This window comes from Gorilla gorilla, chromosome 20, assembly GCF_029281585.2.
Source record: "Gorilla gorilla gorilla isolate KB3781 chromosome 20, NHGRI_mGorGor1-v2.1_pri, whole genome shotgun sequence".
Taxonomy (NCBI): domain Eukaryota; kingdom Metazoa; phylum Chordata; class Mammalia; order Primates; family Hominidae; genus Gorilla; species Gorilla gorilla.
This window is the reverse complement of record NC_073244.2, coordinates 69,366,130-69,488,025: the sequence shown is the minus strand read 5'-3', so window position 1 is coordinate 69,488,025 and position 121,896 is coordinate 69,366,130. Positions and strand designations below refer to the sequence as shown.

Below are 121,896 nucleotides of genomic sequence, written 5' to 3'. Positions count from 1 at the left end.
CAAGCTTTTTGGTACCAGGGACCGGTTTTGTGGAAGACAATTTTTCCATGGATAAGGAAGAGGGGTTTGGGGGCAGATGGTTTCAGAGGCATTAGATTCTCATAAGGAGCATACAACCTAGATCCCTCTCTTGTGCAGTTCACAGTAGGGTTTGCACCCCTATGAGAATCTAATGCTGCTGCTGATCTGACAGGAGGCGGAGATCAGGCAGCAATGCTCACTCATCTGCCACTCACCCTCTGCTATATGGCCCCATTCCTAACAGGCCATAGTACTCATCTGTGGCCCCAGGGGTTGGGGACCCCTGATTTAGAATGTATTTCAGATAAACAACAAATAATTTTATGATAAGTATGTCACATACAATATTTATCTTTTATCTCACTGCACATATACATAGGGAATTAGAAATAATTCAAATTTAACCAGGTCAAGTATCAGTTACAAAATTTGACAATTCTTTTCATCGTAATTTTTTTCTGAACCTATGCATTATATTGAGCATCCTCATTTTTGAACCTAGTAACTCATTCACAGAATTTCTGCTACCCTTCTTCTTCTCTTTTCTTTTCTTTTCTTTTTTTTTTTTTGAGACAGAATCTTGCTCTGTCACCCAGGCTGGAGTGCACTGGCGCGATCTCAGCTCACTGCAACCTCTGCCTCCCGGGTTCAAGCGATTCTTCTGCCTCAGCCTCCTGAATAGCTGAGATTATAGGCGCCCGCCACCATGCCCGGCTAATTTTTTTTTTCGCCCTGTCACCCAGGCTGGAATGCAATGGCATGATCTCAGCCCACTGCAACCCCCACTTCCCGGGTTGAAGCAATTCTCCTGCCTCAGCCTCCCGAGTAGCTGGGATTACAGGCACGCACCACCACACCCAGCTAATTTTTTGTATCTTTAGTAGAGATAGGGTTTCACCATGTTGGCCAGGCTGGTCTCGAACTCCTGACCTTATGATCTGCCTGCCTCAGCCTCCCAAAGTGCTGGGATTACAGGCTTGAGCCACTGTGCCTGGCCACTTCTTCTTAATTGTAAATTCTGCTGGTTGGGGGCCCTTTGTTCCAAGGAAGGAGAGGTTCCACCAGAAGTAAATATTATTACATTTAATTGAAGGGTGATACAGCTACTTGTTCATCTGGGGATCCTTGCGTCACTTAAGCAAGAAGGGATTGCTTTTTTGCTTTGGATGAGTTAGGCTGAGTTGCTGCCATGGAATGGGAAGCATAGGGAGTTATGTCTGAGACCAGGGGATTTCTGGGGGATGTTTTGGTAAGATCATGTTCAGAAATAAAACTAGCAACTCATCGAAGGGAGGACTTCTAAGAATCAGAAGTTTAGGTTTTGATATTTGGGGACATCCTCCAGGTTAAAAAACAAACAAAACTAAAATGCTACCCAGCTGAAGATCTGGCAGAGGCAGAAGAATGGGATGGTGGGGGGAGGGGGGAGGGGGGAGGAGAATGAAAATCAAATCAATTTTCAACCTAAGACCAGTTAAGAAATCTCAATATTATAGATATCTTCCTTGTTTACATGTAAGAAATTGACTATAGAACTCAACAGTGGCCAAGCCAAATATAAAACAGAACTCTAACCCACTACTGCACTGACCAGCTCAGGAAGCCAACATGCTATCTACACTAACCAGATAAGGAAATCTCTCTCTCTCTTTCTCTCTCTCTCTCTCAAGAGTTTTAAGAGGACAGATTTATCTCAGATCTAAAATTCTGCCTTCTTTTGTAGTGCATTACCTGATATCATTGGTTTCGGGGGGTACCAGAGATTACTTTGTCCTGTGAAAGAACTTGACCTTTTTGTGCGTAATGGCTGTCACAAGCAAGAGCTGCAGTGTCAGAAGCAGCTGGTGGCAGTTGTTTACAGTAAATGGTTATTACGACAGAAGGCTACTCATTTCTTTGCATGTTTAGATATAAAAGGCATGCTCTAAACACTTACAAAAATGTCTTTACATCAACGTGCTCTATCAAAGTATTGTGCAGCCCAGTGCCATGATGTTTACTATGTGTTTTTTGTGAAGAAGCTTATATTTAAAAAATGAAGATGTGGTTTTTGCTAAAGAAAAAGTAATTCTGGGCCGGGCGTGGTGGCTCACACCTGTAATCCCAGCACTTTGGGAGGCCAAGGCAGGCAGATCACCTGAGATCAGGAGTTCGAGACCAGCCTGGCCAACTTGGTGAAAACCTGTCTCTACTAAAAAAAAATACAAAAATTAGCCAGGCGTGATGGTAGGCACCTTAATCCCAGTTACCTGGGAGGCAGAGGCAGGAGAACTGTTTGAACCCGGGAGGCAGAGGTTACAGTGAGCCAAGATCGGGCCATTGCACTCAAGCCTGGGGAACAAGAGTGAGACTTCTTTCAAAAAAAAAAAGAAAAAAAAAAGGAATTCTGTCTAGTTTAGGGGTTATGTAAAGGTCGTTTCAAAATGAAAGGAAAATAATGTAGATAAAAGTAAATAGATCTAGGACTGGGCATAGTGGCTCAAGCCTATAATTTCAGAACTTTGGGAGGCTGAGGTGGGTGAATCACTTGAGGCCAGGAGTTTGAAACCAGCCTGGCCAACATGGAGAAACCCCATCTCTACTAATACAAAAATCAGCCGGACATGGTGGTGTGTGCCTGTAATCCCAGCTATGTGGGGGGCTGAGACACGAGAATCACTTGAACCTGGGAGGTGGAGGTTGCAGTGAGCCAAGATCAAACCACTGCACTCCAGTATGGGTGACAGAGTGAGATTCTGTCTCAAACAAACAAAGGTAAATAGATCTAAAAATTGGGGAAAGAGAAAAATAGAAAAAAATTTGTAAGAAGGTATAAAAGGTTTATGGAAAAATCTTACCTTGTGTGGTCAAAACCTGATTAAAATTGGATGGATTTGTTTATAAGACTTTATTCAAGTTAGCTTTAGTATTGACAATACACAAATATAAAAATAGAATTTCGGCTGGGCGCAGTGGCTCGTGCCTGTAATCCCAGCACTTTGGGATGCTGAGGCGGGCAGATCACAAGGTCAGGAGATCGAGACAATCACGGCTAACATGGTGAAACCCCATATCTACTAAAATATAAAAAATTAGCCGGGCATGGTTGTGCGCACCTGTAGTCCCAGCTACTCAGGAGGCTGAGGCAGGGGAATTGCTTGAACCCAGGAGGCTGAGGTTGCAGTGAGCCAAGATCACATCACTGTACTCCAGCCTGGGCAACAGAGCAAGACTCTGTCTCAAAAAAAAAAAAAGGCTGGGTGCAGTGGCTCACACCTCTAATCCCAGCATTTTGGGAGGTGGAGGCAGAGGTGGGCAGATCACGAGGTCAGGAGTTCGAGACCAGTCTGGCCAACATGGTGAAACCCCGTCTCTACGAAAAATACTAAAATTAGCCGGGCAAGGTGGTGCACACCTGTAATCCCAGCAACTCAGGGGGCTGTGGCAGGAGAACCACTTGAACCCAGGAGGCAGAGGTTGAAGTGAGCCAAGATCACGCCATTGCACTCTGGCCTGGGCAACAGAGTGACACTCCATCTCAAAAAAAAAAAAAAAGTAGAAGTTCATTTTCTATTTTGAACACAATTTACATATATTAATAAGAGATAATAAAGTTTTTTCTTTAACTTTTGAATAATCCTCAATTTAAAAATGGGTGGAGGATGAAAAACCTTTGATTCCTTAGTGGCCAAATGGCCATACATGGTAGGGAACTGTGGCTGTCTGTGCTCAGTTACTAAAGGTAAGAGTTACCATGGAAATTTAGAGATGAATCCAACTCCCAGGGGGTTGGTACACTGGATGCATAAGAAAATGCAAACTAATATGCAAAAAGCAAAATATTCAATCTCTGGTTCACTGGATGCATAAGAAAATGCAAGCTAATAAGCAAAAAGCAAATTACTCAATCCTTTGTTATCTATAACAGCTAAAAAAAAAAATTAGAGAGTGCTGGGTCCAAACTTGATGCTAGATCAAGCTTAGATTTCAGTCCATCTGAACGAAACCCACCAGCCAGCCTAAAAGCCACCTCCCACCAAGGGCAGAATCATTTAGGGACAACAGAAAATGCCTCTGAGACCTACGGCTACCAAGAAGGTAGTCATTGTGGGGAAGAACAAAACCAAGTAACTATTCAAACCAGAGAGTATAATGTGAAGAACTTGTTTTACTTTATAGATTGAAATAGTCAGTTTCCTGAGGAACCATTACTAAAATGGATTGTGAGAGTTAACTAATTAAGGGACAGCATCTTTGGTTTTAAATGCTGCTGGATGGAAGAGCACGTTTCAGTTGATGCAGAACCTGAAACCACCTTTGCAGAACTATGAATAATGACAGAAATCTAACATGACTGTCTTGCTTCTGACCTCACAGGCTACATTTTTTTTTTCTTATTTTAGCTCAGATTCACATAAGGAACACAACTTGATCCCTCGTATGCACAGTTCACAATAGCACCTTTGCTGTTTATGTGGCTCTATTACATGACACAGAACCTGGCTTACTCTAGAAAAATTAGATGGAATAACTTTGACAATAGACTAGTCAAAGAGAGAACCCAAATAAAATCCCCCAAATCCCATTTAACAGCAATCCCCAACCCCAAACCACAGACCGTACCAGTCCATGGCCTGTCAGGAACTAGGCCACACAGTGCCGCACAGCAGGAGCGAGCATTCCTGCCTGATCTCCACCTCCACCTCCTGATCAGCAGCGGCATCAGACATCATAGGAGCGCAAACCCTACTGTGAACTGTTGCATGCGAGGGACCTAGGTGCACTCCTTATGTGAATCTAACTAATGCCTGATGATCTGAGGTGGAAAAGTTTCATTCCGAAACCATCCAGCCCCCTGCACTGCCATCCACAGAAAAACTGTCTCGCATGAAACCAGTTCCTGGTGCCAAAAAGGTTGGGGGACTGCTGCTATACAAGATCATTTAGAATTTGGCATAATTTTCAAAATGACACAACCCCTGACAGGTTCTGTGGCTTTGGCACCTAAGCTATTCTATCTGTTGCCTAGAACCCATTAAGAGGAATGCTCAATGGCATGCACACCCCATGATAGGTACGCACCTGGAAAGCAGCAGTAAGAGCACAGAGGGATGGTCAGTGGCATGCACACCCCATGATAGGTACACACCTGGAAAGCAGCAGTAAGAGCACAGAGGAATGGTCAGTGGCATGCACACTCCATGATAGGTACACACCTGGAAAGCAGCAGTAAGAGCACAGTCATTGGGACTGGACGGCCTGGGTAGAGGGCAGGTCCACAGGTAAATTGCTGTATTTTGTGACCTTACTTAAAGTCCTTTAAAATGTATTCTTACCATGATGTATTCTCATACAACATTATACACCACTAAATATCTACATAGATTGGGGGAGAAAATGATCCAAGGGCTTCAGAATGCAATTGGTATTTTGCAAAGATTTCTGTTTTGTATCAAAGATGACAAGCTATTTCCTGGTTGTAAACACTGGGAAAAATTAACAAAATGAAAAGGCTCACAGGATAGAACATAGAAACAAGGGGTATTTACAGAGAAGCTCTGCATTGTTATAAAAATGGGATAGGACAGTTCTCAAAATGTAGTCCCTACATCAGCAACAACAAAATCACCTAGAAACCTGTTAGAAATGTTGCCTTCTATGGATTAGAATGAGGACAAATCACAACTTTTGTGGAATGTTAGGAATGTAAAACGGTGCAAGTTTTATGGAAAAGTTTCTCAGTTCATCAAAGAATTAAAGTTAGAAGTACCATGTGATCCAGCAGTTCCACTTTTTGGGGTACCCAATAAGAATTGAAAGCAGGGTCTCAAAGAGATATTTGTGCCCTTATGCTTGTAGTAGCAATATTCACAATAGCCAGAGGTAGAAGTAACCCAAGTGTCCATGAATAGATGTCAGAAATAAAGGAAATGTGGTAAATGCAAACAATGAAATATTGCTCAGCCTTAAAATTTATGACACATGCTAAAAAATGGATGAACTTTGAGGATATTATCCTAAGTGAAAAAAAATAAAGAAAAACACTCTAAGATTCTTCTTCTGAGAAGTACCAAGAATAGTCAGAGTCATAATGACTTAAAAATATGGTGGTCGCCAGGGACTGAAGAATGTGGGAATGAGTTGTTTTTTAACGGTGGTTATAGAGTTTCATTTTACAAGATAAAGAGTTCAGGATATTCTTTGCTCAACAATGTCAATGTACTTCAAGTATTAAACAAGACATTACAATAGTTAAGATGGCAAATTTTATGTGGCATGTACTTCACCATTGTTTTTTAAAAACCATATAATACTAGTTCTCAGTGCTAAATCAGAGATTTCTGGGTGTTGTTCATCATTTTGGCTGCATTCAAGGCACATACGTGGCCTTTTTCCAGTGTGAACTACATGATGTCTAAGTAGTGTGAAGTAGTAGCAAAATAATGTCACACATTTGCTGTACTCAGAATCTGACTTTCACTAGTGTGGATATTCTGAAGCCCAATAAGTACAATCTTGCATGTTGAATCTTTACCACTTTCTACTTTATTGAAAAGACTCTTCTTCAGTGTAAACTCTCCAATGTCTAATGAGATGAGAGTCAAACCAAAATAATGTCCCGAGTTTGCTGAACACACATTTCTGCAGTGTGAATTCTCTGATACATAGCAACTGGAGAGCTGTACCTACATAATTACCCACGTTCACGGCATTCAGTCTTTCTCCAGTGTGTACTGCCTGCTGTGCAGCCACAATATGTTGGCGACTGAAGGCTTTCCCACATCCACTGCATTCATAAGGGCCTTATCCAGTGTGGACTTTCTGATGTCTGAGAAGTGTGGAGTTATACCTAAAGAATTTCCCACATTCACTGCACTGCTTTGCTGCAGTGTGAACTGTCTGATGACAAATGAGGTGGGACTTTGTAAGGAAGGCCTTCCCACACTCACTGCATTCATAAGGCCGTTCTCCAGTGTGAACTCTTTGGTGTTGAATGAGGACGGATTTCAAGCTGAAGAATTTCCCACATTCATTGCACTCATAAGGCCTTTCTCCAGTGTGAACTCTCTGATGTCTACTGAGTGTAGACCTTTCCATAAAGAATTTTCCACATTCACTGCAACCATAAGATCTTTTTCCTGTATGAATTCTGCAATGCCTAAAGAGGTTTGAGTTGCACTTAAAGAACTTCCCACATTCACTGCAACCATAAGGCCTCTTTCCAGTGTGAACCCTCTGATGTGTAATGAGTGTGGAACTCCACATAAACAATTTCCCACATTCACTGCACTCATAAGGCCTTTCTCCAGAGTGGATTGTCTGGTGACGAACAAGGTGAGACTTACAAAGAAAGGCCTTCCCACATTCATTGCACTCATAAGGCCTTTCTCCAGTGTGAGTTCTCTGATGTCTATTGAGTGTGGACCTTTCCATAAACAATATCCCACATTTGCTACACTTATAAGTTCTTTCTCCAGTGTGGATTTTCTGATGGTCAGAAAGTTTATGTTTGTGGCTAAAGGCTTTCCCACATTCACTGCACAAGAAGGTCTTCCCTGCCATGTGAACTCTGTGGTTCTTCACAAATGTCGGTCTTCCTCCATCCCCTCTAGAAAGTTTCTCTCTAATCTGCTCCTTTTGGTGCTGGTGAAGACGTGCTGGACACGTGTACAGTCCCTGCTCGGGGTGTGTTCCGCCATGCTCAGCCAGACGCAGAATGTCCTTCAGAAGTGAGCTACATGTCTCACAGGGCTGGGTATTCTGGGTAGATAGACAGGGCTTTGGAGCCATGACCTGTGACACTCCTACAGAAACACCTGGCTCTAAAGGTGCCTCCTCATCCTCAGCTCCATGGCAACAACCTGTAAGAATAAAAATGCTGGTGAGGTGCATGTTGACTGTGATGAGCGGAGGCAACCTCATCACAAATGTCAGTCAGACACCCCATGAAAATGATCATGGAATTGGTGACAGGCATGAACCCTGGTACTGTGGCAGGCCAGGTCTCACTAACAGCTGAGCAAGCAGGCTTCCATGACAACGGTTTCAGCACTAACTGAGTGGTTAAGTTGATTAAAAGTTGATAGAGCCAGTGCCCTCATGTACAGGCTGGAATGTAACAAAAGCCCACCAAGAGTTTTGCCTAGGCCTTTCCTGGGCCTTAAAGGATGAAAAGATAACAAAGGAATTCTTAACAGGACCTGTTTAGGATTAAATACATTTTATTGGGGGTCTGAAGAAACTCCCCAGGCCTCCACGAATAAGTTTATTGGGGTTCTAAAGAAACTCCCCAAACCTCCATGATTTAAAAGGAGACAAGATAAGGGTAATCGCCCCAGCACCTGGACCCATTTAGATTAAGTAAATTTACTGAGGCTCCAGAGGAAGGTCTTCAGGACTCAGATCTTGGTTACAGAGAAGTTAATCACTTATATCTTTAGATGAATGCACACTCACATGGAGACAAATAGCTTAGAAGGTAGATAAGCTCTGGAAAACTTTGTAATTTTGAGTTGGTTTGGCTATAATTTCCAGGCCTTCTCCCTGTAACCGGTTACAGAAATAAAAACTCTCTTTTTCCCCAGTTCCTCTGCATCTCATTATTGGGCTGCAAGAATAAGCAGCCCCACCCTCGGTTTGGTCTGGAAACAATATGGTTAGGCTCTGCGTCCCCACCCAGATCTCATCTTGAATTGTAATCTCCATAATCCCCACGTGTCAAGGGTGGGACCAGGTGAAGGTAACCGAATCATGGGGACAGTTGCCCCATGCTGTTCTCATGATCATGAGTTCTCCTGAGATCTCATGGGTTTTATTTATTTATTTTGAGACTGAGTCTTGCTCTGCCGCCCAGGCTGGAGTGCTGTGGCACGATCTCTGCTAACTGCAACATCTGCATCCTGGGTTCAAATGATTATCCTGCCTCAGCTTCCTGAGTAGCTGGGATTACAAGCACGTGCCACCACGCCTGGCTAATTATTGTATTTTTAGTAGAGATGGGGTTTCACCATGTTTGCCAGGCTGGTCTCAAACTCCTGACCTCAGGTGATCCGCCCTCCTCGGCCTCCCAAAGTGCTGGGATTACAGGCGTGAGCCACCGCACCCGGCCAATCTAATGGTTTTATAAGCATCTTGCATTTCCCCTGCTTGCACTCACCCCATCCTGCTGCCCTGTGAAGAAGATGCCTGCTTCTCCTTTGCCTTCTACCATGATGGTAAGTTTCCTGAGACCTCCCAACCATGCGGAACTGTGAGTCCATTCAACCTCTTTCCTTTATAAATTATCCAATCTCAGGTATGTCTTTTTTTTTTTTTTTTTTGAGACAAACTCTCATTCTTTCCCCGAGCCTGGAGTGCAGTGGCGTGATCTCAGCTCACCGCAACCTCCGCTTCCTGGGTTCAAGCAATTCTCCTGCCCCAGCATCCCAAGTAGCTGGGATAACAGGTATGAGCCACCATGCCCAGCTAATTTTTGTTGTTGTTGTTGTTATTCTTAGTAGAGACGGGGTTTCGCCATGTTGGCCAGTCTGGTCTCAAACTCCTGATCTCAAGTGACCCGTCCACCTCAGCCCCCCAAGGTGCTGGGATTACAGGAGTGAGCCACCAAGCCTGGCCAAGTATCGGGTATCTCTTTGAGACAGAGTTTTGCTCTGTCACCCAGGCTGGAGTGCAGTGGCATGATCTCAGCTCACTGCAACTTCCACCTCCTGGGTGCAAGTGATTCTCTTGCTTCAGCCTCCCGAGTAGCTAGGATTACAGGCACCTGCCACCATACACGGCTAATTTTTGTATTTTTAGTAGAGATGGGGTTTCACCATATTGGCCAGGCTGGTCTTGAACTCCTACCTCAGATGATCCACCTGCCCCAGCCTCCCAAAGTGCTGGGATTACAAGAGTGAGCCACTGTGCCCAGCCAGGGTATTTCTTAATAGCAGTGTGAGAACAGACAAATATAGTAAACTGGTACTGAGGTAGTGAAATACTGCTGTTAAGGATACCCGAAAATGTGGAAGTGACTTTGGAACTGGGTAGCAGGCAGAGGCTGGAACAGTTTGGAGGGCTCAGCAGAAGACAGGAAATGTGGGAAAGTTTGGAACTTCCTAGAGACTTGATGAATGGTTTTGATCAAAATGCTGATTTAGCAATATGGGCCATGAAGTCCAGGCTGTGGTGGTCTTAGACGGAGATGAGGAACTTGTTGGGGACTGGAGTAAAGGTGACTCTTGCTATGCTTTAGCAAAGAGAATGGCAGTTTCTTGCCCCTGCCCTACATATCTGTGGAACTTTGAACTTGAGAGAGATGATTTAGGGTATCTGGCAGAAGAAATGTCTAAGTGCTAAAGTGTTCAAGAGGAAGCAAAGCAGAAAAGTTTGGAAAATTTGCAGCCTGGCTATGCAATAGAAAAGAAAAACCCGTTTTCTGGGGAGAAATTCAAGGCTGCTGCAGAAATTTGCATAAGTAACGAGGAGCGGAATGTTAACCACGAAGATGATGGGGAAAATGTCTCCAGTGCCTGTCAGAGACCTTCCCGGCAGCCCCTCCCATCACAGGCCCAGAGGCCTAGGAGGGAAAAATGGTTTCGTGGGCCTGGCCCAGGCTGTTCAGTGCAGCCTCAGGACATGGAACCCTGCATCCCAGCTGCTGGCCCTGGGTCCCCCTGCTCTATGCAGCCTCGGGACATGGCGCCCTGCATCCCAGCTGCTTCAACTCCAGCCATGGCTAAAAAGGGAAAGGTACAGCTCCAGCCATTGCTTCAGAGTTTAAGCCCCAAGCCTTGGTGGCTTGCACATGGTGTTGGGCCTGTGGGTGCACAGAAGTCATGAACTGATATTTGGGAGGGAACCTCCACCTAGATTTCAGAGGAGGTATGGAAATGCCTGATGTCCAGGCAGAGGTTTGCTGCAGGGGTGGAACTCATGGAGAACCTCTGCTAGGGCACTGCAGGAAGGGAAATGTGGGGTCGGAGCCCCCACACAGACTCCCTACTGGGGCACTACCTAGTGGAGCTATGAGAAGAAGGCCACGTCCTCCAGTCCCCAGAATGGTAGATCCACCAACAGCTTGCAACGTGTGCCTGAAAAAGCCAGAGACACTCAATGCCAGCCCATGAAAGCAGCTGAGGGGGGGTCTGTACCCTGCAAAGCCACAGGGGCAGAGTTGCCCAAGACAGTGGGAGCCCACCTATTGCATCGGTGTGCCCTGGATGTGAGAGATGGAGTCAGAGGATATCATTTCAGAGCATTAAGATTTAATGACTGCCTCGCTGGGTTTTGGACTTGCATGGGGCCTGTAGGCCTTGTTTTGGCCAATTTCTTCCATTAGGAATAGGTACATTTATCCAGTGCCTCTATCCCCATTATATCTTGGAAGTAACTAACTTGCTTTTGATTTTACAGGCTCATAGGCAGAAGGGACTTGCCTTGTCTCAGATGAGACTTTGGACTTGGACTTTTGGGTTAATGCTAGAGTGAATTAAGAGTTTGGAGGACTGTTAGGAAGGCATGATTGGTGTTGAAATGTGAAAGGGACATAAAATTTGGGGGGGGCCGGGGTGGAATAATATGGTTAGGCTCTGTGTCCCCACCCAAATCTCATCTTGAATTGTAATCCCCATAATCCCCATGTGTCAAGGGTGGGACCAGGTGGACATAACTGAATCATGGGAACAGTTTCCCCCATGCCATTCTCATGAAACTGAGTAAATTCTCATGAAATTTGCTGGTTTTATGTGTCTGGCATTTTCCCTGCTTGGACTCATTTGTCTTGCCGCCCTATGAAGAAGATGCCTAGTTCTCCTTTGCCTTCCGCCATGATTGTAAGTTTCCTGAGGCCTCCCCAGCAATGGGGACCTGTGAGTCAATTAACCTCTTTCCTTTAGAAATTACCCAGTCTTGGGTATTTCCTAATAGCAGAGTGAGAATGAAGTAATACAAACACTAAGGCCAATGAGAAGAAGGCCTGCTGTGCAGAGTTGGACCTGGCAAATACCCATAATGGGAGAGCCCTGATGATGGGTAAGAACACAAGAGAGGAGTACAGTGCAGAGAGGAGGAGGGTCTCCAAGTCACTTCTCTGCAAATGGCTTTCCACAGGCCATGGCTGCTGGTGACTAGTGAGCAGTGTGTAGAAGGCTGTGTCTAAACCCAGAGAGATCTGATTGTGACAGAGGAGATGGTGTTCAGGGACTACTGACAAATACATGCAGACCTCACCTTAAGTACAGGTCATGCAGTGGATGGCACTGCAGAGGGAGCAGTTGAAGAAAACAGGTAACGGCTGGAAGCCAGGGATTAGAAGTCAGAGTAAAAATGACAACGGGGGAAGGAAAAGAAGAGTGAGTTGTGGCAACCAGTCTTCAACTAAACAACAGGGGTCACCAGACAGATTCCTAGTAATATGACCCCAGCTGTGATATTACACCTTTCCCAACTCCCAGGAACCAGGATCATGTCCCTCTGAGTCTCTACAGCCCTTCAGGGAGTAATATCCACCCTCTTGGGTACCAGGGCCCTCCCCATTGCTTAAGGTGACAGTCTGTGAGACCTGAAAGAGACCAGTACTAGGGGAAAGACACAGAAAGAGACAAGACAGCACATTCCCAGAGAGATCACCTGATGATATCTCACATTCAATAATCACCAGAACTTCACAGAAGATTTCTACATCCTACACAATCAAGCCAGTGGTTCACCAAATTAGTGATCAGGTCAGTGCCAGAAATTCCAGGAACAAGAAGGCACCAAGAAATATTGGCAAGAGCAAGGGAACAACAGAGCACAGAGGTCTCATGCATTTGACTAGAACACAGGGCCAGTGGGTCTCTGCGTCACCTTCAACATTTCTGGATCCTGAGCCCTTTCTTGCAAGCCTCAGAACAGCAGGGGATGGGGCTGCTAGGAAAAAGGAAGCACAGAGCACATATTCCAGTCCTGACTCTCATGGAACATATGTCAGGAAACAAGGAAAAGAAGCAGCACCCATGGTCTCACTGTGGGAAATGCAGAGCTGCCTTCAGGTAAAAGGAGACAACACAGCCCAACCCAGGACACTGGGCAAGTGTGAGGGCCTTACCTAGTGAGGACAAAAGGGCCAAATTCTCCAGCATCACATCACGGTACAGCAATCTCTGAGCCTCATCAAGGTGCCCCCACTCCTCCTGGGAGAAATATATGGCCACGTCCTCAAAAACCACACGACCCTGCCAAATTGGGAAAGATGAATACATGAGCAGCTTTTCAAACTGTATTTACTTAAGTTCTCTATTTATTTTCTACTTATATTTACCACCCATTAAACACAGGGACAAACTAATAGCTAAATGTGCTTCCATCTCCCCTACCATCCTGGGCACATATTCTGAACCATCTCCATCTCTAACTTTCTCAAACCAAGTCAGTATTTCCCATGCTCTAAATCAACCCAGGGACAGGTACTGCACAACTATGGACAGTCCCAATAGCCCAGGTGTCCTGGAATTACTAAAACTAGCCAAACTATCCTGACAGCCAGCCCTGCCTTGTTTCCCTTGGAAACCCCAACAGCATCTGTGGACTAAACTAAACTCCTCACTCCAATTTTCCTCCTGATCAAATCTGGTGTTTCACCGTGTGGCCCTGTGTTATGTGGTATGTAACCTCCTTAGGGAAACGTAAGGAATAAATATCTTCTTTCAGTGTCATTGGCCTGTCCCTGGCATCACTCACTCACATCCATAAATGAAAACTCCATGGGGGCCAGGCACAGTGGCTCATGCCTATAATCCCAGCACTTTGGGAGGCTGAGGCGGGCAGATCACCTGAGGTCAGGAGTTCAAGACCAGCCTGGCCAACACAGTGAAATCCCATCTCTACTAAAAATACAAAAATTAGCCGGGCATGGCGGCACATGCCTGTAGTCCTAGCTACTTGGGAGATTGAGGCAGAACTGCTTGAATCCAGGAGGTGCAGGTTGCAGTGAGCCAAGATCATGCCACTGCACTCCAGCCTGGGTGACAACACAGCAAGACTCCATCTAAAAACAAAAACAAAAACAAAAACCCCAATGGTTACAATCACTGCTACATTTCTCTCCAGGAACTCATCCCTCTCCCCTACACCTCCTTTCCTTCCTCAATCTCTACACCCTCCCAATGTGGAAGAGAAACCACATCCAGGTGGCATGAATGACTTTTCTCTCCATATTGACATTGGCCACCGTGTCCAGCACACAGAGGAAACAGATGGAAGATAAGGTAGAAAAGGAGTGTGGGCCTCCCATGGGGGGATCCATCCTCTCCTGCCAGCCAGTTTCCATGGAATCACCCAGATCTTGTCTCCCAAGACAACCAAATTCAGACTCATCCTCCTCCCTTGAGCTACCAGGGCCAGGGCCTGGGGCCCTCCATTCACACTCCTCCTGCCTGCACATCACTCTTTGGACAGCACTCCAATCCCATCTCTCACACCTCCACTCCAGTCAATTCCACAGACACCTCCCAGCCCACACCACAGGCATTTCCTTCACCTCCTAACAGGCAACTCTGCACACAGAAACCAGGCGGTGCACGGCAAATACGCTCAGCATCCAATTCACTCCCAGTCCTGCCCCAGAACACCAAAGTCCCCTAGCACCGGGGGCAGCCCAAAGCCCTGGGTTGAAGGTTCCCTACATGGCCCTGTTTCTCACTTCACTGTCAGCTGCCCAAACCATGTGAGGACTTCACATACTCTCAGCTGTGTCCTGCCTCATGGACACAGGATTGTAAGTTTCCTGAGGCCTCCCAGTTATGCTTCCTGTTAAGCCTGAAGAACTATGGGCTGGGTGCGGTGGCTGACGCCTGTAATCCCAACACTTTGGGAGGCCGAGGAGGATGGATCATGAGGTCAGGAGATCAAGACCATCCTGGCCAACGTGGTGAAAGCCCATCTCTACTAAAAATACAAAAATTAGCTGGGCGTAGTGGGGTGAGTCTGTCGTCCCAGCTATTCAGGAGGCTGAGGCAGAAGAATCGTTTGAACCTGGCAGGGAGAGATTGCAGTGAGCCGAGATTGTGCCACTGCACTCCAGCCTGGGCCACATCTCAAAAAAAAAAAAAAAAAAAAAAGAACTGTGAGTCAATTAAACTTCTTTTCTTCATAAAGTACCCAGTCTCAGGTAGTTCTTTGTAGCAATATGAAAACAGACTAATAGAATTCTCATCCTCATCTCATTCCAACTGATGCTTAGCAACTCTCCGACCTCACCCTATTACCCTCCTCAGCAACCCCATCATGTCCACTCTCCTTAAGAAGTCTTTCTCACTCCTATACCCCACCATCTCACATACACTCATCCCCACAAACACTCCATTCCCTCATTTGTCTAGTGACTCCTCCACCACCACATAGGCACCCAGTAAGAGACCCAGTTCTCATGCCCCATGCCAATTCTCTGTCTTCGAACAGCACTGCCACCATAACCTAGAGATGCTGTCACCTAAACTGAATCCATGGCTTCATCCTGGTCCATATGACAGCCACCGTAGTGTGGACGTCTCCAACCTGAACTCCTCCACCAGGAGTCTCTGAGACATCTGTGGCTTGAACAAACACTGACTCCTCATACTCACTCTGAAAATTCCTAATACTGCTGACTTCTCCCATCTTAGCTGATGCAGCATCTATGCTTCCAAACAAAAATCATGGGGCCACTCCTGATTCCCCTTCTATCCCACCCCCCCAGCTGCCTCACTCTCTATATCATAAAATGTGGGCAGCTCCAGTTCAAAACACATCCTGAAGCCACCGCTACTCTTGACAAGTTACCACCAACATCCACCTAGACTGCTGCAGGAACATCCTCTCAGATCTCCCTGCCATTACCCTCACCTCCACAGTCTGTCCTCCACTCAGAAGCCAAAGAAAGTTCCTTAAGCTAGGGTCCTATCACTTCCCTCTTCTGCTTCAAATCTTCCCCATCTACCACCTCCCTTAGATTAGAGACCCAGGACCTAGGCTGTCATTCCAGGCCTGATGTTTGTGTGTCTCTAGCCACCTCCCACTCTGCTCCCTATTCCTATCCGATATAACAGACACTTGCAGTTCCCTAAAAATCCAGTTCAGTCTCTCCTCTAAACACTGAAACATTCTTAATCTTGTGCCCATGACACTCTGACAGATGTTACCACATCAATTGTCAAAAATGGGAGCCACTCCACATAATCCAGGGCCATCCAAGTAAGGTGTCACAGTAAACTTAAAACAATCAAACAAAAATCCCAGACCTAATTTAAGATACTAGAACTGGTGGAATCACTCACTTTTCAGACATAAGAGAGGGAGAAAGACAGAAAAAGTCTCTGGACACCACTTTTCTTTACATGGAGGTGCCAAAACCGTCTATGAGATAACTGGTAGGTGAAAGGTAGAAAACACTCCACTCACCTGTGCAGGGTTCATTTCTGCCATCGCCAGGGGACCCTGAAGGAAGAGGGAAACCATGAGAAATGGGCAACCATGGGAAGATCTTACAGGCAGAGTTGGACCACCATCTCTTCTTCCTTACCCTAAAGCAAACTGATCTCAAGTTGATTGTATAAACTCAGCTCCTCAGACTTCACTGTTGGCTCTTAGCAGCACTGTGACTCTAGAAAAGAACTGAACCTGCTGGAGCTTCAGTGCTCTCATCTGTAAATAGGTTGTAAGAATGGCTCCCACCTCATAGGACTCTTACTGGTGTCAAACACTCGTTGCTCATCATATATATCAGCTATTACTGTTCTTGGATTAATGGTTTACTATATGTTTTCAGTATAAATGATGTAGTAGAATTTCAAAAACTGAGGTGTATATTTTTAGCTTTTAAAATTTTAAAGGATACTAAAATTTTCCATGGTATGTTGATAATTATAGGCAAATTTGGGTCAAATCAATTATGTAGTGTTTGCAGGAATTTAACTCAATGAATAGCTTCACTTCTAACTGCCTATGTGTACACATTTAGAAGGACACTGACTAGTGCTTATACCAATTAAGTGTTTCATATATTCTTAATGAGTTGTAGGGAAGGGCTGAGCAGGTAGGTCAGCTACTGGTCCTCTCTGCAACCAGGCCTGCCTGTTATATAAGGCTCTGAGGGGAGCGTGCTGGGAGACCTTGACTGGGGCAGTAGATCATCCAATCTTGCTTTGATATGCGGAGAAGGGGAAAAAGCAGTGCCCTAGTTTAGAACCCAGCTGCTCCACTAGCCTGGATAACTTTTTTCTTTTCCTACAAAGAGTGGCCCTGAGGGTCAGCCAAGCCTGTAGGTGCAGAATATAAACCATCTCAAACCTTAGTCTCCATCCCAAGCCCATTCCTTATCCCATCCACGCCTCCCTTTTTCTAGGCAGAGGACAAAATCCTTCCTACGGCAGGTCTGCGCCTTTCTAAAGTAAGCGTCTGGCTTATGGTCCCATCTATGGTGTGAACCCCAAGTATCAGCTCTCTCCTCCCTCACCACATAGCTCACAGGCAATGACCTTTAGACTTCCCTACCAAATTGGATCCTCAGGACCTGGTCCAATCTACACCCTCTATTCTTTTTTTTTTTTTTTTCTTGAACAAACATCTTTATTTAAGAAATCAAATAGGGTAAAAATGAAGGTAGCAATTTTACACAAGGATATAAGACAAAGCTTAGAATTACTTGCTGAAAAGTTATTCAGAATGGAACAAAATTGTTCAAGTGCTCCCAGTTAGCACAGGTTGTGTTACTTGCTTTTCAATGGACATTTACTATTTTACAGTAAGATCTACTTATCATAGGAACAAACAGACAATTCCCAGCCCCCTCTGGTGTACTGCCTAAAAGGCTGAGTACAAATGTTAATGTAATCCAAGCTTTTCTTTGACAACAACCCTAAAAATTGCCTTACAACTTTTCACAAGTACAGGCATCAACAGTTGATTGTCTGAGGGAAAGGAAATATAAGAATATAAAGTGACAGAAGCAACACACTTCACTGTGGCCTGGAACTGCTCCCAGCCTCCTATTTTACAAACATGATTCAGGTTCTCACATTATAGCAAGATCACTATTCCTAGCCTCTGGCAGAAGCAGACATGTGACACTTAGCACTGCACAAGTGTTTCTTTGGCTTCTTGAGTAGTGCTATGTATACTGCCAATACATTTTTATAACATCTCTAAATGCATAACGTCCACGTATGTGCTATCACATTTCACTTCCAACGGCAGAATATTTTAGTTTTAAATCTATCTACCAAATCTTGACTATGACATTTGTTTCTGGATTGTTATAAGATCAACCTATCTGGGCTGGGTATGGTGGCTCACACCTGTAATCCCAGCACTTTGGGAGGCTGAGGCAGGAGAATCGCTTGAAGTCAGGAGGCAGAGGTTGCAGTGAGCCAAGCGCCATTGCACTCCAGCCTGGACGACAGAGCGAAACTCCATGTCAAAAAAAAAAAAAAGATCAACTTATCTGAATTGGGCAAGTCGAAAGCTTATTCCCAGCCGGGCGCAGTGGCTCACACCTGTAATCCCAGCACTCTGGGAGGCTGAGGCAGGCAGATAACCTGAGGTCAGGAGTTCAAGACCAGCCTGGCCAAAATGACGAAACCCTGTCTCTACTAAAAATACAAAAATTAGCCAGGCGTATGCCTGTAATCCCAACTACTCTGGAGGCTGAAGGAGAATTGCTTGAACTCGGGAGGCAGAGGCTGCAGTGAGCCAAGATCGTGCCACTGCACTCCAGCCTGCATGACAGGAGCAAGACTCCATCTCAAAAACAAAAGCAAGCACACACACACACACACACACAAAAGCTTATTCCCAATTTTTAAGTAAAAAATATTTCATGGCCAGGCGCGGTGGCTCACACCTGTAATCCCAGCACTTTGGGAGGCCGAGGCGAGCAGATCATGAGGTCAGGAGTTCAAGACCAGCATGACCAATATGGTGAAATCCCGTCTTTACTAAAAATACAAAAATTAGCCAGGCGTGGTGGTGCATGCCTGTAATCCTAGCTACTCGGGAGGCTGAAGAAGAATAATTGCTTGAACCCGGGAGGTGGAGGTTGCAGTGAGCCAAGATCGTGCCACTGCACTCCAGCCCCTGCACAACAGGAGCCAGACTCCATCTCAAAAGAAAAAAAAAAAGAAAGAAAGAAACAAAGAAAAAGAAAGCTTATTCCCAATTTTTAGGTAAAAATATTTCATGGCTGGGAGTGGTGGCTCACGCCTGTAATCCCAGCACTTTGGGAGGCCCAGGCAGGCAGATCACGAGGTCAGGAGTTCAAGACCAGCCTGACCAACACGGTGAAACCCCGTCTCTACTAAAAATACAAAAAAAATTAGCCAGGCATGGTGGTGGGAGCCTGTAATCCCAGCTACTCGGGAGGCTGAGGCAGAATTGCTTGAACCTGGGAGGCGGAGGATGCAGTGAGACGAGACTGCGCCACTGCACTCCAGCCTGGGCAACAAGAGCAAAACTCCATCTCAAAAAAAAAAAGAAAAAAAATTAATTATTATTGATAATGAGCTCTTTATAAATAACACTGTTCACAAGGAAATACTAATTGATCTACTGATATGTGACATGAGACGGAATGTACTATTTTTAAATATAAAAGGAATTTCATTAAGTTTAGATAAGCTGAGAATACACAAAAGATTTCCACGCTATTTAATCAAGTAATTTACAACGTACACATTCCTGAGTATACACCATTGTGGTGACATCATTTATTCTGGAATTTTCTCCATTCAGCTTAAAAGGTGTTTCTTCCCAAGAAACTGAACTTTTCTGTCAAACGCACTTGATCGAATAGAATTGGGTTCATAAAATGGATTCATTGAAAATTTTATATATAAATCATAAACATCAGTAAAGAAGTTCTTTATTCCATCTTCTTGTCTTATGTCATGAAGCATAATAAACCTCATATGCCCCGCAGTGACAAATGCTGACACAAACCACTCGTTGAACTTGTCCACAGTTTTCAAGTACATGTTGTTCGACAGCCACATGTTCTCATCTACGAGGTCGAGAGCAGCATGAGCTATGAACTGGTTCAGATGACGATGGTCGTCTTTGGATTCTGCCTTCCCAGCTGGTAAAAACTCCATTTCAAAAACTGGATTATCATGGTGACCAACAATTACAAAGTAGAAGCTTCCAGACATGGTCTTCAATATATGGCTCCTGCAGCGGGAGGCCGACAACGGAAACGCAATGTCAGTTTCCGCGGAAGAGACCCGCGCTCCGCACCTTTTTTTGACACGGAATCTCGCTCTGTCGCCCAGGCTGGAGTGCAATGGCGCGATCTTGGCTCACTGCAATCTCCACCTCCCGGGTTCAAGCAATTCTCCTGCCTCAGCCTCCCGAGTAGCTGGGATTACAGGCGCGCACCACCACCCCCGGCTAATTTTTGTATTTTTACTAAAGACGGGGTTTCACCATGTTGGTCAGGCTGGTCTTGAACGCCTGACCTTGTGATCCGCTCGCCTTGGCCTCCCAAAGTGCTGGGATTACCGGCGTGAGCCACCGCGCCCGGCCACCCTCTATTCTTTTGAAGAATCTACACCAGTTCTCCTCTGTAGACTCCAGACCTTTCTGTCCCCCTACCCATGTGACATTTTCAACTTGAGACGCCTGAGAATCATACTGGCCAAACTCCAACCCATGATCTTCTCCATGAAACCTACTTCTCATGCTGCTGACTTCCCCAACTTCATTCTTTCAGATGTTCGGGGAAAAAAAAAAAAATGGCCCTTCACTCCCTATTTTTGCTCACAGACATATCCGATACGGCAGGAAAACCTGTTGGCTCTATCTTCCAGGTCTATCCAGAATCCCATCACATTGTCCCTCTTATACCACGGCTCTGGTGCAGCCTCTGGGATCCACTGCAGTGGCCTCTTCTGGGTCTCTCTGTGTGAATTCCCCATCCTGCTCGTTCTAACTCTGGACCTGCCCCTCCCACTGGTCTTCCCTTGACAACCTTCCATGGTTATACCGGCTTCTCAGGCTGCCATTCCAAGAGAGAATTCACAAAACCCTCTCTTTCCCGCAGAAACAACCCACACTCCGGGCTCCCCGACGCGGCCCACTCGGCAGCGCCTCCATGCTCTGAACCTGAGGTCCCCGAAGGGAACTCTGAGGCTGCATCAAACCAGCTGATACGGGGACCCCACACAGGAACGCCCCTCTCTTCGAGACAAGGGGCCTGACCTGCAGGGCCCCTTCTATGGGCTTCAGCACTGGAAGGAGGGGTCGGGCGGAGGTGGGGGGGGGGCCTGGGATGGGGCACCCACCTCGGGTTCTTCGGCGGGGACTCCGCAGGCCCAGCCAGGGAAGAGAGGGGCGGGGGCGACAAAGGCAAGACAAGGACACCGCCGTTCCCAGTCCTTGTCAGCTGAGCTTCTGCCACTGTCAGTTGTGCCTGTGTCACTACCGCCTCTGCGTACAAGGAACCAAGCCGCTTCTCGCGCTTTTCCGCTCCGTCACTTCGGTGACGTCATAGAGCGCCAAAGGCCGGAACTAGTGAAAACACCAGAGAAAATCAAATCAACCACCGCAAGAGGACGCCGGAAGTCCCGCCCTCCTACGATGCGCGCGCACGGACGGACGCGCGCACGCACGCACGCAAAGGTTCCTTCCTGCACCTTCATTGGGTCAGTCGCGCTGCCGAGAACCGCAGTGTCTTCTGGGTTATGAAGTTTCGACACCGCTTCTGGACTTGCCTTATAGCGTTGGTCAGTCCTCATATGGCGGATAGAGGCTCAGTGGCACCGTCAGGGGAGCTGGTAAACGGAGTGCCGGACTCCACGGACAGGACGGGGCTTGGGTTGCTCTTAAAGGCGACATAACCAGATTTTCTTGAAGTAAGGTCTAGGATACTCACAGAAATGTGAGGGACCTATGATATCGGATTGTGAAGCACAGCAAGTTCTCGACGGCTACACCGCCAAAGGGACACACCATACCACAAAGGCACTCTGTCTCTACTCATGCCTCTCAGCCATATGTTGCTTTTCAAATACACATACAGTTAAACTTTGACTTCTATTTATTAAGCTTCAATATGGTTGGTCCAAGAGAACAAAGAAAGACTACATGGCTGGGAATTTGCACAAAAGATGACAGGAGATACCGACGTAGATTGAAAGGGTGACGCTGTGCCTCTGGATCCAAAAGAAAACATCATTACTGTCTGTAGAGTCAGTGATTGTGTTCCTACCAAGAGTGCAATGCTTTTATTCTAATAATACTTATTACTTCATGTCTGAAATATTTTACATTTATTTTAAAAGTCTCAATCCTGTCTGAAAATGAGAGTGACTGATACATGCCATTTCCTGACAGGACATTTTGTGCCATTCCATAGTTGGAGTATATGTACATAGGGAACGTATTATCCCCAATAAAAACTGTGAACTTTCATGATCTTATCTCCTTCCTGAGAAGTGAGTTATCGTTTTACAGGGAGTTCAAATTATCTGTGAAAATACTTGTGAAATGAAAATTACAGAAATCTATTAATAATAATTGTTAGGTTTTGAAGGGAAGGCGAGAGTTAAAGAAAGGCAGAGTTGGCAGCTCTACAGCAATGCAGGTTTTATGTCCAGCACGAGACCTGTGATGGGGAGAACTAGCTTAGTGCCAGAACCCATCACTGCTTACAGGCTGGGGCAATTATAGGCCTGGATGAGAGGGGTCAGGGGTGGGGGGGAGGGGGCGCGGCGGGAGGGTATGACTTGCTGCCCAGGAGGATGGTGGGTTTTTTTTTTGTTTTTTGAGGAGTCTCGCTCTTGTCGCCCAGCCTTGAGTGCAATGGCGTGATCTCGGCCCACTGCAACCTCCGCCTCCCGGAGTTCAAGCGATTCTTCTGCTTCACCCTCCTGAGTAGCTGGCTTTACAGGCGCGTGCCACCACGCCCGGCTAATTTTTTTGTATTTTTAGTAGCGACAGGGTTTCACCATGTTGGTCAGGCCAGTCTGGAATTCCTGACCTCCGGTGATGCGCCCGCCTCGGCCTCCCAAATTGCTGGGATTACAGGCGTGAGCCACAGCACCCGGCCAAAGGATGTGCGTAAGATGTTCCTGAGGCAGTTTGGCCTTTTATCCGGCAGGATGTGATAGTGACCTCCCTTGGACCTTTTCCCAGAACGATGTGGTAAGAAAGTCAGGCAGTTGGGCAGGATGTTTCTCAAGGCCCTCACTCCGTGGAATGCTTCACTCTGACCAAGGTCTGTGAAATGGCAGGGGGCTTACAGGATGGTGCAGTTTGGACTAACAGTGATTATGTTATTTCAAAACTAGTGGCAGAAATAGTCCTACAGAAATCTATCTCTGACATGTGAAGGGGGAAAAAAGCAAGGTTACAGTAGAGTTTGAGCAAGAGTCTGAGAAGTCAAAGAATGAAGTTGAGACTGGCTGTGCTGGAACCTGGACACATTATGCTTCTGTCTCCTATATGTATTTCTTTTTTCATACTTGAAAACATCGCTTATTAACTGTTTGGAGGGATAGAGATAACAAATGGAAACACTTGTCAAAAAATAAAAATGAAAGCGGGGTGCGGTGGCTCACGCCTGTAATCCCAGCAATTTGGGAGGCCGAAGTGGGCGGATGACGAGGTCAGGAGTTCAAGACCATCCTGGCCAACACAGTGAAACCCTGTCTCTACTAAAAATACAAAAATTAGCTGGGCATGGTGGCGGGTGCCTGTAATCCCAGCTACTTGGGAGGCTGAGGCAGGAGAATCGCTTGAACCCAGGAGGTGGAAGTTGCAGTGAGCAGAGATCACGCCACTGCACTCCAGCCTGGGTGACAGTGCAAGACTCCGTCTCGAAAAATAAAAATAAAAATGAGTAGGCAATCTGTGTGATGATGTGTATTTACTGCTCTACAAAATGTTCAATGAGCACGTACAAACTGGGTTTCAGGTCAATGGTAGGTACATGGGACACACCGGGAATAGGGCTGCCAGCTGCTGTGTGTATACAGGACTGTTATGTGTTTCCTTAGATTCTATATTTGTCTTTTTGGTATTCATAAATCACAGGTTCAAGCTAACAGCCAAAGTTGTTAACTTCTCTGTCTGCAAGCCACTTACTCAGAGGTGTGTGAAACTCATATAAAAAAACCCCAGCCAGGCTGGGCGCAGTGACTCACACCTGTAATCCCAGCACCTTGGGAGGCCGAGGCAGACAGATCACCTGAGGTCAGGAGTTCGAGACCAGCCTGGCCAACATGGTGAAACCCCATTTCCGCTAAAAATACAAAAATTAGCTGGGCATGGTGGCGGGTGCCTGTAGTCCCAGCTACTTGGAAGGCTAAGGTGGGAGAATCGCTTGAACCCAGGAGGTGGAGGTTGCAGTGAGCCGAAATCATGCCACTGTACTCCAGCCTGGGCAACAGAGCAAGACTCCATTTCAAAACAAAACAAAACAAAACAAAACAAAACAACCCTGCGTTTAAAAAAGATACTCATTGTGTGTTATTAGGGAATTGCAAATAAAAGCAACAATGGCATACCACTACACACCTATTTGAATGGCATTTTAAAATCCAAAATACTGAAAATGCCAAATGCTGATTAGGATGAGATGCAAGAGGAATGTTCATTCATTGTTAGTGGGATGCAAAAATGGTACAGCCACAGCCCGTTGCAGTGGCTCACCCCCGTTATCCCAGCACTTTGGGAGGCCGAGGAGGGTGATCACTTGAGGTCAGGAGTTTGAGACCAGCCTAGCCAACATGGTAAAAACCCATGTCTACTAAAATAGGTGGAGGTTGCAGTGAACCAAGATCATACCACTGCACTCCAGCCTGGGTGACAGAGTGAGACTCTGTCTCAAAAAATATATATAAATAAAATAAAATAAAATAAATGGTACAGCCGCTTTGGAAGACAGCTTGGCAGTTTCTTACAAGACTAAACATGCTACATGACAGAGAAAATTGCACTCCTTGGCACATATCCAAATGAGTTGAAAACATCTCCACAGAAAAACTATACAAATATGTAGTAGGTTTATTCATAACTGCCAAAACTTGAAAGCAACTGTCCTTCAATAAGTAAATGGATAAAGAAACTGAGGTGTATTTATAGAATGGAATATCATTCAGCCATAATTCGCAAACAGATCTTCAGAGGTTTATTTGTAATAGCCAAAAACTGAAAGTTACCCAAACATCCATAACAATTAAGTTGACAAAGAAGAAAAATTGTGGTATACAATGAAATACTGAAATACTACTCAGCAATACAAATGAGCAAACAATTGATTCATGCAACAAGATAATGGATTAACCTTAAAATAGTTATGTTTACTGAAAAAGCCAGAGCCCCACCCCCTAAAATACACACCATATGGTTTCATTTATAAAATTATAGAAAATGCTTGCTGTTGCTTGTGAATTGTGGAAAACAAGATAAGGAAAAATTGAGGATTATAAAGGGACAATCTTTTGTTGTGTTGGATATCTTGACTGTGGTGGTTTCATAGGTGCACACACATGCTGAAACAGCACATTTTACACTTAACATATTTGCAGTTTATTGCATGTTAATCATACCTCCATAAAGCTGTTAAATAAATGTTCCTCATTAAAATCTATATATACTGTTCCACTAGGAAAGTTAGATCTGTCAACTATTTTGGCTTTACCATATTCCTCTCCCTACAATTTAGGAGAGTGAGCCCTGCCTCAATGTTGGTAAAAATTGGTAAGCAATGATGTCCACATCCACCTCAGCCACTCGGAATGCTGGCTGGGTCAGAGAAGACCCATCCCTGGATCTCTCTTCTGTCACTGCTGAGGTTCCTGTCTGTGCAGGTCAACTGCCCAGGGAGACACAGGAATCCACAAACATTTAGATTATTTCCTCTGACAGTGGCCTTGGCCACAGGAGATACAGATGTCTGAAGGTCCTGAGAATTTCTATGCACTCCCATCCCACACCATCATAACTGCACCAAGATTTGTGGATGCCCCTCTAGAATGTTCGAATTTCCTTTTGTTTGCCACAGTCATCCCCACTCCATTATCTCAGTGCTTCTGTAGCAATCATGATTTTCATATTGCCCTATAGAGGTCTTACAGTCAATGTTACTTGCCTATGGGATTCTGGATATCAGGGACTTGATCCTGTACAGGTACAGAAGACAGCAATCCCTCAACAGTGCTGGGGAGTACGTGACAGTTAAGGGACCCAACTTATGTTGCTTCCAGAAGCACAGGAGATTTTCGCACCAACTATGCCCTCCTCACTGGGCTCACAGGAAATCCTGGCAGCCAGGCCACAAAGTTAGGCACAAAAATTTTTTCAGTCTTTCCTAGCAAGCCTAGGGCAATAGTGTAAATTAGGTCAAACTAGACTGAGAACTGTTTTCTGCCATCCTTTGGTCCCCTCTGAGGCACATAAAGGTGGTGCCCACAAAAGGTGCTACTCCCTTCATGACAGAACCCAATTCTTTTCTCAATCCACTCTACACAGTAACAAAATCCCCAAGAGTAAAGACTGCCACAATAGGCCCTTATCACTGTATAAATCAGAGCAGCATGGGACAAGCAGTTCCAAATTTGGGCGATTTGGCAGTAAGACAAGTCAGTCACAGCTATCACGTTTACAGTTAACATTGTCCATGAAGATGGAAAATCGTGTCAGGAAATCCCAGCAGACCCTAGCTCAGGTCCTTTTGGTGAGAGCTAGATCATGTTTGCTCAGAACCTAATCATGAGGGAAAAGATGAGGACCCTCAGTGGTAGGGGGTGAAGTGGGGTGGGGGAAGTCCTTGAAAATATTCATGATTACCTGTAGGGAACAGGAAAGAAAGCACAGAAGTCTGCCTTCCCTGAGCAAAATGGAGTGATTGACACACACAGCTGGTAGCAATAAGATGGCTTCCGCCACAGGCACTGGCAGTGATATAATTCCATCAAGAGCTCTAGACAGTTACAAAGTGCAACACACCTCATGAAAGCCTCCCACATATGTGGTGCTTATCAGGAATCTCCCCAGGGTGGAATGAATATACGGTGCTCATCTGCTAGCTGATGGTTCTCTCACAAAGGGTACTCACAGAGCATTGCTCTGGTGTGAGTCCTATGAGGATGAACAAGATGACATATTTTGTGCTCATAAGGCCTTTCTCTTGTGTGAATTTTCTGGTGTTAAACAAGTTTAAGAGATGCAGCTAAAGGGTCACCGAAACTGTTGCACTCGTGAGCTCTTTCTCCAGTGTGAGCTTTCTGGTGACGAACAAGATGGGAGCTTCTGCTATAGGCTTTCCCACATTCGCTGCATACGTAAGGCTTTTCTCCAGTGTGAACCCTCTGGTGCAGAATGAGGCCAGAGTTGCGGCTAAAGAATTTCCCACATTCACTGCACTCATAAGGTCTTGCTCCAGTGTGAACTTTCTTGTGTTGAACAAGGTGGGAGCTACTAATGTAAGCCTTCCCACATTCACTGCACACATAAGGCCTTGCTCCTGTGTGAACTCTCTGGTGCAGAATGAGGCTGGAGTTGTGGCTAAAGCATTTCCCACATTCATTGCACTCATAAGGCTTTGCTCCAGTGTGAATTCTCTGGTGTACAATAAGGTTGGAGCTATGGCTAAAGAATTTACCACATTCACCACACTCATAAGGCCTTTCTCCAGTGTGGATTTTTTGGTGTTGCACAAGTGTGTCTTTACGGCTGAAGGCCTTCCCACATTCACTGCACTCATAAGGCCTTGCTCCAGTGTGAATTATCTGGTGCTGAACAAGTGTGTCTTTGCAGCCAAAGGCCTTCCCACATTTGCTGCACACGTAGGATCTTGCTCCTGTGTGGACTCTCCGATGTTTAATGAGGCTAGAGTTATGGCTAAAGAATTTTCCACATTCTATGCATTCATAGGGCCTTGCCCCGGTATGAATTCTCCAGTGCTCAATAAGGTGGGAGCTTTGGCTAAAGAATTTTCCACATTCACTGCACTCATAAGGCCTTTCTCCAGTATGAAATCTCTGGTGCTGAACAAGTGTATCTTTACGGCTAAAGGCTTTCCCACATTCGTTGCACTTATAAGGCCTTTCTCCTGTGTGAATTCTCTGGTGCTGAACAAGGTGGGAGCTTCTGCTGTAGGCTTTTCCACATTCACTGCAGTCATAAGATCTTTCTCCAGTGTGAACTCTCTGATGCTGAACAAGTGTGTCCTTGCGGCTGAAGGCCTTCCCACATTCACTGCATGTATAATGTCTTTTTCCAGTGTGAAATTTATGGTGCATTTTTAGGTGGTGCAAGTGAATGAAGGCTTTTCCACACTCCTTACACACATGAGATGTTTCTCCACTGTGGATTTTTCTGTGATTAATAACAGCTGATTTCTCCTTGAACACATTTCCACATGGTAGGCATCTGAAGGGTCTCACCTCAGCATGAGTCATCTGGCTGTCAAGAAGAGTAAAGGTGTCCAGGAAGGCTTTCCCTTCATCACTGCAACTGAAAAGCATCTGTCCATCATAGTCTCCTTGGTGTTGCCTGAGACTGGAGCTGTGTGGGAAAGACTCCATGCATTCAGTCCTTCTGCATGGACTCACCCTATTGTAAGTGGTCTGGTGCTGGAAAAGGCCAGAGCTATCTGGTAAGTCCATCCCTTCCTCCCTGCACGTAAAGGATCTCCCTAACATGTGGACTGTACAGCTCTTCACAAATGAGGCCCCTCCATCATCCCCTCTGAAGCAATTCTCTCCATTATGTTGCTTCTGGTGCTGGTAAAAGTTTGCACTGAATGAGAATCTTCTCCTACACAGCCCACGTGTGCATAGTTTCTGTGTAAGGTGTGATCCCTGGTGTTCAGCCAGGTGCAAAATGTCTTTCAAGAGTGGGTCACACATCTCACATGGGTGTGCTTTCTGGAAAAGACCTGACTCAGCAGTCCTGACCTGTGACACTCCTTCTACAAAAACGCTCTGCTCAGAAGGTGCCTCATGTTCTGCTTCACACCAAAAACCTGAAAGCAAAAAAGAGCCGGTGAAGTGCATGCTGACTTTGGTGGGAGGCAGCAGCCCCATCACAAATGTGTGTCTAACACCAGTGCGAGTCCACTGGCTTGTTGGCAGGACAAGAGGGCCAGGATCAGTGTAAAGAAGGGCTGGTTGTCAGTATAGGGCCTCAAAGAATGGAGGAACCCTGACTATGAGGTAAAGACCTAAAAACAATGGCATACAGGATAGGGAGTAGAGGTGAAGCCTCTACCTGATTCCTCTGCAAGAGAGTTTCAGCAGGGCTTTGGCCGCTGGTGTCAGGTGAGCTCTGTGCAGGTGGGTATGTCCATGCCCACGAAAATCTGACTCCAAATAAGTAGCTCATTCTCACGGACTATTTAATGTGCAGAACTCATGACACATTAAAGTAAGCTAGTGTTGAAGAGAGCAATTGAAACATGGAGGCCAGAAAAGTGGGAAAACACCCAAAGGATGGAAGACAGGTGAGAAATGACAAATGGAAAAAGTGCCAAGAATGAGGAAAGTAAAGTAGATGTGAAGAATCACTATGGGCCTTGGCAACAAAACACTGACAAACACAAAACAAGTTGAAGGTTTGATTTGAACCCAACCATAACAGATACCCTCTTCCAGCTCCCATTCAGCAGGGCCATGCCCTCTGTAGGTCTCCTTTACTGTGGCTGCAGTGATGTCTGCCCTGTCAGGCACCCAAGGCTTTCTGCCCCCTCCAACTGCGCAACTGCATGGGACTGGGAAAATGAAAGCTGTAACACAAACAAAGGGCAGGTGAGTGGCGCAGGTAGACCCACTCCACAGAGAAAATAGAATGTTTAGAAAAAATACTCTCCAAGGCGGATATACCAGGACAGCCCTGTAATCACCACAAGAAGTGATTATGTCAGCCCCTGAAATTCCTGGCACAGTCAGGCCCCAGGAAATGTCAGCCAGAGGATGAGGGCAGAACCTAGGACAAAGAGGTGCAAAGATCATGACACGGACTCAGGCAGTGAGCACCTGAGCTGTGTAGAATCTGCTTAGCAGACTGAAAAACTCCTGAATCTTAACCTTTTCCTGCAAAGCTCTAGGGCAACAGATGTTCAGATTACCCAGTGAAGGCAGAAACACTGAACACAGCCAGCCCTAGAACCCACAGCACCTACTCTGGGAAACAAAGAAGGGAAGGAGAAGAGTCATGGATCTGGATGGACAGAAAGAGTGGCCTATGGGGAAGAGAGGAAGACTCAAACCCCACCAAGGACACCGGAGTGGGTGTAAAGGCCTGTGGAACACAGCCTCTGAGATGGTCCCAGTGATCCCTACCTTTTGGTACTCTTGCACCTGTGTAAGCCTCCTCACTTGATTGTAACCTGGATGGACTTACTTATTTCCAAGGAATAGAATATGGCAAAAATAATGAAATGACACTTTCAAGATTAGGTTACAATCCTGGGCTTCCATCTTGAACATTCTTTTGGTCACTTGTTCAAAGAGAAGTTAGCTTCCGTGTTATAAGGTACAATACAGAAAGGCCACCTGAGGGAGGACTTTGGCCAACAGCCAGCAAGGAACAATGCTCACAGTCCAACAAGCCACAAGAAACTAAATCTTGCAAAAAGCAATGTGAGTGAGCTTGTAAGTGGATTCTTCTCAGGTAAGACCACAACACTGGCTGAGAGCTTGATTAAAACTTCATGAGAGCCAAAAGCACCTGCATAAGAAGGTGTGATCAGGCTGGGCACACTGGCTCAAGCCTGTAATCCCAGCACTTTGGGAGGCCAAGGAGGAAGGATCGCTTGAGGTCAGGAGCTCTAGACCAGCCTGGGCAACGTAGCAAGACCTTATCTCTACAAAAAGTAAAATACCCGGGCGTGGTGGCATGCACCTATAGTCCCAGCTACTCAGGAGGGTGAGGTGGGGGGATCGCTTGAGCGCAAGAATTTGAGGCTGCAGTGAACCATGATCACAACACTGCACTGTAGCCTGGGTGACAGAGTAAGACTCTCTGAAAAAACAAAAAACAAAAAACAAAAAAAATCCTCAAAATAATAAACAACAAAAAATGCTCTAACCAGATTACCAATGCACTGAAACTGGAGAGATAATTAATTTTTATTGTTTGCAGTTACTAAGCTTTGGGATAATTTGCCATGTAGCATTAGATAACTAAAACACAGACTTACCTAGTGTAGCCACAAGTGCAAAGTTCTCCAGCATCACATCACGGTACAGGAATCTCTGTGCCTCCTCAAGGAGTTCCCACTCCTCCCGAGAGAAGTACACGAACACATCCTCGAAGGTCACACAACTCTGCCATGATGAGTACAGCTGAGTCCACAGTCAGCATCTCTCCCCAGAACCCCCTCCTCCCCAGTCTACACACTCACACACCCACTCTCTAGTCCCTCGCCTCCCCAGCCTCCCAACTAAGAGGAGATAACAGACCTTGGCACCACTAGTGTCTGCTCTCTCCTTCATGTCCCTCTCACCACTGTGTCCAGCCAGAGCAGAACCAGGCAAGTGTGCAGACAGATGCTGTCTCAACTCTGGGTCTGGCATGAAGGGTCCCAAATACTCGCCTACCAACCAGTTCTCCTGGTGTTGTCCAGACGATGCCTCTAAACACAACCAAACTTCAGCTCCATCTTCTCCCATGAGCCGCCAATACTAGAGTCTTAAGGCCATCAGTTCACACTCCTCCCAACGCGCTCATTATTCTTTGGACTACACCTTCCTCACATCTGAGATCCCCAGCGCCACTGGCCCATGCCATATGCACCTCCATGACATCCCTCATCCCCCATGCCACTCTGCATGCAGTGTCCAGGAAGTGCTCGCGTCTTCACACTATGCACCACTGCCGTCCAGGTGCCTAAGCAACAGACCCAGTTTTCTCTCAGTCTCCAGTTTCAACTTTCTTACTGAATAACAGCATTACCACCATGACTTGAAGATACCCCATCCCACTCCACACACTGGCCACCATTTTTTTCAACTTCTTCAACAGAACACTTCCCCAGACTAAAAACCTGTGTGTTTTCTTGAGGCCTCAACTAAGATGTCAACTGAGACCTCTTAACCTAAACATGACCAAAGCCTAACTCCTGATATAACCACTAAAAATCATACCTGCTGCCAACTTCTCTATCTCAGTTGATGGCATTTCCATAATTTTACCAGCTACAGCAAAAACAAACCAACCTTAGGGTCATCCACGACTCTCCTCTCTTTCACCTTTCACATCAAAAAATCCAATCACCCTACTTTAAAAAACAGAAAATTTACCAACTTCTCTGACCTCCACAGCCACACCTCTAGACCAGACACCATCAACACTACTGCAGTAGCTGCTCCCTCATGCTCACAGTCTGTTCTCAACCTGAAAGCCAGAGAGAGCATGTTAAAATCTGAGTCAGATCATCTCCCTCCTCTGCTCCAAATCTCCCACGACTTTTACCACACTCAGGACACCTCGGCCAGCCATTCCTGCCTAACTCCTTCCTCTGATACCTGTTTCCAACAAAGGTAATTAAGACCTGAGATTCCATGAGCGCTCCCAACTCAATCCTACAAGCATTTGAGCGTACCTGTTCCTAGGTCTGATATACTTTTGCAGTACTCATCCCATTGGTCGCCAGGTGGGGACTTCTCCACATAACTCCATACAACTCATGGCCTGGATTCAGGACACTAAACTAGAAATGACCTCCATTCACTGCCCCCTGTCTCAAGTGAAGACAGTCATGTGAAGAATCCCAGGATATCATCACTATGTCTCATCAGAGAATCTGGTCAGCCTTACTTATAACATACATACAAAACCCAAAACCCATACATTCTCTAACCTCTGCTGCCACCACTCTGGCCCACACCATCAACGCTCACCTGGACTATTTCAGTAGACTTCATCTTGATCTCCCCGTCTACAATCCCTAGTGTACCCACTCTGCAGCCAGAGGGAGCCTTTTAAGAACTGCGTCAGAGGACCTCCCTTCTCTGTACCAAACCTTGCATGACTCCCAGCACCCTTAGAAGAGAGGACCAGCTCCTCGGGCGGCCATTCCAGGCCTACCTCTGACCCCCTAGTCCCTGTTCTCACCAGGCACAGAGAGTTCCCGGAACTCTCCAAACTCATTCTCCTCTCCATGCCTGCATTTGTACGAACTGCCCCTGCGCCTTCGAGTCCGTTCCACACCTTATGCCATTGATGAGGGGAGCGGAACCCCTCCACATAATGCGACGGAATGACCACCCTGAAGTGCGCGATGAGAGCGAACATCCCAGGACACACCAACCAGGCCAGGGTGCGCTTGAGGGATGCCCCCACTCACCTGAACCCGGTCCATCAGCACCGCCGCTGCCATGAGAAGCGGATGAACAGTCTGTGCCCTGTGGGCTCAGCCGAAACCCCACGCCTCCACCGCGCTGGACGCCCTCGGGCTGAGTGTAGCACTCCAAGTCTCAATCTACCCGGTGTAAAAACGCTCACAAGACTAAGGCGGCTGCCTCCGGGGGAGACAAGGACAAGAGGACGTGTGTGGAGGCCTCGGTAAGAGCCCAGCCCCGGCAGACACCTCCGCGAGAGGCCGCCCGTCCCACGACAGGGGTCATGGATTGTAACAAAAGCGCGAAGGAAGGTCCTGCAGTCTTCACTGTCTTTCTTTGCTAGGTTCCACGAGAGCCGAGTAGAAAGCCGACCCGATCTCTAGAACTCAGCCTTCACAACCAGAATGCACGGACCGGGCATAGGAAAAATACGTCACGACGGCGACGCCAGAAGTCTCGCCCCTGCAGCCCAGAGCAGCAGGAAACGCCCAGTTTCTGGGCTGTCATTGGCTGCACGGCGGCTAACAATGAGCTGGGCACGGATTTCTGGGTAGTGTAGTTTGTACCCTGCACCCAACCAGGGAACGAGCGCCTTTCGGGTTCTCCCGGATGTCCGCCAAGAGGCGTCGCGCAGGGAGGGAGAGAAAAGACTGGGAAAACGATAACTCGGAGGCCACAGCTCCTTTTAAAGGATATGCACCCTGATTTCCATGGCCACCTGGGACAATGCCACGCCACTGAAGTCGCCAGCAAGGGACCCATTCTTCAATCCTCCTGCTTCTGAGGCCCTGGGAAACCTGCTTCACCTCTCTCAGATTTGGGGATTGAAACGTATTAATAAATTGAACGATGTCTGTATTTCGTTTGTGGGCCTTTTTGTAAAACATTGAATGTCCTTCTAATTTTTCTAACATATAAAGAAAAGAGATGTAATTAGCTACTTTTCTGCTGGCTGTACAGGAAGCATGGTGCCCGTATCTGCTTCTGGTGAGGCCACAGGGAACTTTTATTCATGGCGAAAAGCGAAGGAGGAACTTACATGTAACATGACGAAAACATGAGCCTCTTCTAATTCACTGATTCCCGATTTGATATGTAGTTTTACAGCATCAGCTTCACTATGAACTTAAAAAACCTGTGAATTCTTGGACCCAACCTATACCTTCTGATAAACTCTGGGGATGGGACCCTAGCTGAAGTTCAAGAACTGGAGGTCTTTAAAAGTCATTAGACAAAAACAAAACAAAACAAAAACAAACAAACAAAAAAATCAGTAAGATGAAAAACACTACAACCAACCTCATTAGGAATATGGGAAGTGAGGTAAAAAGTACTTAACACCGGGCCTGGCACATCGTGCTAAATACATACAAGCTATTATCAGTCTTCCTCAACACAAGGTTCTTACATACACTGCTTTAGGAAGATAAATCAAAGATCCACCTTTTCAGGATCAGTGTGATTTTGAAAAAAAAGAAAAAAGTACAATTCTTCCCTCACTCATCAAATAGCATCATAGGTAATAGTTATAAATTTTTTTTGAGACAGAGTTTCACTCTTGTTGCCCAGGCTTAAGTGCAATGGCACGATCTCAGCTCACTGCAACCTCTACCTCCCAGGTTCAAGCGATTCTCCTGCCTCGGCCTCCCGAGTAGCTGGGATTACAAGCATCCGCCACCATGCCCGGCTAATTTTGTATTTTTAGTAGAGATGGGGTTTCTCCGTGTTGGTCAGGCTGGTCTCGAACTCCTGACCTCAGGTGATCCAACTGCCTCAGTCTTCCAAAATGCTGGGATTACAGGTGTGAGCCCCTAATGGTTATAAATTTTGCACAAAAGCACACCTATATATCAATAGACTCATTTAATTGAAAAAAAATCACATGCAAGAGGGTTTCATAAACTACAGGTAGGTCTATCGTCCAGAAGACACATTCTTATAGGCCGTATGATTCAAAACACAGAACTATCAAGACTAATTGCTCTTCATAGTTTTTAACTCCACTGTCCACTTAAGAGTCACTGTAGTTAAAATTTTATAACCTGGTTTATTTTATGAGATGACATAGAAATAATTCATATCCTAGAGAGAAAATATATATACACACATACAGACATCATTTATATACATACACACATATAGTTTATATACACACATACATAATTATATATATGTATAATATAAATTATCTGTCTCCACTCAAAGCCAATATAAATTTAGGTGTCAGGAACACATGGAATAACATACGGAATCAGTTACAGATATAACTGCCAACAGATTTCTATGCACAACAAATGCACTGGCTAAGAAAAACTGAAATAAGACTATTTGAAGCCCAAAATGAGAAATTTAATGGAGAAAAATAACTGGCATAAAATAACACTTTTAAGATCCTTCTTAAGGTTGAAGGAAAGTGATTCCAGGTGATGGTCTGTGATGATAGAAGAAATGAGGATCTGAGAGAGGAGTGCATCTATGGATTAATGAGACCACTCATTATCTGTATAAAATATTAATACTGTTGGGCGCGGTGGCTCATGCCTGTAATCTCAGCACTTTGGGAGGCCAAGGCAGGCGGATCACGAGCTCAGGAGTTCGAGACCAGCCTGTCCAACATGGTGAAACCCTGTTTCTACTAAAAATACAAAAATTAGCCAGGCGCGGTGGTGGGCGCCTGTAATCCCAGCTACTCAGGAGGCTGAGGCAGGAGAATCACTTGAACCCGGGAAGCGGAGGTTGCAGTGAGCCAAGACTGTGCCACTGCACTCCAGCCTAGGCAACAGAGTGAGAATGCATCTCAAAATAAATAAATAAATAAAAATTACAATAAAAAATAAAATAAAATATTAATACTTCTGGAAACAGAATGGTGGAATTACCATGCATATCCTCAATAGTATATAAACTCATATGGGCAAATTAACTAACGTATAAATTTCTTATATTTCTTGAGGAGAGCAAAGACATTAACTCTATAATGTAGTAAATAACTGTTTTAAAGCTTAAACATTAACTGAATCAGAGTATATATCTTACAAATTTAAAGAAAATGTAAATGTAAAGAAAACATTACAAAAAATAAAGTACACACAATAAGTAAGGCAAAGAAAAGCACACACACAACCAGAGGATGTATATAAACCCAAATATATCAGCTATCTCATGAAACGAGTATGGAATAAATTCTCAAATTAGCAGTTAGTAAGTTTTGATGTGTTAAAAATTTCCAAAAGGCCAGGCACAGAGGCTCATGCCTATAATTCCTGCAATGTGGGAGGCTGAAGCAAGAGAACTGCTTGAGGTCAGGAATTCTATTAATAGATCAGCCTGAGCCACATAGCAAGGCCCCATCTCTACCAAAAAAAAAAAAAAAAAAAAAAAAAGTAATAGCAGGGTGTGGTGGCACAAGCCTGTAATCCCAGCTACTCAGGAGGCTGAGCCAGGATGATGACTTGAGCCAAGGCTGCACAGAGTTCTGATGGTGTCACAGCACTCCAGCCTGGGAGAGACAGTAAGACCGTCTCTCATAAAAAACAACAAAAACAAAAACAAAAAACAGTAGTATGGGTACAAGAAACACTTGTAGAGTATAATATTAGAAAACTATATGAAACAGCTTTGGGAAAAATATATTTAATACCACAAAGAATTAACACATGAAAATGAAAATTTATATCAGAAAATATCAGTATTAAAGAAACAATCACTGGCCAAGTGCAGTGGCTCATGCCTGTAATCCCAGCACTTTGGCAGGCCAAGGCAGGTGAATCAGGAGTTCAAGACCAGCCTGGCCAACATGGTGAAACCCCGTCTCTACTAAAAATACAAAATTAGCTGGGCGTGGTGGCGGGCACCTGTAGTCCCAGCTACTCAGGAGGCTGAGGCGAGAGAATCGCTTGAACCCGGCAGGCAGAGGTTGCAGTGAGCCGAGAGATCATGCCATTGCACTCCAGCCTGGGTGACAAGAGCTAAACTCCATCTCAAAAAAAAAAAAAAAGAAGACAAAAAAAGAAAGAAATGATCACCAAGAAATTATATTTTGAACTGTATGTAATGTATAATGCTGACTTGTATTACATAAAGCGACAATTTGTAAAAGGATAAAGACATAAATCTATGAATATGTTGAGCATTTTTATGTCCATTATCTCAGCAATTAGTAGAAACAATCAATATAAAATTGTTAAAGTTCTAGTGAATTCTCATGCCAAGATTGATAATTCTGGTCTAATAAATACAAATATGGGATGCTTATATTTAGTACAATTGAATATTTACAGAACTATCAATATAGATGACTAAAAACTATCTTCAATTCACATAGAGTGAAATAAGACACATGATGCTATCAAGATATGAATCAATAAAAGATACGTGGAAAATATGAAAAGCAGTAAATATACTCTGTGGGAGGCTAAGCCTCAGCAGGATCTTTGGCATTTATCAAAACATAAAATACAATGACACCCTAACTCAGCAGCTAGACTCATAGGTATGATTAAAGGTTTTACATGAAAGCACACATTTGGGTTATTTCTTCAACAGTTCAGAAAAAGTGTGCCTAAAACCATAGGTAGGCATGCTGCTCAAGAGACTCATTATTACAGGCCACAAGATTCAAATTTTTGGACTGTAGTCCCAGTTATTCGGGAGGCTGAGACAGGAGAATGGCTTGAGTCTAGGAGTTCAAAGCTGCTATGAGCTATGATCCCGCCACTGTACTCTAGCCCAAGCAACAGAGCGAGACCCTGTCTCTAAAACTAAAATTTTAAAAAGAAGATTCTAATTTTGGAAATAGCAGGACTAATTGCCCTCAGACCTAAGTGGAGAGTAGAATTCATCCAGTTGCAAGTTTGTGACTTTAGAGGACACTTCCTTATTCATCTTTCATTCACAGTAACCAAAACCTGCCTCTCTACCTCTCGTTCTCCCTTCTGGCACTCAAGGCAGGTAGATCCAATCACAAACTTGATTATGAGAGGGTCCTGCCTGAAACTAAGAGACATAAGTCAGGTCCTGTCCTCATCAAAACATCACCAGCTGGGCGTGGCGGCTCACGCCTGTAATCCCAGCACTTTGGGAGGCCGAGGCGGGCAGATCACCTGAGGTTGGGAGTTCGAGACCAGCCTGACCAACATGGAGAAACCCCGTGTCTAGAAATACAAAATTAGCCAGGCCTGGTGGCATATGCCTGTAACCCAAGCTAGTTGGGAAGCTGAGGCGGGAGAATTGCTTGGACCCGGGAGACGGAGGTTTCGTTGAGCGGAGATCGCGCCATTGCACTCCAGCCTGGGCAATAAGAACGAAACTCCATCTCCAAAAACAAAAACAAAACACAAAAAAACCACCATCACCGCTGGGTACAGTGGCTCATGCCTGTAATCCCAGCACTTTGAGAGGCCGAGGTGGGTGGATCACTTGAAGTCAGGAGTTCAAGCAGCCTGGCCAACATGGTGAAACCCCGTCTCTACTAAAAATACAAAAATTAGCAGGGCATGGTGTTGGGTGCCTGTAATCCCAGCCACTTGGGAGGCTGAAGCAGGAGAATCGCTTGAACCCGGGAGGTGGAAGTTGCAGTGAGCCGAGATTGTGCCATTGCATTCCAGCCTGGGCGACAAGAGCAAAACTCTGTCTCAAAAGCAAAACAAAAGCAAAAACAAAAACAAAACACCACCACCATCAAATTTTGTTTCTGTAGCACAGGAAGACTATAGTCACAATATAAATTGTCTCCACTCACATCCAGTATATAGTGACTCATGGATGTAGTGGAAGGATACAGTTAAGTTACTGAAGAAATAAGTGCAAACCTAGATTTCTATTCACAACAATAGTGTTTTTCAAGAAGGAGTATAAAATAAGACCATATGAGGTAAAAAATGAAAATTTTAGTGAAAAAGGTAACCCAAAAAGTTATATTCAAGGCCAAAAAAAAAAGTGATTCCAGGTGAAAGATCTGCGTGATATAAGGAATGCATCTGCGGATCAATACGATTATTCATTATCTGTATAAAACATGAACAATATCCCCTTGTTGAATGGAACAATAGAATTACGATGCCTCAATACCACTACATGATAACATGCCTTATATTATCCAAGAGGAGGGTAAAGGTATTAATAACTCTATACCCTGATGTGTTAAATACATGTGTTATAATTTTCAGCTTAAAGACTAACAAAATGAGTGTATACATTCCAAACTAAAAGGAAAATTAAGAATATTAATAATCTATACATGTTTTTAAAAGAAAGCACAAGAAACAAAACTGAAGAAAAGATAAGCACAAAATAAGAAAATGCATTTAAGCCCAAATATATTAGCTATCACAAGAAAAGAACGTGGAATAAATTATTGAATAAGTAGGCAGTAATTTTTGATGAGTTAAAAATATCCAGTAATAATTAGTTCATAGCTTACACATCTAAGGTATAATGTCATAGAAATATATTAAATCGAGGTCTAGAAAATACATACCTGTAATTATTAAACACAAACACACACACAAATGCACATTTGTATCTGACAAATAGAAATAAGGGAGAAAATATCAGCAGGAAAACATACTTTACAATTTTAAACATGAATTCAAATTACATAAAACAATTTTAGTATAATGAGAATAAAGGGTTAAATCTCTAAACAAACCAGTCTGCTTTGATATTCGTTATCTCAGTAATAATATCAAAAACGCAGGCATAACATTGGTACAGTTCTGTTGGATTCACATACTATGATGAACACATTTGGCCTGATAAATCCATATAACATAACAGACACCAATTGCAGCACGTTTTAGCACAAACAGAGTACAAACAAAACTGAGAATAGCTAGGACCATTAAAAATCTCTTTAAACTTGTATAAAATGAAATAAAATAATTCAATCGGTACAGATCAAAAATAGAAGATAACTGGAAATTTTTAAAGCTGTGGTTGCATATCAAGTCACAAAACGCTAAGTAACCTGTGCATAAAGAAAACAAAGATAATCAAAATTTGAGAATATTTTATTTGCAAGATGGCATCTCCAACGCCAATTTCATAGGTCTTTTAAAAGCAGTATAATTTACAGTATTCTGACAAGTTAGGAAAAATAGATGGGATCGGCCTTTATCTTAGAGTATGGGCTTCGGCTAGTCACCTGACTTCTCTGTACCTCAGTATTCTCACCATTACATTAAAGGAGTCTCTATGGTCCCTTAAAGTGCTCAAGCTCTATTATTAATAGTATAATTTTGTGGTTTTAAATTATCATAGGATATTCAACCTGAAGTTTTGCTTTACAATGTACCAAAACTAATGTCATTTCTACATATTCTCATGAGATTCAATGAATTTTAAAGCAATCCCATTTAATGTACATGTTATCAACAAAGGATGATAATTAGAAAGATATACATTCATTTCAAACATCTTTAAAAATAACAGAAAAATATATCCCGGTAATATGAAAAAACATCTCTACAAGCATGATTCCATTAATATAAATTTCAAAATCAGGCCATAATATAATAGCTATCATTATTGACACATATTTAAAATGTCAAACTATGAAGAAATCTTGATAATAGCATCCTCTGAAGCGTAGGATGGAATTTGCAATCTGGCAGACTCATGCTGGGCATGCTGAGATTTTGTTCCATATTTTCATTGGAGGGTGTGGAGATTCACTGTATTGGTTTTAATGTATTACATTTATTCTTTTTTTCCCATTTCTCATACATGTATAAACCTATAGATTAAGTAAACAAATCTTAAATTTATAGCTTGAAGACTACCTACATGTGTTTCCCATGTAATTCCTAGACCTGCAAATGAAGAGAACATTTCCTCCCTCTCAGGCACAAATTTGCCTTCTCTCAGTTAATGCTGCAAAAATGTGAACATTATTCTGTTTTTTTAAAAAATCACCATTTATGAGGTTTGTCTGGTTAAAAACATATCAATAAAATTCTACTGTATTTGCTACTGTGTGTTTGGCATGCCACTGCCACTCGAGATTTTCTGAGTTGGAGGAGACTATATTTTTTATCATTAGTAGTTAATCCACTTCCATAACTACCATAAAACCCAGGCTAACAGTAGTGAGTTCTGGAGGTAATTACCCCCACTCTAGATTTTCTGATTATAATCACTACCTTTTCTCTTAACCTCAAATGAAAACCCAGACTCATGAGGTCTCCAACCCTGACCTTTCATTCCTGGCAAATACCATGGCCAACTATATTACAGAAAGGTTTTTCACAGGAGAACACAATTTTGTGTTCCCCAAATCCAAACCCTTCACTTTGCTCTGTGAGGCAGATGGCAACCCCAAACTACAAACAGGTTGGGGCTTCCACAAGCCCCAACTCAAGTATTCCTTCCTGGAAAATTCATTCATCTTGTTGGACAAAAGTAACAGTTTTAATCTGTGTGTTTTCTTCCACTTTATGACTGTTTCACAATTTACTTAAATATCTTACAGATGACTGTCATTTGAATTATTTATAGTTGTTGATTATTGTGAAATTGTTATAAATCTTTGTGTACATGTATTTTGGTGTAAGAAAGCCCTCATTCCTAATGGTTATGTCCCCAGAGTGATTTGTTGGGTTATAAAACACGTTTAATTTAATGTGAAACCCTTACCTCAGATCATATATAAATGTTAACTCAGGCCGGGCTCAGTGGCTCACGCCTGTAATCCCAGCACTTTGGGAGGCCGAGGCGGGTGGATCACCTTGAGGTCAGGAGTTGGAGACCAGCCTGACCAATAAGACAAAACCCCATCTCTACTAAAAATACGAAAATTAGCTGGGCATAGTGGCATGTGCCTGTAGTCCCAGCTACTTAGGAGGCTGAGGTACCAGAATCGCTTGAACCTGGGAGGCAGAGGTTGCAGTGAGCCAAGATTGCGTCATTTTGCGCTCCAGTCTGTGTGGCAGAGCGAGATTCCGTAAAAAAAAAAAAAAAAAAAGGGTCTCAGACCACATAAAAGATCTGAAAATATAAAATGCCTAGAAGAAAACATAAGTCAAAGCTTTGCAACATTGCAGTAGGCAAAGTCTAATTAGATAGTTAGATAGACAGGACACACAAAAAAACATAAAGACAAAATATTTTTATTACATCAGAATTTAAGACATCTACTCTTCCAAAAACACTGCTAAGAAAATTAAAAGGCAAGTCAAAGACTGAAAAAAAAAACTATTTGCAAAACATATAACTGAGAAATGACAATAATATAGAATATTTAAAAAGGAGAAAATTAAAGCAAAGTTATGCAATTTCATGTTAAGAAGAAAAAAGCAATTAAAAATTGACAAAAGATTGGGACCAGCTGGGCGTGGTGGCGCATGCCTGTAATCCCAACACTTGGGGAGGCTGAGGCAGGCAGATCACCTGAGGTCAGGAGCTCGAGACCAGCCTGGCCAATATGGCGAAAACCCGTCTTTACTAAAAATACAAAAATTAGCCGGGCGTGGTGGTGCGTGCCTGTAATCCGAGCTACTCAGGAGGCTGAGGCATGAGAATCAGTTGAACTTGGGAGACAGAGGTTTCAGTGAGCTAAGATTGCACCATTGCACTCTAGCCTGGGAGATAGAGCAAGATTCTGTCTCAAAAAAAAAAAAAAAAAAAAGATTTGGACAAATAACTAAAGATATACAAATCAACAATGAATACATGAAAAGATATTCAATATCATGAGTCATTTTAGCAATGCAACTTAAAACCCAAATAAGATACTGCAACACACCTGCTGAAATTAGTAAAATGTTTCAAAGTGACAATAAATACCAAGTGATGACAAAGATGCAGCACTGGAACTCTCATACATTTTTGATGAGAATGCAAAATGATACAGTCATTTTGGAAAACAACTTGACAGCTTCCTATATAGGTAAATATAAACATACCATATGATATACCAATTCTACTCTTAGTTATTTACAAAAGACAAGTTAAAATGTTTCCATCCAAATATCTGTAGCAAATATTCATGAACGTCCTATTCACGATAGCCAAAAACTTGGAAAATTGTTCACGAACAGGTGAACAGATGAACAAATTGTAGCATATCCACAAAATAAACTACTCTATATAAGAAACAATATGAAATAAAATGAATAAATCCCAAAATCATATGCCAAGTGAAAATATCTGAAAACCACATATTATATGATTCCATTCACTTCACATTCTAAAAAAGGCAAAAAGAGAAAAACCTAAATGAGTGGGCCTTATAGCTGGAGTTTGGAAGACAGTTTGACTATATCAAGGAATATTTTCTTGTGATGGAAATATTTCACAGCTTTAATGGTGGTTTGTCATCACAAAACCATGTATTCATCAAAATTCACCAAAAATATTCTTAACAGGAGATTACTGAATGCAAAGTTTACTTCATTATCTTTTTTAAGAAAAATTAATAAGACTGAACATGATGGCTCATGCTTGCAATCCTAGCACTTAGGAGGGCAGAGGCAGGAGGATAGAATGAGCCTAGGAGTTCAAGACCTGCCTGGGCAACATAACAAGACCTCATTCTCCACAAAAAGAAAAAAAGGCAAAAAAATTAATAGAAGAATATTTAAACTTAGAGATAATTCAAGACTACAACTTAGATATTCCCCTAGACCTGTCCAAAAAAAAAAAAAAAGGGAATGATATATAAAGAAAACATGCAAGAAAACAATGCAAAATTTGAACTTCCTTTAGAGTAAGTGAAAACATAGGGATGGCTGTATAGATTTAGGAAAGACAACCATACATCTGGCATATCATTTTATATACTAAAAATATTAATTTTGCAAAGAGAAAGTTGTACAGAGCCATGTGGGGGTTTGCACGCAACTCATGGGGAGACACTGGCTGCCACAATTTAGGAAGACTAACAGAAAACTTCATCTGACATTCCTTTAATTGGTGTGGATAAATGGTTTCCCCCAAAAATGGCAATGACAAGGCCAGAAAAATACTGGGCATCTGAGAAACTGGATCCTCCAGAGATTTTAGTTCACTGAGGGATGGGAAGAGGTCTGTGGGGTGGTGGAAATGGGAGTTAAGGTTTTTCCCAGAACTTCCAAACAGCCTGGGTCAGCTCAGAAAATGTTGGACTAATGTTCAATCTAGGTTTAGAGGTTTGCATGGTTGAGTCCCACAGAATGGGGCAAAAAGAGGAAGACATTTCAGAAAATGAGTATGAAGTAACAATCTACAGAAGTGAGAGAGGAAAGAATGTGAAAATTGGGTGTTCATTAATAGAAAGAATGTGAAAACAGAACTTCTTACTTTTGATATTCTATGGCAGTAAACTGTGAGATGATTACTGGAGTACAGGGAGTTTATCTGAGATATGAACTCAGGATGCACAGGAATGAAAATGAGGCAGTGAGACGGAAGAGGGGGCGCAATAAAACTTTATTAGTGGCCAGGCACAGTGGCTCACACCTGTAATCCCAGCACTTTGGCAGGCTGAAGAGGGTGGATCAATTGAGGTCAAGGGTTCGAGACCAGCCTGGCCAACATAGTGAAACCCTGTCTCTACCAAAAATACAAAAATTAGCCGGGTGTGGTGGTGGACACCTGTAATCTCGGCTACTAAGAAGGCTGAGGCATGAGAATCACTTGAACCCAGGAGGCGAAGGCTGCAGTGAGCCGAGATCACACCACTGCACTTCTACCCTACAGCCTGGGGGACAGAGCGAGACTCTGTCTCAAAAAACAAAACAAAACAAAAATTTTATTAGTGAGCAGGCTGACATCCTCCCAGAGGTCATTTGATAAGACTTGTAGGAAGATGGGTTGTACAGAACAAGACATCAACAGCGTTAGCTACAAACCCTAATCCATTTGTGTCTACATTGTGATTGGATCTTCAAGGTAATGACCAGCCAGTGTTGATATATGAAGAAGTCAATACACTCTCTTATAATGGTTTCAGCAAAGGCTCTGTTGGCAGGGAAGTTAATGTCATATCCAGAAAAAACAGCAATGCCATTAAATAAGAATCAATGTACTGTCTGGGAGGAAAAAGGTCTGACGTAAACATGTCACCAAGGGGCAGGCTGTTCTCTTGTAGGGATTACACCATATACTGTCTTAGTGTTGGTCTTTGTAAATAGTAGGTAAGGAAAGGAGCTATTTTAGTTGTGGTCAGCAGGATGCCATGTTGTTGGGCCCTTTTAAAACCTCCATTCCTGGCTGGCTGCAGTGGCTCACGCCTGTAATCCCAGCATTTTGGGAGGCTGAGGTGGGTGGATCATGAGGTCAAGAGATCGAGACCATCCTGGCCAACATGGTGAAACCCCGTCTCTACTAAAAATACAAAAATTAGCTGGGCATGGTCACAAGCGCCTATAATCCCAGCTACTCAGGAGGCTGAGGCAGGAGAATTGCTTGAACTCGGGAGGTGGAGGTTGTAGTGAGCTGAGATCGTGCCACTGCACTCCAGCCTGGTGACAGAGTGAGACTCCGTCTCAAAACAAACAAACAAACAAAAAACAATAACAAACCAAAAAAACCCTCCATCCCCTAACACCTTGGTGACTATATTTTATATCCCTAGACTGCAAGGACTGGGATGGCTGAGGACTGAGCCTGGTTAACCTTAACTACTAGGTTCCCCTCCCCTCTTCTGCAGTGGGTTTCTTTTTATAGGCACTGACGTGGGACATAAATATCCACTCACTTTGCCCACTCCAGTAATTTCATGCCCTTGTTCTATATATACTTGTCACTGATCTGCAGCACTTCTGAACAACGAGACAAGCCATTTCCCACAAAAGCACACATCTATCTTTACCTCAGGGCACTTCTCCCAGCACAAAGGTAACGCCCACTTGTACTGGTCCAGCTTCAGGCCATGGAGAGGATTTCTCTACATCCCTGGCCACATCACAGCCACTCAAGGCAGGATGTGATGTATCAATCTATTTGTAGCTTACTCCAAACATCAAGATAATCCATCTATAAATAAGGCTGGGTTTGTTTTTTTTCCTATTTTTCAGCCAACCAAAAGTATGACAGTCTGATTCCATTTTTGTTTTATGGGTTTTTTTTTTTTTTTTTTTTTTTTAGACAGAGTCTCACTCTGTTGCCCCGGCTGGAGTGCAGTGGCACATTTTCGGCTCTCTGCAACCTCCGCCTCCAGGGTTCAAGCGATTCTTGTGCTTCAGCCTCCTGAGTAGCTGGAATTACAGGCATGCGCCACCATGACCAGCTAATTTTTTGTATTTTTAGTAGACACATGGTTTCACTATGTTGGCCAAGCTTGTCTTGAACTCCTGGCCTGAGGCAATCCTCCCTGCTCGGCCTCCCAAAGTGCTGGGATTACAGGCGTGAGCCACCGTGCCTGGCCTCTGACTCCATTTTTGATATGTGACATTTGATTGTTGCCAGTTTAAAAGCCCCACCTCCCCTTTGTCCCACTTTTAAGCAACCTGATTAAAAAAGTCTACATGCTCCTTCCCTTTCCACAGCAGGAGAGCCAAACTCCCACCCCTAGCCAGTAGCAAGGCAGAAAGAGGCAGTCCAAGGCAATGCTAGTTGGCATTATACTTTCACTTCCAGGATAGCGTCATCTCAAGGTAAGTAGTGAGAGTTGTTAGCACTCCACTCCCTGCAGCCCTCTCCAAAGACAGATCAAGGTCACAAAACTTAAAAGAAGAGCGCTTCAAGGACATTTGGAACAGTTAAAATAGAGACCTAACATTTGAAACAATTAAAATAGAGACCTAACATTTGGAACAATTAAAATAAAGACCTCACTCAGGTTTTCTGAGTTGCAAAAAGGGGGAAGGGAGTGGGAATAAAAATATTTGAAGAAATAAAGGCCAAACACTTCCCAAATTTGGCAGAAGTCATACAGCTAAAGACTTGAAAAACTGAACAATCACGAAACAGGATAAACATAAAAAAATTCCACACTAGGACACATCATAATCACATTTCTGAAAACTAAAGACAAACATTTTAAAAGCAGTTAGAGAGAAATGACACATTAGTAAAGAAGAACAACAGTTCAAATGGAAGCAGATTTCTCATTTAAAACCAGAGGCCACAGGGAAGTGCTGCAATGTTTTTCAAGTTTTCCAAAAGAAAAGACTTGTCAACCATGAATCCTATACCACACAAAAATTTCCTTCAAGAATTAAGAAATAAAGATATTCTCAGATAAAAGAAAACAAAGAATATTTGTCACAGGTAGACTTATTCTAAAAAAAATGGCTACAGGAAGTTCTCCACATGCAAAGAAAATGGTAGAAGGAGGCTTCAAGATAGAAGAACAATGGAAAGGGTAAGAAATACAGGCAAAGAGACTATTCTTATCCTTTCAACAAAGTTTGACATTATGACATAGGACTAGAGATTTTAAATAAATAGGTTTGACAACAGAAGCAGAAATTATAACATCATTCAATATGGTGCTCAGCACATGGAGAGTAAATGCTCAAGACAATTGTATTAAAAGAATAATGGGGCCGGGCGCAGTGGCTCACGCCTGTAATCCCAGCACTTTGGGAGGTCGAGGTGGGTGGATCACGAGGTCAGGAGATCAGGCCAACGTGATGAAACCCCATTTCTATTAAAAATACAAAAATTAGCTAGGCATGGTGGCAAGCGCCTGTAGTCCCAGTTACTGAAAGGCTGAGGCAGGAGAATCGCTTGAATCTGGGAGGTGGAGGTTGCAGTGAGCCGAGACTGCACCACTGCACTCCAGCCTGGCGACAGAGAGCGAGACTCCGTCTCAAAAAAAAAAAAAAAAAAAAAAAAGAATAGTGAGTATAAAGGGACCTCATAAAAGTAACATTTCTACAAATCACTCAAATTGCTATAATGTTGACAACCAGCAGATTGTGATTAAGTTACATAAATACATTTTAATACATTAAGTAACCACTAAAATAATTATACCAAGAAATACACTAAAAAAAGCACTATGTTAGAGCTTGCTGTTAAAATAAAATTTAAAAATTTAAAAAACACTACAGACAAACCAAAACTGAATTCTTAAAATTGTACAGGTATCCAAAAAAAAGGCAAGAAAATAAAATATGCCAAAAACCAAACCAACGCAGAAACAAAAAAAGAAAAAAAAAGGAAAAAGAGGCCAGGCATGGTGGCTCACGCCTGTAAATCTAGCACTTTGGGAGGCCGAGGTGGGTAGATTACCTGAGGTCAGGAGTTCGAGATCTGCCTGGCCAACATGGCGAAACCCCATCTCTACTAAAAAAATACAAAAATTAGCCAGGCGTGGTGGCACATGCCTGTAATCCCAGCTACTCAGGAGGCTGAGGTAGGAGAATTGCTTGAACCCAGGAAGTGGAGGTTGCAGTGAGCCGAGATCATGCCACTGTACTGGAGCCTGGGCAACAGAGCAAGACTCTGTCTCAAGGGGGGGAAAAAAAAAAAAAGGAAAAGCAAAGGAAAAAAATGACACATTTAGTGCAACATATCAATAGCCACTTTAAAGATAAATGGTTTAATATACCAACTAAGAGAGATTTTCAAAGTGAAAAAGAAAAAGAGCAGGACCCAACTATATGTTGTCTACATAAAATTTACTTCAAATATAATGATGTAGGCAGGTTGAAAATAAAAGAAATGGACAAAGATAAGCCATGCAAACATTAACTTTTAAAAATGCAGCAATTATACCTTGTATTAGTGTAAGAGAAAGTATACTTCAGAGCTCAGAAAATGAACATGGACAAAGAGGAAAGTTTCATAATGATAAGAGGGACAATACATGAAGAAGATATAACAATCATAAATGCATATACACCAAACAAGAGAACATTCAAATATATGAAGCAAAAAGTGATAGAACTGAAAGAAGAAATAAAAAATTCCACAATTACTGTTGGGGACTTTAACATCCTTCTTTTAGCAAAATATTAGACAAAAAATGAGGAAAATATAGAAAGTCTGAATAACATCATTAATCAACAGGATCCATAAACACAGAATATTTTACCAAACAACACCAGAATATACATCCTTTTTACAAGTACCTACGGAATACTCCACAAGCATGTTGTTCATGGGCTTTTTGTTTATGGCCCCAAAACAAACTTCAACAAATATAAATGTTTTGAAATTAAACGAGCTTGTGCTCAGGCCAAATGTGAAACTAAAAATAACAACATGATAACAGGAGCATTTTAAATACTTGGAAATGAAAGAGCACACTTTTCTTTTTCTTTTTTTTTTTTTGAGACAGAGTCTTGCCCTGCCGCCAGGCTGGACTGCAGTGGTGCGATCTCAGCTCACTGCACCCTCCGCCTCCCGAGTTCAAGCGATTCTTCTGCCTCAGCCTTCCGAGTAGCTGGGATTACAGGAGCCCGCCACCACGCCAGCTAATTTTTGTATTTTTAGTAGAGATGGGGTTTCACCATGTTGGCCAGGATGGTCTCCATCTCTTGACCTCATGATCTGTCCGCCTCAGCCTCCCAAAGTGCTGGGGTTACAGGCGTGAGCCACCACACTCGGCCAAAAGAGCACACTTCTAAATAACCCATGTGTCACAGATAATTTCTTAAATGGAATCGAGAAATAGTTAAGCTGAATGAAAATATAATTACAATATAGGAAAATGTAAGATGGAGCTCAAACAGTGCTGAGTTTAGCTTATAAAACTAAATGCTTATGTTAGAATAAAGTCTCTAATGATAATCTAAGCTCCCACCTCAAGAAACTACAAACAGCAATATACAACCAAAACAAGTAGAAAAAGAAAATAACAATGATCAGAATAGAAATCAAAGTCAGAACACATAGAAAATCAATGACACAGAAAGCTGGTTCTTTGAAATAGTCAATAAAATTTATAAACATCTAAGAAGATTAACAAAGATAAAGAAGACACACATAACCACTATTATGAATAAAACAAAGGATACAACTATAGAACCTTCTGTCATGAAGGGAATAATAAGGGAATACTTCAAATAAATAACTCCATAAATTTAAGTTACAAAACTTAGATGAAATGGAACAATTCCTCAAAAATAATAATCTATCAAAACCCACCCAATATGAAATACTTTGAGTACCTATTAAGTTGAATGACTACATAATTCAAATCTTCCACAAGAGAAACCTCCAGACTTAAATGGTTTCACCAAAAGATTCTACCGAATACTTAAAGAAACAACACCAATTCTACAAAATGTCATGCAAATAAAAAGGGGGTGGCACTGGAGGAAAACCCAGTTGATTTTGGGAGGCCAGTATTAGTCAAACACCAAAATCAGATAAAGTGAAAACAAACAAAACTACTGACCAACATTGCTCATTGTAGTGGTCCCCAACTCCCCTTTCTGTGTCCTGGCCTAGAAGTGCAAGGTGCCTTGACAGCTCTGTGACCCTGGACCAAGTGCATGTCTTCCCCTGCAGGCTTAAATGTAAGCTAGGGATTGGAATGCCCAGGCACTGACAGGTTGTTGCCCGAAACACTGAGAGATCAAACATGTTGCTAAACATGTAGAAACTGGCCCTGGATCTGAGCCAAATTCCTTAAGCCCTCATATACTCTCCATAACTCAAACTTCTCATTGCAGACGTACACAAGTAGAGCTTTTTTTTTTTGTTTGCTGTCCAACACAAGGACACACTGCAGCCCCCCCAACCCCGTATGAAAGTTCCTCCGAACAATGATTTGAACTGATTACCCTGGTGTTTTACGCTCCTTTCTTTGGAATCCCAACAGGTCCTATCTCAGGACTTTTTGAAACAGTCCCTTCTGGGAACCCCTCTGCCACTTTTGGGGAAATTCCAGCCACATATTTGGCCAGATGGAATACTCATGATTTCAGATACAAAATTTCTCAATAAAATACTAGCAAATGGAATGTTGTAATTAAAAGAAATCATATTCCAATTAGCCAGGCATGGTGGCACATGACAGTAGTCCAAGCTATTTGGGAGGCTGAAGCAGAAGAATCGCTTGAACCTGGGAAGTGGAGGTTGCAGTGAGCCGAGATCGTGCCATTGTACTCCAGCCTGGGTGACAGAGACTTCGTCTCAAAAAAAAAAAAAAATCATATTCCATGACCTGATGGGGTTTATTCCAGGATTGCAAGGCTGGCCTACATTCAAAAAGCGGCCAGGCATGGTAGCTCATGCCTGTAATTCCAGTACTTTGGGAGGCCGAGGTGGGCGGATCCCTTGAGGTTGGGAGTTCGAGACTAGCCTGGCCAACATGGTGAAACCCCATCTCTACTAAAAATACAAAAATTAGCTGGGCATGGTGGTGCACACCTGTAGTCCCAGCTACTTGGGAGGCTGAGGCAAGAGAATTGCTTGAACCTGGGAGGCGGAGGTTGCAGTGAGCTGAGATTGCACCACTGCTGCACTCCAGCCTTGGCGAAAGAGTGAGACTTGGTCTCAAAAAAACAACAAAACATTCTAAAATCAGTTAAAGCCATCCATCATAACAGGCTAAAGAAGAAAAATTACATGATCATATCAATTGAAGGGGGAAAAGCATTTGGCAAATTACATGTCCATTCACAATAAAAGCCCTCAGCAACTCAGAAGGGAAACTTTCTAAAGAACATGTACATAAGAGTCTACAGGTATTATATTTAACGATCTACACTGAATGCTTTCTCCCAAACATCAAGAAAAAGGCAAGTATGTCCTCTTTCACCATTTCTATTCAACATCACACTGGAAGTTCTAGCTAGTGCAATAAACACAAGAAAAGGAAATAAAAGTAATATAGATTGGGTAGGTGAAATAAGATGTTTGGGCCAGGAGCAGTGGCTCATGCCTGTAATTCCAGCACTTTGGGAGGCTGAGGCAGGAGGCTTACTTGAGCTCAGGAGTTTGAGACCCATCTGGCAACATGGTGAAACCTCATCCCTACAGAATACACAAATATTAGCTGGGCATAGTGGAGTGTGCCGGTAATCCCAGCTACTCGAGAGGCTGAGGGTAAAAATTCCTTGAACCCGAGAGGCAGAGGTTGCAGTGAGCCAAGATCGCACCACTGTACTCCAGCTTAGGTGACAGAGCAAGAGTGTCAAAAAAAAAAAAAAAAAAAAGTAGAAATAAGATGTTTGATGTTTGCTAATAACATTAATATTTTTGAAGAAAATCCTAAGAAAGCTATCAAAAAATGTTGCTGGAACTACTGACTTCAGCAGTCACAGAATACATATAAAAATTCTAATTTATATATTTCTCTATAATTGCAAGTATCAGGTGCAAACTGAAATTTAAAACTCAATACAACATATAATGGCCCTCTAAGAAACTGTCTAGATTTTTAAAATATGTCCATAATCTATAAGCTGAAAATTACAAAACTCTTATGAAATAAATCAACGAGGACCTCAATAAACAGAGGGACGTACCATATTCATGAACTGTAAGACTCAACAAGATGTCAATTCCCACCAAAACGATCTTTAGATTTAAGGCAATTTATATCAAAATCCCAGCAACATATTTCATAGAGACAAACATGCAATAAAATGTATATGCAAAGCCAAAGGAAACAATTGATATGAAAGCCAAATCAATTTTTATTTTTTATTTTTATTATTTATTTTTTGAGACAGGGTCTCACTCTGTCACCCAGGCTGGAGTGTAGTGGCACCATCTCAGCTCACTGCAACTTCCACCTCCCGGGTTCAAACAATTCTTCTGCCTCAGCCTCCCGAGTAGCTGGGACTACAGGCGCCTGCCACCTTGCCTGGCTAGGTTTTGTATTTTTTTAAATAGAGACGAGTTTTCACCATATTGGCCAGGCAGGTCTTGAACTCCTGACCTCACGTAATCTGCCCACCTTGGCCTCCGAAAGTGTTGGGATGACAGGCGTGAGCCACCATGCCTGGCCCCAAATCAATTTTTAAAAAGAATAAAGAGTGAGGAATAAGTTTACCCTATTTTAAAATTTAGTAGATAGCAATAGTAATCAAAATAGAGTGGTATTGGCATAGGTTTAGGCTCAAAGACCAATGGAATAACATAGAGAACCAAGAAATAGACCAACATGAATATACTTAAATAATTTTTTGCTAAGGTGTAAAAGCAATTCAATAGAGGCAGAATAGTCTTTTCAATAAATGGAGCTTAAAAAAATTCATGGGCAACAACAAAAGAAACTAAAGTTCATACTGTTAATACAAAAATTAACTTAACGTGAATCAGATCCAATGTAGAAGATAAAATTTGCAGGAGGAAATACGATAGAAAACCTGGTGAGGAGTTCTTAGACATGACATAAAAAGGACAAGGAGGGCTGGGTGCAGTGGCCCATGCCTGTAATCCCAACACTTTGGAAGGTTGAGCCAGGCAGATCACAAGGTTAAGAGATGGAGACCATCCTGGCCAACATGGTGAAACCCCATCTCTACTAAAAATACAAAAATTAGCTGGGTGTGGTGGCACAAACCTGTAGCCCCAGCTACTTGGGAGGCTGAGGCAGGAAAATCACTTGAACCCGGAAGGCGGAGGCAGCTGCAGTGAGCCGAGATCTCACCACTGCACTCCAGCCTGGGCAACAGGGCGAGACTCCATCTCAATTTAAAAAAAAAAAGGACCAAGAGATGTCTTCAAAATAATGACATGAATTAATACAATACAAAATGGCTTTGCCTACAACTACAATAGAAAACTATACAAGTGTTCACTAAAAGGCTCTGAGCGCTGGGTGCAGTGGCTCACACCTGTAATCCCAGAACTTTGGGAGGCCGAGGCGGGCGGATCACCTGTCAGGAGTTCGAGATCAGCCTGACCAACATGCAGAAACCCCATCTCTATTAAAAATACAAAATTAGCTGGGCGTGGTGGCGCATGCCTGTAATCCCAGCTACTTGGGAGGCTGAAGAAGAAGAATCGCTTGAACCCGGGAGGCAGAGGTTGCAGTGAGCCAAGATTGTGCCACTGCACTCCAGCCTGAGCAACAAGAGCAAAACTCTGTCTCAAAAAAAAAAAAAAAAAAAAAAAAAAAAAAAAAAAAAGGCTCTGAGGAGGGAAGTCCCACTCGGACACCCCTCTCTTCTCAGAGGAGAGCTAGTCTCTTTTCTCTTTCTTTTGCCTATTAAACCTCTGCTCCTAAACCAAGTAAGTAAATAAGTAAATAAATAAATAAGGCTTTGAGGAGTTCAAAGTGAATACATGATTATTTTTACTTCTGTACAATATATTTGAGGTAAAACTATCACATGGCTCAAAATCTAGTCTTAAAAATATTAAAAAGGAATTACAAAACGCTCTAAATGTGTAGCATTTCAATCAAGACTAAGTCCATGGTGACAACTGTGAAAGTCACACATCCCTACATATATGCATGCCGGCTTGCCTGTTAAAATTCCAGTTAAAGTGAATTTTCACACACTCTTTAAAAAGATTAAAAATGACATTCCTTCTATGTTTGTTCTTCTGAGTTTATCATGATCTTTCAAAGGAATTCAGCTACATACTGTATTTTTGGGGGGCCTTAATTTGACCTTTAGAAAACTGAGGTGGACCTAACTCAAAGGAGAGGTAAAGAAGCTGAGAAACCACAATCATAGGAAAAAACTAAGATTCCCAGGATTACTGTGTGCATGAACAATTACACTATCATCCCTATCCCAGGAAAACTTAAAAAAAAAAAAAAAAAAGTAAATCCACATCAAGAAAAAGTATGTGTATTGGCTAAAGACACATGGTGAAACATTTTTTAAACAAGCATCTGAAGTGGACAATGTGTCCAAACATACGTACATCCTTATCTCCTTATAAAAGTGTTTCGTAACTCAAGCCTCCATATTTTTTATAAAGATGTATGCTCCTGCACCTCGAGAGTGGAGAACGTTGCAGGACTAAGCAAGCTTTCACAAAATGTTTTCAAGCCCTCGTTTGTATAACTGTTCTGACACTGGGCAGCAGTGAATGTATACACAAGAAAAATAAAGGGGATGAGATCTTTTGTTTCTGAAACATTTCCCTCTCCCAAATAAAATAACAAAGGGATGACAAATTGCCATAGGCTTGTCAGACAAGTCTCAAAGAAGCTGTGTTTTCTTTATCTTCCCTATATTTCCTCTTCCTTTGTTTAAATATCCCTGAGATAATATTTCACTGTAAACTAAGAAGAAAGATGTGGCTGAAAGTTTTCCTAAGTGCATAGCAACCACTGGGTCTCTCTCATGGGTGAATTCTCAGATGGAGAATAAGACTCCAGGCTGGTTCAATTTCTAACACGATTGTTTAGATGACAAATGATAATCTATTACACGTTTTCTCAAAGAGAGGATGCTTATGAAGTTTCTCTTCAGTGTGAATGGCCAGATGGTAAGATGCTCCCTTTCACCACAGATTTTCTTCAGTGGTGATATTCAAAAACTCTTTCCCTAATAAAAGTTCCTGGATGTTGACTGACGTCTGTGCAGTCATAAAAGGTCTTCCCACATCTGTTACAATGGTAGGGTTTCTCTCAGTATGAATCCTTTGATGATGTGTGAGGGATGAGCCGCGATTAAAAGCCTTTCCACACTCACTGCATTCATACGGCTTCTCTCCAGTGTGAATGATGGAGTGTCGAATAAGGTTTGCGCTCCGGCAAAAGGCTTTCCCACACTGGATGCATTCATAGGGTTTCTCTCCAGTGTGAATCTGTTGGTGCCTCGTAAGGTGTGAGCTGCGGTTGAAGGCCTTTCCACACTCCACACACTCATAGGGTTTCTCTCCAGTGTGGATGCTGAAGTGTCGAATGAGGTCTGCTCTATCACTAAAGGCTTTTCCACATTCTTTGCATTCATAGGGTTTTTCTCCCGTGTGGGTCCTTTTATGCAAGACAAAAGTGGAGTAGTGGGTAAAGGCCTTTTCACATTCACTGCATTCATAAGGCTTCTCCCCAGTATGAATCCGTTGATGCTGCTTGAGGTGTGACCTACGGTTGAAGGCCTTCCCACACTCCATGCACTTATAGGGCTTCTCCCCAGTGTGGATAATGTAGTGTTGAATGAGGTCTGCACTCTCGCAAAAAGCTTTTCCACACTCGTTGCATTCAAAGGGTTTCACTCCAGTGTGAATCTGTTGGTGCCACGTGAGGTATGACCGGCGGTTGAAGGCCTTCCCACACTCAATGCACTCGTAGGGCTTCTCTCCCGTGTGGATGATGTAGTGTCGAATGAAACCTGGCCTATCTCGAAAGGCTTTGCCACACTCTTTGCACACAAAGGGTTTTTCTCCAGTGTGGCTCCTGTTATGCAAGACAAAAGTGGAGCGGTGGGTGAAGGCCTTTCCACATTCACTGCATTTATAAGGCTTCTCTCCGGTGTGAATCCGCTGGTGCCGTGTGAGGTGTGACCTGCGGTTAAAAGCCTTCCCACACTCCATGCACTTATACGGCTTCTCCCCAGTGTGGATGATGTGGTGCTGAAGAAGATGAGTGCTCTTGCTAAAGGTTTTCCCACACTCTGTGCATTCATAGGGCTTCACCTGAGTGTGAATCCGTTCATGCTGAACAAGGAGGGAATTCTTTTTAAACACTTTCCCGCATTCCTCACATTTATAGGAATTTTTCTCTTCGCAAATCAAGGCATCTGTAACTGGTCCGTGTGAATCACATTCATAGAGATCATCTTCTGTTGAAACTTGTTTCTGTGTAATCTTTGTACATATACCATCATCTGACCCCAAACCATCATGTTCAGAACTCATTTTCTCCAGCAGCTTCCCCCGCTGGGGGCCTATCCCTATTTTCAAGTGGACTACTTGCATTTCAGACGGCCCATCCTGATCCTTGGATTGCCCTAATTGGGAGTTCTTTGAGGCTCCTTGTGTCAGTCGTTCCTGGAGTAAGACTTCCTCAGGCAAGGCCAGGTGAGAAAAGGTAGGCTCTGTGGTCTTGGGTTTTGTGTTGTCACCTGGAAGGAATACAATACACAAAAAGGCTTATTAGAGATGGCATTATAGAAAAAACAAAGGCCAGGGACAGTGATTCATACCTGTAATCCCAGCACTTTGGGAGGCCAAGGCAGGCAGATCACCTGAGGTCAGGAGTTTGAGACCAGCCTGGCCAACATGGTGAAACCCCGTCTGTGCTAAAAATACAAAAATTAGCTGGGCATGGTGGTGCACGCCTGTAATCCCAGGTACTCAGGAGGCTAAGGCAGGAGAACCACCTGAACCCGAAAGACAGAGGTTGCAGTGAGCCGAGATTGTGCCACTGCACTTCAACTTGGGCAACAGAGCAAGACTCCATCTCAAAGAAAAAAAGAAGAAGAAGAAACAAGATCAGCATTTCAGTGAGAACAAGAGATGAAATAGTACCCTCAGCCTCCCAAAGTGCTGGGATTATAGGCATGAGTCACCATGCCCAGCCTAGAGCAGATCTTGAAAGAGAAAATTATGCTGGGCACGGTGGCTCATGACTGTAATCCCAGCACTTTGGGAGGCTGAGGCGGGTGGATCACCTAAGGTCAGGAGTTTGAGACCAGCCTGACCAAAATGGAGAAACCTCGTCTCTACTAAAAACACAAAATTAGCCAGGTGTGGTGGCGTATGCCTGTAATCCCAGCTACTCAGGAGGCTGAGGCAGGAGAATCACTTGAACCCAGGAGATGGAGGTTGTAGTGAGCCAAGACTGCGCAATCGCACTCCTGCCAGGGCAACAGTGGGAGGCTCCATCTCGCAAACAAACAAACAAAAAGGGCCAAAAATAGAGTCTGCCTTGTAAGACTATAGTGAAGATGAAGTGAAACACTACATATACTATGGTCGGCAGAGAGCAAGGCACTGAGTAAGAAATAAATACATGTTAGCCATAATTTTTTATTATGGGTTAGTGAAATATATACACCTGGGACCTAACCTGGAAGTACTTAAATTTAAGATGTAAGAGGCCAGGCTTGGTGGCTCAGCATTTTCGAACGCTGAGGCAGGAGGAGAGCTTGAGCCCAGGAGTTTGAGACCAGCCTCAGCAACATAACAAGACCATCTCTATAAAAAATTTTAAAAACTCAGCCAGGCATGGTGCACATGCCTGTAGTCTCAGCTACCTGGGAGGCTGAGGTGGGAGAATCCCTTGAGCCCAGGAGGTTGAGGCTGCAGTGAGCTATGATCACATCCCTGTACTCCAGCCTGAGTGACAGAGTGAAACCCTGTCTGGGGGGCGGGGGGGGGAAAAAAAGAGGCTCCATGGATCCCAAGCACCCAGAGAGACCACAATAAGAAGATTGCCCACAAAATTCAGAGGCAGTGTTCACTTTTCCATGTGTAAGCTGCCATGACCCCTACCTTCCCAGCTGTTGGCTCCTACCTGGATAGGAGCTTTGGGAGAGGTCTTTTGTAACCATCCATAGCTCCTGTCTGTGATCCAACTGGTAGATCAGCTCTGGTTTGAACAAAGGGCAGCCTGTGCATGGAGAACAAAAGAGGACACAGGGAGTTAGGTTAGAAGAAAGAAACCTGTCAATCTGATCTGGGACTTCAGGATGGGGAAGACCATGAAGTGAAGCTATTCTCAGCCAAGCAAAGAAAACGTTGAACCGTGACCATAAAACAACTACAAAAACACCATCTGGCAGGGCACAGTGGGTCATGCCTGTAATCCCAGCACTTTGGGAGGCCAAGGCAGGTGGATCACCTGAGGTCAGGAGTTCGAGACCAGCCTGCCCAACATGGTGAAACCCCATCTCTACTAAAAATACAAAAAGTTAGCCAGGTGTCGTGGCAGGTACCTGTAGTCCCAGCTACTCGGGAGGCTGAACCCGGGAGGCGGAGGTTGTAGTGAACCGAGATCATGCCACCGCACTCCAGCCTGGGCGACAAGAGCGAAGCTCCGTCTCAAAAAAAGTAAAAAAAAAACATCCTCATTGGGCCCCAAAGACTGTAAGCAGTAGTGCTGGCTGTGTGATAGTACCAATTACTTTTAATCTCCATCCTACAAAAATCTCAACCCTGTTAAGACAAATTTTCTGAAGGGATTTTATAATTAGTCCCCATGGCAGTAGAAAAGCCCTGGTCTCCATCATCTTGCAAATGGCAACCCTGATCAACTGTACTCTGAGGTAGGCAGGTGACCTATACCAGCCACTCCAAAGAGAGAAAAAGCCTTCTCTTTCAGGAAGGGCTAAATGAGGGAGGCTGCCACTCCTGCTGCCATGCAGCATCCTGGGAATTCTGTGAGGGAACCTGCCTAAAAACCTTACCAAGAAGAGGGAGCAAAGAGGCTGGGCACAGTGGCTCACGCTTGTAATCCCAACGCTTTGGGAGACTGAGACCAGCTAGAGCAAATGGTGAAACCCCATCTCTACTAAAAATACAAAAAGTAGCCGGGTGTGGTGTCATGCACCTGTGGTCCCAGCTACTTAGGAGACTGAGGTGGGAGGATCACTTGAGCCTGGAAGGTGAGGCTGCAGTGAGCTGAGATCGTACCACTGCACTCCAGCGTGGGTTACAGAGTGAGACCCTGTCTCCAAAAAAGAAAAAAGAAAGTGGGAGCAAAGAAAGACAACTGGCTTGACACCCACCAACCCAGGAGCCAGCCTTACCACTAAGCTTATTAGGTGAGATAATATATTTCCTTCAGGGTTAAGACTGTATGAGCTGATCTGCACATATAGCCCAAAACTTTTCAAAATATAAGGGGGTAAAAGACATAAGTACTCTATGGAGAAGTTAATGGCACAGGCAGTAGGACCCACAAAAACACAGGGTGGGATTCATCAGTCATCTCTAAGCAAATGTTCACTCATTTTTGCTATGTGCTTGGCACTGGGTTCAATGACAGTGCAGTGAAAAAGGGGAATCATACCTTCCTTCAGCTTTGTCAGGATCATGCTCCTCACTACCTCAGGGCCTTTGCACATGCCAGCCTGCCTACTTGGAATACTACTTGCTCCTCTATCTTGTTCCTTCTAATCAACTCACTCTTTGGGTCTCAGCTCAAATGTCACTTCTTGGAGAGACTTTCCTGCTGTGGCTCTCAAATCCAAGTCCTTAATCAATATGCCACCCGGCCATAGAACTTTACTCCTAATAGTATGTCAATAACTGATATTTATACAACGTAACTATAACCTAGGGAATATGCCAAGCAATTTAAATGCACTGTATTTTATAAACACTCAATTAAATTTAGTCATTAGTTTAGAAAAGAAATAACATATTTGAGATACTGAGTCTCCATTCAGGAGAAAGGTAAGTTTCTTCACTGACCTAAGGCTTTTTTCTACATTCTAAGCAAAGCATTACATTGCTACTCTTATGGTCCCTGCATGAAAAATTCTATTTTAGGATTTCTTCACAGGATGCACATTAAGAATGTACTGCAATCAGGACCACATTATAGATGAAGAGATCGAGGCTCAGGCAGATAAAGTGACTTGCCAAAATCTGGGAAATGGCGAATGGCCAAGCTGAAATGTACACCTGAGTCTAGTCATCAAAAGCATCTGGCCAATTTAACTAAAAAACTATACAAAGTTGTTCCAAAAAATGCTGAGTCCAAGTGTGATACTGCTGATTATAAGGACAATGATTTAGACAGCAGTAACAATAGTGACAGCAACAGGGGTCACAACTGCTAACCTGCACCCAACCACCTATCACAACACACTGTACTGAACCATTTGCCCTCACACTAGCTCTATGAAATAAATACTATATTGGCCTTTTTTTTTTTTTTTTTCAGACGGAGTCTCTCTCACACTGTCGCCTGGGCTGGAGTGTAGTGATGCGATCTCGGCTCACTGCAACTTCCACCTCCTGGGTTCAAGTGATTCTCCTGCCTCAGCCTCCTGAGTAGCTGGGATTACAGGCACCCGCCATCACACCCGGCTAATTTTTTGTATTTTTAGTAGAGACGGGGTTTCACCATGTTGCCCAGGCTTGTCTCAAACTCCTGACCACCTGATTTGTCTGCGTTGGCCTCCCAAAGTGCTGGGATTACAGACATGAGCCACTGTGCCTGGCCTGGCCCTTTTTATTCATGAGAAAAACTGAGGCACAGAGGGATTCCTTAACTTGCCCAGGAACACAGGGATCATAAGCAGTGGAGATGGGAGTGGACTCCTGGACACCAGACCCTGGTCTCCCAAGTGCTACACTCAGAGCAAATGGCGAACACCCCTGTGTGGTGCCAGGAGCCTCAGAACAAGTAGGCTGTGGAGGAGAGAGGGGAACATGAGTAGGAGAACTCAATCCTAAGGGAGCACAGGACCAGAAGGGGCCTTACCCAGAGACATGAGAAGTCCCCAGGTCTCCAGCATCACCTCCTGATACAAGGTTCTCTGGGCTGCATCCAACTGTCCCCACTCCTCCTGGGTGAATGTCACAGCCACATCCTCAAAGGTCACAGACACCTGGAAAATTAAACAGAGATAGTAGTGTTTCCCTTGGAACTGTGGAATACAACTAGAACTTGTCACTCCAGCACTGCAAAAGATGCACAGTGACCCAAGAATCAAATCACCAAGCATCTCTAGAGGGCCATGATCTGTGCCAGGCATGAGGGGAATGTGGACATTGCCTTGGATAAATTACAGCAGTGTCGGTCAGGCGCGGTGGCTCACGCCTGTAATCCCAGCACTTTGGGGGGCCAAGAAGGGCAGATCACGAGGTCAGGAGATTGAGACCATCCTGGCTAACATGGTGAAACCCCGTCTCTGCTAAAAATACAAAAAAATTAGCCGGGCGTAGTGGCAGGCGCCTGTAGTCCCAGCTACTCGGGAGGCTGAGGCAGGAGAATGGCGTGAACCCAGGAGGCGGAGCTTGCAGTGAGCCGAGATCGCACCACTGTACTCCAGCCTGGGCGACTGAGCGAGACTCGTCTCAAAAAAAAAAAAAAACGGCCGGGCGCGGTGGCTCACGCCTGTAATCCCAGCACTTTGGGAGGCCGAGGCGGGTGGATCACGAGGTCAGGAGATCGAGACCATCCTGGCTAACACGGTGAAACCCCGTCTCTACTAAAAATACTAAAAATTAGCCGGGCGTGGTGGCGGGCGCCTGTAGTCCCAGCTACTCGGGAGGCTGAGGCAGGAGAATGGCGTGAACCCAGGAGGCGGAGCTTGCAGTGAGCCGAGATCGCGCCACTGCACTCCAGCCTGGGCGACAGAGCGAGACTCCGTCTCAAAAAAAAAAAAAAAAAAAAAAAAAAAAAAAAATTACAGCAGTGAAGAGAGAGAAGCCTCCTATGCAGAAAGCCACTTGACACAGAAATAAGGTCAGGACAATCCTAAGTGGACTGAGAGGCACAGACAGTAAGTGCTCTGAGACATCAGAGGAATGGGAAAGAATAATAACAAAAACAACACCAGCAACAATAACAAGAACAGCACCTGAGTCTTACCGATCCTCCCTGTGAGCCTGCCTCATGCTAATGGCTTTACATGCCATGGTAAAGTGACTAAAAGTCCCCAGCTCAGGAGTCAGACTCCTGAGATTTAAAACCAAATTCCTGAAATCAACACAAGTCTGCTATGTGACCTTGGAAATCTCATTTCATTTATCTGAGCCCTGATGTCCAGGTCAACACAACAGGGTTTTCCACTTCACCAAGAATAGTCAAAAGATCTGAAGAAAAGCTGTAAAGGAAACACTGGGGCAAAGGGCCACAGCTCCTGAGTTCACCATCATCATCTCCATGTCACACTCAGAGACTTGAGGTCCAGGACCTCCACTAGTCTACCCAAAGTCACATATCTTATCAGAAAAGACAGAATTTGAACCTGGGGCCCTATGGTCTATGTTCTAATCATGCAACCCGACACTCCTTCATTAGCAAAGTTAATGCACAGTTAATGAGGATGGGAAACATTGAAATACATCCATTTGAGCCACCCTGAAAATATTTTCAGGATTTTTTTTTTTTTTTTTTGAGACAGGGTCTCAATATTTTGCCCAGTTTGGGCTTGAACTCATGATCCTCCTGCCTTAGCCTCCCAAGCTGGATATACAGACACATGCCACTGTGCTGGGGTTAGCCACTTGAAATATTTTCATGGACATGGGCAGAGCAGCATAGTCATAATCACCTACCTCACAGAAGAGTCACCTGAGGTGGTGGCACCTGCCTCAAAAGTGGCAGGGCCTGGACCTGCATCTACTGCCTCGGACACTTCTGGGCCTCACAGATGCCCATTCTCATAGGAAGAATCCACAACGAGCTATCACTACCTTTTCCTGTTTGAGTCCTACCAACAAGTATCCCTGAGGTCAGGATACTTCAGGAGAAAGGAACAAGAGTCACAGAGGACACAGCAGGTTGTAGCCATGAGAACATGGGCCCCTGACTGGCTATGTCTGTCCTGGCTAAGGAGGAAGGCACATCTAGCAAAAGACCACAAAATCTTGTGTCCCAAGACATGTGTCAGCTGGTATAGGAGAAAACCACTCAGGAAACCACTGTGGAAGCCACACGGGTCCCCTGCGGACTCCTTAAACAACCAATAAACCATTTTTGTTTTAGTCCACACAGTTCTGCCAGCATGAAATGCCATGACTCCTCATGTCCAAGACCACCTGCTAGAAGGAAGCCTGCTCAACTTGCAAAGTTTACTTTAGGTGTCACCCCCAGGCCTCCCTAACCATTGCGGGCAAAGAAGAGGGTAAAAACACAGGCTGTGATGGTAGACACACCAGTTGTTAGTTTCTGATACTTAAGAGCTACAGTGATGTAAGGTAGGTAATTGAACCTATGTGAGCCTCCAGCTGCTCTTGTGTAAAACAGTGATGACAAGAGAACCTAATTCTAAGGAGTTCAGGATTAAAGGAGCTGAGGGTTAAATAATGCCTGCCAATCAGCCCACAGCAAGGACTCTTTATGATCAGATGTCACTCTTTGCAATTATTTCGTTTCTCTTTGTTCACATAACATCCTAGACCAACTCAAACGGCAAGCTTCTTTAATATCGTCAGATTCTCTATACAAAAATGCCACACATTGCCAAAAATGGGCAAGTGCGTAAGGCGCCACTTTAGCCGGAATTGCCAAGAAAGCCACCTCCAAATAGGTGACATCTGGACAGAGGCCAGAAAGATATGAGAGGGAGACCCTGCGAAGTTATAGGGGCAGTGTTCAAGGCAAAGGGAAGTGCAAAGAGAAAGCCTGGAAAAAGGAAGAAGACTGCACGGTCAGGTTGGTGGCTCTGAAGAGCAAAGGACAAGAGAAAAATGGAGAGACAAGGTCAGGGGTGGTTGGCCAGGTGGATGGGGTAGGGGCTGGCAGGCAACAGAGGAGGCTGGATTTAAGGGAAGTGTGATGAGATCCATGAAGGAAGCATCATTCATCCTTCTACCAAGGACTGAGCACCTGTCGGAGGCCAACACTATTGCAGGACTGCGGATAAAGGAAATGACAAGCTACGGCCGCTTCTCTTAAATAAACGACGGCGACAAAGAAACATCCTGTGACTGTCTTGGCTTCTGCCTGCCCACAAGGCCTCCAGAAATAGCAGAGCAGCAGCAAGGCCAAAACCTCGTCCACTCACCTGCGCCGAGGCTGCCATCCTGAGACCCTGAAGCCCTAGCGGGGCCCGGGAATGCCGCGGCTCAGCCGACCCCCCAGCCCTTCTCTGTCCTGGGCGGGGCGACCTCGGCTGACTTTCGCACTCGGAGCCTCAGTTTCCCCAGAGAAAAATGCGCACAAAGCGGGCGCAGCGTCGGGGCTGAGGAGACGGAAGGCGGCTGCGGAGGCCTAGGCCCCGGCAGGCGCCGGTGGAACACCCCGTTAGGGAATAAGCGGGGCGTCAGGCTCCCGCCAAGATGCGGAGAAGGCGCGTAACAGCCTCATTACCCTCCCCTGCTCAGGCCGCTGGACACGCCTACCCAGCGGTCCAGGCCCCACACTGTTTCAGGGCCAATCCTGCTCACGGAGATGACGTCACGCGACTAAGCGGAAGTCCCACCTCCGCCGCCCTGGCCCGCAGAAATCGCCCGTGTCCTGGGCCGTCATTGGCCTAGAGTCCGCGGCCGGCGCAAGGGGTGGTGCCTTCTGAGTAAGGCAGTTTTTTCCTCACATCTATCGGGTGTGGGAACTCACCAAGCGCAGCCGACTCCATGTAAGTGCCCACAAGGACCCCCGCGTCGTCTTAGGGCCGCCGCTTTACTATGGGCACAAGTCGGAGGGTCGAAAGGTCCTTTCTAGCTTAGGAAAATTGAGGTCAGGAGGCGGGGATATTCGCCCCGATTCAGATCATGGGCTGGGCCCAGAGCTTCTGGCTCACTTTCCTTATTTTAGGGAGGTAGCTCATACATGTAATCTCAGTGCTTTGGGATGCCAACACAAAATAATTGCTGAGGTCAGGAGTTTGAGACCACCTTGGGCAATATAGTAAGATGTTATATCTACAAAAAAAAAAAAAAAAAAGAGCAAGGCATGATGGTGTACACCTGTAGTCCTAGACACTGGGAGGCTGAAGCAAGAGGATTGCTTGAGCCCAGGAATTTGAGGTTATAATGAGATATGATGAGAGAAAACACACACACATAAACACACTGAGATGCCATCTTATACTGGTCAGAGTGGCTATTATTAAAAAGTAAAAAACCAACAGATGTTGGTATGGATGCAAGGAAAAGGGAACGTTTATACGCTATTGGTGGGAATGTAAATTAGTACAACCTCTATGGAAAACAGTATGGAGATTTATCAAAGAACTGAAAATAGAACTGCCATTTGATCTGGCAGTTCCACTATTGGGTATTTACTTAAAGGAAAATAAACCACTATATCAAAAAGATGCCTGTACTTACATGCTTACTGTAGCACTATTCACAGTAGCAAAGTCATAGAATCAACCTAAGTGTCCATCGACAGATGATTGGATAAAGAAAATGCGATATATATATGTGTATATATGTGTATATATATGTATATATGTGTATATATGTGTATATATGTATATATGTATATATGTGTATATATGTATATGTGTATATATATGTGTGTATATATATATATATACTCCATGGAATACTACTCAGTCATTAAAAAAATCATGGCTTTTGCAGCAATATGGCTGGAACTGGGGAGCCATTCTCTTAAGTGAAATAATTCAGAAACAAAGTCAAATACTGCATGTTATCACTTATAAGTGGTAGCTAAATGATGTATACATATGGAAATAGTGGAATAATAGACACTGGAGATTCAAAAAGGTGGGAGGCATTGCCGGGGACCCCTCACACCATGGTGCTTCACTCACCTACACCACAGCCATGCCACCCCATTGGCACACACTTGCAGGTAGCCCCCCTCTACTGCCCAAGTGGGGCACACTTGCCTGTGGCCTCCCCATCCCCCAGCCACAGTGCACTCTCTGCAGTCCCCACAATGCTCTGCTGGAGCACTTTTGCCAGCAGACTGAGAACACCTCAGCCCCTCTAGCACAGCAGGTGCTTCACCCCAAGCAGCCAGAGAACAAAGCCAAGGGCTTAATCCCCTCTACCCAGGTTTACAGCATGCAGCTCAGGGGTGCTCAGCTGAGCCTTGGCCTGTGAAAGCACCCATAATTGAAACCATGAAACTAAACCCAACTTATACCACAGTAAAACTCCCAAGGGCATCAAATAATATAAAAGCAGAAAGCCCCATCCAAAGGAGAGCAACTTCAAAGATTCAAGGAACATCAGCCCACACATATGAGAAAGAATCAGTGCAAGATTTCTGGCAACTCTAAAAGTCTCCAAACGACTGCACTAGCTCCCTAGTGATGGTTTGGAACCATGCTTAAATGGCTGAAATGACTTAGAATTCAGAGTCTGGATGGCAAGGAAGGAAAAATCCAAGGAAACCAATAATGCAATCCAAGAGTTTAAATATAATATTACCATATTAACAAAGAACCAAAATGGGCTGGGCACGGTGGCTCACGTCTGTAATCCCAGCACTTTGGGAGGCTGATGCGGGTGGATCACTTGAGGTCAGGAGTTCGAAACCAGCCTGACCAACATGGTGAAACCCTATCTCTACTATAAATACAGAAATTAGCTGGGTGTGCTGGCAGGCACCTGTAATCCCAGCTACTCGGGAGGCTGAGGCACAAGAGTCCCTTGGATCCAGGAGATGGAAGTTGCAGTGAGCCAAGATCATGCCACTGCACTCCAGCCTGTGCAACAGAGCAAGACTCCGTCTCAAAAAAAAAAAAAAAGAAAAAAAAAAGAAAGAAAAGAAAAAGAGTCATCAAACTGAACTTCTGGAAATAAGAAATTAACTACAACAATTGCAATTTCATAATGTAACTGGAAGCGCTAACAACAGAATAGACCAAGCTTAGAAAATAGTCTCAGAGCTCAGTTTTTCCCCACGTGTCTGCCGCCTAGGGGAGGTGCCTCATCCGGAGCGGGCCGCCAGCTGTCCGGCCCTGTCCGCACAGAGGCTCCTGTCGTTGGCGCCCGGGAGTGGCTTGGCTGCCCGATGCTTCTGCCCCGGCTGCCACGGGCAGGGCTGTACGCTTAGTGCCCGGCTCAGGCCCCTTGAAGCGCCCGCGGGGGTGGGAGCGGCCTCCCGCCCCGCGGAGACCGAGCGGCTTGAGGACTAGGCGGCGGCTGCGGGGAGGAGGATGGGGGCTAACCAGTTAGTGGTGCTCAACGTGTATGACATGTATTGGATGAAGGAATATACCTCATCCATTGGAATTGGAGTTTTTCATTCAGAAATTGAAGTCTATGGCAGAGAATTTGCTTATGGTGGCCATCCTTACCCCTTTTCTGGAATATTTGAAATTTCCCCAGGAAATGCTTCTGAACTAGGAGAAACATTTAAATTTAAAGAAGTTGTTGTTTTAGGGAGCACGGACTTCCTAGAAGATGATATAGAAAAAATTGTAGAAGAACTGGGAAAAGAATACAAAGGCAATGTTTACCATTTAATGCATAAAAACTGCAATCATTTTTCTTCAGCTTTATCAGAGGTAAACTAAATTTTATCCTAAAAGTTCTTCAAATAAATATTTGCTATCCCACAAAAAAAAAAGAAAATAATCTCAGAGCTCAAACACGACTCCTTTGAACCAATGCAGCAGAAAAAAATAAAAAAGAATTTTAAAAAATGAATAAAGCCTACAAGAAATATGGGTTATGTAAAAAGACCAAGCCTATAACACATTGGCATTCCAGAAAGAGATGGAGAGACAACAAGGAACTTGGAAAACATATTTGATGATACTGTCCATGAACATTTCCCCAACCACACTAGAGAGGTTGACATGCAAATTCAGGACATTCAGAGAACCCCTGTGAGATGATATTATACAAGATGACCATCCCTAAGATACATAGTCATCAGATTCTCCAAGGTCAATACAAAAGAAAAACATAAAAGGCAGCTAGAGAGAAGTGGCAGGTTACCTACAAAAGGAACCCGATCAGGCTAACAGTGGACCTTTCAGAAATTTTACAAGCTGGAAGAGACTGGGGGCCTATATTCAGCATTTTTAAATGAAAGAAATTTGAACCAAGAATTTAATATCCAACCAAACTAAACTTCATTAAGTGAAGGATAAATAAAATCTTTTTCAGACAAACAAATGTTAAGGGAATTCATTACTACCAGACCTGCCTTACAAGAAGTCCTTAAACAGTGCTAAACCTAGAAGCAAAAGATGAGTATCTGCCACCACAGAAACAACTTGAGCACATATCCTGTTGATACTACAAACCAACTATACAATAAAGTCCACATAACAACCAGCTAACAACATAATGACAGGATCAAATCCTCACTTATCAATATTGACCTTGAATGTAAATAGGCTAAATGCCCCACTTAGAAGGCACAAGGTGGCAAGTTGGAAAAAGAAATGAAACCCAACTGTGTATTCTCTTCATTAGACACATCTCACATGCAATGACACCCATAGGCACAAAGTAAAAGGATGGAGAAAGATCAAGCAAATGGGAAAAAAAGCAGGATTGCTATTTCACACGAAACAGACTTTAGACCAACAATGATCAAAAAAGGCAAAGAAGGGCATCACATAGTGATAAAGGATTCAATTCAACAAGACTTAACTATCCCAAATATATATGCACCAAACACTGGAGCACCCATATTCATGAAACAAGTTCTTAGAGACCTACAACAAGACTTAGACAACCAGACAATAATAGCAGGAGACTTCAACACCCCACTGACAGTGTTAGATGCATCACCAAGGCAGAAAGCTAACAAAGGTATTTGGAAGCTAAACTGGACATTTGACCAAATAGACCTTACAGAAATCTACAGAATACTCTACCCAACAACCACAGAACATACATTCTTTTCATCTGCACATGTCACATATTCTAAGATCAATCACATACTTGGCCATAAAGCAATATTCAACAATTAAAAAAAAAGTCATACCAACCACACTCTCAGACCATAGCACAGTAAAAACAGAAATCAATACCTAGAAGAACTCTCAAAACCATACAATTACATGGGAATTAAACAATCTTCTCCTGAATGTGTTTTAGGTAAAGAATGAAATCAAGACAAATAAAAAAATTCCTTGAAACTAATTAAAACAGAGATACAACATACCAGAATCTTTGGGACACAGCTAAAGCAGTGTTGAAAGTTTATAGTGCAAAATGCCTACACCGAGAAGTTAGAGAAATCTCAAGTTAACAAAATAACATCACACCTAGAGGAACTAAAAGAAAAAAAAAAACAACCCCAAAAGAAAGAAAAGCAGCAGAAAAAAATAACCAATATCAGAGTTGAACTGAATAAAACTGAGATGTGAAAATCTATACAAAGATCATAAAACCGTAAGTTGGTTTTTCAAAAGAATAAACAACACTGGTAGCCCACTAGCTAGATTAATAAAGGAAAAAAGAAGATGCAAATAAATGCAATCAGAAATGTTAAAGGTGACATTACCACCTACCCCACAGAAGTACAAAATTCTCTCAGAGACTATTAAGAACTAAAAACTTAGCACACAAACTAAAAAACCTAGAAGAAATGGATACATTCCTTGAAACATACAACCTCCTAAGATTGAACCAGAAAGAAATTGAAATCCTGAACAGACCAGTAATGAGTTCTGCAATTGAATCAGTAATTAAAAAGCTACCAACCAGAAAAAGCCCTGGACCAGGTGGATTCACAGTTGTATTCTACCAGATGTAAAAAGACCTGGTACTAATCCTACTGAAATTATTCCCAAAAAATCAAGGAGGAGGGACTACTCCCTAACTTATTCTGTGAGGCCAGCGTCATCCTGATACCAAAACCTGGCAGGGGCAAAATGAAAAAAGAAAATGTTAGGCCAATATCCCTGATAAACATAAATGCAAAATTCTCAACAAAATACTAGTTAACTGAATCCAACAGCATATCAGAAAGCTAATCCACCACGATCACCACACTCAAGCAGGCTTTATATCTGGCATGCAAAGTTGGCTCAACATATGCAAATTAAGAAATGTGATTCATCACATAAACAGAACAAAAAAACAAAAACCACATGGTTATCTCAATAGATGCACAGAAGGCTTTCAATAAAATTTAACAACCCTTCCAACCCTCCACAAACTAGGCATTGAAGAAACAGACCTCAAAATAATAAGAGCCATCTATGGGCCAGGTGCAGTGTCTCACACCTATAATCCCAGCACTTTGGGAGGCGGAGACAAGCCTGGGCAACATAGCAAAACCCCGTTCCTACAAAATACACAAAAATTAGCCAGGTGTGATGGCATACACCTGTAGTCTCAGCTGCTCGAGAGGCTGAGGTGGGAGGTGCTTGAGCTCAGGAGGGCAGAGGTTGCATTGAGCTGTGATTGCATCACTGCACTCCAGCCTGGGCGACAGAGCAAGAACCCTGTCTCAAAACAACAACAAAAGCCATCTATAACAAACTCACAGCTAAAATTATACCAGACAGGCAAAAGCCGGAAGCATTTTCCTTGGGAACCAGAACAAGACAACGATACTCACTCTTACCACTCCTATTCAAGATAGTACTGGAAGTCCTAGCCAGAGTAATCACGCAAGAGAATGAAATAAAAGGCATCCAAATAGGAAGAGAGGAAGTCAAACTATCTCTCTTTGCAGAGGATATGATTCTATACTTAGAAAACCCCATAGTCTCTGCACAAAAACTCCTAGAACTGATAACTTCAGTAAAGCTTTAGTATGTAAAATCAATGTACAAAAATCAGCATTTCTATGTACCAATAATATACAGTGAATGTCCAGTCTGAGAGCCAAATCAAGAATGCAATCTCATACACAATAGTCAAGAAAAAGAATAAAATACCTAGTAATAAAGCTAGCCAGGGAGTGGAAAGATCTCTACAACAAGAATTACAAAACACTGCTGAAAGAAATCAGAGATGACTAAAACAAATGGAAAAACATTTCATGCTCATGGATAAAAAGAATCAATATTGTTAAAATAGCCATACTGCCCAAAGCAATTTACGGATTCAGTGCTATTTCATCAATCTACCAATTTCATTTTTCACAGAATCAGAAAAAATATTCTAAAAATCACATGGAACCAAAAAACAGTCCAAATAGCCAAAGCAATCCTAAGCAAAAAGAACAAAGCTGGAGGCATCACAGTACCCAACTTCAAACTATACTTAAAGGCTACAGTGACCAAAACAGCATGATATTGATACAAAAACAGACATATAGACAACTAGAACAGAATAAAGAACCCAGAAATAAAGCCACATATCTCCAAACATCTGATCTTTGACAAAGTAAGCAATAACAAGCAATAGGGAAAGGACTCTCATTCAATAAATGATGCTGGGATAACAGGTTAGCCATATGCAGAAGACTGAAACTGGACCCCTTCCTTTCATCATATACAAAAATCAGTTCAAAATGGATTAAAGACTTAAATGTATGACCTAAATCTATAAAAAACCTTAGAAGAAACCTACAAAATATCATTCTGGACACAGGCCTTGGCAAAGGTTTCATGACAAAGTCTCTAAAAGCAATTGAAACAAAGGAAAAATAGACAGATGGGACCTAATTAAACTGAAGTGTACAGAGAAAGAAACCACCAACAGAGTAAACAGACAGCATACAGAATAGGAGAAAATATTCACAACCTGTGCATCTGACAAGGTCTAATATCCAGAATCTATAAGGAACTTAAGCAAAGTAACAAACAAAACAACAACCAATCTCATTTAAAAAATTGAGCCAAGGACATAAACAGACATTTCTCAAAAGAAGACATACATGTGGCCAACAAGCATATGAAAAAAAAGGTTCAACATCACTAATGATTAGAGAAATGTAAATCAAACCACAATGAGATGCCATCTTATATCAGTCAGAATGGTTGTTTTAAAGTCAAAAAGTAACAGATATCGGCAAGGTTGTGGAGAGAAGGGAATGCTTATACACTGCTGCTGGGAAAGTAAATTAGTGCAGCTATTCAGGAAGGCAGTTTGGATGTTTTTCAAGGAACTTAAAACAGACCTTCCATTTGACCCAGCAATCCCATTACTGGTTATGTACCCAAAGGAACAGAAATCGTTCTACCAAAAAGACACATGCACCTGTATGTTCATTGCAGCACTATTCACAATAGCAAAGACATGAATCAACCTAGATGCCCATCAACAGTGAAATGAATAAAGAAAGTGGTATGTATACACCACGGATTACTATGCAACCATAAAAAACATCATGTCCTTTGCAGCAGCATGGATGGAGCTGGAGGCTATTATCAGAAATGAATTAATGCAGGAACAGAAAACCAAATGCTGCATCTTCTCATTTATAAGTGGGAGGTAAACAATGAGAACACATAAACACAAAGATGGGAAAAATAGCTACCAGGGCCTACTTGATGGGAGAGTGTGGGAGAAGGGTAAGGGAAAAACAAAAAACAAAAAAACTTTCTGTTGGGTGCTATGCTCACTACCTGGGTGACAAAATCATTTGTACATCAAACCCCAGTGATATGCAATTTACCCCTGTAACAAGCCTGCACATGGACCCCCTGAGCTTAAAAGTTGAAAATAAACCCACAAAACAAGGGAAAAAAGGTGAAAAATGAGAAATTGTCTATTGGGTACAATGTGAACTATTTGGGTGACAGTCACACTAAAAGCCCAGACTTCACCAATACATAATATATCCCTATAACAAAACTGGACTTGTACCCCCCAAATCTAAAAAGAAATAGTTTACTGAAAGACAGATAAAAAATAAACACATACCATATGATTACATTTATATAAAACTTCAGAAAATGCTAACTAATGTATAGTGTCATTAAACAAATCAATGGTCACATGGGGATAAAGTATTGGAGAATAAGAGGAGATTAGTAAGGGGCATGAGGAAACTTTTGACGTGTATACATGTCAAAATTTATCAAATTATACAATTTCAATATGTCTAGTTTATTGTATGCCAATTATGTATCATTAATGTGTTAAAAAAAAGTTTCCACATAAAAATCTGAATCAATCAATCCTGTATTTATTCAACTCTCTCCCTCTTCCCATATCTTGAGTCAGCCCTCCTTCAGTGGCAGCAAAAACTAGAAAGCAATGAAGGCCATCACTTCCCACATGCTGACTGGGTCACAAAAGATGCACGATGGACTCCAAGCTCTCTTTTGTCAGTCCTGGGGTTCCTGCCTGTTCAGTGATGACCAAAATATCAACAGCCCAAGGAGGTACAGGAATTCACAAACTTTCAGATTGTTTGCTCTCACACCGGCCTCAGCCATAGGAGAAAAGGAGCTCAGCCGGTCATGAGAATTTTTGTACACCCTCATCGCAGAGTCATAGTTACATTAAATTTGTGTGTCCCCCTTTAGAGTACACACATAACTTCTAGTTTCCCAGTCTCCACTACTCCCTACTATCCAATGTTTCTGTATGTAGTGTTTCTGTATCTGTTTCCTGCTTAGCCCCTGTAGGTCTTACATGCCTACCAGATTTCAGATTTCAGGGGCAATGTCCTCTGCATAGAGGTCCTAGGAGACAGCCACCCCTCAACAGAATTGATGGAATATGACACATCCTCTGGAGGAAACAGCTTAGGGATGCTGTTTCTAGAAGCACTGGAGGTTGTCACACCAACTACTCCCTCATCAGGGTGAGCTTAGGGCTCACAGAGATCCTGACATCCAGGTCACAAGATCAGTCTCACAGTGCCCTACAGTTTTCCCTAAGAGACGTTGCGTAGCATTGCAAAACAGGCCAAACTAGACTTAGAGCTACTCTCTACCATCCTGCTGTCCACTCTGAGGCACATAAAGTTGGTGGTCCCTGCTAGCAAAGCCCTTCTTTTCTCAATCATTCCCACACAATGAACAGAACAGATTGAAGGGTTAAACACTATGCATTTATCTCTGCACAAATGAGAACATCATGAGGTGGGCTTATCTAAGGTTGGTGGATTGGGAAGCTGGTTGGAGAAATCCATCTCAGCTACCATGTGGGGTCAACACTGTTTATTAAGGATGGGGACCTCTTGAAATCCATAGCAGGCCCCAGCTCAGATCTTTTAGGCTGCAGCTGGATAATATCCACGCTGAAACCACTAAGGGAAAAGAGATGAGGACCCCATTTGTTTCTGATCACTCATGCAGTTGTAGGTAATCTCTACAGTGTGAATGCACTTATGTCTGAGGTTCAAATCCTGGCTTAGAGCTCCCTCTCAAAGGTTACTCTCAGAGATTTTCTCTTAGGATCATGCCGTGTTAAACAATGAGCACATTCCATGAACTCTTAAGGCCTCTCTCCAGTGTAAATTTTCTGATGCCTAATGAGGTTAGGCCTTCACTGTATGCTTTCTTATATCTGCTACAAAAGGCCTTTCTCTGGTTGACTTTCATTTGCCAAGCAATGTGGGAGCTTCTGCTTTCCCACATTTCCTGAACACACAAGATCTTGATCCATTGTGAATTCTTTAATATGTTACAAGATAGTCCATTACTCCATTCTCACACTGCTATAAAGACATACCTGAGTCTGGGTAATTTATAAAGGAAAGAGGTTTAATTGACTTACAGTTCTGCATAGCTCAGGAGGCCTCAGGAAACTTAAAATCATGGCAGAAGGCAAGAGAGAAGCAAAGACACGTCTTACATGGAGGCAGGTGAGAGACAGTGAACGAGCGAACAGGAAAGAGCCCCTTATAAAACCATCAGATTGAGGGCTGGGCTCGGTGGCTCATGCCTGTAATGCTAGCACTTTGGGAGGCTGAGATGGGCAGATCACCTGAGGTCAAGAGTTCGAGACCAGCCTGGCCAACATGGCGAAACCCCGTCTCTACTAAAAATTCAAAAATTAGCTGAGCCTGGTGGCGCACACCTGTAGTCCCAGCTACTTGGGAGGCTGAGGCAGGAGAATCACTTGAACTCAGGAGGCGGAGGTTGCAGTGAGCCAAGATCATGCCACTGCACTCCAGCCTGGCCAACAGAGCAAGATTCTGTTTCAAACAAACGAACAAAAACCCCCTTAGATCTTGTGAGAACTCACTATAGGAGAAGAGCATGGGGGAAACTGCCCCCGTGATCTAATCACCACCCACCAGGTCCTACCCTGGTCACTGGGGATTATGGGGATTACAATTCAAGATGAGATTTGGGTGGGGACACAAAGCCTAACCATGGTAAGAATTGTGGCTTTAGAATGTCTCACGTTCACCACACTGAGAAGATATTTTTCCATTGTGGACTTTCTGGTACTCAACAAATGTGTCTTTATAAAGAATTTGCCACATGATCTGTACTCATAAGGTCTTCTCCACTATGAATTATCTGGTGCTAAACAAGATGAGGTCTAGTGATAGAGGCTTTCTCACATTCAGGACTTTTTTTTTTTTTCTTTGAGACAGAGTCTCACTCTGTTGCCCAGGCTGGAGAGCAGTGGCGTGATCTCAGCTCACTGCAACCTCTGCCTCCCGGGTTCAAGCAATTCTCCTGCCTCAGCCTCCCGAGTAGGTGGGACTAAAGGCACGCACCACCACGCCCAGCTAATTTTTGTATTTTTTTAGTAGAGACGGGGTTTCACTATGTTGGCCAGGCTGGTCTCGAACTCCTGACCTTGCGGTCCGCCTGCCTCAGCCTGCCAAAGTGCTGGGATTACAGGCGTGAACCACCATGCCTGGCCAACACACTCTTAAAGCCTTGATCCTGTGTGAACTCTTTGGTGTATATGGAGATTAGAGCTGTAGCCAAATAATTTCCCATAATTGCTGCACTCATAAGGCACAGCTTTGCTGTGAATTCTCTTGTGTAACTATAGAATAGTAGCTGTTATTAAAGGTATGCCAGCACTGACTGCACTCATAAGGGTTTACTCCAGCATGGATTTTCTGATACTGAAAAAGTATGTATTTGCAGCAAAAGGCTTTCCCACAATTGCTGTACTTGGAATCCCTTTGTCCAGTGTGAAAAGCCTCCTCACTCTCATTGCTCCTGTGTGGCTCTTCCCCACTGAAAGAGGCCTGATGCTGCACAAGTTGAGAGCTGACCAAGAGGTATTTCCCACCCTCCTTGCAAGTGAAGACCTTCTGTGACATGTGGGTAAGCATCTAACCAGTTCATGGCACAATCCATCCATTTGTTCACCAGATATATAATTTATTATGTTGCTTATGCATTGTACACTGTAACTCCATTATTCCAGCAACTCAAAACCCCATCCAATCACTTGGTTCATCTCACTGTTACAATCTCTAGGGTGTGTTGTCCTTTGCATCAGATTCGAATACTGTTCCTATAGCACAGGAAAACTATAAACACAATATATAATTGTATCCATTCACATCCAGTATACAGGAGGCCAGGGACACAGTGGAATGACATGGTCAAATTGCTGAAGAAATAACTACCAACCCAGATTTCTATCCACAACAATAGTATTTTTCAGGAAGAGCAAATATAAGATTATATCTGGTCAAAAATTGGAAATTTAGTAGAAAAGTAACCCTAAAAGTTATCCTTAAGGCCAAAGGAAAGTGATTACAGGTGAAAGTTCTGCAGTGGTAGAAGGAATGAGAATCCAAAAGATGGATGCATCTGCAGATCAATACAATTACTTATTATCTCTATACAACATGAACAATATCTTCTAATTGAGCAGAATAATAGATATGCTATACTCCAATACCAACACTCAGTGACATCCTTTGATGTGTTCAAGAGAAGGGTAAAGGTATTAACAATTCTATAATAGGTTAGAGAAGTGTTACAATTCTTATCTTAGACTAATGAATAAAATGAGTATATACATTTCAAACTAAAAGAAAATTAAGAATATTAAAACCTATATATTTTTAAAAGAAAGCACAAAAAACAGCCTAGAAGAAAACCACAAAATAAGATGCATTTAAAACCAAATATATTAGCTATCACATGAATTGAATACAGAATGCGTGAATAGTAATTTCTAATGGATTAAAATAATCCAGTAATAGTTCATAAATTACACATCTAAGATATGTCATAGAAATATATGAAATAGAATGAAATATGTATACTTATAATTACTAAACACAAACACAAAAATGTGTATTTGCATCTGACAAGTAGGAATAAGGAAGAAAACACCAGTAAAATATATTTTACAGTTTATACACTTTTAAAAATTTTAATATTACTTTTTATAAAGATGAGAGTTTCACTATGTTGCCCAGGCTGATCTCAAATTCCTGGCCTCTGGCAATCCTCCTGCATAGGACTTCCAAAATGCTGGGATTATAGGAGTGAGCCACTGCACCCGGCCTGTATACAATTTTTACCATCAATTCAAATTACATTAAAAAAATTTAGTATAATGAGAGTAAAGAATTAAACATACAGACAAACCAGGATATTTTAATATTAGCTATCTCAGTAATGATTTCAAGAAGGCAGGTATAACATTGGTGAGGTTCTATTAGATTCATACACCATAATGGACAAATCTGGACTGACAGATACATACAGAACAGCAGGTATCAGTTGCCGAATGTTTTCTTTTAGCACAAACTGAGTATTTAAAAAACTGACAATATGTAGTATCAGAAAAAATCTTTAACTTTCATAGAATAAAAGAGAGAATACAATCAGTGTAGAGATCAACAAAAGATACCTCAAACTCCTGGCCTCAAGTGATCCTCTTGCCTCAGCCTCCCAAAATGTTGAGATTACAGGCTTGAGCCACCATGCCCAGCCTAGATACCTGATTTCTTTTTAATTATGCTTGAAATTCAAATTACAAAATACTAAGTAACCCATGCATAGAGGAAACAAAAATTGAAGATTATTTTATTTGTAAAATAATGACAATACCAATTTCACAGGACTTTTTATAAGTAGTATCATAGGCAGTCTTCTGACAAATTAGGAAAAGTAGATAGGGTCTGCCCTTAGAGTAGTGGCTTGGGCTAATTACCTAACTTCTCTGCACCTCAGCGTTGTCATCATTACATTGAAGGGGTCCCTATGGTGCCTTAAAGTGCTCAAGCTCTATTATTCACCACACTATTTTGTCATTTGTAAATTATCATAGGATATTCAACCTGAAGTTTTACTTTACCTGCCCACGTCATCTCTACATATTCTCATGAGATGCAGTTCATGAATTCTAAAGCAGTATCATTTAATGTATTATTTTAAAAAGATAATTAGAAAGGTATATTCATTTCAAGCATCTTTAAGAATAACAGTATATCCACTTAATACCAAAAAGCATCTCTACAGCATTTCATTTATATCAATTTTTAAATCAGCCAAAAATGTAAAGCTACTATTAGTAATATACATTTAAGGTGTCGAACTATGAAGAAAGTAAAATGAGTAAGGCAAAATTCTGGATGGCGGCATCCTCTGAAGGTGGAGGATGGAATTGGCAATCTGGCAGGCTCATGCCGGGCATGCTGATTTTGTTCTATTATATAATCAAGGGGCAGGGTTGAGTGTATTCGTTTATTATATTTATCATGTTTTCCCATTTTTTATTCATGTATAAGTAAAGATTAAGTGGACAAATCTTAATAGCCTGAAGACTGTCTACATGTGTTTCCCATGTAATTCCTAGTAATGCAAAGAGAGAGAACATTCCCAATAGCTTCTCAGGGACAAATTTGCCCTCTCAGTTAATACTGCACAAATGTGACCATTATTTTGTCTTTTATCATCATGTATGATGTTTGGTTATGAACTTAACAACATAATTCTACAGTATTTCCTACTGTGTATCTGGTATGCCACTGCCACTCAAGGTTTCTTTGAGAGGGAGACTATATATTTGTTACTATTATTAATGAATCTATTTCCATGACTGCTGTGAAAAACCCAGGCTGAGTTAACAGTGATGAGCTCTGGCCAGGCACAGTGGCTCACGCCTGTAATCCAACACTTTGGAAGGCTGAGGCAGGAGGATCACTTGAGCCCAGGAGTTCAAGACCAGGCTGGGGAACATAGGGAGACCTCGTCTCTAGAAACTCACAGGTGGCATGCGCCTGTGGTCTCAGCTACTAGGGAGGTTGAGGCAGGAGACTGCTTAGGCCAGGAGGATAAGGCTACAGTGAGCTATGATTGCACAACTGCACTCCAGCCTGGGGGATAGAGCAAGACCCCATCTCAAAAAAAAAAAAAAAAAAAAAAAGCCTCAAGCATGTCAGTTCAAAAAAAATTTTTTTTTAAGTTATGAGTTCTGGAGGTAAATACACCCACTCTGGATTTTCTGGTTACAATCACTACCTTTTCTCTCAACCTCAGCTAGAAATCCAGACTCATGAGGCCTCAATCCCTGACCTTTCATTCCTTGCAAATGCCAAAGCCAACTATGTAGGAAACTTTTTCAGAGAAGAAAACTTTGTCCTCCCAGAAGATAAACTCTCCACTTTGCTCTATGAGGCAGAGAGCAACCTCAAACCACAAACAGGTTGGGACTTGAACAGGCCTGAACTCAAGTATTCTTTCCTGGGAAATTCATCCATCTTGTTGGATAAAAGCAGCAGTTTTAATCAGTGTGTTTTCATCCATTTACTTACTGTTTCACAATTTACTTAAACATCTTACAAATGACTGTCAATTGAACTATTTACAGTTGTTATTATAAAAGTTTTTTTTTTTTTTTTCTTGAGACATAGTCTTCACTCTGTCGCCCAGGCTGGAGTGCAGTGGGGTGATCTCAGCTCACTGCAAGCTCTGCCTCCAGGGTTCACGCCATTCTCCTGCCTCAGCCTCCCGAGTAGCTGGGACTACAGGCGCCTGCCACCACGCCTGGCTAATTTTTTGTATTTTTTTAGTAGTGACGGGGTTTCACCGTGTTAGCCAGATGGTCTTGATCTCCTAACCTTGTGATCCACCCGCCTTGGCCTCCCAAAGTGCTGGGATTACCGCGCCCAACCGAAAGTGTTTTAAATCTTTGTATACATGTATTTTGGTGTAAGAAAGCACTCAATCCTAATGAGTATGCCCCAACATGACTTGTTTGGTTATAAAATATAAGTATGTTTAAATTTAATGTGAAACCCTTAAGTAACAACATATATAAACATTAACTCAAACAGATGTCAAAGCTTTGCAACACTGAGTTACACAAAGCCTAATTAGGTAGACAAGGATGGGAGGCTGAGGTGGGAGGATCACTTGAGTTCAGGAGATCAAGACCAGCCTGGGCAACGTAGTGAGACCCCCATATCTATAAAACAACAACAACAAAAATAGGATAACAAAGAACACAAACAACCGAAATATTTTGGATTACATCAAAATTTAAAACTATTCTTCAGGATACACTGCTAAGATAACAAAAGGAAACCAAATACAGATAAATGGTTTGCAAAACATGTATCTGACAAATAACTAGCATTCAGAATATTAAAAGATACAATGAATTCTTAAAATTCAATGTTAAGAAGAAAAAACAATTTAAAGTGGAACAAAAGATTTGGACAGATAGGGTCTGGTGCAGTGGCTCACGCCTGTAATCCCAGCACTTTGGGAGGCTGAGGTGGGCAGATCACCTGAGGTCAGGAGTTCAAGACCAGCCTGGCCAACATGGTGAAACCCCATCTCTACAAAAAATAAAAAAATTAGCTGGGTGTCGTGGTGGGGGCCTGTAATCCCAGCTACTTGGGAGGCTGAGGCAGGAGAACTGCTTGAACCTGGGAGACAGAGGTTGTGGTGAGCTGAGATCTCACCATTGCACTCCAGCCTGGGCAACAAGAATGAAACTCCGTCTCAAGAAAAAAAAAAAGATTTGGAAAGATAACTAAAGATATATGAACAATGAACATATGAAAAAATGCTCAATACCAGTAGTCATTTCAGCAATGAAATTTAAATCCACAATGAGACACCTCTACACATCTGTTAAATTGAAAACCTTAAAGTGTAACAAAACCAAGTGCTCAAAAAGATGTAGGACTGGAGCTCCCCACAAAATACTGGTGAGAAATCAAAATGGTACAGCCACTTTGGAAAACAACTTGGCAGTTTCCTATACAGGTAAATATACACATATCATATGACACAGCAATTCTACTCCTAGTTATTTACAGAATACAAACGAAAATGTTTCCAACCAAATATCTGTAGCAAGAGAGTGACTTCAGCAAGAAGGCAGATTAGCAGTCCGTAAATGCTGTTCTCCCCACCCCCACAGAGCCAAAATAAATAAGCAACTACATTTTAATGAAATAACTAAAGGAAAGCACCAGAATATGTCAAAGTAATAACAAAAACTCTGGTGAGCATAGAAACTCAGGATAGCCAAGCAGAGAATGGAACACCTCGTCTCCACAACCCCATCCCCCAGCCAAGATCAGCTGAAAACCAGAAGGAATTTCTCCGTATGTGGAAAAAGTGAGCAATAGCATACCAGCAGCGTCCATCACCACCTTGGACACCTACAGTACTCACCAGTGGGGTCCCCTACAGCCCTCACAGGCACTAAGCTTAGCTGATGGACCCGCCTGGAGTCCATACAGCTGTGCTCTTGAGGAAGGAGCTGACACTGTCCTGCCCCCAGTGGCCCATACAACTACTGTGCTGTTATCTTGGAACGGCTGGAGTTCTGTCCGGTTCCATGGCACCCCTTCATCCCTGAGGATAAGCCATCACCATCCACCCCCACCTGGTGGCCCAACACCTACAAGCAGCTTTTCCACCTTCCCATGTAGGGCCATGCAGTGGGAGAGCTGCACCACCTACCCCTCAAGTCCCTATGCTAGGCTGTGTCCTGTCACCTTCGACTAGAGCTGAAGCTGTGCACTCCTTCCTGGGAAAACAATGCTCTGGCAGATGTGCAACATCCACCTCTCACCATCTACCTCTCAGTCTCCTTCTCCCAAAACTGCTCTGATTCCAGGGACCTGAGCTGAAGCTGCACATTGCCTCCTGAGGAAAGGATGCCTTGGCGAAGCTCCTCCACCTACCCCTCCCAGTTGCTGCTGCATCCTGCCCCTCTAGGCCAGAGCTGAAGCAATGCCAGGCATCCTGGGAAATCAGTGCATTAACCATCCAGAGCAGTCACACCCCTCTGTACCTGAGCTGTACCTTGTCTCCTGTAAAACAGTACTTTGGCCATCGAGAGGAGTCATGCCTCCCCAGTGCCTAAGTTTAAGCAGCACCCTACCTACCACCCTGCCTTCCAGGTAACAGTGTCTTGGCCATCCCAAGCAGACACACAGTCCAGTACCTAATCTGAAGCAGCTTCCTGCATCCCAGGAAAATGGTGCCTGGGCCAACCTAAGGTCACACACCCTAGACCTGAGCTGACGAGGCACATTACCCCCTGGGGATGCAGTGCCTTGCCTGAACTGAGTAGCTATGCAATACTGGGCTGAGCTGGCATGGGACTTCACATTCCAGGGAAACAAAGCAGGGCATGAGATGAGACACCCTACATTACAGGCCAAACAACTCTAGTATTCACTTTAGGGAGCTAGCTGGATAACCAGCTGCCAGGGGGCAGGACTAACACCCTGAAGTATGAGCTGCTGAGACAGCTTTCTCCCTGGGGAGCTGAGTCATCACTGGGCTGCTCCCTATTGCCCAAGGCCCAAACAAAAACTGTGCTATGCCAGAAACTCAAGTTGCCAATGAGCCTGAATGGTTCAGGTTACCAAACTGCAGCTGTATTCTGTTTCCTTGGCCCAATACTCCAAAGCACCACTTCTTCCCTGGAGTTGGGCCTGTGCTGTGCCTGGCCGCCCAGAAACAAAAAGCTACAACCCGGCCCTTTGGGCCCAAGCTGCTAGGGGGTACATCAGAGTCACAGATCTTGGCTCTGTGGTAAACCTACCTCCAATTCTACCACATGGAGCAAATCTATAGCTCAAAACCCAGGTGCCGCAATAGGTTCATCAGATGCTGAGCCTAGAACCCCAGACCCACAGCTGCCCTGAGCACCTGCACCTGGAACCCAGAGCCACTGTACCTGCCTATAGGCCATATCATACTTCACAGCAAGAAGTATCTTCATGGCTAAGTAACTTCATTGTGGGGCAAATGAAAATAGGAGGACTCCAAAAAAGCCCTTGCCATTAACAACCTATGCCACTACTGCTACAAACTTTTACAACCTAGGCCACTGAGGAAAACAAAGTTACTGCCAACATTAAATACTGTTGACAAAGCTGAACAAAGACTATACCATTTCACTTATCTGGAAACAGAGTTACTACACCCTTCTCAACTAGCACATTAAGGACCAAGTGCAGGTGAAAGCCTCTATGAAAGTGACTGTGGAAAAATGGGAAGACGCCATTGTTTCACCAGATGCACAGACATCAATGCAGGGACAAAAGAAACATGAAAAAGCAAGGAAATGTGTCACCATGAAAGGAACACAATAACTTTCCATTAACAAACTAGAAGGAAATCTACCAATTACCAAAAAAGTAATTCAAAATAATGATCTTTTAAAAACTCAACAAGGCCGGGTGCAGTGACTCACACCTGTAATTCCAGCACTTTAGGAGACCAAGGTGGGTGAGTCACTTGAGGTCAGGAGTTCAAGACCCGCCTGGCCAACATGGTGAAACCCTGTCTCCACTAAAAATACAAAAATTAACTGGGTGTGGTGGTGCACACCTGTAGTCCCAGCTACTCGGGAGGCTGAGGCAGGAGAACCACTTGAACTTGGAAGGCAAAGACTGTTATGAGCCAAGATCACGCCACTGCACTCCAGCCTAGGTGACAGAGTGACACTCTGTCTCAAAAACAAACAAACAAACAAAAAACCCTCAATAGGATACAAGATAATACAGAAAGATAATTCAATAAAATCAGAAAAACAATTCATAACATGAATGAGAAATTTAAGAAAGAAATATTTTAAAATCACCAAACAGGAATCCTGCAGCTGAAGAATTTAATGTATAAAATATAAGGTACAATAGAGAGCATCAATAGCAGACTTACTCAAGCAAAGAAAGATAAAGAGTTTGTTTGGAATTACCAGTGAGAGAAGAATAAATAAGAATGACAAGGAGTGAAGAAAGCCTACAAGACTTATTAGATAACATCAAGGGAAAAAAATTTCATATTTTCAGAGTTCCAGAAGGCAAAGAGATGACAAAAGGCATAGAAAATATATTTAATAGGTCGGGTGCGATGGCTCACACCTGTAATCCTAGCACTTTGGGAGGCTGAGGTGGGTGGATCACCTGAGGTCAGGAATTTGAGACCAGCTTGGGCAACATGGCGAAACCCCGTCTCTACCAAAAATACAAAAAATTAGCCAGGCATGGTGGTGGGTGCCTGTAATCCCAGCTACTCGGGAGGCTGAGGCAGGAGAATCACTTGAACCTGAGAGGCAGAGTTTGCAGCGAGCCAAGATTGTACCGTTGCACTCCAGCCTGGGCAAGAAGGGTGAAAATTCCGTCTCAAAAAAAAAAAAGAAAAAAAAGAAAAAAATATATATTTAATACAATTTTGTAAATAAAACAGGCCAGGCATGGTGGCTCACGCCTGTAATCCCAGCACTTTGGGAGGCCAAGGCAGGTGGATCATGAGGTGAGGAGTTCAAGACCAGTCTGGCCAACATGGCGAAACCCTGTCTCTACTAAAAGTATGAAAAATTAGCTGGGTATGGTGGTGTGCACCTGTAATCCCAGCTATTTGGGAGGCTGAGGCAGGAGAATCGCATGAACCCAGGAGGCGGAGGGTGCAGTAAGCCAAGACTGCGTCATTGCACTCCAGCCTGGGCGACAGTGCGAGACTCTGTCTCAAAAAAAAAAAATTAAAAAAATAAAACATATTTAATGAAATTATAGCTGCTAAGGAGATCATAGCAAGATTAAAAATAAAACATAAAAGAAAACGAAAAAGACAATGAAATAATAGCTAAAAACCTCCCAAGTCTTACGAGAGATATGGACATTCAGATCCAGGAAGCTCAAAGATCCCCAAAAAGGTCACCTCCAAGGCACATTATATTTGAACTGACAAAAGTCAAAGACAAAGAGAAAAATCTAAAAGTACCAGTAGAAAAGCATCAAGTCATATATAAGGGAATCTTCATTAGAATAACAGCAGAAACCTCACAGGCCAGGAAAAAATGGGATGATATATCCAAATTTCTGAAAGAAAAGAAAAAATATCGGTCAAAAATACTACGCACAGCAAAACAATCCATCAGAAATTAGGTAGAAATAGCCAGGTGCAGTGGCTCATGCCTATAATCCCAGTATTTTAGGATGCTGAGGCAGGCGAATTACTTGAGGTCAGGAGTTCAAGACCAGCCTGGCCAACATGGTGAAACCCCATCTCTACAAAAATACAAAAATTAACCAGGCATGGTGGCATGCGCCTGTAATCCCAGCTGCTCCAGAGGCTGAGACAGGAGAATCGCTTGAACCTGGGAGGTGCAGGCTGCAGTGAGCCAAGATCATGCCACTGCACTCCAGCATGGGCAAGAGAGTGAAACTCCATTTAAAAAAAAAAGAAAGAGAGAAATTAGGTAGAAATAAAGTGTGTCTCAGGCAAGCAAAAATTAAGGGAATTTATCACCACTACACCAGCCTTTCAAGAAATGATCAAGGGAATGCTATATCGGGAAATAAGAAGACAATAATCACCATTATGTAACCACACAAAAGTATAAGACTCACTGGTAGAGCAGATAGGCAAAGAAAAAAGAGAAAAAAAAAAATCAAATCTTATCACTACAGAAAACCACCAAAATACAATGATAAAAAATAAGAGATGAAGAAAAGAACAAAGGATATACAAAACATTCTGAAAACCACAAAATGAAAGGAGTCTTCACTTAAAAATAATAACCTTGAGGTAAACAGATTAAATTCCTACCTTAAAAGATATATACTAAATGGGTTTTTAAAATGACCCAACTATATGCTACCTATAAGAAACTCACTTCACCTCTAAAGACACAAATATGGCCAGGCGCAGTGACTCACACCTGTAATCCCAGCACTTTGGGAGGCTGAGGCGGGTGGATCACCTGAGGTCAGTTTGAGACCAGCCTGGCCAACATAGTGAAACCCCATCTCTACTAAAAATACAAAATTAGCCGGGTGTGGTGGCGCACACCTGTAGTCCCAGCTACTCGGGAGGCTGAGGCAGGAGAAATGCTTAAACCCAGGAGGCAGAGGTTGCAGTGAGCCAAGATAGCACCACTGCACTCCAGCCTGGGTGACAGAGTGAGACTATGTCTGAAAAAAAAAAAAAAAAAAAGACACAGACTGAAAGCGAAGGAATAGAATATATTCCATGCAAATGGAAACCAAAAGCAAGCAGGAGTAGCTATACATTTTTTTCTTTTTTCTTTTTTTTTTTTACCACAATCATGACTATATAAGGAGTAGCTATACTTACGATAAGAGACTTTGTATCAAACACAGTAGGGATGAAATCAGGAAGAGGATACAAAAATTGTAAATATATATGCACCCAATATCAGAGCACCCAGATATATAAGGCAAATATTATTAGATCTAAAGGGGAAGACAATACAATAATACAATAATACTTGTGGACTTCAACACCCTACTTTCAGCAATGGACAGATCATATACATAGAAAATCAACAAAGAAACACCAAGTTTAAACTGACTTTAGACCAAATGGACTTAAAAGACACTAACAGATCTTTTCATCCAACAGCTACAGAATACATATTTTTTTTCATAAGCACATGCAATATTTTCAAGGAGAGGCCACATGTTAAACCACAAAACAAATCACAAAAATTAAAAGAATTAAAATCACATCAAGTACCTTTCTGACCACAATGAAATAAACCTAGAAATCAATAACAAGAGGAACTTTTAAAGCAGCACAAATAAATGGAAATTAAATAACATGATTCTGAATGACCAATGGGTAATGAAGAAATTAAGAAAAAAAATTTAAATGTCTTAAAATGAGTGAAAACAGAAACACAACATATAAAAATGTATGGGATGCAGCAAGAGCAGTTTTAAGAGGGAAGTATTTAGTAATAAACACCTACATCAAAAACAAGAAAGATCTGGCTGGGCATGGTGGCTCACACCTGTAATCCCAGTGCTTTGGGAGCCCAAGGCAGGAGGACGACTTGATGCTGGGTCAAGACCAGCCTGGGCCATATAGCAAGACCCTATCTCTAAAAAAAAAAAAAAAAAAAAAAAAAAAAATAGATTAGCTGGTCATGATAGTGCATACCAGTAGTCCTAGCTATTCTGGAGGCAGAGGTGGGAGAACTGCTTGAGCCCAAGAATTCAAAACTGAGGTGTGAGGATCACTTGAGCCCAGGAGTTTGAGTTGATTGTACCATTACACTCCAGCCTAGGTAACACAGTAAGACCCTGTCTCTTAAAAAAAAAAAAAAAGAAAAAAGAAAAATCTAACAATGCTTCTCAAGGAACTAGAAAAGAACAAATCAGACCCAAAATTACAAGGAAAGAATTAACAAAGATCAGAAGAGTAATAAATAAAACTGAGACTTAAAAAAAAATTCAAAGGATCAACAAAATGAAAAGTTCATTTTTTGAAAAGAAACCATTAGACTAACCAAGAGAAAAGACTCAAAATCAAACACATACAAAAATGACACTGCAACTGATACCACAAAAATACAGAGTCATTAGAGACTATTATGAACAACTACAAACCAACAAGTTGGAAAACCTACAGAAAATAAATTCCTAGACACATACAACCCATCAGGATTGAACCTAGAAGAAACAGAAAATTTCAACTGACCAATTCTGAGTAACAAGATTTAATCAGTAATAAAAAGTCACCCATCAAAGGAAAGTCCATGATCTCATGGCTTCACTGCTGAATTCTACCAAACATTTTAGGGGAATTAAATATGAATTCTTCTCAAACTTTCCCAGAATAATGAAGAGGAGGGAATTATTCTAAACTCATTCCACAAGCCAGCATTACCATGACACAAGCACCAGATAAGGACACACACATGCAAAAGAAAACTACAGGCCAATATTCCTGATGAACATAAATGCAAAACTCCTCAACAAAATACTAGCCAACCAAATCCAAAAGTACATCAAAAAGATTGTTTACCATGACCAAGTGGAATTCATTCTAGGGATGCAAGAATGGGTTCAACATACACAAAACAATAAACATGATAAATCAACAGAATGAAGAACAAAAAATGTGATTATCTCCATAGGTGGAGAAAAAGCCTCTGGTAACATTCAATATCCCTTCATGATGAAAACTCTTAACAAATTACACATAATAATAGAAAGAATGGGCCGGCCGCGGTGGCTTACACCTGTAATCCCAGCACTTTGGGAGGCCGAGGTGGGCGGATCACGAGGTCAGGAGATCAAGACCATCCTGGCTAACATGGTGAAAACCCATCTCTACTAAAAATACAAAAAATTAGCCAGGCATGGTGGTGGGCACCTGTAGTCCCAGCTACTCGGGAGGCTGAGGCAGGAGAATGGTGTGAACCCCGAAGGCGGAGCTTGCAGTGAGCTGAGATCATGCCACTGCACTCCAGCTGGGCGACAGAGTGAGACTCCATCTCAAAAAAAAATTAAAAAAAAATTATAATAATAATAGAAAGAACGTACCTCAACATAATAAAGGTAATAAATAACATACCCACAGCTAACATCATGCATAATGGGAAAGTGCTGAAAGCTTTCTCTCTATAATCTGAAACAAAACAAGTATGCCCACTTTCACACCTTTTATTTAACAAAGTACAAAAGGTCTGAGACAGAGTAATCAGGCAAGATAAAGAAATAAAGGGCATGCAAATCAGGAAGCATGAAGTCAAATTATCCCTGTATGCACATGACAGGATCAAATATATAGAAAACCCTAAACTCCAAAAGTGGCACCAAAAAACTCTTAGGGCTGATAAATTCACTGAACTTGCAGGATATAAAATCAACATGCAAAAATCAGCAGCATTTCTATACACCAACAATGAATTAGCTGAAAAAGAAATCAACAAAGCCATCCCATTTACAATACTTCAACAAAAATAAAATAAGAATACATGGAAAACTATATAACACTGATGAAGTAAATCAAAGAGGACACACATAAAAATGGAAAAACATCCCATGGTCATGGATTAGAATGGTTAATATAAAAATGAACATACTTTCCTGTTAAGAGATAGCTTATGAAAAAAAAATGAACATACTACCTCAAGTGATCTACAGATTCAATGCACTCTTAACAAAATACCAATGACATTTTTCACAGAAATAGAAATAGTAATCCTAAAATTCATGATATCACAGAAGATACTGAATATCCAAAGCAATCCTAAGCAAAAAGAACAAAATGGGAGTTATCACACTACCTGACCTTGAAATATACTACAAAGTGATGGTAACCAAAACAGCATGGTACAGGTATTTTTTTAAAAACCACACAAACCAATGGAACAAAACAGAGAACCCAGGAATAAATCCCATTTACAGCCAACTGATTTCTAACAAAGGCACAAAGAACATTCACTGGGAAAAGGACAGTCTCTTCAATAAATGGTGCTGGGACACTGGATATTCATATGCAGAAGAATGAAAGTAGACTCATCTCTCACCATACACAAAAATCAACTCAAAACACCAAGTATGCTGGCTCATACCTGTAATCTTAGCTACTCAGAAGGCTGGGTTGTGGCTCACTTGAGTCCAGGAGTTCAGGACCAAGCTGGGCAATGTGGTGAGACTATGTCTCTAAAAAATAATTAAAAAGCAAAAACAAAAATTGGGAATGTATTTTTAGGGCAATTTGAATCTATGCTCTCAGGATAATCAACTCAAAATGGTTTGAAAGCTTAAATGTAAGAGCAAAAACTATGAAACTACAGAAAAAAACATAGGGGAAATGCTTCTGGATATTGGTCTGGGCGAGGATTTTATGAATACCTAAAAATCAAGGTAACAAAAGCACAAATAAACAAAGGGATTATATTAATCTAAAAAACTTCTGCACAGCAAAGGAAACAACAGAATGAAGAGACAACTAGTAGAGTGGGATAAAATATTTGCAAACTATTCATCTGAAAGGGATTAATATCCAGAATACAAAAGGAACTCAATAGCAAAAAATAAAAATAAAAAATCCGATTTTAAAATGGGTAAATAAGGTGAATAGACATCCCTCAAAAGGAGACATACAAATGGCCAAGTATATGAAAAAATGCTCAACATCACTAATCAGGGAAATGCAAATCAAAACCACGAGATATAATTTCACCTCAGTTAGGATGGCTATTACCAAAGATAAAAAATAAAAAATGCTGCTGAGAACATGGAAAAGGGGGACCTCTTATATATGGCTGGTAGGAATGCTAATTAGTATAGCCATATGGAAAACAGTATGGATGTTCCTCAAAAATCTAAAACTATAGCCAGGCACGGTGGTGTGTGCCTGTAGTCCCAGCTACTCAGGAGGCTGAGGTGCAGGACTGCTTGAGCCCAGGAGTCTGAGACCAGCCTGAATAACACAGCAAGACCCCATTTTAAAAAATGAAAAATAAACAAAAGTTAAAAATACAACTACCATATGATCCACTGGTAATGATCTATACTACTACTGGGCATATATGCAAAAACAAATATATCTATATGTCAAAGAGAGATCTACACTCTTATGTTTATCGAAGCACTACTCATAATAGCTAAGAAATCAATCTAAGTGTCCATTATCAGATGAATGAAGAAAGAAAACATGGCATATATACACAATGGAATACTACTCAGCCATGAAAAATAAACCTGTCATTCACAGCAACATGAATGAGCTTGAAAGACATTAAGTGAAATAAGCTAGACACAGAAAGAGAAATACTCCATGTTTCTACTCATATGCAAGCATAAAAGGTTGAGAATGGTGGTAACCAGAGGCTGGGAAGGACAGCAGAGAGGCAGATAGAGATTGGTTAACAAATACAAAATTACAGCAAGTAAGATTCCATTTGAATAAGTTGTAGTGTTCTGTGGCACTGTAGAATGAGTACAATTGGCAACAATACATTTTATATTTTCAAATAGCTAGAAAAGCAGACTGTGAATGTTTCTAAACACAAAGAAATGATAAATGATTGAGATGGATATGCTAATTACCCTGATTTGATCATTACTCTTAGTACACATGTATTGAAATATCACACCAAACCCCATAAACATTGTCAATTAAAAACAATAAAAGAAACAAAAATACCAAAAGAGAAATTCCAAAATATTCTGATTAAACATATTAATTATTACGACTGGACTCAATCCATGGTGACAACTACCTGCATATACATATGCAGGTTCACCTGTTAAAATTCCAGTCACTTTATATATAGTCAGCCTTCACACAATCTTCTGTAAGACTGAAAAATGAGATTCCTTCTCTGTTTATTTTCTGAGTTTATCATAATCTTTTAACTTACTTTAGCTACATGTCTTATTTCATTTTTGGTTCCAAATTGACCTCTAGAAAATTGTTGAGGTGAATTTTGAACTATTTACTCTCTCTAAAGAGGAGTAAAGAAGCTGAGAAACCACAACCAGAGGGAAGAATTAGGACTCCCTGGATTACATTATGTACAAACAGCTACAATATCATCTCCATCCTACAGAAAAATAAAGAAGAAATTAACAAGTAGATCCAGATCAAGAAAAAAGTATGGTACTGGGTGGTTAAAGACACACGGAGAAACAATTTTTTTAAAAAATCAAAGCGTCTGAAGTGTGCAGTAAAATGTGCCCATTCATATGTACATCCTTTATCTCCTTAAATGTAAAAGTATTTCATAACTCAAGCCTCCATCTTTCTCATAAAGATATATGCTTCTGCTCCTCAAGAGTGGAGACAATGCTGTGGAACAAAGTAGGCTTTCACAAAATGTTTTCAAACAAACCGTTTGTCTACAGCACTGGACAGCAGTGAATGTATACACAGGGAAAATAAAGGGGATGAGGCCCTTTTGTTTCTGAAACATTTCCCTCTCCCAAATAAAATAAGGAGGGGATGACAAATTGCCATGGGCTTGTCAGGGAAGTCTGAAAGAAGCTGTGCTTCCATTTCTTTCTCTTCCCTATGACGACTCCTCCTTTGTTTGAATGTCCCTGAGATAACATTTCACTGTAAACTAACAAGAAAGATGTGGCTGAAAGTTTTCCTAAGTGCACAGTAACCACTGGGTCTCTCTCATGGGTGAATTATCAGATGTAGAATAAGACTCTTGGCTGTGTCAATTTCTAACATAATTGTTTAGATGACAAATGATGATCTAAAACAGGTTTTCCCACAGAGATGATACTTATGGAGTTTCTCTTCAGTACGAATAACCAGATGGTAAGATGTTTCCTCTCACCACAGATTTTCTTCAGTGGTTATATTAAAAAACTGTTTCACTAATAGGAATTCTTGGATGTTGACTGAAGTGTACGTAAAAAGTCTTTCCACATCTGTTACAATTGTAGGGTTTCTTCCACTATGAATCCGTTGATGTCGAGTGAGGAGGAATGAGCGGCAATTGAAGGCGTTTCCATATTCACTGCACTCACTGGGCTACTCTCAGTGTGGATGATGGAGTGTTGAATGAGATCTGTGCTCTCGCAAGAAACGTTCCCACTCTGGATGGGTTCGTGGGACTTCTCTGCAGTGTGAATCCGCTGGTGCCTTGTGAGGGGTGACCTGCGGTTGAAGGCCTTCCCACACTCCACGCATTCATAGGGCTTCTCTCCAGTGTGGATGCTAAAGTGTCGAATCAGGTTTGTGGTCCGACAAAAGGCTTTCCCACATTGGATGCATACATACGGCTTCTCTCCAGTATGAATCCACTGGTGCCTTGTGAGCCCTGACATGCGGGTAAAAGCCTTTCCACACTGTAAACACTCATAGGGCTTCTCTCCAGTGTGGATGTTGAAGTGTCGAATGAGGTCTTTTCGAATGCTAAAGGCTTTCCCACATTCTTTGCACTCAAAAGGCTTTTCTCCAGTGTGGGCTCTTTCATGCAGGACATAGGTGGAATAGTGAGTGAAGGCCTTTCCACATTGACTGCACACAAAGGGCTTCTCACCAGTGTGAATCCGCTCATGCTGCTTGAGGTGTGACCTGCAGTTGAAGGCCTTCCCACACTCAAGGCACTTAAAGGGCCTCTCCCCAGTATGGATAATGAAGTGTTGAATGAGGGCTGTACTCTCATAAAAGCCTTTTCCACATTCGCTGCATGCGAAGGGTTTTTTCTCATTGTGGCTCTTGTTATGCAAGACAAAATTGGAGCGGTAGGTAAAGGCCTTTCCACATTCATTGCACACAAAAGGCTTCTCTCCACTGTGAACCCGCTGGTGCCGTGTAAGGTGCGACCCGCGATTGAAGGTCCTTCCACATTCACTGCACACAAAGGGCTTATCTCCATTGTGAGTCCGCTGGTGCCGTGTGAGGTGTGACCTGCGGTTGAAGTCTTTCCCACACTCCAGGCATTTATAGGGCTTCTCCCCAGTATGGATGATGTGATGCTGAAGGAGGTGTTTGCTCTTGCCGAAGGCTTTCCCACATTCTGGGCAATCATAGGGCTTCACACGAGGGAGAATCTGCTCATGCTGAACAAGGAAGCAATTCTCATTAAACATTTCCTCGAATTTATAGGAATTTTCCCCTTCATGAATCAAGGAATCTGTAACTGGTCCATATGAGTCAAATCCATAGAGAGCATCTTCTGGTGAGACTTGGTTCTGTATCATCATTGAACATATACCATCAGCTGTCGCCAAACCTTCGTGTTCAAGGCTCATTTTCCCATGGAGTTTCTCACTCTGTGGGTCTGTCCCTGGTCTCAAAAAGTATTCCTGCATTTCAGATGGCCCATCTTGATCCATGGCCTGTCCCAAATAGGAGTATCTTGGGACTCCCTGTGCCAGCTGTTCCTGGAGTGAGACTTCCTCAGGCAAGGCCAGGTGAGAAGGGATAGGCTCTACGGTCTCAGGTTTTGTGCTGTCACCTGAAGGGAACACAATACACAAAAGAACTTATCAAGATAGTATAGAAGAAATGAAACCACCTTTTTGGTGAGAACAATAAGATGAAAATAGTGATGATTTGAAAACAGCTATGATTTGATGGGCTGGGTACAGTGGCTCATCCCTGTAATCCCAGCACTTTGGGAGGCCAAGGCAGGCGGATCACTTGAGGTCAGGAGTTTGAGACCAGCCTGGCCAACATGGTGAAACCCCATATCTACTAAAAATACAAAAATTAGCCAGGCATGGTGGCGGGTGGCTATAATCCCAGCTACTGGGGAGGCTGAGACAGGAGAATCGCTTGAACCTGGGAGGTGGAGACTGCAGTGAGTCGAGACTGAGCCACTGCACTCCAGCCTAGGTGACAGAGGGAAACCCATCTCAAAAAAAGGCCAGGCGTGGTGGCTCATGCCTGTAATCCCAGCACTTTGGTTTGGGAGGCTGAGGCGGATCACCCGGGATCTGCCCACCTCAGCTTCCAAGGTAGCTGGACTACAGGCATATGCTACCACGCCTGGCTTTTTTTTGTTTATTTTTTTTTAGATGGAATTTCACTCTGTTGCCTAGGCTGGAGTGCAGTGGCATGATCTCAGCTCACTGCAACTTCTGCCTCCTGGGTTCAAGCAATTCTCCTGAATCAGCCTCCCAAGTGGCTGGGATTACAGGTGTGCGCCACCATGCTGGGCTAATTTTTTTGTATTTTTACAGATGAGGTCTCACCATGTTGGCCAGACTGGTCTAGAACCCCTGAACTCAGGTGATCTGCCTGCCTCGGCCTTCCAAAATGCTAGAATTACAGGTGTGAGCCACCCTGCCTGGCTAAATTTTTTGTATTTTTAAAATAGAGATGGGGTTTCACCATGTTGCCCAAGCTGGTCTTGAACTCCTGGGCTCAAGTAATCCGCCCACCTCTGCCTCCAAAGTGCTGGGATTACAGGCGTGACCCACCGTGCCTGGCCAACTCTTGAAATTTTTAAAGAGAAACCCAGAGGGAGAAGCTCAAGCAGAGTACAGACGGTCTGGAATAGAGATCCCCACTCACAGTCAAGACGAGACTAGGTGGACATCATAATGATGACACTCTATCATAAGCTTGCTCAAGAACATGTCAAGGAGCTACAAGAGGCCAGGGAAGGGGCACTTAATGTAGCCTAGATGGGGCAGGGACAGGAAGAGGTCAAGGGGGCTTCCCAGAGAGGATGCTTCATGAGCTTAAAGTTAGAAGGACATATTAGCCTTAGGACATAGAATATACAAAGACACAGAGTCTTCAGCGAATCCAGAGGACTGCAGTGAGAGGAGGCAGCCCCATAAGAAGTTAAGGTTGGTCAGGATTCAGAGACAGGAAGGGGCGGAGACGAAGCTGATGCTCAAGATTCTGCCTGAGGGACAGCTAGTGATGGCCACAGCTACTCTTAGGACAGAGCTCCTAGGACAGAGGGTGAACAGAATCCTGGTAGACATATAGAATCCACTGTCAGGGTGAAAGGTAGGCAAAAAGGCTAACAAACAACTGGATCTTGAAAAAGAAAATAATAAAACTTTATTTCAAGACAATAAAGATCTAACTGAATGAAGAAATTGATAATATAAAACTATCAATTCTCTCAAAACTGATCCAGAAATTCAATACAACCCTGAGAAACAATAACCTGAAAACACTAGAAAAAGACACAATCTGAAAGGTACTGCCTGTAATCCTGGCTACTCAGGAAGCTGAGCCCAGGAGTTCGAGACCAGCCTGGGCAACATAGCCAGATCCATCTCTTAAAAAAAAAAAAAAGTAATAATAATAAATAAAAAGAATGTGTGGATTAGCCTTGGAGAGTAGGTAAGAGTAAAAAGGATGGGCTATGAGATAACTGATGAAGCCAACATAAAAGTGAAGATCAGAGTAAAAAGAGAACCAAAGCCCAGTGAGAACAGAGAAAAGAGAATCTAAGAGGGCCCAATGCTCAAGCACAAAATATGAAAACTCTGTGCTGAATCATGAGTTCATATTGAAGGGAGGTTAAGAGTGTAGCTCTGGAGTCAGAACATCTCAGTTCAAATCTTGCCTGTACCAAGTCAGCTGATGCCAGAGAAATGATTTAGCTGATCCTAGTCTCCACTTCCTCATCTGAAAAACAGAAACTCTCAGATTCTGTTTCATAGGCTGTGATGAGGGTTAAATAGGAAAATTCTTGGCTGGGCACGGTGGCTCATGCCTGTAATCCCGTTACATTTGGGAGACTAAGGCAGAAGAATTGCTTGAGGCCCAAAGTTCAAGAGTAGCCTGGGCAATATAGCAATATCCCATCTCTACAAAAAAATTAATAAATTAGCTGGACGTTGTAGCATGAGCCTGTAGTTCCAGCTACTCTGTAGGAGAACTGCTTGAGCCCAGGAGTTTGAGGCTACAGTGAGCTATGATGGTGCCACTGCGCTCCAGCCTGGGCGACAGAGCAAGACCCTGTCTCTTAAAAAAGGGGAAAATTTCTATAAAGCACTTGGCACAGTGCTAGACACTACATAAGAGATCGGTAAATTGTGGGCCATCATCAGTTATCATTATGGTCACTGTTGTATTTGAAAATTAGGAATGAAAGGAGTGACCTTACAATGGTTTCTGTGCTGTGATATAGAGAAACCTACCACAGGGACTCAAACAGTAAAATGAAATGATGGTTTCTTTTGTTTGTTTGTTTTTTTGAGATGGGTCTCGCTCTGTCGTCCAGTCCGGAGTACAGTGGTGTGATCTTGGCTCACTGCAACCTCCACCTCCCAGGTTCAAGCAATTCTCCTACCTCAGCCTCCTGAGTAGCTCAGATGATAGGCACCTGCCACCACACCTAGCTAATTTTTAAATTTTTAGTAGAAATGGGGTTTCACCATGATGGCCAGGCTGATAACTCCTGACCTCAAGTGATCCGCTCGCCTAGACCTCCCAAAGGGGAATGATGTTATCAAGTGATTATGAAGATGTAGAGCAATGGAAACTTTCACATGTCCATGGTCAGAAAGTGAAATGGTACATTCTGCAGAACTGCTGGGCAGTTTCTTTTAAAGCTGAACACACCCACACAGTGTGGCTCATGCCTATAATCCCAGCACTTTAGGAGGCCAAGGAGGGAAGATCAGTGCAGGCCAGGAGTTCAAGATGAGCCTGGGCAACATAGTGAGACCCCATCTCTACAAAAAATAATAAAGAAAAAAAGAAAGCTGAATATACAACCTACTCCATGACCTGATGTGTACACACGAGTATATTCTAACAGAATTTACTGTTAACACAAAATTCAGAAATCAGTATTTACATCCACCAGAAAATATGAACAATACTCTCAGCAACATATCCAAAACCTGAAAACAACAGGAACATCCATCAGCAGGGTAATGGACAAATGAATGGCAGTTTCACATACAATGAGAAATTACAACATATTGAGAATGAACCAACTCCGACTGTATATAAACACCTGAAAAGAATAACACAGACATGATGATCCAAAGAAGACAGATATGTCAGAGAGCACACTGTGCAGTTCAACAACAGCCAACCAATCTGTGCTGATGAAGTCTAAATATGAGCTAATAGAATCAAAGAGGCTATCGAGAGCATAAAACCCTGATGAGGAGCTGGAGATAGCCTATGTATTGATGTAGGTGGTAGTTACTTGGGTTTATACATAAGCAAAAATTCAGTGAGTGGACTTTTTTTTTTTTTTGAGACAGAGTCTCCTTCTTCACCCAGACTGGAGTGCAGTGGCACGATCTCAGCTCACTGCAACCTCTGCCTCCTGAGTTCAAGCGATTCGCCTGCCTCAGCCTCCCGAGTAGCTGGGACTACAGGTGTGTACCGCCACGCCTGGCTAATTGTTTTGTATTTTTAGTAGAGACGGGGTTTTGCCATGTTGGCCAGGCTGGTCTCGAACTCCTGACCTCAGGAGATCCACCCGCCTCAGCCTCCCAAAGTGCTGGGATCACAGGTGTGAGCCACCACTCCTGGCCTGGACTTCTTAGGATTTTTGCACAACACAGCATATGAGTTATAGCCTATTCAAAAAGTAAAAAAAGATGGAGTCTTATTATGATGCCAAGCCTAGTCTCGAACTCCTGGCCTGAAGCAATCCTCCCATCTCAGCCTCCGGAGTAGCTGGGATTAGAGGCATCTGGCTTCCATTTTAGTGTTATTAATTGACTTGACTGCATTATTGTTGTATCTCAGAGAATATGGAAGCCCAAGGAGAGAGACAGAGAGGGAATGGCCAGTAAGTGGAGCAGTCAGAACACACATAACATTTATCGATAAAGCTGCCTTACATGGTGCAGTTCATGGTGCCCCATAGCAATTACAATAGTAACATCAAAGACCACTGATCACAGACCAGCACAATAGATATAATATTAATAAAAACATTTGAAATACTGCAAGAATTACCAAAAGGTGACACAGACAAAAAGTGAGCACATGCTGTTGGAAAAATGGTGCGGGACAGACTTGCTCAATTCAGGGTTGCCACAAACATTCAACTTCTAAAAATACAGTAACTGCAAGGTGCAGTAAAGCAAAGTACAATGAAACAAAGGTATGCCTTTTTTGGCACATATTGTCCCATTTTACCCATGAGAAAATTGAGGCACTTTTCTGCACTGGCATGGGTATAAAGAAATAAAAAATTCTAAAAAGAAAATTAAGGCACAGAGGAGTTCAGTACTTTGCCCAGGAACACACAGCTGACAAAAAGTAGAGCTGGAATTGGACTCTGAGGCATCAGACCTTGGTCTCCCAAGTGCTGTGCTCAGAGGAAATGAAGAACACCCCCGTGTGGTGCCAGGAGTCTCAAAACAAGGAGGCCATAAAGAAGAATGGGAGACACGAGCGGAAGAACTCAATCCTAAGGGAACAGGGCAGCAGAGTGAGGGGTAGACGTGGTGACTCCACACTTCGACATTTCATGAACCACTGAAAAATAAAAAACTGGGAGGGAACTCCAAATAGCGATTTGGCCACATACAGACGTTTGCACAAACATCAAAATCAACACATCACAAAAGAAAGAACCTTTACCAAAAAAAAAAATGCAACGAACAGCATCTCACAATGAAGGTTTATCTCTTAAACTGAATTAATTAAGTTTCTGAGGTGTTCATTGCAATGGCCCTATTATCCTTACTCACTGACGATGGGGATGCTGGGAGAATTAAGTGAGAAGAGTATCAACAGAGAAACAACAAAAATATGCAGGAAGTAGTAGTGCCAATGAATGTGTGAGCCTCAGAGAACAAGACTAGATGGTCACTTCGTTCCACACAATAGCTGAGCCAGAAAAAGCCATTATGAAAAGACAGTGACAGGAGCAGACCCATAAAGGGAAGCCAGCACCAGACAACCAGTATTAGTGCCACAGGGGGCCTGGCTGCAAATCCTGCCTTTGGGTTCTACAAAACATCCCATTTCCTGGTAACACATCCCTCTCCTTTGGCTGTGACCAAAAGCAAACTATATTTCGTAGCCAACCCTTTCTAAGTAAGACACAAAGAGATCAGGAAGAATAAGGTGAGTCAAAAAAATGAGGCTGGGCGTGGTAGCTCATGCCTGTAATCCCAGCACTTTGAGAGGCTGAGGTGGGTGGATCACTTGAGGTCGGGAGTTTGAGAACAGCCTGACCAACATGGAGAAACCCCTTCTCTACTAAAAATACAAAATTAGCTGGGCATGGGAGCACATGCCTGTAATCCCAGCTACTCCGGAGGCTGAGGCAGGAGAATCACTTGAACCGGGGAGACGGAGGTTGTGGTGAGCCAAGGTCACGCCATTGCACTCCAGCCTGGGCAACAAGAGCGAAACTCTGTCTCCAAAAAAAAAAAAAAAAAAAAAAAAAAATAGAGTAAAGCTTTGGGAAACAGGAGGGCTGGCTCCCAAGACCTATTCCACTAGCCAGGCCTGGAGCCAGGATGAAGGCTAGAATGAAGCTGCTTTCAGGTGCCCCTGATTTTGGAGAGGAGAGGACAGGCCTTACCCAGTGCGACCAGAAGCCCACAGGTCTCCAGCATCACCTCCACGTACAAGGCCCTCTGGGTCACGTCCAACTGCCCCCACTCCTCCTGGGTAAATGTCACAGCCACATCCTCGAAGGTCACGGACTCCTGAAAAGTCAAACAGAACCAGTAATGTTTCCTTTGCAACTGTGGAATAGGATTAGAACCTGTCACTCCAGCACTGCAAAAGATGCACAGAGAATCAAAAGCCAAATCACCAAGCACCTCCAAAGGGCCAAGATCTGTGCTAGGATCAAGGGGAATGTGGACACTGCCTTGCATGGATTGCAGCAGTGAAGAGGAGACAGAAGCGGCTGAGGCAGGAGAACTGCTTGAACCTGGGAGGCAGAGATTGCAGTGAGCTGAGATCGTGCCACTGCACTCCAGCCTGGCAACAGAGCAAGACTCCGTCTCAAAAAAAATAAAAAAAATTAAAAAAATAAATAAATAAATAAATAAATAAATAAAGCCTCCTAGGCAGGAAGCCACTTGAACTTGACACAGAAATAAGGTTAGGACAATCCCAAGTGGACTGAGAGGCACAGACAGTAAGTGCTCGGACATATTAGAGGAATGGGAAATAATAATAATAAAAACATCACCACCAGCAACAATAACAGGAAGAGCACCTGAGTCTTACCAGTCCTCCCTGTGTGCCTGCCTCATGCTGACAGGTTTACATGCCATGGTAAAGTGACTGAAACTCCCCAGCTCAGGAGCCAGACTCCTGAGGTTTAAAACCAAATTCCTGAAATCAACGTGTGCCTGCTATGTGACCTTGGGGACCTCATTTCATTTCGCCGAGCCTCAATTTCCAGGTCAATATAACCGTGTTTCCCACTTCATCAAGAATAGTCAAGGCTGGGCACGGTGGTTCATGCCTGTAATCCCAGCACTTTGGGAGGCTGAGGCACATGAATTACCTGAGGTCAGGAATTCGAGACAAGCCTGGCCAACATGGTGAGACCCCATCTCTACTAAAAATACAAAAATTAGCCAGGTGTGGTGGCACAAGCCTGCAATCCTAGCTACTAGGGAGGCTGAGGCAGGAGAATCGCTTGAACCTGGGAGGCAGAGGTTGCAGTAAGCCAAGACTGTGCCACTGCACTCCAGAACAGAGCGAGCCTCTGTCTCAAAAAAAAAACAAACAAAAAAAAAAAACAAAGAATAGTCAAAAGAACTAAAGAAAAACTGTTTGTAGGCTGGGCGCGGTGACTCATGCCTGTAATCCCAGCAGTTTGGGAGGCTGAGGTGGGCAGATCATGAGGTCAGGAAATTGAGACCATCCTGGCCAGCAAGGTGAAACCCCATCTCTACTAAAAATACAAAAATTAGCTGGGTGTGGTAGTGTGTGCCTGTAGTCCTAGCTACTCGGGAGGCTGAAGCAGGAGAATCGCTTGAACGTCGGAGGCAATGGTTGCAGTGAGCCGAGATCGCACCACTGAACTCCGGCCTGGCAACAGAGCTAGACTCCATCAAAAAAAAAAACAAAAAACAAAAAACACTGAGGCAAAGGCCACAGCATCTGAATTTACCATCATCATCTCTATGTCTCACTCAGGGACCTGAGACCTGGGCCTCAGTCCTACCCTCCGCTCTACCAGTCTACCCAAAGTCTCATGTGTTCATGTCTTTTTTTCTTTTTTTTTTTTTTTAGATGGTCTCACTCTGTCATCCAGGCTGGAATGCAGTGGCACAATGTCGGCTCACTGCAGCCCTGACCTCCTGTGGTCTAGTGATCCTCCCACCTCAGCCTCCTGCACAGCTGGGACTACAGGCACATGATGCCATGCCGGTCTAATTTTTTGTACTTTTTGTAAAGACAGGGTTTTCCCATGTTGCCCAGGCTGGTCTTGAACTCCTGGGCTCAAGCAGTCCACCTACCTCGGCCTCCCAAAGTGCAGGGATTACAGGTGTGAGCCACCAAGCCCAGCCCAAAGTCACAGGTCTTATCAACAGAGGCAGGATTTAAGCCCAGGGCCCTCTGGTCTGATTATGTAACCTGACATTTCTCTATTAGCAAAGTTAATGCAGTTAATGAGAATGAAGCATTTCAAATCCACATATACATTTCAGCCACTCCCATGGACAAGAGCAGAGAAGTGTAGTCATCATCATCCACCTCACCAAAGAATCACCTGAGGTGGTGACACCTGATCAGGTGTTAGGGCCTGGACCTGCTTCCAGGGAGAATTCACAATGAGCCATCGCTTCCTTTTCTACCTGAGTCCTACTAGCAGGTATCCCTGAGGCCAGAATATTCCATGAGCAAGCAACAAGAGTCATAGAGGGCACAGCAGGTTGTAGCCATGAGAATATGGGCCCATCTGGAGATTACATCTGTCCTGGCTGAGTAGGAGGGTACATTCAGCAACATAACCATACAAACGTGCCCTCTCAGAATATGTCAGCAGGTAAGGGAGTAAGGGGAACCACATATAAAACCACCGTGGAAGCCACACAGGTCCCCTGAGAACTCCTTAAACAACCAATATACCATTTTTTAAGTCTACACAGTTCCACCAGTATGAAAGGCCATGACTCCTCATGCCCAAGACCACTGGCTAGAAGGAGGCCTCATCTTGCAAAGGTTACTTTAGGTCTCACTCCCAGGCCTCCCTAACCACCGCGGGTAAAGAAGAGGGTAAAAACACAGGCTATGATGGTCGACACACCAGTTGTTAGTTTCTGACTTAAGAAACTTAAGAGCTACAGTGATGTAAGGCAGGTAATTGAACGTATGTGACCCTCAAGTTGCTCTTGTGTAAAACAGTGATGACAATAGAACCTAATTCTAAAGAGTTTAGGATTAAGCCGGGCGCAGCGGCTCACACCTGTAATCCCAGCACTTTGGGAGACCCAGGTGGGTGGATCACCTGAGGTCAGGAGTTCAAGACCAGCGTGGCCAACACGGTAAAACCCCGTCTCTACTAAAAATACAAAAATTAGCCAGGCGTGGTGGCGCACACCTGTAGTCCCAGCTACTCAGGAGGCTGAGGCAGGAGAATCGCTTGAACCCAAAAGGCGGAGGTTGCAGTGAGCCGAGGTCACGCCACTGCACTCCAGCCTGGGCGACAGAACAAGACTCCGTCTCAAAAAAAAAAAAAAAAAAAAAATTTCAGGGTTAAACGAACTGAGGGTTAAATAATACTCACCGATCAGCCCACAGCAAGGACTCAATGACAGTTAATATCATTCTTTGCAATTATTTTTCTTTGTTCCCATTACATCCTTGACAAACTCAAATCCACAAGCTTCTTTAATACCATCAGATTATCTACACAAAAATACCAGACTCTGGGCAAGGGTGTAAGGTGCCACTTTAGCCGGAATTGCCAAAAAGGCACCTCCAAATAGGTGACACCTGGACAGAGGCCAAAAGGATGTGAAAGGGAGGCCCTGCAAAGTTACAGCGGCAGTGTTCGAAGTAAAAGGAAGTGCAAGGAGAAAGCCTGGAAAATGGAAGAGGACTGCACGGTCAGGTTGGTGGCTCTGAAGAGCAAAGGACCAGGGAAAAATGCAAACAGACAAGGTCAGGGGTGGTTGGCCAGGTGGATGGGGTACGGGCTAGCAGGCAACAGAGAAGGCTGGATTTAGGGGAAGTGTGATGAGATCCCTAGAAGGAAGCATCACTCCTTCAACCACGGACTGAACACCTATCAGAGGCCAACACTGTTGCAGGACTGCGGATAAAGGAAATGACAAGCCACGGCCATTTCTCTTAAATAAACGATGGCGACAAAGAAAAATCCTGTGGCTGTCTTGGCTTCCAGCCTGCCCACGAGGCCTCTAGAAATAGCACAGCAGCAGCAAGGCCGAAACCTCGTCCACTCACCTGCGCCGGAGCCATCCACGCCGCCGCCATCCCGGGAATGCCGCGGATCAGCCGACCACAGCCCTTCTCTGTCCTGGGCGGGGCGACCTCGGCTGACTTTCGCACTCCGAGCCTCAGTTTTCCCCCGAAAAAAATGCGCACAAGGCCCAAAGCGCAGCGTCGGGGCTGAGGAGACGGAGGGCGGCTGCGGAGGCCTAGGCCTCGGCGGGCGCCGGTGGGACACCTCGTTAGGGGAGAAGCGGGGCGTCAGGCTCCCGCCAAGACGCGAAGAAGGGGCGTAACCGCTTCACTACCCGTCCCTGCTCAGGCCGCAGAACGCGCCCACCCAGCGCTCTAGGCCCCACACTGTTTCAGGGCCAAACCGGCCCACGGAGATGACGTCACACGAAGAAGCGGAAGTCCCGCCTCCGCCGCCCTGGCCCGCAGAAAACGCTCCTGTCCTGGGCCGTCAATGGCCCAGAGTCCGCGGCCGACGCAAGGGGCAGTGCCTTCTGGGTAATGCAGTTTTTCCCTTACATCTACCGGGTGTGGAAACTCACCCAGCGCATCCGACTGCACGTAAGTGCGCACCAGAACCCCCGCGTCGTCTTAGGGCCACCGCTTTAGTATAGGCACAAGTCGGAGGGTCGAAAGGTCCCTTCTAGCTCAGGAAAATCGAGGTCAGGAGACGGGGATATTCGCCCCGATTCAGACCCCGAACAAAGGTGCTTACCCTGCTGTGGGCTGGGCCCGCGACTTCTCGCTTGCTTTGCCTCTTTTCTGGATCTTTTCATAGAAGAAAAGGATAAATGAGCAGTTAAAATAGCCACCCAAAGGAGGACGCCTGACAGTGTGCCCAGCCTGCTGGGAAAGGACAGACCGCCCTCTATTGGGCCTCCTTTGGCCGGGCCCAGCCTTCGTAGGATGCAGGGACTTCCGGGTGATGTAATAGGCTTCGCGTTCGCCACGTGTGGACTTCCCGTACCCTGAGGTGGGGAGGCTGCTAGTGGAGCAGGCTTGCAGGGAAGCCCAGTACTGCCATTTCAAGCATGATCAGTTTGAAACGTCAGTAAGACCACAAAGCATAGTGCCATATACTCAACCTATGATTCAACATTGGCAGAGGGTTCGAGCGTGGATATATAAATTTGGGAGTTATTACTGTAAACTGTTACTTCAAGTCATGATATTGGGTGAGGCTATGAAAAGAATGAGCGTAGATGGATAAGTGACGGGAAAGAGGGGAACCCTGGCCCAACCCACCATTAACTGGTTGCAGACAGGAGAGTTCATAAAGTCTTGTTAGGAATTTTAACAATCCTAGACTATGCAAAGATTATATTATGCGAAGTCTTAGGAGTCCCCATCGGTAACTTTTTTTTTTCTTTTCATGACTATGAAAGTGAGAGAATTAAGTCCGGCTTTCAATGGTTTGACGATATATATGGTTAAGAAAATAGAAAGGTGTGCAGAAAGTACTCTCCAAGAGATTTAATTTTGAGATTGAAAATAGTCAAGGAATGGAGATGGGGTCAATTTCCTACACGATGCGGTACTTTTGGAGAAATATTTTTGGCTAAATTAGTGTGCAAGGAACACTGTTATTCATCATTGGCAATAGTAATTTTTGAAAATTGATAAAGACATCATTCTCTTTTTCACATATTTGTGACTCTTAAATTTTTTTTTTTTTTTTTGAGATGGAGTTTCACTCTTGTTGCCCAGGCTGGAGAGCAGTGGCACAGTCTCCACTCACTGCAACCTCCGCCTCCCGGGTTCAAGCGATTCTCCTGCCTCAGCCTCCTGAGTAGCTGGGATTACAGGTGTGTGCCACCACGCCTGGCTAATTTTGTATGTTTAGTAGAGACAGGGTTTTTCCATGTTGTTCAGGCTGGTCTCAAACTCCCGACCTCAGGTGATCCACCCGCCTCGGCCTCCCAAAGTGCTAGGATTACAGACGTGAGCCACCCCCTCTGGCCAGACTCTTATAATTAAATTTAAATGGTTTTTTCAGAGGCATATGAACCAGAGCAACTCTATCTTAAATAGGAGCTGGGTAAAATGAAGCTAAAACCTACTAGGCTGCATTCCCAGACAGTTAAGGCATTCTGAGTCACAGGATGAGATAGGAGGTCAGCACAAAATACAGATCATAAAGACTTTGCTGATAAAACAGGTTGCAGTAAAGGAGCTGGCCAAAACCACCAAAACCAAAATGGTGACAAGAGTGACCTCTGGTCATCCTCACTGCTACACTCCCACCAGTGCCACGACAGTTTACAAATGCCATGGCAATGTCAAGGAGTTACCCTATGTGGTCTGAAAAGGGGAGGCATGAATAATCCACCCCTTGTTTAGCAAGTCACTAAGAAATAACCATAAACATGGGCACCCAGCAGCCCTTGGGGCTGCTCTGTCTATGGAGTAGCCATTCTTTATTCCTTTACTTTCTTAATAAACTTGCTTTCACTTGCACTGTGGACTCGCCCTGAATTATTTCTTGTGCGAGATCCAAGAACCCTCTCTTGGGATATGGATTGGGACCCCTTTCCTGTAACATATTCCTGGCCACTACAGAAGAGACTATACTGCAGGAACCCCTGACCCAAAGGCTAACTTTGGGTAAGTGGTGGGGTCGGGTAACACTTTTCTCGCAAACCACAAAAGGGACAATGCTGAGGAGACCCCCCTGACTCAAAGGAAATAGACTGCAGCACTGATTGGATGACTTTGGGTAAGTGGTGGGGTACCCAGGTAAAGAATGGGATTGGGATAGACGCTCAAGTTAGGGGAGTTAGAGTCTCTCCTAAGGCAGAGTGGATTAGAGGCCCCTCTTAATAAAAGGCAAGGACGCTTGACTGACCTTGGGTTAGAGGCCCAACTTAGGAGGATTAGAGTCCCTTCTAAGATTTAGGGGGTTAGAGACCCCTCTCAGTAAAGTCCCTCTTGGCTAAGAACAGGTTTGGCACCATGGGATGTTAACTGCTATTGTCTTTGGATTAATCTGCCTTGCACTCTTTGCTGATGGCTCCGGGCGACAGGGTTAGGCATGTACAGGATCGTGGGACATGGGGAGCTTTTTCCTCCCTCAAAAGGGGAAACTTGAGAGCTGACGGGACTGCTGGAAAAAAATCCCTTCACGACAGCAGCCATAGCCGCCTGAACTTTTCAGTGTCACTGCAATGGGTGGGTCTTTCTCTGGCCTCCCTGATCATTTTGCCTTCCCTGGGAAAGTGTTGCTTGTGGAAAATATTTCCTGGGAAAGTATTGCCTGTGAAAGCATTTCCAATATAATTTTTTTTTTTTTGAGACGGAGTCTCGCTCTGTCGCCCAGGCTGGAGTGCAGTGGCGCTATCTCTGCTCACTGCAAGCTCCACCTCCCGGGTTCAGGCCATTCTCCTGCCTCAGCCTCCCGAGTAGCTGGGACTACGGGCGCTTGCAACCATGCCCAGCTAATTTTTTGTATTTTTAGTAGAGACGGGGTTTCACCATCTTACCCAGGATGGTCTCGATCTCCTGACCTTGTTATCTGCCCGCCTCGGCCTCTCGAAGTGCTGGGATTACAGGCGTGAGCCACTGCGCCCGGCCCCTTTCTTATCTTTTCTATTACTCTATTACTCAGGGCGACCATCTTGCCCAGAGACCACATGTTGAAACTCCAAGTCAGAGGTTGGATTAAAGATGACGGGGCCTATCTGGGGGCAAATTTAAGCCTTTCCAGTTTAATATTGGGTGCTAAGCAGAGCGGCTAATGTGTATGTTTTATCACATGTGTTTTGCTCTGGTCAGAATGAAAAAAAGTAGTTTTCCTTTACAATGCGGCTTGGCCCCCAGGGCGATGGTGCCACAAGCCAGATCACTGGGACCACTCAGAGAAAGGGAACACAGAAGCCTGGCATGCCAGCAAAAAGGTAAGAATTTGTTACCAGTCAGATTTCTGACTTCTCCCTCTGTGCAAACGGTTGAATGAATGGTAAAAATAATAATAATAATAATAAAAATAATAAATCAGTGTTTATCTCCTCTGTAAAGTTTTGATTAATATGAAAAAGAATTCTAAGCTAGTCAAACTGGTGTATTTTGTGCTTTGAATTTGTTTTTCTGTAGGATAAAACATGGGCTTAGAACACCTCTAAGCCCACTTTTCAAGATGACCCAGCAAGCTGGTCAGTAACAAACAGCTGCAGGTCCCTGAAACAAACAAACAGGATGAAGTCTCCCCTTGTTTTATGTCCTTGGGAGCCTGACCTTTTAACTGTGTGGCAGTACCTTCTCTTGGTCTCCACCTACTAGGGAAAAGGAATTTTAGGGTTCATGTCATAGTCAGCTCTAAAAATCATATTAAATAGTTAAAAGCCTTTGCAAGCTCAAAATTAACTACTCTAGGCTTCTGTGAAAGGAAGTAGGCACCGTCCCACACTGTAGCTCAGTAACTAAGGTTTCTGCACTTTCACAGTGGCAGTTTGGGTTTGATACCCCACCTAGGGAGTAAGTCATTTCTGGTTTAATATCTGCGTGACCTTGTCTAGTCTCTTCTCCTCCACAGACTGTCTTAAATTTTCCTTTCTCTATGCACGTAGGAGATAACCTTTGGTAAAGTTCAGAAGTTAGAAATATTGGCTTCTTGGCATGGCTAAAGTTGGGTAATAAGAGATTTGAAAGGATTTCTTTTTTAAAGAGCACTATGGTTAAAAGTTAGCTTAATTAAAAGTGGATAGGCCAGGTGTGGTGGCTCACGCCTGTAATCCCAACACTCTGGAAGGCCAAGGTGGGCGGATCACCTGAGGTCAGGAATTCGAGACCAGCCTGGCCAACATGGTGAAACCCCGTCTCTACTAAAAATACAAAAAAATTAGGGTGGCGGGTGCCTATAGTCCCAGCTACTCGGGAGGCTGAGGCAGGAGAATGGCGTGAACCCGGGAGACGGAGCTTGCAGTGAGCTGAGAACGCGCCACTGTACTCCAGCCTGGGCAACAGAGCGAGACTCCATCTCAAAAAAAAAAAAAAAATGCCTATGTGGAAAACAGTTATTCTTGCTGCACTTTATATAAATAATCAGGCCAAGTATAATAAAGCAAATCAAATCAGTCTTACCCTAATTTGTCTTTAGTAAAAATGGGAAACTGGGGAGAGAAATATTATATTTCAAGAACTATGGTATACTTGTTATTAAATTCTAGTCTCATTAGTTCTTTTTAAGTTTGTTTCTGCAATTTAAGCTACCCTGCTTATTCCTGTGAACCAACATCTCTGACTGCTGCTCAGAAAAAATAAGAGGGATGGGTAATGTAAAAATCTGGATCAATATTCTAATTCTGGGCACATTATAATCAGCTAACAACCCCATGCCAGCTTAGTTCCAACAGTTGCTCAGTTCATGAAAAGCCTTCTAATTTAGTTTACTTAGAATAACTTTACTTATTTTGCTTTACTCTTGTGGAATATATTGCTGTTATACTCTTTGTGTAGGAATACAGAACAAGCTTACTGAATGTTTCCTTTTTTTTTTTTTTTTTTTTTTTGATGGAGTCTCACTCTGTTGCTCAGGCTGGAGTGCAGTGGCGCGATCTCGGCTCACTCTGCCTCCCGGGTTCAAGTGATTCTCCTGCCTCAGCCTCCTGAGTAGCTGGGACTACAGGCATGAGCCACCACGCCCCACTAATGTTTTGTATTTTTAGTAGAAATGGGGTTTCATCATGTTAGCCAGGATGGTCTTGATCTCCTGACCTTGTGATCCGCCCACCTCGGCCTCCCAAAGTGCTGGGATTATAGGCGTGAGCCACCGCACCCAGCCAGAAACTCCTGTTTTTAAAACTATCAGATCTGGTGAGACTCCTTCACTATCATAACAGCGCAGGAAAGACCCTGCCCCATAATTCAGTCACCCCCACCGATCCCTCCCATGACAAATGAGAATTGTGAGAGTTACAATTCAAGATGAGATTTGGGTGGGGACACAGCCAAACCATATCATATGGGATCTCACTATGTTTCCCAGGCTGTCTGTGAACTCCTAGGCTCAAGTGATGCTTCGGCCTCAGCCTCCCAAGTAGCTGGGACTACAGGTGCACACCACCATGCCCAGCTTGGAAATCAAATTTCAACATGAGTTTTGGTGGAGATGAACTATTTCCAAATCTTAGTATCTCCCTTACCTTATTTGTATAAGACGGGATTCACAAAACACACATAGAAGCACTTACATTTGATTTTTAATATATGTATTGCTAAGGTGAGCACTTACTTGATTTTTCAGAAATTAAAACCAGTAATTAATAAGGCTCGCCCATAAATAAACAAGGAGAAGAAACCAATCTTAAAGAAGAATTGCAAATAGTATACATAGATACCACCAGCTCCCTTCAGACAGTGGAGCTTTGTGGTCTTCCCCTTGAGTTGGCTGGATTTAGTGACTAATTGTGGAAAATGAAAACAGTAACTTGACAGGAGAAACCTGGCAGACAAGTACCTAACCAAGTGATCAAGGTTAGCATCACTTAAGTCATCTTTTTTTTTTTTTTTTTTTTTTGAGATGGAGTCTTGCTCTGTCTCCCAGGCTGGAGTGCAGTGGCGCAATCTCAGCTCACTGCAACCTCCGCCTCCCAGGTTCAAGCCATTCTCCTGCCTGAGCCTCTTGAGAAGCTGGGACTATAGTTGCACGCCACCACGCCCGGCTAATTTTTGTATTTTTAGTAGAGACGGGGTTTCACTATGTTGGCCAGGATGGTCTGGATCTCTTGACCTTGTGATCCACCCACCTTGGCCTCCTAAAGTCCTGGGATTACAGGGCGTAAGCCACCGTGCCTGGCCCATTTTAGTCATCTTGACATCAAGTAACACCTACTATGATGATACAAGGAGGACACTTTGCCAATCTGATGTTCTTCCCCTTAACCCACAATTCTAGACTAATAATGAAAAAATACCAGACAAATGCAAATTAAGGGACATTGCATTATGAGTACTCCAGAAGTATGTAGATCGTGAAAAACAAGAAAAGACAGAGCAGCTGTCACAGATGGGAGAAAACTAAAGCGATGAGATGATTAACTGAAATGTGGTGTCCTGGACTGGATCCTGCAACTGGAGGACATTAGTGGAAAAAAACTGGTGAAATCCAAATACGTGTGTAGTTCAGTTAGTAGCAGTAGTAGTATACCATGTTAATTTCTTAGCTTTGACAAATATGTCATAGGCTTGTGAAGTATTAACATGAGGTGGAGCTGCATGAAGTTATATAGGAACTCTGTAATATCTTTGCTTCTTTACAGCTAAAATTGTCAGAAAATAAAAAGTTTAAAACAAAAAAAGCAAGGAGAGACTTCTGGCATGACAGCATAAGGAGCTCTGTGGGCCTACTCCCCAACAAAACTGTTGAAAATTATTAAAAACAAAAATGAAAACAAAAAAAGTCATGTCTCTGGAGATAGCCCTAAGGATATACATCAAATGAAAAAATATTTATTCAAGAGAATCTGTCCTTCTGTAAGAACTGTGAGAGTCTGTGGTATTTGAACCAAGACTATCTCTTTCCTTCAGCCCTCCCAATTCAATGATATGGAAACTATACTCCACAGTGTTGCAGACAAGAACACAGGGCTCTTCCTCTCAGCTTCCATACAGAGGGCTGTCTTCCCAGCAGGGTAGGATGTCAGCATTTCTTATCTTGCCACCAGAAACTTGCTGAGGCTAAATCCCTAGTGAGTGCAGCCCCAGAGGCAGGAGCTCCCTTCCTCCACCCATCCAATGTTGGTGAGATGAAGGCCCTTCCTTGGGCATCATGATGCTGAGTACTGGGGATTCATCACACTTGCCCCACTGAAAGTCTGTAATAGTGTACCATGACAGGGCAGCTGAAAAGACATGAGGCCACTGGCCACCCACTACCACTGAGCACTCAGCCCTCAAAGCAGGATGTCAGAAGTGGGCCATTGTTCCCACTCCCGGCTTTAGAACCCAGATCCAGAGATACTGCCTGAGGGGACAAGCAGAGAGCCTGGAAAGAAACATGTGGAGGTACGCCAACCTGAGGTAGAACAAATATCAAACAGTTTGGGAACCCAAACAGCCTGATTTTTTTTTTTTTTTTTTGAGATGGAGTTTTGCTCTGTCACCCAGGCTGGAGTGCAATTGCGTGATCTCGGCTCACTGCAACCTCTGCCTCCTAGGTTCAAGCTATTCTCCTGCCTCATCCCAAGTAGCTGGGATTACATTTTTGTAGTTTTTAGTAGAGACAGGGTTTCACCATGTTGGCCAGGCTGGTCTCGAACTCCTGACCTCATGTGATCCACCCGCCTTGGCCTCCCAAAGTGCTGGGACTACAGGTGTGAGCCACCGTGTCCGGTCAAGCCTGATAAAAAGCTTTGGAGCAATTTATGCCTCTGGGTATTGTTGAAAGTGGTGTCATTCTGTACTCTCTTCTCAAACCACATCAGTGGTCTGTAGTGGAAGAATCAAGAATACCAGGCTCTCTGGTTACGAAGGTAATATATGGGTTCCAACCCTAAAATTCATCTGGAATCTGCTGCTCCCTCTTCATCTCAAGTCTCACTTCATAGGGAATCCTTTCATAACTAGTGTTTGCTCCAGTCAGCTTCTCCTTTCATTCCTTCTCCTTTCATTCCTTTCATTCCTTCTCCTTTCATTCCTTGTAGCTTCTCCTCTCATTCCCTGTAGAATCTATCTTGTTCTCATGGAGTCAGGAGCAGAAATACATCTCGGGGCCAAAACCATGACTTTCAGTCTTGAACTGGAAGTTTCCCCTGAAGCCATAGGCTGGTTGCTGAGAGAAGAGAAAGGGAAATGGCCTTAACAGCCAGGGGTGAGCCAGCAGTCCTACAGTAACAGTCCTACAGTGGTGCCAGGAGACCATGGGGATTTCGCAGCATCATTATAAAATCCACTCAACATTCACGCTACAAATACTTCTTAGAGAAGCTGAGGGAAGGCACTTTGCAAGATGATGTAAAAGATACAGTGTTGAGCCAGTGCCACCTGGATTGTAGACATGTGGTCCAGGTAATGAGTCTCAGCTTGTATCAACCATTCCCTTCTCATAGAGGCCTCTCCAGATCTCTTACTCTTTTTTTTTTTTCTTTTGAGATGGGGTCTTCCTCTGTAACCCAGGCTGCAGTACAGTAGCAGGGTCATAGCTCACTGCAGCCTCCACCTCCCAGGCTCATGTGATCCTCTCACCTCAGCCTCCTGAGTAACTGGGATCACAGGCCCACACCAACACACTCAACTAATTTTTTTCTATTTTTTGTAGAGATGGGGTCTCACTGTGTTGCCCAGCTCCTCTCAAAACTCCTGGGCTCAAGTGTGGATCTCTTAATCTAAAGTAGCTCCTCCGGCCAGGTGTGGGGTCCTGTAATCCCAACACTTGGAGAAGCCGAGGTAGGAGGATCACTTGAGCCCAGGAGTTCAAGATCAGCCTGGGCAACATAGTGAGACCCCGTCTCTGTGAAAAATTTAAAAATTAGCCAGGCGTGGTGGCGGGTACCTATAGTCCTGGCTACTTGGGAGGCTGAGGGAGGAGGATCACTTGAGCCATGGCGGTTTAGGCTGCAGTGAGCCATGATTGTGCCACTGCATTCCAGCCTGGGTAACAGAGTGAGAGAACCTGTTTGTTTAAAAAATAATAATAATAATAAAAATTTTAAAGTAGTCCCTCACCCCAATATTACTCTGCTCTATTTTTCTTTAGGACGTTCATAACCATTTGAAAATATATCTTTATATATTTACTAACTTTTAATTAATTAACTCAACAAGTACTTGACTATCTTGTGATAGGCTCTGCTCTAAACAGTGGAGATACAGAGCTGGGCCTGGTGGGTTTGTTCCTGTAGTCCTAGCTACTCAGGACGCTGAAACAGGAGGATCACTTGAGACCAAGAGTTTGAGACCAGCCTGGGCTATCTAGCGAAACCCTGTTTCTAAACAAAAAAACAAAAAGTCACAATGGAGACACATACATACCACACACACACACACACACACACACACACAATAATAATAATCCAAAACTCCTAAACAATATAGAAGGTTAGGAGTGTTGTGGAGATAAGACAAACTAGAGCAGATTAAGAATCAGTGAGAGTGGGATAAAGCCAGTTGTGCAATACAGAGTGGTTGGGACAGGTCTAATAAGACAGTTAGGCCAGGCGTGGTGGCTCATGCCTGTAATCCCAGCACTTTGGGAGGCTGAGGCGGGCGGATCATGAGGTTGGGAGATCAAGACCATCCTGGCTAACATGGTGAAACCCCGTCTCTACTAAAAATACAAAAAATTAGCTGGCCGTGGTGGTGGGCGCACCTGTAGTCCCAGCTACTAGAGAGGTTGAGGCAGGAGAATCACTTGAACCCGGGAGGCGGAGGTTGCAGTGAGCCGAGATCATGCCACTGCTCTCCAGCCTGGGCGACAGAGCGAGACTCCGTCTCAAAAGAAAAAAAAAGTTATGTTTTAGCATGGACTTGGAGGAATTAAAGACTCATCAAGTGGAGATCTCAGGAAACAGTGTTATCACTCAGAGAAAACACACAGGACAATGGAACTGACAGAGCATCCTGGGTGTTTGTGGAACACCAAGAAGCCTAGTGCGGCTGGAACTGAATGTGCATGGAAGTTGGAGAGATAGATGGAAACAAATTGTGTAGTCTTTTATGCCAGCGTAGAGAGGTTGTGATGTGTTCTTATGTGTTCAAAAATGTACCTGGGGTTTTTTTGCAGTATGGTCTGATAAGAAACTCAGACATGCAAATGATTGCCAGGAAGGAAGAACTTTCAACTCACGGAGTTTTAGAAACAGTAGGCAAAACACATCCTGCAGGGCTATGTGAGAAGCACCAGGGTGGTATAAGAAGCAGAAGCAGAGGAGAAAGCAGAGGCCAGATCCTTTATTGTGTTTTCCACAGGAAAAGAAAGGCAGGGCTGGGTAACCAGAAGAGGATTTGCTGGTTTGAATAAAGTTGGTAGACTTTGGGGTCTAGGAGCTGTCCCTGTCTGCCTAGTACCTGGCCCTGGAGTCATTAGAGCAAAAAAAAAAAAAAAAAAAAAAAAAAAAAAAAATTGTCTCCTGTAGTGTAAGAGCCAGACAGAGGAGATGATTCACATCAGGGGACTCTGGATTTGTTAGTATGCAAATAAAAGGCATGGTTCAGAGTGAGTCATTTGCAATCTCTAAGAATCAGTTCACTCTAAATGGCAAGGTCCCAAATTCCATAGCATCAAGAATGCAGAAAATAAGAAAATATAGCTAATACACTGTGAAATGGGTAGCCATCATGGGGTTTTGAGCAGAGCTGTGATGTTATCTGATTTATGTTTTTGTTTGTTTGTTTTTTGAGACGGAGTCTTGCCCTGTCGCCAGGCTGGAGTGTGATGGCGTGATCTCGGTTCACTGCAACCTTCTCCTCCTGGGTTCAAGCGATTCTCCCACCTCAGCCTCTGGAGTAGCTGGGATTAGAGGCATGTGCCACCACGCCCGGGTAATTTTTTGTATTTTTAGTAGAGACAGGGTTTCACCGTGTTAGCCAGGATGGTCTCGATCTCCTGACCTCGTGATCCACCCGCCTCAGCCTCCCAAAGTGCTGGGATTACAGGCGTGAGCCACTGTGCCTGGACTGATTTATGTTTTAAAAGGATCACTCTGGGTACTCTATGGAAATTGGAATATGGGAGGGGCAAGAGGGAGAAGTCCTGTTAGGGAGCTCTGGCTCTTTCCAGATGTGCAAGGTGGAGGATAACTTAAGCCAATGTAGTGAGAGGGGAGGTGGTTTACCACAAGGTACAATTAACAGTAGATCAAGGAGAACAATGAGTAATTGAATTGATACAAATATATGGAAAAGTATGAATGGCTTTATGGGATGGATTGTTGTTTCTAAATCTATCCATTCCCCACACGAGCTGCTCCAGTGGCTCAGCATGTTCATGATGATACTGCTGATATATCTTATATAAATGTTATACTAAATGTAGATGCTCAGTAAATATGATTGTTTTGCTGTAAGAGATTCTAGGCTAGGGCCAGGGCTTTGGTTATACATTAAAGTGTGAACTCCAGGCTTCAGTTGCTCAGATGCTATACATTCTAAAGAAAGAAATGGCCCTTGATCAGCTCCAGGAAGACAATCTCTGAGTTTCTGGAATATTTTGCCTGGTAAAAGTAATTTTCAAGCCTGAGTCCATAGGCCTTCATGTATCGATTTGATGAGATGATTTATTCTAAGAACATTGTTACTGAAAAGGGCTCCCAATCCAGACCTCAAGAGGGTTCTTGGATCTTCCACAAGAAAGAATTCGGGGTGAGTCCATAAAGTGAAAGCAAGTTTATTAAGAAAGTAAAGGGGCCAGGCGTGGTGGCTTACGCCTGTAATCCTAGCACTTTGGGAGGCCGAGGAGGGTGGTCACCTGAGGTCAGGAGTTTGAGACCAGCCAGGCCATCATGGCAAAACCCCATCTCTACTAAAAACACAAAAATTAGCCGGGCATGGTGGCACATGCCTGTAATCCCAGCCACTCGAGAGGCTGAGGCAGGAGAATCACTTGAACCCGGGAAGCAGAGGTTGCAGTGAGCCAAGATCATGCCATTACACACCAGCCTGGGCAACAGAGCAAGACTCCGTCTCAAAAAAAAAAAAAAAAAAAAAAAAGGAATACAGAATGGCTACTCCATAGGCAGAGCGGTAGTTTGGGCTGCTGGACTAAGGCTACTTATAGTTATTTATTGATTATATGCTAAAGGAGGGTTGGATTATTCATGAGTTTTCCAGGAAAGGGGTGAGCAGCTCTCAGAACTGAGGGTTCCTCTCCTTTTTAGACCATATAGGGTAACTTCCTGACATTGCCATGGCATTTGTATACTGTCATGGTGCTGCTGAGAGTGACTTTTTGCATGCTAATGCATAATTGGGATATAATGGGCAGTGAGGACGACCTTGGTTTTGGCCATCTTGATTTTGGTGGGTTTTGGCCGTCTTGGTTTTGGCCAGCTTCTTTACCACAAGCTGTTTTATCAGCAGGGTTTTTGTGACCAGTATCTTGCGCCAAACTCCTGTCTCATCCTGTGACTTAGAATGCCTAACTTCCTGGGAATGCAGCACAGGTCTCAGCCTCATTTTGCCTAGCCCCTATTCAAGACGGATTTGCTCTGGTTCAAATGCTTCTGACAATATTCCTCATGGTGAATGCTGGATTTTGCATGCCCGAGGCCCTGGGCCACACTGTATGTTTGCTTTTCGCAAGGGCTGTGTGGCTATGACTTGTCATGTGGACCCTGCATTCCTATGTAAATGACCCTCCATAAAAACCCCAGAAATGAATGCTTGAGTGAACTTCCCTGGCTTGTATTATAATACTGTGAACATCTTGTCACACATCTTTGCTGGGGGAATTAAGTGTGTCCCTATGTGACCGTAATGGGAGATAACACCTAGAGTTTTGTGCCTGCTTTCATGTGGACTTCATTCTATGTGATTTTTCCCTTTGGTGATCTTGCTCTATATCCTTTTATTGTAATAAACTATAACCATAACAGGTTTTCTGAGTCTTGTGTGTACTTCTAGCAAATCATGAAGCCTGAGATAAGTAACCTAAAATATCAAAATGATTAAGGCCATTCATCCACATATCCATTTAGCAGATATCTGAATATCTACTACTGACTAGGAACTATGTGCATGGAACAATTAGGATAAAATCCATATTAACATCTGTGCTCTTTTGAAGCTGGAAATCTAGTTGGTGAGACAGTCAGGAGTCAGTAATCAAACCTAAATATATATGCATGTGTATGCACACACACACAGAGATATTTATGAAAGAATGCTTATGACGTAGCTGGGATGAAGGATAAATATTCACTACTGGACAAAGTGTGTGGTGGAAAAGCCCCATGGCAGGTGGGAAAAAGGAAACACAAAGTGAAAACAGAAAGGGCATAAGTTATGCAAGATGAAAGGTAGTAAATGAGGCACCTCCCAGACCAGATAAAGCTCAGATAAAGCCCAAAGGATTGACCATGTAATGATTTGGGAGTTGTTTTTAGAGATGAGGTCTCACTTTGTTGTCCAGGCTGGTCTCAAATACCTGAGCTCAAGCAATCCTCCTACCTTGGCCTCCCAAAGTGCTGAGATTACAGTTGTGAACTACCACACCTGGCCATATTTGGTTTTTATCCCAAGAGTTGAAGCCATAAAAAGTTTTCAGGAAACGTAGTGGGGGCAGAGGGAGGGCGAAGCAGAGCACTATTAAATCTGAGATGGTTCTCTGGTTTCAACTTAGAGAATGGATTGAAGAGAAAATGTGGGTAAAAGGACACTCAGTAAATTGAGATGATAGATGATGACTGGATGGACTAGGAAGAGGTGGTAGAGAGAAGTGGACATACTTGAGAGATATTTAAGAATTAAAAATGATGGGGCCGGGGCAGTGGCTCACACCTGTAATCCCAGCACTTTGGGAGGCCAAGGCAGGCAGATCACAAGGTCAGGAGATTGAGACCATTCTGGCCAACGTGGTGAAACCCCGTCTCTACTAAAAATACAAAAATTAGCTGGGTGTGGTGGCGTGCACCTATAATCCCAGCTACTCAGGAGGCTGAGGCAGGAGAATTGCTTGAACCCAGGAGGCGGAGGTTGCAGTGAGCTGAGTTCGCACCACTGCTCCAGCCTGGGGACAGAACGAGACTCTGTTTAAAAAAAAACAAACAAAAAAACACAACTTTCTGATTGTACATGAAGGAAGAAGAGATTGACGTAACTATGCTGAGTTGGAAATTTCTAGCCTACGTAACTAAACAGTGCCATGTAGTAAAGAGGGAAGACTGAAGTAGATCAGAGTCAGGGAGAAGCACTTCATTGATCTTATTTACATCAGGTAAAGAATGAGGTATCTTTGAAACATCTATGTGAAGATAGCAAGAAGATAACTGGTAATTCAGGTCCAGAGCTGTAAGGATTGCTCAAGACTGGGGTATTCTATTTTCAATGCCTTTATAGTAAGGAAGGTAACTGAAGCCAAGGGCACAGATGAGGCTGGGGAGAGGCCATACAAGGCAAAAGAGCCTTAGACAAAACCTTTAGGTATTTCAACATTGAGTGAGCAGCTAGATATGGATGACTGCACAAAGAAGGGAGAGGGAGGGAACGAATGAGGAAAAAGATGTTGCAGAGCCAAGGAAAGAGAACATATTTCAAGAATTGAGTATTAGACACAATAAAATTCTACTGATGGCCCAAGAAAGACAAGGACTTGTGATTTATAAGCACCAAGTCACTTCTGACCTTAGTCACAATGTCGGAGAAGGTGGCATTGTAGCAAGGAGTTCCACAAAGAGTAGAGGTTTGGGAAGTGGAGAGAAATAAAGCAAGAAAGAGGTAATGGAGAAGTGAAAATATTACACAAAAAAGGAAAACATCCCTAAGAAGCTCCTCTATCAAAGGAGGAGAGGGAGGAAAGGACAAATAATCAAGTTGGAGAAACCCGTACACACACAGGAAAGACCAGACTGGTGGTGACTGACACTCAAGCAGAAGTCAGTTATGCAAAGATAACTTAGAAAGTGTGAAAGTGACAAAAGAACATGCAGATGAAAAACAGGCTTGTAGGTGGCCATGATGACATCGAAGGCAAATGTCAGGAGGAAACTCAAGATTGCAAAGGAAGTGACCACTGCTTATGTGTGATTCCAGGGATCAACAAGAGACAGAGTGAGAAGGGAACACTTCAAACACGTGTCATTTTACCCAAGAGCAGGGACATGGAATGGCACTGGGAAGGGCAAACAGGTATGTTGAGAGGCTATACAACTGCAATGCCGTAGATCATAAGAAAAGAGAGTTAATGCAGATGCCTGAGAATATCAAGAAAACAAATGGGCTGGGCGCGGTGGCTCACGCCTGTAATCCCAGCACTTTGGGAGGCTGAGGTGGGCAGATCACTTGAGGTCAGGAGTTTGAGACCAGCCTCAATATGGAGAAACCCCATCTCTCCTAAAAATACAAAATTAGCCAGGCGTGGTGGTGCATGCCTGTAATCTCAGCTACTCGGGAGGCTGAGACAGAATTGCTTGAACCTGGGAGGCAGAGGTTGCCGTGAGCTGAGATCGTGCCATTGCACTCCAGCCTGGGCAACAAGAGCAAAACTCCGTCTCAGAAAAAGAAACAAGAAAAAAGAAAAAAAAAAAGAACAAATGATGTAGGTAGGACTGGGAAATAATATACAGAAAGACATTTCTTCCTTCAAACTTCAAACAGCTTGGAGAAATGACAGAATAATGTTTGTATATCTGGGGCCCTCAATTAGTTGTGCTTGGCCTTTTTCAGAAGTGTCCAACAATGAGAAAGGCATCTGGAACTATTTTTCTAAAGGCTTGACTACTGAGATCACTGGGATCCCACCAACACAGTGGTCCCTTGGATGTCTGGTTCCTAGTAATTCACCTAAGCAGTCCCTCCTTGGCATCGATCCATCCTCCAATCCATGGTTCTATACCATGTTGCCTGATGTAGGTACCCAGTACTCTAGAAATTACATGGAAATGTAACTTCCATGTAATGGTTTGAGGTGGCATTTTGAGAGGCCAATTTTATTATTCAGGTATGGTGAGGCCAACAGATCGGAGATACTGCCATTGAAGAGATACTTAGCTACACACACTTCCCAAGAAAGGGGCACACACCAGGCAGTGTAGGACCACATGTGGAAGCAGCAGGATCGGAAAAACAGCAGGAGTTGGGGGAAAGCATGGGCAAGAACCTTCACTGTGCTTTTGCAGGTAAGAATGGTCAAGACAAGGTAAGCAAGCTAAGCAGGGTTAGGCTTGGCTTTTTTATTTTATTTTATTTTGAGACAGGCTCTCACTCTGTCACCTAGGCTGGAGTACAGTGGTACCATCATAGCTCACTGCAGCCTCAACCTCCTGGGCTCATTTAATACTCCCACCTCAGCCTCCCAAGTAGCTGGGAGTACAGGCATACACCACCATGCCTAGCTAATTATTATATTTTTTTGTAGAGATGGGGTCTCACTATGTTGCCCAAGCTGGTCTCAAACTCCTGGACTCAAGTGATCCTCCCACTTCAGCTTCCCAAAGTGCTGAGATTACAGACCTGAATTTCATCAGGAACTGTCCCTACTTGCTTAATATCTGACCCTGGAGTGGTTATGGCAGGAAGATAGTGGCTCCATGTGTGAGGCCTTGATAAAGGGGGTGGGGGAAGGGAATGGGCACTGAATTGTTTGGTTGCATATCAAAGGCACATACCCAGGGGAGTCCTTTGCTACCACTTAAAATTAGCTAGTCCTGGGATGGGCAGTCTCTCAGGATCAGCAAGGCTCCACTTGCCAAACAGCAGAATAGCCAGTACAGTGGCTCATGCTTGTAATCCCAGCACTTTGGGAGTCTGAGATGGGAAGATTACTTGAGCCCAGGAGTTTGAGGCTGCAGTGAGTT

The 121,896-nt window shown here is 43.5% G+C and overlaps 5 protein-coding genes across 10 annotated transcripts; all 5 read right to left on the bottom strand.

The window, feature by feature from the left end:
• Positions 1 to 340: 340 nt before the first annotated feature.
• ZNF547 (zinc finger protein 547) lies at positions 341 to 21,582 on the bottom strand. Of its 2 annotated transcripts, none has more exons than XM_004061540.5 (4): positions 21,276 to 21,582; positions 16,402 to 16,437; positions 13,073 to 13,199; positions 341 to 7,862 (listed from the first exon to the last, which is right to left on the bottom strand). In XM_004061540.5, the coding sequence occupies exons 2-4, from the start codon at positions 16,423 to 16,425 to the stop codon at positions 6,805 to 6,807; spliced, it is 1,209 nt and encodes a 402-aa protein (XP_004061588.1). In that variant the 5' UTR covers positions 16,426 to 16,437; positions 21,276 to 21,582; the 3' UTR covers positions 341 to 6,804. The 2 variants fall into 2 exon arrangements, with proteins under 2 accessions (XP_004061588.1, XP_063557771.1); XM_063701701.1 differs by lacking the exon at positions 21,276 to 21,582 and adding an exon at positions 13,709 to 14,011 and having other exon boundaries at positions 16,402 to 16,417.
• Positions 17,538 to 21,412, bottom strand: TRAPPC2B (trafficking protein particle complex subunit 2B). Its single transcript, XM_019015632.4, has 2 exons — positions 21,276 to 21,412; positions 17,538 to 20,163 (listed from the first exon to the last, which is right to left on the bottom strand). Exon 2 carries the CDS (start codon positions 20,142 to 20,144, stop codon positions 19,725 to 19,727), a length of 420 nt encoding a protein of 139 aa, XP_018871177.1. The 5' UTR covers positions 20,145 to 20,163; positions 21,276 to 21,412; the 3' UTR covers positions 17,538 to 19,724.
• Positions 21,583 to 25,100: 3,518 nt separating the features above from the next.
• ZNF304 (zinc finger protein 304) lies at positions 25,101 to 33,750 on the bottom strand. Of its 3 annotated transcripts, XM_055370764.1 has the most exons (4): positions 33,287 to 33,750; positions 31,139 to 31,265; positions 29,582 to 29,722; positions 25,101 to 28,963 (listed from the first exon to the last, which is right to left on the bottom strand). In XM_055370764.1, the coding sequence occupies exons 1-4, from the start codon at positions 33,317 to 33,319 to the stop codon at positions 27,144 to 27,146; spliced, it is 2,121 nt and encodes a 706-aa protein (XP_055226739.1). In that variant the 5' UTR covers positions 33,320 to 33,750; the 3' UTR covers positions 25,101 to 27,143. The 3 variants fall into 3 exon arrangements, with proteins under 3 accessions (XP_055226739.1, XP_018871169.1, XP_055226737.1); XM_019015624.3 differs by lacking the exon at positions 29,582 to 29,722; XM_055370762.1 differs by lacking the exons at positions 31,139 to 31,265; positions 33,287 to 33,750 and having other exon boundaries at positions 29,582 to 31,131.
• A 6,523-nt stretch (positions 33,751 to 40,273) lies between these two features.
• ZNF543 (zinc finger protein 543) lies at positions 40,274 to 65,112 on the bottom strand. Of its 2 annotated transcripts, XM_055370760.2 has the most exons (4): positions 64,703 to 65,112; positions 61,450 to 61,576; positions 58,531 to 58,626; positions 40,274 to 57,136 (listed from the first exon to the last, which is right to left on the bottom strand). In XM_055370760.2, the coding sequence occupies exons 1-4, from the start codon at positions 64,718 to 64,720 to the stop codon at positions 55,575 to 55,577; spliced, it is 1,803 nt and encodes a 600-aa protein (XP_055226735.1). In that variant the 5' UTR covers positions 64,721 to 65,112; the 3' UTR covers positions 40,274 to 55,574. The 2 variants fall into 2 exon arrangements, with proteins under 2 accessions (XP_055226735.1, XP_018871176.1); XM_019015631.3 differs by lacking the exons at positions 61,450 to 61,576; positions 64,703 to 65,112 and having other exon boundaries at positions 58,509 to 58,627.
• An 11,650-nt stretch (positions 65,113 to 76,762) lies between these two features.
• ZNF460 (zinc finger protein 460) lies at positions 76,763 to 105,363 on the bottom strand. Of its 2 annotated transcripts, none has more exons than XM_063701691.1 (3): positions 105,171 to 105,363; positions 100,605 to 100,731; positions 76,763 to 94,583 (listed from the first exon to the last, which is right to left on the bottom strand). In XM_063701691.1, the coding sequence occupies exons 2-3, from the start codon at positions 100,636 to 100,638 to the stop codon at positions 93,052 to 93,054; spliced, it is 1,566 nt and encodes a 521-aa protein (XP_063557761.1). In that variant the 5' UTR covers positions 100,639 to 100,731; positions 105,171 to 105,363; the 3' UTR covers positions 76,763 to 93,051. The 2 variants fall into 2 exon arrangements, with proteins under 2 accessions (XP_063557761.1, XP_004061585.2); XM_004061537.4 differs by lacking the exon at positions 105,171 to 105,363 and adding an exon at positions 104,459 to 104,892.
• Positions 105,364 to 121,896: the final 16,533 nt, after the last annotated feature.

Excerpts from the sequence above, each read along its gene's own strand:
- ZNF547 (XM_004061540.5), bottom strand. The coding sequence starts at position 16,425 with ATGGCAGAAATGAACCCTGCACAG. Across the intron at positions 13,200-16,401 it reads CAGAAATGAACCCTGCACAG|GGTCGTGTGGTTTTTGAGGA; the intron begins GTGAGTGGAGTG and ends CCAATTTGGCAG. Across the intron at positions 7,863-13,072 it reads GGCCCTTTTGTCCTCACTAG|GTTGTTGCCATGGAGCTGAG; the intron begins GTAAGGCCCTCA and ends TTATTCTTACAG.
- TRAPPC2B (XM_019015632.4), bottom strand. The coding sequence starts at position 20,144 with ATGTCTGGAAGCTTCTACTTTGTAATTGTTGGTCACCATGATAATCCA.
- ZNF304 (XM_055370762.1), bottom strand. The coding sequence starts at position 29,948 with ATGATCTTTGCACCTCTTTGTCCTAGGTTCTGCCCTCATCCTCTGGCT. Across the intron at positions 28,964-29,581 it reads TGAATGGGAGCTGGAAGAGG|GTTTTTGGTGTGAAGCAGAA; the intron begins GTATCTGTTATG and ends TTTTGCTTTCAG.
- ZNF543 (XM_055370760.2), bottom strand. Across the intron at positions 58,627-61,449 it reads GGGACTTCTCATGTCTCTGG|GCTGCCCTTTGTTCAAACCA; the intron begins GTAAGGCCCCTT and ends CTCCATGCACAG. Across the intron at positions 57,137-58,530 it reads CTCCCAAAGCTCCTATCCAG|GTGACAACACAAAACCCAAG; the intron begins GTAGGAGCCAAC and ends TATTCCTTCCAG.
- ZNF460 (XM_004061537.4), bottom strand. The coding sequence starts at position 104,488 with ATGGCGGCGGCGTGGATGGCTCCGGCGCAG. Across the intron at positions 100,732-104,458 it reads CGTGGATGGCTCCGGCGCAG|GAGTCCGTGACCTTCGAGGA; the intron begins GTGAGTGGACGA and ends TTGACTTTTCAG. Across the intron at positions 94,584-100,604 it reads TGGGCTTCTGGTCGCACTGG|GTGACAGCACAAAACCTGAG; the intron begins GTAAGGCCTGTC and ends TGTTCCCTTCAG.